The sequence below is a fragment of the Pagrus major genome, chromosome 23 (assembly GCF_040436345.1).
Source record: "Pagrus major chromosome 23, Pma_NU_1.0".
Classification (NCBI taxonomy): domain Eukaryota; kingdom Metazoa; phylum Chordata; class Actinopteri; order Spariformes; family Sparidae; genus Pagrus; species Pagrus major.
This window is the reverse complement of record NC_133237.1, coordinates 4,753,538-4,897,716: the sequence shown is the minus strand read 5'-3', so window position 1 is coordinate 4,897,716 and position 144,179 is coordinate 4,753,538. Positions and strand designations below refer to the sequence as shown.

The 144,179-nt window shown below is 40.9% G+C and overlaps 2 protein-coding genes and 1 long non-coding RNA gene across 4 annotated transcripts; all 3 read left to right on the top strand.

The window, feature by feature from the left end:
• The first annotated feature begins 22,038 nt into the window (after positions 1–22,038).
• nsfa (N-ethylmaleimide-sensitive factor a) lies at positions 22,039–37,406 on the top strand. The gene is made up of 19 exons (XM_073494063.1): positions 22,039–22,166; positions 24,625–24,724; positions 24,827–24,866; positions 26,123–26,289; positions 26,418–26,525; positions 28,869–28,944; positions 29,514–29,669; positions 30,364–30,563; positions 30,644–30,809; positions 32,488–32,562; positions 33,159–33,346; positions 33,586–33,681; positions 33,786–33,942; positions 34,163–34,296; positions 34,522–34,668; positions 35,025–35,159; positions 35,552–35,665; positions 36,990–37,045; positions 37,376–37,406. The coding sequence occupies exons 1-19, from the start codon at positions 22,039–22,041 to the stop codon at positions 37,404–37,406; spliced, it is 2,274 nt and encodes a 757-aa protein (XP_073350164.1).
• Positions 37,407–56,683: 19,277 nt separating this feature from the next.
• LOC141019340 (uncharacterized) lies at positions 56,684–107,623 on the top strand. Its single transcript, XR_012180771.1, has 3 exons — positions 56,684–56,769; positions 77,070–78,350; positions 107,474–107,623. It is a non-coding gene; the product is annotated as an uncharacterized lncRNA (long non-coding RNA).
• A 23-nt stretch (positions 107,624–107,646) lies between these two features.
• On the top strand, positions 107,647–136,377 carry LOC141019338 (thyroid hormone receptor alpha). 2 transcript variants are annotated; one of them, XM_073494226.1, is made up of 8 exons: positions 107,647–107,702; positions 120,852–120,913; positions 122,446–122,546; positions 125,708–125,855; positions 127,953–128,158; positions 130,577–130,723; positions 132,919–133,177; positions 135,216–136,377. In XM_073494226.1, the coding sequence occupies exons 1-8, from the start codon at positions 107,647–107,649 to the stop codon at positions 135,464–135,466; spliced, it is 1,230 nt and encodes a 409-aa protein (XP_073350327.1). In that variant the 3' UTR covers positions 135,467–136,377. The 2 variants fall into 2 exon arrangements, with proteins under 2 accessions (XP_073350327.1, XP_073350326.1); XM_073494225.1 differs by having other exon boundaries at positions 122,425–122,546.
• Positions 136,378–144,179: the final 7,802 nt, after the last annotated feature.

Here is a 144,179-nt window from a genome sequence, read left to right as displayed (position 1 = left end):
TTTTTGGGTGAAAAACAGCCCTTGTAATTTGCGGTAAATGCAAATTCTGCAGTCTTTGGCAGTTTAATAGTATAAAATAAGAACACTGTATTGCGTTTTACGCCACAAACATGAATCATGCTATGGTGCTGTCGATGTGTGATCGCCATCATATGGAAGAAATTAAAGAAAAAATGGTTGATGACCATCCTTTCAGTCGCAGTCGCCATCAAAATGGACGAACCTGACATACGCAACTACGCTTGAATGCCTAGGTAATATATTTCTGTCATCTATCCTCTTTTCTGTTGTTAAGATACTTATTTTTTCAGTTTTATAATTGACATTACTGTAAACTAATTACATCTCTTTGGCAAAGCAGAACCACTGTCTCTGTTTTGATTTCTGTTTGTGCTCATTACATGACCTTCTGCTTCGAGCCAAGAGGATAGAAAACAGGTCGATTTTAGCCCGATTTCCTACGTTACTTAACGCTGTTTACAAGGTTTATTATAAGAAGGGGGGTCAACTTAATTGATGTGAATTATTAATGTTAAAATACCCTCTGCTCCCAGCACTCTTTCCAATGGAGAGACAATTAAACTGAACTCCTTTCTAAAAGCAGGTGTTTTATAGAAGGACCATATTTTTAACTGGAGTTACACTATTAAAAGACTCTTATCTGATTCGCTTCAATCCACAGGCACAATCGGTACACGTCATCTAATCAGTTACATCATTAACTAACCTGTGACAAAGTGTTTGTCACAGACCGACATGCACTGGGTCTCACAGTTTACCATTTTCATCCTCTCTGCACATAACTCTGTCATGAAATGGAGAATTGTTGCTTTGACACTGCTGTTTCCAGTCTGTTACCCTAACAGCATGAGGGTGGTATCTTCTACTCCGACTTTTTGCCATAAAGCAAACGAGTCGAGCCAAAATATATAGAGTTTCCTTGAAAATTACGCAGCGTATTGTTGTGGGCCCTCTTTGTCTGCAGCATACCTGAGTGAGTTCCACTGCAGGGACATTTTCAGATTTTCATATTTGAGCTTATATTTGAGGTGTAAAACTGGCGAGCATTTCAAAAGAAAAGTCACAATCATTTCATTTTTGTTTTTCTTAAATCAAGTTAATCATCTCACGACCATTCACATTTATCTTGTGACCCCTGGTGGAGTCCCGAACCCAGGTTGGGAACCCATATTCTAGACAGTATCATATTATTCATAAAATGGGCTGTGCATCTATTTATCTCTCAACCAATCTTATGTACTTACTTGAGTTTGTTTTTGTGTGTGGTAACAGTGCGTCACAGTGCTGAGTAGTTATGCAGGGTGCTAACAGCTGTAGCATTATGCAGGAAGATTGTCTCGTTGTGCTCAGGCATGTACACTACAGAGTGAGCAGACATCACACATGCACATTTATGCATGGGGGTGTAGCATTGTGCTGGCAGATTGAATTCAGTGTAGTTCAGCAGGGGCCTTATTCATAACCTCTCATAGCAGCTCATTCACTAGTTTAACCCATTCATAGTTTAGCTTGTAAGCTCCAGATGCGTTGCATGCAGAAGTGACACGCAGGGGTTAATACATGCCATGAGGTGGGTGCTCTTATACAGAGAAACCTGTGAAACTCGTCAGTGAAACTCGGCGATGTAAGCTCTCGCCGTCTTTTCTCTGTAATAGTTCTGTAGAAAAAACAAGCTAGAATACGCATGAACCTGGAGGAAAGCGCCGACCTGCCAGTGCGGTCCACTTCTACCGCAGAGCCCGGCAGCATTTTGTTTATCAGTCTGAACGTGCTGTGTCTTAACAATCCGACCACTGACTGACTTGTGGATGAGGCTGTGCACCCGCGGGAGATGAGTCAACACTTCTATAAATGGCTGCGATGTTTGCATTTGTCGGTCTTTACATAAGGAATGGATTTGTGCTTTACTTTACATCATTAGGAATACAAACAAACAAACAAACAAACAAAAACCCAAATCATTAAAGCTGGTGCGCTCGTATGAAAAGAAAACCTGACATCATCTGGAGTACACGCTGTAACACTTGGATAGAGAAGACTAAGTGAATGTTTTGGTAACGTTGTGATATTGAATATGATAACAACATTTAGCAGAAAAGTGACTGAAAGAGGAAATGACTGCTTCCTCTGCCCCCTTTAGCTGCTATTGCTACGTCTGTCACTAGCCATAGTTAGCTAGCCAGTTCAACCAACATTCGCTCCACGGGTTAAGTGATGACTCTTTTTGTTTTTCCTTTTTATTGTTTCTAGCTGACTCATTTAAAAATGCAAATCTTGTTAAGGGCCACTTAAACATTCACTTGATGGCTGCATACATGATATCATGCTAAAAGACTGAGGCTAAAGCTACAGGCAAAAAGTCAACATCCTCATCGGTAGATGATCAAGGTAGGCGACCTAGCCCTAGTATTAGTAAGAGTAGGCTATGCTTAGCTTAGGCTACTTACCAGTTAGTATTTCCAAACAATGTGTGTACTATAATATTTGACTTTCAACTTTCGTTACATGAGAAAAATCTTTTAGAAAGAGGACTAATATGTGTTTAGAGAACGTAATGTTGGTTGTGGTTGCTGGAGTGTAAAGGTTCCCAAATCCAAAAGCAGGACAGAGCTGCTAACGTTAGCATTAGCTCTGATAGCATCCAGGACCAACTTCCACACGCTGGGATTAATAGTACGCTACTAAGCTAGAGTTGAACTGGGCTTTCGTAAAGGGACAATAATGCAATGCACCTGTTTGACATGTAGATGTGGCTGTTGAAGGACACAGCTCTCAGACTGTCTGCCGTTTTATATAGCAGATATATATTTTAATAATGCATCACAGTTGTGTGTGTGCATGGAAAGAGGAGATGTGATGGTACGTTCCTCCTCTCGGTCATCCAGCATGAGTCAAACGTGTCCAGTGGCGTGTTGTATGAATCTCCCCCCTGCAGTCACACACACACACACACACACACACACACACACACACACACACACACACACACACACACACACACACACACACACACACACACACACACACACTCACTCTTCACCCTCACTTGCCCAGCAGACTCTGTACTGTTGCTGGGCATACTGCAGCTTGTCAGAGGGAGTCAGGACAAAGCAAACAGCTCTACAGAGTGACACCATGATGGACTCAACATCAGGTCCAATAGAAATGAATATATGTGGATAATGCAAATGAATGATTCACAGGTTAATGTGATATTGGTTGATTGTTGACAGATCTCTCTATCACCTCACTGTTTATATCATCGTTTTGTCTGGTGGTATCGACAGAAAAACTGTTTTGAAAATCAGCTTCTCTTAGTTCTCACTTCCGGAGCAGGTGGTGGCCTTTCAGTCTGCCTGTTTGTCAAATATATTCATGAATATTTTAATGGATTTCATAATTATACGGCCAGGAAAGCTTTCAGTGGGGAAAGAAGATGTGGTCCAGTCTGCATGTTGATAAGCCTTTGGCACTGGCTTGCTGTTTCTGACCTATGTGCTGACTCCCTGTCGAGGAGGGGGCGGCAGAGAGAGAGTCCATCACTGGTGCCAAAATAAGAAACACGGTGGTGATGCTGATCCCAGGCTGGGCTGATTTAAAGGTCCAGTACGTAGGCTTTAGGGGGATTTATAGGATCTACTGGCAGAAATCAAATGTAGTAATCACAATTTTCATGTTTTCATTATGATCCCCTGAAACATAGAATTGTTGCATTTTGTTACCTTGCAATGAGCTGGTCGTCTTCCATGGTGTGTCTGCAGTAGGACAGAATGGACAAACCAAACACTGGCTCTAAGGGGGCCCTTCGTGTTTCTTCACCACCGTAGGGGAGGTTAAGACAAAGGATATTCAGTATCTTGTCACTAGAGCCAATAAATCCTACACACTGAACCTTTAAGTGTGAAGCAGTCACAGTAAATATATGGATGGATTTTTTTTCTAGTTTGAGCACAACCAATAAACTTGACATTTATTAGTATGACTAACGTCTGTAAGTTTGAGTTTAAGAGAGAGAGAAAGTAAATGCTGCTAACCTAGCAAATGATTTGAATGACATTTCTATAGGCTATAATAAACTTTACAACACCTGGTTTGAGCCGAAGCCTGGTGTTTGTTGGTCCTGATGACAGTGAAAATGATACATTGATTGTTTTTAAAAATCAGACATGCTTACTGGCTAACATTATTGTAATATTTGCTAATGATCACAGTACAATAGTTAATTTAGACATTGGTACTGGTTCAAACATTTGCTATAAACAAAAATGTCAGTGCCTTACGTTTGCTAGTAGCGCTGCCAAGCTAAAACTAGCTGCGTACCAGGACATTGCTAAATGGCTTAAATATTTGGGTCTGCTTATATACATTTTTATGTAAAAAAAATTTTTTTGTGGACTGAGCAAACCAGCATCATGTTTTCCTGCCCCCCACTAGTGTCAAATATTACAACTATCTATTAAGATCAATGGACCAATTTGCCAAGAAATTAATGATCTGGCACTGTTAATAATTCTACTACTCAACTATTTAAATAAGCGATATCACTCTTGCTGCAGCCCAGTGTGCACCCATTCAGCATGTAGATAAATCCAAAGCTCGACAGGCCTGCAGTGCCTGCGTCATGGTTGCTCAGCTCAAATTTAGCACACAGTCGATTTTAAAACATTAAAATTAATAATGGAAACTAGAAAGACTTGCTGCACCAGTTATCCAGGGCAGATAACCACAGCCAAAGTATTATTATAACATGCAACACCTTTAAGATGAAGATACGGGTGAGCACAGGTAGCTGGTGCAGTTTGATGTGACGTTAATAGATTATTGATCTGCTGTCTTAAATGGTGAATTCACCACAGTATTCTCACAGGGATTATCTGCGTTCGCCTTGTGTGCTTAAAGTAACCATAGACTGCTCAGTTTAAGGTCAGGGAGGAGGATGAAAGGTCAGTGAGACACTTGGGCACAGTCCGGCTGTGGTGGAGGTTGAACTGCACGGCTTTTTTTGACCACTAGGCAGCCTCAGCAGCCACTTGGCCTTCATAAAGCCACTTGATTAGAGAGCAGCAACTCAATACGGTCGCATGCAAGAATAACTTAGCCTATCGAAAACGTCATCATACTGTCAGATTTATGCTGTTGTTACGGGTACATGTGGTGTAGACGGACATTTCTCCCTCTGGAGGCAAATATTCAGGTTACCGCTTTGGTAATTGCATCTTTGGCACTGAAGTGTAAAATTGAAACAGCTTAACTCAAAATAGACCTCTAGTGGAGTGTGGATGCAAACCAGGTTAATAACCAGGTAAATAACCAGTGAACCGTGACACATTTTAGCTGAAACATTGAATTGAGGCAGATCAATCACCGGCAGATGGAACATTTATTTTGCCTCCCAACAATGCAGTGTAGGTGCTTATTGTCTTTCAAGCACAACCTGATTGATCTAATTGTGTCAAAATCAATAGATAGAGCTGAAGGGCTTCTCTTCCTCCAGTCAGAGAAGGAAAAGAAAAAGAAACAGACACATCTCGTGTTATGGAACAAGTGAGTGGGCTACAGAAGATGGCAGCTCTCCCAATGTGTGTCTCTCCTTCTTCACGGTCTCTTCCTCTCTCCTCTTTAATGAAGTGAGCAGTTTATTTCCATTATGATTTCCCTGTAGTTCCACCATCTATTACTCAACAACTCTTCTTCAGGAGTTATTTACTTTTCTGCTCCTGCCTCCTTTTTAGCACCCACACCCTGTTTCGGAGGTAGACAGCGTAGTCACGTTTTTCCAGTATTTTACCTCCATCAGCAGCAGCAGCAGCAACACATTCATTTCTCTGCTTCTCTCTCTTTGTCCTCTCCCTATTTAGATGAATCTTTTAATTTCCTTTTTTTTCACACACCTACGCACATTGGTGTATAGATCATAAACATAAATCACTGCAATAAATCTCATTGGCTGTTAAATATGAATAATTAAAGTGAATACGATACCTCCTTGTATGATTTGACAAAATGAACGTTCAATGAGTTCGGGCTTAAAATATTAACAAAAATGTCCTGGTTTTAGTGAGCCTCAGCCAGACATCAAAAGTCAAAGGGGCTCTGTGTAGCTTCTGTGTTATGCTGGAGGCCGGTCGTTGGCTTACGTTAGCGAACTCCATTTCTAAACTGGCGTTAGCTACGGTTAGCTCTCTGTTAGCGCAGCGGAGAGAGGCACTGAGACGAGGGACTCAAGACCATACTTGGACTGCCACAGTCCAGCAGCATTCAACAACTTAAATAAATTGTCCATGGATTTTTATAGGCAAGAGAGACGGGAAGGTCTCATTTTTTGTGTCACGTTATGATCCACTCTTGACCAATAAAAAATGGATTTATGCATGTAAATTGCAACAAATTGTTACATAGAGCCCCTTTAGCTTAGTACATAGAGGGAGTGCTAACTGATTAGCTAACGGCTCAGTTATATGTTATGTCTGCAGCAGATTGTTGCCCTGCAGTCAGTGGGCCTGTGGAGATTAATAATATTTACACTCTGGTGGGTGTATGTATTATCCTGAGACAATGTCTGGTTGTATCAGGAGAGCTAACGTTAGCTAGCTAACTTCAACAATCCTTCTGGGAAGCCCATTTAAAACCAAGCCCCCAGGAGGAGCGCCAGGCCTTGAAGACGTAGTGGCCAAACTGTGTAATTATAACGTCAAGTGATGTACTGCAGCCCCCCGCGAAATGACATAATTCTCATAATTTGAGCCATAAGGTCCAAAAAAAATTGGAAAGTCCAGAAGAGCCGCACAACTAAATTATTTTATCCCCATTCAAGTTAGCCGGGAGCTAAACTGGAAGTTAGCCGGCTCGGTCAGCAGAAGTCTCTAGTGTGCACGCTCTGTTGGCCAAACAACACAGAAGATCCGGATATTTTTAAAGCCGGGGAAGTCGAGCTTTTTGGCTTCATGTGCCACTGAGCAGCTTTCATAAGCATGAATGGGGCTCCACCCTCCAGGGCTTTGTCCAGTAATAAAACATCCTTGTTCAGAACAGCACGTTTGTGGTCTGGTGACATGCTATTATTCCAAAACCTCATGAAACATGTCCCCTTGGAATGAAAGCCCATTGTGTGATGGCCTGTTTTTTCCAAAACACACACACACACATTGCTACGAAGGCCAGTTGTTGCGTGTGGATGGGCATAATCCATCTGCATGTAAACCACATACAGTACATGAGTATATGCAGTATCTTCTGTATTGCATACTGTATGTTTGTGTGTATCTCGTACGTGCTTCTTCAGTGTGCGAGTGGTCGTGTGTCTAGGAGTGTATCTATGTGTGTGTGCATGTTTGTGTGTGTAAGAGAGTAAGGGTTAATCCCCGGCTGTCTCGATGCAGGGCCTTCCTCTGTGAGCTCTGAGCTGCAGCTATTTTTAGCGAGCCCCTCTCTGCTGTGAGGCAGCTGCAGCCAACACAACAAAACACCAGCAAATACACCGATCCACACACAATGTACACGCTGTGTTTCTGGGAGTGTCTTTCTGTGGGTCGGCGTGTTTGTTTTGTGAAGAGGTGCAATCCTGATGTCCGTCTGTAGCATTAAACAGGGGATTGACATCGTCAGAGCTGGTTTAAACAATATTTCAGTATTAATGAGAATATTTTTACAGTACTAATGCATGAAAATAAGGACATGGTAAATGTATGTAAGATAAGAATGTGATGTTTTTTGGTCATTACCCATTTTTCTGGGGATTAAAGCAGTGAAGTTTGAAAGTCAGTGCTTTTACCCAAGAAATCATCCAGCAAAACTGCAGCTTGTTGTTTTTACCCTATATACGGATTAAACACACAAGATACAACATGTTAATTAGTGAGCTTTAGAGATGCTGGGGGAGAGATTTGTATTACCTTGATGCCAGGGATACACAGCAGGTGGAAAAAAACATGACAGGTTCAATTCTCATGTAAATAGTAGCCTGGCTGTTCACACCAGAAGCACAATGCCAAAGGCAGTAAGTAAAGCAAAACATTACATGAGGACAGTGAAATTTAGAACAAAAAAAAAAAGAAAAATCAGGAAACACACATCAAGCAAAAACCCCAGAACGATGACATTCTCACTGTGTGTTTGGACACAACTGACAGATATGTGGAATATTTGAACAAGAACAATTAAGAAACAGCAGTGACTCTATTTCTAAAATATTATCAGTGTGTTTTAGCTCGAGGAGATAATAGACAATGATCCAGATTGTGAGCCAGCCATGGTGCCCTCTGTCTGACCCGCCCAACTGGTTAACATGGGCTCAGAAAGCAAGTGTGCCATCCTAGCAGGGCTACATGTTTACCCCGCTTCCAATTGAGCTAAGCTAATCGGCTGCTGGCTGTTGCCTTATACAGTATTTACTATAAACACATGGGAGTGGTATCGATGTACAAAACTAATCAACTTATAATGTAATTTAACTCTTGGCAGGAAAGAAAATAAGTCTGTTTCCCAAAATGGTGAGCTAGTGAGCTAAGCTAAGTGGGCGCACATGACCACAGGGAAAACTGTGGAATAAAACTCAAGACATGAGACATTTTGTCAGGAGTAGCTAACGACACCAGCTGATTGGCACAGAGTGTCCGGCCGGTGTTAGAAATGAAATGGGTAAATTGAGGAGAAAACATCACGTGGCTGCTGCAGTCACTCATAACTGCTGAGATATTCTCAGCCTGAATCATTATCACAGTCCAGGGTCATAATTGCTGCTTTGCAGTAATTGCTGGAACAGAGCGATCATTAGTTCCTGCTATGTGTTGACGTGTCAACAAACAATCATACAATATGGTCATATCATTGTGATTGACTCGTTGTGAAGTCAAGATGATAACACCCAGCTGTGGTGAATGGTTGACAGTATACACAATGTTTGTGGTAGACTGATCTGAAAACAAGAAGTTGCAAGTGTTTGCTGAGACAGTACATAACCTTGTCATCTCCGTCAGTCACTATTGACTGTTGGTACACGTGGCATTTTGTTTTGTTGCAGCAGAAGCCGTTGATTTGGGTCAGTACAAGCAGCAGGCGTCATTTTGTGTATCGGTTTTAAAATGGTGTGGAAACACTTCAGACTCTGAGTCAGGTTTTGAAGTGCACTCGCTGATGACCTCTATTGACCTCTCATTGACACTATGCACTCCTGTCCTCTCTAGCTGCTTGAGCTAAAGTTCACTTTGCATACAGTCAAAGTAAGAAGATTATCTGCAGTAGATGAATAATGATCCACATACTGCTGCACATGCAATTTAAAGAAACGCAACATTTTTTGTTACATTGATATGATTTGCAATGCTTATAATAGCATAACAAAAACTGACCATGTTGTAATACATTTTTCATGAACTTTGCAGAAGAGCCCTTGAATAAAAGACACTTATAACAAATGAAATCTGATAGGCAAGAACGATCACTCCCTGTAAAAAAAATTACAGCACCTTGTGCCCCCATACCCTCCTGATTTAATACTGTCTTCAACAGAAAGCTGCCAAGGAATCACTTAGTGTGATCCATTAAAATGGGAAAGTGAATTGGCTCTTATAGGCTACTTATTAATTTCATAATGTGCTCTGCGACAACTGGTATTGGATTTGTGTCCATTGGGTTCAAGTGCTGAGCAGGAGCAGCCTCAAAGCTGATTTGGGTGTTTCCTTTCGTTTATTGTAATTTGGCTTTTTATGATCTACATCAAACATGTACCAGTCATTATCAGTATCCACATTTGTAGGTGTTTAAGCCATGTTTGTGCTTGAAAATACACACAGAGCTGATACAATTAACTGCTCTGCTTAGCTCATATTTCATGCACTGGGATGGAAAAGTTGGACAGCAGTGGTTGAACAATTGAATTACAGGGAAGAAAATGCAACAAATTTGTTTGACATTGATTTTTCTGGTTATTTCTTCGGCGAGATCATGAAGCCAAACTGAGGCCGGAGGTTGAGAGGCATTAGCTGAAGTGATTGAGATTGAAAGATTGTAGATTGTCATTAGGTTTTGATTTTTTCTTTCTTTTTGATTTAACTTGCTGAAAAAGTTGACTGTCATTGTGCGCTCCATTGGGGGAAAAAAGATTGTTGTGTGCTTTGTTCAGTTTGTGTTGAAACAGTTGTTCATTCAACTGTACGATCATTTTAGAGGATGTTTGTGGCGTTGAACTGCTTTGTGTTGTACTGAGAGGTGTTTCTATTATTTACTCATTGAGATAAATGATAATGATTAGAAAGGCCTCTCGCAGCTATCAAAGTCAGAGTTATGATGGAGCCAGTGGGGGCTAAGCTCCCATAAAAGCAGTTAAATCATACATCTGTGAGGGTCAGTAACACAGCAACCATTATTTTAATTACAAATAATTCATTCTTCAATTTAATGAGTTATATTAATCATACAAATAGGCTAAGAGAAACAAAAGAACTACACATGCTACTAGTGGGATCACAACAACACCCTTGGACAGTTTAGAAGAGGAGCCAGTCGTGTCCCACTGTTATTAATTAATCTCTGCTCCTAACATTAGTTATTTTAGAGACCCCTGCAGTACAGAGCTCAGCTTATAACTGGATCCCAGCCTCTCAGTATGATGCAACAGTTGAGTCAACATCTCTGTTCACAAAAGCCATGAATGTAGGATTTATTTATTTATTGCAGGACTGCTGTACTGTACTTAGCAAAGGATAGGCTAAATCACATTTCCAATTTTTACCCCTAACCCTCGTTTTCAAGGTCCCCATTTCCCCTCAAAACAGAGTAACAAGACCCTTTACGTCATCAAAACTTGTCAACAGCATTATGTCAACAGATGCGACCGGACCTGATATGACCAATACCATTAATTACTGTATGACTCCATTCTATTAAGTGTCCCAGTAAGCCATGCCAGTGTGTAGGCATGCACAATACCAGACCCCTGGAACTAGCTCATCTAAAATTAATGCAACCGTCATTATTGTTGGAAATTCCACTTGTGCTTTTCCTGCTTTGACAAGTCAAAATGTCCGCCATTTACCATTTATCTGATAGAGACAGAAGAATATGGATGCTGGAAATTCATTCACTTCTTCAAGTCATCAAATAAAAAAGAGCACTACTTCATTACTTGTCTACGGGCATTAGTGCAGCTTTAATTCCAGTGCTTTATAGACTAACATTAGTAACCCGTCCTCCTACGATGCCAGTTTTCACTGATATTAGAGGAGCGGTACCAAGTGCAGTAACTTCACTGCTGGACTTGAGTGCAATTTCGAGTGTCAAATATCTTCAAAGTGGGGTAGTGCAACATTGAAATAATGCAAAATGTGGGACTGTCAAGCAGAAATCAGTAATAACAATGTAACGTTAGCTCGCTAGCAAATTATCTACCAAGACATTAGCAAACCAGTTGCGATTGTTTTTTGCTTATCATACAGAAAACCACAATACATTGAAATGACAGATATGTAACCCTCAGTTTGAATTGTGCCTCTGAAAAATCTCTGTTTGGACGACCATGTAGCCCCAACACTTCACCCTACACCAGTATCCCAACAAGAATCTAGACACCCTACCCCTACGCGAGAACACGTAAAATGGAGGGGAAGGGTTATGAGGTGAATCGGGATTGTATTGACTGTAAGTTTGTTCTTCACTCTCCTTTGAAGCCCATTTTTGGTCTCCACCAACTCCTGAGGAAATATGTCTCTTTAGTAGCTAAATCCTCCTTTGACTGAACCAAATGATAAAGTTGGCTTTCTCTCTCTCTGTTGGTTCATCTACACAGGCAAGCCCTTTCACATTAGACGTGTTTATTTGACCAGTCGTTCTTATAAAAATCATCATTAGTGCAGCTTTAATTCCAGTGAGAGGAAAAAGAGAGATTTTGAGATTCTGCTGACATGACATACTTTATTTTAATCTATCTTTAGAGCAGTGGTAACATAGACTATTTGATACAATCTGAGAATGTCCACAGGGTTTAATTTGTAGTCCAGCTCAGGATGGTGCCATGCTATCCACTGTATTGTTATCATAAACCCTTATATATGATGCTGCAGCAGTGGCTTAGTTACCATCGATTGGCAGTGCAGGCATCTTACTGGATACACCCCTGAGGCACAGCAGCATGAATAATTTAATGGGAATCTTGGGTTAAAAGGAATTTTTAGAATCAGCCAAAAGGAGATGGTGTCCAGCCACTCCCTGCCTCGGCAGTTTTACACACACACCACACTGCCAAAAGTGGAAACACTCCTTGAATAATATAATCAATGATGGGAGAGAAAAAAATGGGAGAGAAAATTGAAGGGTTGGGGTTTTAAAGTAATGTCTTTTTTTTGCTGGAGATAATGGTGTTTGCTGAAATGAATACATAATTAGATGAGGGCAACACTAAACAGGAGTAATTTCACAAAAAGCCCAGGGACAGATCATTTGTCCACAGACAGAAGGTGGAGAGTTTACTGGGTGACTGAATCCAGCAAACGCAAACTGAAAGAGATGATAGAGGTGGTCTTTTGGCAGAAGGAAATCAAACGTCAGAATGCAGGAAAACACTTAACTACTTACTGTAAATATAGAAAGATTGCAGCTTGAGAAGAAGTAAAAGAAACACCTGAGCCAGCAGAAACTCAGTGGAAATCCTTGGACAACAGATGTTCTATCAGCCATCCAGAGGAAACAGACACGCTGGCTGTATTTTTTCTCAATAAATCAAACAAGGAGACTGTCAAACCTTTTATCATTGCTACAGCCAAGCTGCAGTCACAGCAAAGGCAAGATCCCACTGTAAATATTATAACAAGGAAGGAAAGGATGGAAGGACCTTAATGTCAGAGCCCTGAAATAGTTGTAGCCATTCATTCTAAATGCTTGATAACTGAGTCAGCACAAAGTGTTAGCAACCTGCAGGTCAGAACCTCCCAAGGGGTCGATGGAGTGGCATGATGACTGACAAGATAGAAAGTAAGAAATAAAAAAGGTCTTTATGCCAGACACATTTCTGATTTTATAACCCAAGCTTTGATTTTTTATAGTTAATCACTGTAAAGGTTTGAACTCCTCGCGCCACTTAAGATTAAACAAGCAAGATGTGACATGTTAATTAGTGAGTTTTAGGGGTATTGTTGTGCACATTTTGCTACCTTTGGGGAGACCCAGGCGAGCTGTTTCTCCTTGTTTCCGGTCTCTGTGCTAAGCTAAGCTAAGCTAACCAGCTGCCGACTGTAGCTTTATATCTGAGGTACAGACATGAGAGAGGTATCATCTAGCTCTCGACAAGATATCGAATAAGCATAATCGGCAAAATATTAAACTATTAATTCAACATGACTCAAATACTTCAAATTGATTTTATAAAATCTATTAACTGTTTGATTTAATTTCAAGCCAATACTATCGATGGTATTCGTAATCCACAAATACAAAGAGTTACAAGAAGGCTTCCTTCTTTGAAGTTGTACTCCTCTGCTGTCAAAGGTAGCCCAGAGCTTCCTCGAGGCAAAGGTAGATACAGTTCTGCTCAGAAAACTGGAGCAGGAAGTCAAAATGGAAATTCATGCAAGACAGCTGATGTTAGCAGGACCACTTGTTAAAAGCTTGTTCATGTATTTCTTCTGATATTGTTCCACTACCTGTGATGTCCTGTCTGTTTGAGCATGCCGGCTAATGCTAACTGATCCAGTCCTAACAGTCCTAACAACGGCAGACCTAACACAAAGCAGTAACAGGACTAATACTGGTGTGAATCACTGCCCTTCTGCACCATTTTACAAATTATGGATTTTCAAATGCATTCATCCACTGAGCGATTTATTGATTGAAAGAAATGTGAAGTTAAATAACCATGAGGGCACATCAACACAGTAAAGGTTCCCACTCCCAGTGTGGTCACATTGATGACATCTCCCCTCTCATCCATTAACAATTAACACTCACCCATCAGAGGAGAACATCAGCTAATTCCATTCTCTTGTATCCATGTCTCTTACCACAATGAGACAGATGGCATCTTGTCTTGTGGGCAAGAGATACATGATGAACATAAAACTGTCTGTTTGGCATGGCACTAAGGCATACGGCTCACATCATCACACCACTACCAGATTTGGGGCATAATATGTAACTGGAAAATGTGCAAATTTGGCTCACAGAAAATGAAGCATTCCAGAAAGAAATACAAACGTGTTTTCTGCTTGAAATATGGCTCTGAATCCAATACAAGTAAACCCCAAATCTGGCCTGCATGCATTTGACATCATCCCAGGTGATCACTCTGTGTGTGTGTGGCCTTGCATGACTGAATCCATCCATGTGAATGCAGCTTGAATGCATCTGTCTTCAGCTACCGCAGCTTCGCACCTCAGCAGCTTGCTGCTCTCAGTCCCCCTCCGTCTCAAATACTGTCTTCTGTCCTTCCTCTCTGCTTGCCTATGCTGGCGCCCCACAAGGTCGTAATATTTTTCAAGGTACGTATGTTTGGATGCACACCTGTTAAACTTTCAAAACGAGCTACCGCGTCCTCATCAGGGGGAACATATTTGCTTGTGGCTTTCTGACTGGAGATGGTTGTATAGGAAACGTATTGTGCGTCACTGCTTCCAACCCCTTTGCTACAGGTAGGATAGCTGACTATTTCCTCTGGAGACAGTCAGCCGTACACATAGTAGCAACGCTAGAATGTCTGGCACCATTGCAACCAGCGACTGAGCTGCAATGTCAAGCCAATGTCACATGCTGGCTGAATGGAAACTCATTAGCATCCATTAATCAGCTCCCCTGGTGCACTGCAACCCCAAATGCGTAGTCTCTGAAGCCCAGAACAAAATGGATTTGTTCCATACGGAGCTTGCCATTTTGATTCAGGTTCAAGTTCAATCTAGCGAGGTAGCCAAATAGCCAAGTTTTGCTTACATCTAGGATGCTAAATGTGAAGTGAAGGTTGATATTCAAGAGATTAGGTGCTGTAAAAATGCCATTTTAGGTAGCAATTATAGCCAGTGAAAATGAGTTATTTTAATTCATTTTGTGGGGATTTAATCCTTAGTTCCTGCTAAAAGCTAAACGTTTTCTTCTTCTTGACAGACAACAGAGCCTGTGGTCAGGGTGGTGTCACAACAGTTACAATGGATTTCAGTGATGAGTTTCCATAGTATAAATACATCAAAATACATAAATCACTTAGAAACCATGGAATTATAACTCCAGGACTTCAATCATAGTTGGCTGTACATTCATGGGTACATTTATTTTGTGAGGCAGATGGGTTTGCAAGATCACATGAGCATGTGTTCTCGAGAATCCATCTTGCCCAGCTTCAAGCTAAAGGCCAAACGACAGTGGTTCGACCAGTCAGCCTCTTATGAGGAACTACTGGCAGTTACAGGCGTGGTCTAGGTGGTAGGACCAGTGAGCAATAACAACAAGTCCCTGCCCCTTTTCCAACCTTAAGGACGACTACCCAGATGGTTGTATGTAACAAACCATCTAGCGTGTCAGGTTATGGCTACATTGCAATGAACTGCTAATATCTAGCTTGGTCCATAACTAGACAGGACGTGCTGGGACGGGTTGAAGGGTTAGTTGTCTCCATTTTGACAACTCGTCACCATTGGAATCCATTGCAATTTATATGACCCCAATTTGGGGTTCTGTAAATTCATGCCAACACATCAACAATGTTCAGATGTTGGTCATTTTCATCTGACATCACGCTCAGGGTGGGAAGCTCAAATGTTGTAATGCTTTCTCCCAGGTTATATATAAATGTGGCAAATCTGACAAGTCGTTGCCACTTCACCATTTCTTGATTCACCAGCATATGTACAGACAATTAATAATGAAAAGAGGGAGGGACATCTTGCAATATATTTCAAAGTAAAACAACATATTTGATAAATCCCATTAGCTTCCATTTAACCACTTGCTCACTAAAGTTACTGTTAGTTACACAATGTCATAGGAAAGATGTAAATAAATATCAAAAATGTCAACGAACATCGTGTACTCATTTATTTAACCCTGGAAGACGCCCTGGATATTAACAGTTATATTAACTAAGAAACTGTTGAATGCTAACATTAGCTAATGGATTATCAAATATGTATTTTTACCTTGAAATATGGCCCAATGTCCCTCCAGATTTTTACTATCTACCATTTTTTCAATTGCTGATTAATTGGGAAGTCGTGAAAAGTTAACAATTTGTCAGATCCCCACATTTATACTTCCCACCCTGAGTGTGACGTCACAGGAAAAGACCACTGTGTGGATATGGTCTATTTGCTTTTAATCTAGTACTAACATCCCAGGGCAAAAACAGCCGAGGGGGTTGGTGAGTCCCTGAACCCATTAAATATGTGGGACAATGTCTTGAACATGGAGGTTCATTCTTGGGAAAATAATCTTAACTCAAATATCCACCTACTAGCCATTTGTCATAGCTTTCCACTGCCTCTCACAGTCCTCATCATTGACCAAAGTCGGCTCAGTTGTCGCCACATTACCCACATTTGGAACTTTGATCTCAAAATGAATAGCCTTTGGCATTGGATGGGATCATTCTCAGGTTGTCGACAGACTCTACAATCACACGATACCAAATTCCCAATAAAGACCTTCAGTTGAAAGCTGAAAGCTTGTTGAGTATAAGTGGGCATTTTAGTCAAGACTGCAATGTCTGTATCAGATCATTTGAGACCACATAACACTAAGTTATTGTCTACCATATCCCAGGCTAACCTCTAAAGGGTTTTGAAAACTGATTTAAATATAGACATGGTTGCACTACTAGTGTTGTGGGTTTGAAAGGACCATAATCATATTTCTTTGGGAGAGAGACATTTAAAAGACTAATTGTTAAAACTTCATTTCTCAACAAACACAGTGTGATTCTAACTAGATCATTTCAAATGCCATTGCTTTAGGTTTTAAATAAACTGTGTTATGACACTTGATACTCACTGTTTTCTAGGTTACCCAGATGCTTTCTAGGGTAGCCTAGATGGGATTCAGTTTGCAGATAACCATGGCAATCCCGTATTTGAATTTCATGATGCTTTTGCTCTTTCCTGCCCTCTCTGTCAACCATTTCAATCTTATTACCACTTTGCTGTCCCTGCTGAAAGCAATATTTCCCATCTCCATTACAATAAAATGTTTTCCATTATGTATCATCACTGTAATTTGTAATCTACAGTATGTGTACTTTCCACCAGGGGAAATCTTAACTTCCTCAGTTTATGACACAGCCTTTTCATCGGAAAATGGTTTTGCTTGATTGTAATACTCTTTGAGATAATTGAATTATTATAGAGTTATAACTACCCTCTTTGTAAAACACTTGTAATTGCTTCTCCTAATGATTAAGCATTGATGTTGTATAATAAACTGAAAAATACATACAGTGCACATCTTGGACATGCATAGACAATTGCAGTTTGACCATTTACAATTATACACACTGAATAAGGTATTGACTAATGGCTGGTAATGCAATCATATTTGACATTTTAAAGCTACAACAATCAATATTTTTATATTAGCAATAGATCTTATTACTGTGTGTAATCGAAAAAGGGTCGCTTGGAGGGACAAATCCGCAGATAATTGTCACTTGACTTTCCAGTGCCCCTTAGTTTTCCAGGGCACTGTAGTGTCTTTCAGCTCATTATTTGGGTTTTATGGCCAGCGACTTTACTGTTTGAGGCTCACTCTCACAGCTTTCATCAACCTCCAGCGTAAAAGCTCTGCTAAACACACTGTATGCTACCTGCCCAAGCACCAAACAGCAGACAAGCAGAAAAAGTTAGCAACTAGCTGGTGAACAGCCTGAAGAATTTAGCCGCTAAGGAGCCAGATATTTCCCTCAGGAGTTGGTGGAGACCAAAAACAGAGATAAAAATGAAAATGAGCATCCTGAGTCTCACGTTTCTGAATGAATGTGAATGCTCGCTTCGTATCTGCTGAACATGTGTTTGCTTCTTTATTTGTTAATATTAATTAATATTGTGGTGACACCAATGTAAATATGCCTGGGTTAGCTTGACAGCTAATTTAGCTCAGGCATGTCTAACCTTTAATGATATTGTTGACTAGATCATGTTTGAGTTTGAGTTTGAGTATTAACTATTATATTTGTGACCTAAAATGGGCATTTCTCATCTCAGAAGTTCAACTGGACGTGGAATTAAATGTTTTTAGGCTGCAGTTTTTTTGTTCTTGTATTGGTGTGGCAGTCGTTATTTCAGCCCTGCTTGATGAGGTTTTTGATATAAAAACGCTGACTCTATTCTATTTGGTGATAAAAATCCAAACATAATTAAATATTGATTCAGTCACTGTGATAAAATCCTATTTGGGAAAAATAAATAAGACTTAAAAACAATAAGGGAAAGAATCTGTTTTTTTTTTGAGTGAAAGGCCCCTTTAAGGCTTTTCTTGACACATTGGTCTTGCTCTGTTTCACCTCTGTCTGGTCAGACAGCAGGGGGAGCAGGTGATGTGGGCGTGATGCCAGCACTGCAGTGCTTTCTCTCTCTGTATCTACTGTCTTCTCATTTCAGTTTATAAAAATACACAATTAGGAATCAAAATACTCTATAAAATTTCTATTTTTAGCTCTTTTGTCACTTGGTCTGTCTCTGTCAAGCTCAACTCAATACCTGGGATAGATGCAGTGATCATTTAGATTTTTGTCTGCTTTCACAGGTAATGGAAATGTTGCTGTCGTCAACACGTGTTTTACATATAAGTAATGATGTAGAACACCTTCTTGTACGCCTGTTTCTCTTCTCTAGAATCTCTAGAGATTATGAATTGATTGTTAGAAATTTGGAGGAAGGCTCAGGCAGAAAATTGGTTGGTTCCTAGATTTTGCCTGTAATCTGAATCTGGAATTTCGCCCATGAAACAGTTTTAATTTTCTGTCCCTAGCTACTCTCCTAATGAAGAGGCCCTGCTATCAACCTGCTAAAAATAACATTGTTCATGTACTACGTTGTCAAGAAATCTAAGCAGAGTGATGCTGATGTTAAATTGCTGCAGAGGGTGCAGCTTTTAGAAGAAGCAGAACAACCTGACTGTCAGATATTTGTTTATATGCCAGCTGGTTATAGATCAACACATGCTGTACAGAAACACAATGATTAAAGGAAAGTTGATACCCTCACAGCTAGGTAACATGACTCTTACCTGACTCTGAGTCGTCCGCATATATCTGCAAATGCAAACAAATGGTAGGAACACATAGAACGCATTGTAAATTTACCTTGTATCAAATGACAAATGGTGATGATGAACCAACAGTGAATTGTCAACTGAATCTGCTGCTCTCCTCAGCTTTATAATGAGCTTCAGCTTCAGCAACTCTCCTAGTTGTGTTCTCCTACACGTCTGCACAACCCTGCACTGATTGCTGTTATGCCTGATTTGGTCAGAATGAGGCCTATAGGAGGAGGTTTCACCAGTGTATATCAGCAAGCTGCTGTATCGGGTCAGCTTTAAATGAAACACTTCAGTTGAAGCAGCACACAGGTCAACAGAGAGGGAGGGGCTGTCTTGCAGGAACAAATGACTTAAAATCAATTTGCAGCAGAGTACTCTCGGCTGCTTCTGAGGGACAGTGCCGTTCAAACCCAGGATGAATAAGTCAGCAGTAAAGCCTGATTTATCGTCAGAGCCACTGCCTGATTGCTTAATGCAGTTCCCATGGTTACCACTTCAACCCTCAGGCTGCAGTGATGTGCATTGGAATTTCTCTATCTGCTGAACCGCAGGGCAGATTCTTGTACCTGTCTTCTTCTGTGCTGAAGAGGTGATTGTACTACAGAGGCTTTTCAATTTGTGTCGAAGATCAGGACGAGGCGCTGTGTCCTCGGTGGAGAATTAACATAACCCGGCTGTGGCTGTGAAAGAGTGAGGCCCTACTGAAAGAAATGGACTTATAGGCTACAATGACATGAATTCTGTCAAGGTGAAACAAACACAGTGAACAGATAATTAAGAAGCATGGACTTTGACGCGGCTTTTCCTTATGTCCAACCCACTTTTACTCAGATAAAACTGATGAGATTCGCCTTTTTATGAGACATCAAAACGATATTACGTGTCTGTCTCTGACCATCTGGTGATGACAGTGATAGCCAAATCTCACCTCCTTCAGTAACGCTGAAAGGGTATTGGCTCTTCACACTCTTTGAGATTAAACGTCTCATGCAGTGACTAATTTTCTCTTCAGGCATTGCTTGTTTCCAGAATGTTTTTCTGCTTTACAATTTTTCCTTTTTTCTGTGCTAATGAAAAGAGATTATTCGGTGTAGGCCGGGGTTGTCTTCGTCTTCCATGTTGATAGCAAATATAAAGATATACACCGTGACATTGTGCCAAGAAAATCAATTTTCACCTTCCTAATAATAGCTGCGTGAAAGTGAAAACTTCATCACTTTCTCTAAAGTGCTATGATTCATCCCTCTAGATCTAGAACTAGATCTTAGGTACTTCTTACTTACTTAAAATGACCTACCTTCATTTAAAATAAGATAAGAACAGAAATCCTTAAGTAAAGTGCAAATACCTCAGAAGTATACTTAAGAATACTAAGTAAGTAAGTAAGTAAGTAAGTAAGTACACTACAGTACAGTACTTAAGTAAATACTGTATAGTATAGAGTTACTTTGCACCACTGGTCATCTCAACAGGTGTCTGCATCACCTTTAACAGAATGCATTCACTCCAGAAATCATGTAAGAAAACTAACACTGTAAAAGTTGCAGGGATTTTGTGGAATCATCTATATTTTTTCTCATTAAAGATTAATGTAACATTTATGTATTAAAATGTCATAAAGTTAAAAAGGTCAAAGTCTGCACCAAGAGAAGCTCCTCTCTCCCACAGAAAACACTCTGTGACTTTGTGACATCACGTTACGTAACCATGTCACACACTTGCATAATTGTCTGCAAAGCAGCTAGTATTAGTGAGACTCCTTCCAGTTCATTAAATTATCTATGGAAATATCATCAGCATACCAGCAGACCTCCCTGTGTGCATTTTTGAGAGTTAAATGTCTCCAGAGACCCCTCTTTATTAAAGGTTGAAGAGAATATTCAAGATGGAAACTTGTTTTCATGATAATAAGCTTCAGTGAAGGCTTGTATTGGATTCAGTCCTGGCTATAGTGCACTCACGACAGTCACAAGTCACCAGGAGCACCCTCATGTGTAGTCTCTGTGCTCACTTTGATACAAAATGGCTCCGACAGCAGCCACAGCTGGAAGTGTTCATGTCAGACTGAGAAAAGGAAAGGGAAGGCAAATCTGTTTGAACAACTGTTGATTCAGCTTGATAGTTTGAAGTTCATTCAGCTCGCTTTATAAATTCTGTTATTTCAGCTGGTTTTGTATTTTATAAAACTCAGAGGATTGAATTTATTATTCAACCTAACTTGAGTTAACTCGCATTTTTAAGGGAGCAGTAGAAAAATGTTTCGTAGGTGAACCAGCATGAAATGATTTAAAGTGTACGATTGAATAGAAAACTAGAACATTTCTCAAGAAATGTTTGCGTGCGCCTGATGCTGGGTGCATGACTCTGATTCTAATGTTGCCAGCACCAAGTAGTAATAGAGATAGCTGATATGAGATAATCACACAAATGAAAGGTGTGTCTGGGCAGGGAAACATCTATAACATGCAGGGAAGGGCGGCCACAGGACCAGGACTGAAAAACACAGAGAGGATAGATGTGTCAGGTGGAATTTTAAAATCCTGATAAAGTGACATGATTCTGCTTCCAATCAGCTGAACATTTTGCTTAAACCACAGATCTCATCTCAGTGTGCACATACAGTAACCTGACTTCAGAAAACAGCCCTCTGTCCAATGTGGGATACAGATCTCAAATGTTCTATTAACATTTCACTTCAAACCTTTATGCTAGTTGTACAACAGATTCAGTAAAAGTGGGTTTCATCACATATGTGTTCTCTCCTGGAATAAAAACATGCTCTGTATCTTTTAACTAATGTTTTCTGTCTCCTGTCCTCCTCTGCGTTTCTCTTCACAGACCATGCAAGCGGCGCGATGCCCGACAGATGAGCTGTCGCTGACTAATTGTGCCGTGGTGAGCGAGAAGGATCTGCAGTCAGGACAGTGAGTAGTCACTATCCCCTATTTATCATTGCGTTTGTCTATACAGGAACGCACCCGGCCATCTCTGCAGTTGTTTTCTCATCCATTCAAACACCCATCCATCCACCAGCCTTAACACCTATCATCCATCCAAAAGGTCACAGTCAATAATCTGATATGAGGCTGCACGACTTGCAGTGTGTGTTTATCATGCAGCATTTTTGTTAAGGGTGCTCCAAATGGTTGGGCACTGATTGTTATCGGCCGATATGCATTGTAAAAAGTCTCTATAGAGCCTGATCAGAAGAGCCGATAAACACAGGAGACAGTTTCTCTATGCAGCACTTAAAATGCCACAGCCACACACACTACAGGACTCTGCTGCTGGCTGCTAACAGCTGACTAGCTATCCTTGTGCCAATATCAATACGTTTTTCAGCGCCTTCTTGGTTCAGCCAGTTCATTATATTCGCGAGGGGCCTGCCGGCCAGTGACTGAGAGGCCAGCCAGTGATTATAACTAGCGCGGACACAGAGCTGTGAAGAGTGAGATAACTATGGTAACAGCATGAGAAGACTGATGCTGCATTGTAGTCAGAAAGTATTCAGTTCAGTTCATCATTCGGGATACATTTTCTGTTGTCCTGAGTTGGGGGACAACATAACACAGCTGACACAGTGCATAGCTTACAGATAAACACAGGAGAATTGTTCAGAGGAACTTGAAGTGCTAAACTGTAAACTGCAGTGACACGTGACAACACAACAAGTTTACACCAAATAAATGTACTTTACCTTGCCACTATTAACTAAGAAGAAGAAACATCCATCTGATCTGTGATTGGTTATCGGTATCAGTCGATACTCCTTATAATGATCAGTGATCGGTCCCACAAACCCTGATTGGAGCACCCTTCATTTTTGAAGTAAAATTTCCTCTTCTGTCTTTCAATATCCTTTGGGCAGACATTGCTGATATTATCTTCTAATATTAATCTTCTAATTAGATTATTTCTCTGGATATTGTAGTAATGATAATTAAATCAGTAAAAATTTGATGTAAAAATACACAATCTTTTCAACCTTAACTCACCAGCACAGAAGTAAAAACCAGGAAAAAATGTGACAAGTGAGAAACTAAAGAACAAAATATTTTTGTTATTGCCATTAAAAACAACCCAAAAGCAAAACCAAAATAACTATGGGTATTCATGTTATCTCACTTTACTCTCTAAGTGAAATAAAATATGAAAATTAAAAGAAAGCAAACAAACACACTCTTTTTTTGTAGTGTGTGAATTATTGTCCCTGTCAGACCATTTTGTGTCACAGTGAAATAAAAGCCTCTCCAGTTGGCTTTTCTCTCTGCAGCGTGATAAGCATTCAGACACTTCAGATGTCATCGTGTTCCTCCTGCTTTTATCTCTTTGTGTGCTGAAGCTCTGTACTAACGCTCAGACGGAAAACAATGACAGGACTGAGCTGCTGACCAACAACAGAAATCGACTGTGTGTTGCATGCAACCAGATCCTATTAGGTCACAGTATACATTGTGATGCACACACCAATTAAAAAAAAATACCCTGTTATCATTTTGAGACTAATGAGGTAGTCCCATATTTTTGCTGCCATGGCAACTGCAGCCTTGTCCTTATCATTCACCGCTACCAAGCAGTAATGCTGGTGCTGTCAGGAGTATACTGAGCATACTGCATGGAGCACATCATAGTCTGCTCGCATTGTAGTAAATATTTTATTTTTAAAGTCATGACTTAAGGTAGCAGTAACATGAATTTTAATTAACCTTAAAATTAAGGAGTTAAATACCCAATGTAATGATGTAATGTAGTGCATTCATGAACATCAACATTAGAGGGTGTTTACTGAAGGCAGCTTTGTGGTTTATGGGAGAAGAAGGTACTAGTATCCTAGTAACGATCGTGAGCACAACTGTTCTATGAAATTGGCTAATTAAAAAGTGCTGCATGGTCTCCAAACACACTGATCTGTGATGCATGTGGGTGTATTTTTCCTCCCGTCCTAGAATCAACAATAAAAATAAAACAAAAAAACAACTATTACATGTGTAATGAGAACAGAGTGGTGTTTATTGACAGCCCCTTTGTATTCTGTTTTGGATAATTGCCTTGGTGTTTTTAGCATGCAGCTACCTGCTCAGCACCAAACAGCAGACACAGTTAGAAAGTAGCTGCTTGCTTGAGGATAGTGAAACATTTAGCAGATATTTTCCGCCAGGAGGTGGTGGAGACCAAAAAAGGAGCAAAAAGGGGACGAAATATTGGACAGAAACACAACTCTTGACTGAATGCTAATGTTGCTCTACATCTGCTGGATGTGTAAAGATTATTGTTTGCCACATTTTATGGTTAAAAAAAATCTATTAATGCAGCTTTGATCATGTGCCAGCCAAAAAAGACATGATGACACAAGAACTAACCAGCTGTCTCCTGTTTCTGCAGACATGTGACTGTGAAGACCACGCCCAATCACAAGTTTGTGTTTACAGTCAAGACCCACCACACTGTGGCCCCTGGGAGCATCGCCTTCAGCCTGCCGCAGGTACACACACTCGTGTGCAGTCAGACATACATTATTAATTACTACTCGTTAGCTCAGTGCTCAATTCTTGATTTCTCTTTTTTTCACTCATCTCTCTTGTAGAGGAAATGGGCCGGTCTCTCCATTGGCCAGGAGGTGGAAGGTATGATCTCTTGATGGTTGATTATACAAGCAGGATATCACAGGTCTTTTGCTGTAATTGACATTCGCTAAGCCCCACCTTCCTGAGATGATGTTGCAATGCCTGTCAAGCTTTCAGTTTCGGAGCAGCACATATACAGTGATTGACTAGCACCTGAAATTCTGTTATTTCTGAAACAGTGGGGCCATTATTTCAGACCATGGTGGAGAAAAGAAGGCTTCTCATCTCTAACTGGCAACAGTCAAGTTTGCTGGCTGATCTGCCACTTTTACTGAAATATTCCGTCTTTGGTTAACTTAATAAGCTAATGTTAGCTGAGAGACGCTTAGAAACATTATCTCAGGCTGAGGTTTTAATGCTTCCAGTTGACTCATGTCAAAAACAATCTGAAATGCTCTATAGTAGCTACGTACATGATATCATGAATATATATATGGAAATAAGGGAGCAGCATTATTCTTGTGTTGCAGTGCAGGGCTTGTTAGTGTGGAGGACTGAAACTGCCAAATCAAAAATAAATGTAGAGATTAGTAAATGAATGGCTCAGTGAATAAAATTAATATGCAATTAAATGTACAAAAAATAAAAAGGAAAATAAATGAAGGCATTAATGAATTGATTAATTTATAAATTGATAATTCTGCTGTATTTATTTACATTTGTATTTATTCAACTGTTTATTTACTTGCCCATTTATTTTCCATTGTATTAATTAATGTCTTCATTTTGAAATGTATTTATTTATTTACTTACTGTGTTTGTTTCAGTAGTTATTTCTGTATTATATCCCCTTAGTGCATTTATGGCATATTTGTTAATTGACCCGTTTATTTTTTTTTACCTATTTATGATTTTGGCAGTTTCAGCCATCTATACTTGAGTCTTAATAGTATGATTACTATTATTATAACCTTTGTCGTATATAGGTGAGCAAAAATGTCGGACCAGAGACGTATTTCGTACTAACATAACCGTATCGCCTAGCTTAGATGCTGTTTTTTGTGTGTGTGTTTTTGAAAAAGCCAGAAATAATCGCCGTCCACATTGTTTTAACTGTTCAATGATTTAATTAAGCAGCAAGGTTTGCTATCATTTTAATCTGTATTCGGCTATGATCTTATAAAATCTGTCTTTATACAATCTAATGCGTGGTCATCTAGTCTAACATGTATATCTTAAAATCAGTTCAGGTCCCTTGTGGCCTATGCTCTCTGTCCATCCAGTGAACTTGAACTTGTCCCTGTCTGTCCCTTCAGTGTCCAACTACAACTTTGACAAGTCCAAGCAGTGCATTGGCTCCATGACAATCGAAATTGACTTCCTGCAGAAGAAGAGCACCGACTCCTCCCCGTATGACTCAGACAGGATGGCCGCCGAGTTTATCCAACAGTTCAATAACCAGGCCTTCTCCGTCACCCAGCAGGTTCATTTTCTCAAAATATCTACACACATACACAGACGTGGAAGCGCACATTCATTTGCTTTGTTCTGTGCTGTCCGATGTTTCTCTGTAGGGCTTTTTGATCATCCTCTTGCTTCTCCCTCTCTCAGCTCGTGTTCAGTTTCTGCGACAAGCTGTTCGGCTTGATGGTAAAGGACATCGAGGCCATGGACGCCAGCATCCTCAAAGGAGAACCAGCCTCTGGAAAGAAACAGAAGGTACCTGACCACATGCTGAGGTTGATGTGCTTTGAGATTTATCCTCATAACCAGCAAAATAAAAAGTTCACAGTGTCACCATTTACAAGCCTTTCTCAAATTAGGCTATTATAGTGTAGTGGATTTGTCTTTTTTTAAACTCCACTAAATGTAGATCTCTGTTGCAACAGGGATGTTGTCACACTGTTACTAAAAGTTTTGCACTGTACGAGACCTCTTTCAGCTGGGATTCTCAGTGTGACTCAGTGTGACTCAGTCCTCCCAGCGGTGGCATATTGTTGATATTACATGTCATTTTACCTCTGCTCCATTCCCCTTTGTCAGAGAAGCAGAGATCGTTCATTTGTAACATGTAAATTGGAGTAACATTATTAGCCATTAAACTCTAATTAACACCTTATTGAAAATCAGCTTGAAGTGAAATTGCTTTTAAGAAACGTAGTGGCCCTGATTTCATCTGGATCTCTGGTGCAGTCAGCTCATAATGAATCACAGGGATGGAATCATTACAGCGGCATACACTGTTGAATGATACGCCCGATGTTTACCACTGGATGGCTTCTGGTGAATAATTCATCTCTTGTTTAAGCATCAGCTATATGATCCTCATATACACCCAGCTGACAGCCAAGGCCTCTCTAATACAGATGAGCTTCCTACCCCCTAATTTATTGCATTTTGCTCTTTATTTATTCATGCACTTTAATATGGTGGCCCCCGAGGACAAAATGCACGCACCAGCAAAAGTACAATCATTTATAGAAACGCACGTAAGATCCAAGAATACAACAGTAAAAAAAAAACAATACAACATTTCGAGTCTTTGCTCCCAATTCAGAAATGCTGGGCTGCACAGTGAATCAAAATATAATCAGAATCACAGTTGGGCTTAGTGTAATATCCAAACCGCAAGAAGCTGCAGTTTTATGATGAAGGTCAAATGTGTGAAAAAAACATTAGTACTGTCGTGCTGCAGAGATGTCCTGGCCTACAAATCTTCTTCAGAAGTTCTCCAGATGTAAGAAATGTTTGTTTGGTACAGACTCTGACAAATGTCACATCATTTTAATAGTTTTTATTAGTGAAAATGAAAATTGTGATGGAAAAATCATCAGCTCCACTAAACCTGGATCATATCGTAATTGTAATACACTGCCCGGCCAAAAAACAAGTCACACACGCTAATATTTCCTTGGACCGCCTTTAGCTTTGATTATGGCACGTATTTGCCGCAGCATTGTTTTGATAATCTTATACAATGTCACAACATTTATTTCCGTCCAGAGTTGCATTAATTTTTCACCAAGATCTTGTATTGATGATGGGAGTGTCAGGCCGCTGCGTACACTCTTCTCCAGCACATCCCAAAGATCCTCAGTGGGGTTAAAGTTTGGACTCTGTGGTGGCCAATCCATGTGTGAAAATGATGTCTCATGCTCCCTGAACCTCAACCGCTCTCTAACAATTTGAGCCAGTTGAATCAAGGCATTGTCATCTTGGAATAGGCCCGAGCCATCAGGGAAGAAAAAATCCATTGATGGAAAAACCTGGTCATTCCCAGATCATAACACTACCCCCACAGGCTTGTACAGTAAGCACTAGGCATGCTGGGTGCATCATTTCATCTGCCTTTCTTCTTACTCTGATGTGCCCATCACTCTGGAACAGAGTAAATCTGGACTCATCAGACCACATGACCTTTTTCCATTGATCCAGAGTCCAATCTTTATGCTCCAATTATCCAATAGAAGGCTCTTACCTTTTTGCTTAGTTAAATCCAGGTGGTGACTTTTTCTTTGGCCGGGCAGTGTATCTGTCAAAATAATCACAATTTGATTTTTCTTTACCACAGCATTCGGCCCCAACAAACCCCAAACATTCAAATGCAGAAATGAGGAAAAGGACACACATATACAAGAGTCAAAACATAAACATTTCATCACATCACACATTTAGTAAAAATTTCAAATTCAGAATTGGTGAAAATATAAACATACACTTGAGTGAAGGCAAAAGCATTCAGAGAAATTCTTAACGCAAATTATAAATCAGACATTTTTTGTTATTGTTTGCATTTTTGAATTTAGCCCTTGGTGCCCTGGCTCTTGTTTGTGTCTTATTCAAAGGGGCCACAGTGCATTAATATAGTGCTGTATATGAGTCTGCTCCCAGCTGAGGTTTTAATCAGGAGATGGAGGGAAATAATTCTCAAGTATTTTACCATCAAAATTCTATCCTGGTTGATGCTGTTATGACTGGCATGTCACTTAATGAATGAGGCTAATGAAAGGCCACTTCTCTGAATGGATTTCAGACTGACTGTAACCTTGTTTTCTCTGACAGATCGACATCGGGCTGATGGTGGGCAACAGCCAAGTGGTTTTTGAAAAGGCGGAGAGTTCATCCCTCACACTCGTTGGTATGTTTTCTCCCTAAACGTAGATAATATTTCCCCAAACATTTTGAGCTCAGGATCTGGGTTTTGAGGGACTAAGAAAAGAGAAGAAATGTCACTACATTATGAGGGCGAGTGTGGTCAGAACATCTGTTTTGCAGCTTTTCTCTGCATGATTTTATAAATGTGTCATGTTTTTAAAAGCTAAGATATTTCAATGCTGTACAACCGTCATGGTAAAATCTCTGCTTAAGCAATATGAGGGCATGTAACCGTCCCTTATCCACTTCCTCCACAGGATGGCAGTAAGAACACATGACACTATTCTCTCACTAATGCATCATCTTTCACACATCACCACATAGGACCCTACTCCACTGCCTGTTGAGGAAAAAGCCTTAAGAAAAACAGCAAACTTAGCTTTATTTCATGGTTCTTAATTCATTATTGAGTTCCTCAGAAATGCCCTTTTCCTTTCCAACATCGTGAAACATGCTTTATTTTCAGAATCTTTAAGAAATGTCTTCCTCTATCCTATAAAATCTAAATCTTTGCTGTTCTGGTCACATAGTCCCTTTCTGTGTTTTAACAAGGTAAGGCAAAGACCAAGGAGGCCAGACAGACAATCATCAACCCTGACTGGAACTTTGAGAAGATGGGAATCGGAGGTCTGGACAGGGAATTCTCCGACATCTTCCGCAGAGCCTTTGCTTCCCGAGTCTTCCCTCCAGACATTGTGGAGCAGATGGGTGAGAAACCCGCTCTGTCCTCTTCCTCTTCCTCTTCCTCTTCCTCTTCCTCTTCCTCTTCTTTGTCACTGGTCATATTTTTTGCCATTTTGTGTGGTAATGTCCACCATCCTTTTAGGGTTGTTATTATGTCTTTGTTTTTCTCTGTATGCACAAGATTTGAAATGTCTCTGTCTTCAGCATTTGCTGTGGTTTTACTGTAAATTAATGTTTTTTTTCAACCAACAAGTGATTGTTCTTATTGTAAAAAAATTATTTGACATCATGGATCAAACAGTTGGTTTGGATAACCTAACCTTGCTAATACATTTTTATATTATGTACTCCCCGTGGTAGCAGAATGTAATATAATGCAGGAAACAGGGTTAGTCACAGCTATTTTTTCTCATCTACACACGCAGAGAGACAATAACACACAATTTATTCATTGGTTTTATGATTCATTTTATTATCCTGGTTTCTGCTCCCTCTGGCTTTAAGCACATAAAACCATTTTATAACATGCATACATCTCTTTTCTCTCAATGTCTTACCTCCCTCTCCTGCCTCATCCCTGCGTTTTCCTCTGACTTCTTCCTTTCTCATTCTTCTCACTCTTTTTATTTCTCCCATCTCACTCTTTTTCCTCCCATTTTATTCTCTCTTGCTCTTTATCTCTGCCCTTCATCATGTGTCGCCTCTTTCTTTGTTCCAGGGTGCAAGCACGTAAAGGGTATCCTGCTGTTTGGGCCCCCTGGCTGTGGTAAGACACTGATGGCCAGGCAAATTGGCAAGATGCTCAACGCCCGTGAGCCAAAGGTCGTCAACGGCCCAGAGATCCTCAACAAGTACGTGGGAGAGTCTGAGGCCAACATCCGCAAGCTGTTCGCCGAGGCAGAGGAGGAGCAGAAGAGGGTGAGCACATGTTTCTACATGTTCATTTAAAGAACTTAACTGAATTGATTGTTTTTTAAACTCGACCTGTCCGTCCCCAGTTGGGAGCCAACAGCGGGCTCCATATCATCATCTTTGACGAGTTGGATGCCATCTGCAAGCAGAGAGGCACGGGCGCCAGCAGCACAGGCGTGCACGACACCGTGGTCAACCAGCTTCTGTCTAAGATCGACGGTGTGGAGCAACTGAACAACATCCTGGTCATCGGTCAGTAGCATCACAGGAGACTGATTCACCCCACTCCACATCCTCACCAGCTCTGTGATACATTATAGTGATTGGAGAGCAGAGGCACGTTTCACACACACACTCACTAACCAAGTCAAATAGCACACTTTCAGCCCATGCATGAGTGCGCAAGAGCCCAGCTGTTCTCTGTAAGCTGAGAGTGACAATCAATTGCGAAACACATGCAAATGGCTTTTGTTGAAATTGGCTCCAGACTGTTTACCTTCCAGTGGTGTTTATTTTCTGTGCACATATTCAGCGTTGAAAGATATTTTATGTTCCACAACAAGTGAAATGCTGTTTTAGAGCATCGTGTGAGGCAGCACTCACCACCATCACCATCAAAACAGCCAGTAATGGGACTCCAGAGAATCCAAACCAAGCAGCTTTACAGCTGCCCCGGAGGCTCTTGGCAGTTCAGACCTGGTATCAGCATGCGTCCTGAGTGGTCCGATCACAAGTGGACAGCTTTAAGTACATGAAGTTGCTTCCATCTTCATTAAAAAGTGTCCGTTTGTCGCAGCATCACCGTCTCAGCCTGTTTGCTTCCATCTCTCAGCTGTCTGAACACACTGTTTCAACTGATTTAACATTTACAGGAAGAAAACACTTTATTGACAATAAACACATCAGTTTTACAAATACAGCAAACAGTAACCATGACTTACAACTTGGCTTGACAGAAAATAAATGACTTGAAACTCAACTTGGATGTAAAAGACTTGACTTGAGACCAGATGACTCAAATCATTCGTCTATGTTAATGTGATGTTTTCAATTTAGTATTTTTTTTCATGTATTGATTTATTTCAGTGAATATTGATAATTCTAATACAAATTCAATTGGTTGTCATACTTTTTCAACATGTTAGACAACTTGGACAATAACATCATCATTAGACAGGCACCAACACCTTTACTTTTCTCTGTAAAAGTCTCACTGGCCAAACAACATTTCCGCATTCTCGTCTTAAATCTCTCTTACTTCTCACCCTGAGGTTTGTCGTATGAGCTTTCCAAGTCAGACTCTCATTAACTGCTCACTTCAACTTGATGAGTGCCATCTGTTCGTGAACAGGTGTGCACTTGTGAGATTTGATCATTAGCATAATCCCCTTCACTTTAATTACTATATAAGGCTGTCAGCTCTGCTCCACCCTGTGGAACTGAAACAATTTGCTGTAAAAAAATAATAATAAACAGCTAACGATGTGTCTCTAGAGCAGAATTGGTAAGCCACAATGATGACATCATAACAGAATATTAATATTGGAATGAGATAGAATAAATTAGATCACTCGTGGGTCTGATTTGATTTGCATGAGGCCCATTGTTGGCTTTGAAGAGTTCATTTTGATCCAATTCGTGACAAATACCCTTTTTTGACTGAGCATGATAAATGTATTGAGGTTTACATGTGAAATAATATCAACATTATTAAACTGAATACATGTAATATATGCAATGTGTGTGTGATATCATCCATTGCACTTTTTGACTCCATATAAAGTCAGTTTCCTCTGTTATTCCATGTATCGGCACAGACGTCGCTCTGACAAATTTCTAGAAATGTATTTCATGCGGTTGATACCGGTCAGCATTCGTGCCCTCCCTCCTTCCGCTCCTTCTCTCACTGTTGTTTCCTCTTCCTCCGCAGGTATGACCAACAGGCCTGACCTGATAGACGACGCCCTGATGAGGCCTGGCAGGTTTGAGGTCAAGATGGAGATCAGTGAGTGTTCAGCTTCCTCTTCCTTTCTCTAGAAAACAACTCGACTTGACACTGTGAGGGTTAAAGATAGAATTCCTCATCCATAACCATGACTTCAACGTGCTGAAATGTCACCTTTCGTGTTAGGCAGTTTCTCGTGAAGCCTCCTGAGCTGTGCAAGTGGGAAGTTTTATGTGTTGTTTCATGCATTTCTGGTATATAACGAAATCGCAAAAATGCACATGATCACCAATGCACCATTTTACCACGTTTTGTCAGTCTTGGGGCTCCATAATTATCAAAACTTCTGCTCGTCTTAAACCAACTGTTAAATGCTTGTCACAGAGTAAGACACGCTTCCATGTATGACTTTTTTTAATCTTTGTATACTGAAATACACAGAATATACATTTACATACATTTTAGTATAACTAATTAATTCCCTGTAGTCTAAATCTCTACTCTTCATGTTTTCATTGTATGCTTTGGAAACATGTTGTTAATCAGAATACCGTGCCAATAAATCAGTAGGGAATTGAATGTGTGAATAGAGACATCAGTATGAGCGCTATATTACTAATTTCCCTTTTCTATGTTTGTCACCGTCTAACCTCCAGGTCTGCCTGACGAGAAGGGCCGTGTCCAGATCCTGAACATCCACACCACTAAGATGAAAAGCTTCAACCTGCTTGCCCCCGATGTCGACATCAAGGAACTGGCAGCCGAGACTAAGAACTACAGCGGTGCAGAGCTGGAGGGGCTGGTCAGGGCCGCTCAGTCCACCGCCATGAACCGACACATCAAGGTCGCCTGGCACTTTCAAATACACAAAGGGCTGGGTTGGGATGCTACTGTAGTGATCAATAACTACTATAATATATCCATTGTAACAGCTTTTAAAAATGTATGTAAGATTTTATTTCATACAGGGTTTTATTAGGGTTATAAATGTCACGTCAGTTATCACAGGCTGACTTAAATAAGTGGAGCACCCTTAAACCTGACGGTATCTTGACGCAGTTGTATGTGTGCATTCTCTTCCAGGCTACATCTACAGTGGAGGTGGACATGGAGAGGGCTGAGAAGCTGCAGGTCACCAGAAGCGACTTCATGGGATCCCTTAACAACGACATCAAACCTGTATGTACCGGGTCGTATTAGATGTCCCTGACTGCAGAATGCAGTATAATCCTGTAAAAATGACAAGGCAAAGCACAGTTCTTAACACAGTTCTTTTCATCCAGGCGTTCGGTACAAACCAGGAGGATTACGCCAGCTACATCATGAACGGCATCATTAAATGGGGCGACCCAGTCACTCATGTGCTGGATGATGGAGAGCTGCTGGTACAGCAGACCAAGAACAGCGACCGCACACCACTGGTGGCTGTGTTACTGGAGGGTAAGGGATCAGAAACACACACAAAAACAGAGTAAAGGACACAACACACACAAAAGCACTTACCGTAAAGGTTAATTTCTGTTTACTGTAGTACAAACTCCTAGCATTTGCAATGATTCATGTAAATATCGTGTTTTTTTTAGAAAAGCTTCACACATACAAACACAAACACATGCAGGCAGTAAATTGTAGCCCTCCTCTCCTCTCAACACGCACTCAGGTCCACCACACAGTGGAAAGACAGCCTTGGCAGCAAAGATTGCAGAGGACTCACAGTTCCCCTTCATTAAGATCTGCTCTCCTGACAAGATGATTGGAAACTCAGAGATCTCCAAGTGCCAGGCAATCAAAAAGGTACGTGCCACAGTGTGTTTTAACCCCTTATAGTATGACAGCAAACAATACAACATTTGCATGTAAACAATGGCTCATGGAAGGATCTAATGTGTTTAATTGCTCCTTCTCTTTCACTGATGACTCCTCCATTTGTTTTTTCCATCCTCGAATGTCGTCCTGCATCCTCCCTGTCTGTCTTCCCTTTGTCTATTTGTCCCTCCCTCTATCCTCCCTTTGTTTCAGGTCTTCGATGATGCCTATAAGTCTCAGCTCAGCTGCGTGGTGGTGGACGACATCGAGCGCCTGCTGGACTACGTCCCCATCGGACCTCGTTTCTCCAACCTGGTGCTCCAGGCTCTGCTGGTGCTGCTGAAGAAAGCTCCGCCAAAGGTCAGAGTGCATCTGTTACGATAGTCAGCAAATCCTTGTTATCTCTTCCCTTTATCTTGTGTTTTATTTCACTGTTTTTCTGCTTCAACAAATAATGTAATGTAGCTGGAGTTCTCAATATTTTGCCTCTTAATTATATAGAGAAAAGCTGGAAGAGTTTATTTCCGTATCTCAGAATTACTAAACAAACACCCAAACAAATCTGCCAAAATAAAAATGTACACTGAGCCTGTCCATACTCATTAATATTACATTTTCTTCACTCATGAATTTGTGAATGGACAGTTAATCTTCACTCGTCACCCCTGTGGTGTAATTAACAAGGGACAAACCGAGTCATGTTTTTCCTCCCGCAGGGTCGGAAGCTGCTCATCATCGGCACCACCAGCAGGAAGGACGTGCTGCAGGAGATGGAGATGCTGGACGCCTTCAGCACCACCATCCACATCCCCAACATCTCTACTGGGGAGCAGCTGGTCGACGCTTTAGAGGTACACACACACACACACACACACACACAACCAGAGGCACTCTCTTTAATGTAGCCATACATGTGCTTGCTTAAAGGTAAATACGCTCATAATTGTGCCGTCACACAAGGACACACAGATGAATGGGATGAATTATACACGACCACTTCCCCTTTCTCAAGAGCGCACATTAATGCACACACAGCCTTGAATTATCCAACCTTGGAACCTTCCTGGAAGCTGTAAGAAAAACTACATTTGCTAAATTCATTGACTGGAATAATGTAAGTGGTATAGACTTTAGATTGTTCAAAGGGTGTTTTCAGTGCCGCTCTTTCTTTATTCTGCTTTTTGGTGGGAGGGTTTTGAAGGCAGTAATGAAAATCTCCATCTTCCTTTGTTTTCCTCTGTAGCTGCTGGGGAGCTTCTCAGACAAAGAGCGGGCCAACATCGCACACCAGCTCAAAGGGAAGAGGGTCTGGATCGGCATCAAGAAACTCCTGGTGCTCATCGAGATGTCGCTGCAGGTACGGGAGACTCACCACAGCGCTGATGAGTAACAGATCATAAACCAGCATAAGCTGTGGTGGCTTCTACACTTTCTGACCCATAGAGTATAAAAATAGTCTCTCTCTGGAGTGTTTGAAGCTTCCTCTGGAGGGGCAGGCTGGCTCCCTGTACCCATGAATTACATACAGTTATTTGATAATTAATGATACGGTTTTTCCAAGACTTCATACTTTTTGAATTGGACTGACTCGACCAACTTCTGATTATAAAAGTTACAAATAAAGAGTTGTTTCAGGGGGTTTGATATTCATTGTCATGTGACTCTGCAATACTAAGTGTTACATCAACTCCGACCAAGAAATAGTTACAGTGCAATGTTACTAAGTACTTTTACTCAACTACTGTACTTACTGTGAGAACAATTTTGAGAACCTTTACTTGAGTATTCCAATTTTCTGCTACTTAATACTTTCACTCCTTTTTAGAGGCAAATATTGTAGCTTTTCTCCACTAAATGTATTTTATTACTTCAGTTCCTAGTTACGTTGTAGATCGCATCCTGCATCGGCGCCAAAGTATTTTTATTTATTTTATCGGCAATCCAAAACTAACCTTAACCATAAAAACGCTGAATATCGGTTCCAATAATCGGCCAGTCTGATTTCAGTTGACCTATAACGCATGAATATATATGTGTTATTCACTTTTATTTGTGTTTTTTAAAGTGTATTTATTGCTGGAAAATTTCTTTTGACACTTAAATTTAATATCAGGCACTTTAAAGCTGCTGTACGTAATATATTTTATTAACATGAGTGTTTGATAACTCTGTGTTCCAGCAGTAATCACTGTTAGTGTTTGGTCAGTGCCCATGTCTCTCCTGCCCCCACTCATGCAGTAAAAGAGGACATAAATATTCTGGCATCCCTGCCCACTTGATCCAATCAGCACAGAGAACTCCATAAAGAGGTCTTGTCTGCTGAATGCTAAAACAACAACAACGCTTACAGCAGCTGAAGTACTATTCATATGGATCACTTTCACTTTTACCGTACTAATATTTTAACACAGTATCTTTACTTTTACACAAGTATTTACAACACTGAACATATAGTACATGTGCAGAATGAAGGCGTTCATTGTCTTCATCATCACTGTCTTTAACTACAGCTGCCATTTTATTACTGAGGGATATTTAGTTACTACATGTGCTTTAGTGGGCCTCCATAATGCTGAGAAAGACTGTTTCTGCTTTGACTGCAGGCCCCTATTTGTCAATCGTTTCTGTCAACAGACCGCTCAATCTTTTCTCTTTCTTTTTCTTTCTGTTGCTGTCTCTAGATGGACCAGGATTACAGAGTGACCAAGTTCCTGTCTCTGCTCAGAGACGAGGGGGCGTGAGTACAGCCGTTCCACACCAATCATATTCAATTTCATCGCTTGTCAAGAGCCTCCGTTTACCTAAACCCTCTTATTTTGTTCTCATTTTAGGCCATTTTAGTTTCTCCCATCTTCCCTCTTTATTTTCTTCAGACCATTATGTGTCAGTAGATTGTTATTTCCATACACATCACCGACTTTGCACAGTAATGTCACACAATCATACATGTTGAAGACTTAAATCTTATATTTCCACACTGCAAGTAGCTGCCAAAAACAAAGGCTAACAATCAGTGATCTCCTCACACCAACTATTTACCATAACGGCTTTATTTTGCAATCACCAGGTTGAATGAAGGCGATCAAATCCGAATTTAAGCTGTCGATCACTCTCGCTGCGCACCGGTAAGGTCAACAGCAAAGCGAATGAGATGTGTGCCTGAAGGTTAGAAGTACAAAACCTGTCGCTTCCTAGTTAGCTAGCACATTAGCATTAACGCATTTGGTTTTTCCTGTAGCTCCAGGATTTGATTGCAGTAGAAGCTTTAAATAACTGTTTTAGTGTACATGGAAAGTGTTTACACTGAGAGTACCAGTGTTTTGTTTTACACAGTTCATGTCTTCAACGTTTAAAGCGAGACTATGTGACTTGCTAGCTCATACATGACAATGATAAATGCTAAAAGAGACGTCAACGAGTCGGCAAATTCACTCAGTAGTATCAGTAACACAGCAGTACCTGTGTAAAGTTTGCTAACGTTAGCTAACATTAGCCACCATGAGCTCCTGCTCCTGTATCAGACTGCAAAAGGTTGTATTAAAAAAAACAACATTTTTTTTATTTCTTTCAAATTCATCTTGTAATTTGTAAGAGCATAGTGTGGTATGAAGTGAAATAGTCTCGCTTTGAAGGTCTTATAAAACCTGTCCTGTGTCTTCACATGTCTGTCTTTTTACATCACATCACATCACATCACAGGAACCTTGTACAACATGTGTATCTTGCATAGTATAAGCCTTCACCTTGACAGCATCATTCATAATGTATGTAATGTATGCACTGTTTTTTCTTTTCTTCCCCTTCATCTTTATTTTATTATTGTTTTATTGTTATGACTCATATCACTACAGTGAACCTGAGTGTTTCTATGTACAGTTTCAGCAGCAGAACAGGCCTGTAAGGTTTCAGTAGTGGCTTGCAGCTGTCTTGTAAATGTAAACTTAGCGTTAATGCTAATTAGGTGTTTACTTTAGGGAGATAATACATTACTAAATCAAAAAGGGGTTGCACAAAAGCACACACAGACATAGCTGTTTCATAGCTAACAAAACGTAGATATAATTATATATAATTTGCAAACATAAATATATCCATCTGAAAAATTAGCAAACATTGATGCTCATGTCCTCTACAGTCTGTTGTTTAATGTTATGAAACTCATATTTGAACATACTATAAAGAGTTTTAACTGGTTATGAAACTGTTTTAATTTCATACTGAGGCCTGTATATGACCCACATAAGCAAGTCAGCAAAAGGATTGGCCATTTTTACAAAGTCACACTTTATGCTTGTCATCAGATTGGATTTCGATTTTGTTGGAAAAGTCATGAAATAAAACTTTTTTATGCTGGAGTTCTTAGGATGATTTGAGGAGTCTCACAGCTGAAAGAAAGAAGCTGCTCTGGAGTTTCAGCATCGTCATATTACATTTATTGATCTTCCATAGCCACTGAAAGATATATTACCTTATCGACATGCATCCTGCAAAAAGCTGTGTTTAAAAGAGAATAATAGCATTGAAAATACATTGCGCTTTTCTGTCACTAACTTCAAAACAAACGCATGTACGAGCCGGATCATGATCTTAACCAACCAACGTTCCTTCTAGCTCCTTTAATATATATAGTGTTATTTTGTAATTTCATGGTATCTTTAACCATTTTACACAACCAATTGTGTAATCATACAACCGTCTTGAGTTGACGTGAACACAAGTAATTAACATGAGAGCCTTTCTTATGTGTGCAATCCATATGTACGTCTGTACACATAAGACATTTCTGAAGTTTTATGGGAGACATAAAAAAGGACTTAACACAAAGGATTGTTACTGAATTTACAAATAGCTGGTGCAACCTTAACCATGAGTAGATGGCTAGAGTGAGAGCCTGCATGAAATAAAGTTTTAGACTGTGTGTTGGAGGATATTACAGTATGATGTAAATAAAACAAATCTATTGAACCCTCCTTACACAGAATCAAGAGTGCAGGAGTGTAAATAAAGTCAATGGTTTAATGTTGTGGCTCTCTTCTCTTCATTTTATAGCCTGTTAAGTGCTGCCCGTCACTTTTTGTTTTACTCAAGACACCGCCCAGCGTTGTGCTGGTGTTGTGTGAGTACACTGGAGTTTGTCGAGGCTTGCTAAAAAAGGACCCATCTTAAATAGGAGTTCTATTAGAGGGGAAGTAAAGCAACACAACCCATAGTAAACTAAACCTCCTCTCCTTCCTCCTCTACTGTTTCTGTTTTCCCTAGTGATCGCAGCTTCTACGAGTAGATCGGCTGAAGGGAGTGAAGCGACCATCTTACCATCAGCAAGCCACCCATGAGACAAAATGAAGAAGAGGGGGAGAAAAAAGGGGATCTTCCCTTTTATCCATCCACCCAGTGATCCATCCGTCTGTCAGTCTAAATACACACCTGGTCAAAAGCGAGGCACGCACAGGTCCTCTTTATCTCAGCATGTTTCCATGGGCGATATAACCGCCTCGGCTGTCCTCCTTTCTCATCAGCAACCTCACGTACATATCGCAGCAATCTACTGGAAGTCGTACTGTTACAACTCTGTTATCTGTAAAGGAAAATTGCAATAGATGATTGTAAAAAGTGCTGTTTTGTGCATCGTGCGTAAAAAATAACAAAAAAAAAAAAGAAGCCATGTATGTTTTTCGCTATAGTATTCGTTGTATTTGTTGCATATCTCTCGTCCCGCTATAGTTATCGTTAGTGTGATGTGTATCCTCGCGAACACAAGCCGTGGAAAAAGAATACACCCGGAAACCGACACAAATCCCAGAGCCCTTTGAGTATTTAAGACGTGAATCTGTGGGAGGCTTTTAGTGAATATGTAGTGGCTGTAAAAAAAAGAAGCAGCTCCATGTGTAAATGTAAACCCTTTAAATATACAGTATGTAACATGTCCATGTTCTGTAAATAGTATATATAGACAAAATACAGTATATCAGCAGAATAATTTAAATGATCAGTCTACAGTCTATTTCGTACTATATCAGTATGATTCTTCTTCCCTATTGCTCTGGAGATGTTACCAGGTTACTGTAATAGTGAGTGTAAATGTTGGATCGTGGGCCTGTCTGTCTGTCTGTGTAGCGTACAGTACAGTTCAGTCCAGCTAGTGTAGCTACGGCATCATCAGTGTTTAAAAAAATATTCTGCACTTTTAACATCGACTCAAAAGACCTTTAGTACTTTTCTCAACTCGAGCTTGTGTCCGCTCGTGTGCATGTGTGGGGGAACATTATGCTGCATGTGTCGAGTGTGAGTGTGTGTGTGTGTGTGTGTGTGCGTGCGTGGCGGCAGAACGTGCTTTTGAATCTGAGCATGTGTGTGTTTCGGTTCTCGTGTGAATCCGGGTTTAGACAGTCGGTGGTTAATTTGTGTGTTTTTTTTTCTCATGTAATGTGTTCAGTGCTTATCGTCCAAAGTTCTGTTCTGACCATTGACGATGCGTGAGTGTGTGTGCGTGCGTGTGTGTACATATATATCAACATGCAGATGTATTATTGCAATAAAAAGCACTGATGCACAAGAAAAAGAAACTTCCAGCTGTGTGTCTGCTCTCTTATTTTCCTGAGGAATTTATGGGTATATGGGAAAGTAAATAAGGAACCTTCTCCGTCCCTCTCTTGGTTGCCTTTACAAACCTGTGGGCGATTTGTTTAAGTTGTTTAAAGGTTGTTTAAATGTAATTTATAGAACATGGCCAACATTTAAAGGCAGCTCCACAAACATAGGGGACTGCATATTCCGCCCATATCTTACAAACTGCTCCTTCAATGCTGCTGGACTGTAGATTTCTCTGTGAGGGACTCGTGCTGGATTTTCCGCAATATTGGAGAGGATGTGACTTAATGCACACTCTCGAGTGGCTCGTCTCAGTGCCTCTCTCTGCTCTTCTAACAGAGAGCAACACATTAATGAAATGTGTTATGTATTATTCCCTCAGAAATCAATGAAAAGAAGAAAAAAACATCCTATCTATGTTAGAGAAAATGAGGAAACGACCTGGAGTATTATTAAAATCTACTCAATGTGAAGTACCGCGACAATTATTACTGATGCATTAACATGTAAACAGCATTTTAGTGCCAAAGTGGAGCTGATTCTAACCGTTCTGTATACTGTCGAGTAGTTGAATCCACTGAATAACCAGGCATAACCTTTTGATATGCACATTATAGTTTTTTTTTTAACTTCACCTGCAAAGTTGCAACGATACATAGCTGTCAGATAAATGTGCAGTTTGGGTGAAAACATTACATTCATTTCCCTCTGAAATTCAGTGTACAAGCCAGGGAGAACCAGCAAAGTGGGCGCTCATGGGAACTTAACGTGATCTCATAAACATGGTGACCCTTTGAAAGACACAGTGGGTCCCAGATACCTATCTAGAGGGCCCGAGGGTCTTCTGAGACTGTAGTCGAAATCATCTTAATGAATCTCCAAAACCAGAGCCACGTCCAAAAGGGGCCTGGAATATGAGCATAACCTGGACCTATACACAACTGGTGACACATCCCTTGTATTTACATTAATAAAGTTAATGAGCTTCAAAACAGAGATCTACAGCAGATCTGTATCTGTAGGATCTCTACACTCAACTGACCACTAAGACCCATACCATCATGGACAAACAATACAAAGCACTAGCAGGCTTTCACAGGGAGAGCAGGGTTGTCTGAAAGGGGAATAGGATCCTCAGAGAGTAAAGGCTGCATGCCATATTGTGGCAGAAAACAGGAAAGAAAGATACACCTTATTAACACGGCCATGACGAAAACAAGGGTCTGGTTCAGGGTAATTTTTAAGATGTTCACATGGCATACTCAAAGTGTATAATAATGTAAAAATGTTGAAAAGAAAATCGAGCTTACATACTCCAAACATCAGGTCGAAGAGACAACATGGAGACAGTGTCCAGATATGTCCTGCGTGGGGCCCTGGGCTAAGCTCAAGGCTAGTTCTCATTGATCCTGGACTTGTGAAAAAGCTCTGAGTTAACGATTCATACTTGAAAGCAGTGCCACAGTGACCTCCACTATACTTTGCTTCGTTGTCTGTCATGTTACCTCCTTTAACTCTCCGTTTTCTCACTAAATATTCAGATGAAAGATGATTTTCAACCTCATTACTTCATTTTTACCCAGACAGAAATCCTCCAAAGCACATTTACTGAAGCATTTATACTTTAGCCTACTCAAATATTTACATCTTTACTTCTACTACCCTGCATTTCATTACATTTTTTATGTTTTACCGCTCTAATAGGTGGTTAACCTGCTTTGCTGGTGATTTTACACACAAAACAAGGGATCAGCTTACAATATCTACATGATGTTTAGTTAAAGATTATACTTCCACATTTAACTACAACGGTAAAATGCTGATAAATATTCTTAAATTGCAATTTTTTGTTTTTAAATGTTGGTATTTTTTACAAAGGCCAGCTACCGTCATAAAAAAGTAGGCTACTCCAAGGCAAAACAAAAGTTTTACTTAAGTAAGGATACAAACGCATTATAAGCAAAATGTATTTAATATAGCAAAAACTGATTTTAGTTTTATTGAATGTTGACAGATCATCACCTAGATTATTATTACCTATATTTAGTTGATATTACACTTGTAATTAGCTTATTTACACATCTAGAAGCAATGTTAGCATTCATTTGGAGTCCAACTTGGTAAAATATAAATCCAATATTCACTCTTCAATTAGCTCTTTTTTTAGTCTGGTACCCAGAGACTAAAACAGAGCCATAAAATTGTGGGTGTGGCAGCTTAACAATGAGCTAATACTCACTATAATGCTCAGTAAAGCCGAGGGACCTGCAGAATTAGGCAGGTTTGGAGGTTCATTACGAGCAAAACCCCTTCACACTGTTTTTAAATTGTCAATATCATGATAACAATATTGGTTATACTCACTTTAAAGAGTCAAAAGTAAATAGTAGGCTACACTTTCCAAGTAGCATGTTATTTGATCGTCATCATCGCAGCATTATTGTGTAAGGCGTGCAGCATTATTGTGTAAGGTGTGCAGCATTGTGAGTTCCACACTGTGGAACTGGATATCAGGCTTCCTCACACACAGACTGGCTGTCACACCTCCTACTTGAATGCTCGACACCGGAGCCGGAAGGCTGTGTGCTCAGCCCCCTCTTGTTCACGCTTCACACCCATGACTGCACTCCCAGATATCAAGAGAAACTCTATTGTGAAGTACAGCGACGACACCCCCATCATTGGCCCCACTATAAAACAACTGTGAGTTCATATCGGGAGGAAATCAACAATCTTGGAGAGTGGTGCACAGAGAACAATCTACTGACTGCTCACTGTCAGTAAAACCAAGGAGCTGATTGTTGATTTTAGAAAGAAGGAGGCAGAGACACACAACCCTGTCTACATCAGTGGAGCTGAGGTGGAGCAGGTGAACAGGGATCCTGGGATCACACAAAGAAAGAAAGAAAGAAAGCACAGAGAAGGCTCTACTTCTTATGGAAACTTAAGAATCCTTGTGCCAAGTTCTCACCAACTTCTCCAGAGGAGCAATCCAAAGCATCCTGACTGGAAACATCACAAACTGGTGTGGGTCGTGCATGGCCCGGGAAAGGAAGGCTCTACAGCGGGTCACCCAACCACTGAGCACGAGTGACATCGGTGAAGTGAGATGTCTGCACACACAGAGCCCGGAGGGTACTAAAAGATGACACCCACCCAGGCAGCCACAGTCTGTTCACCCTGCTGCCATCTGCCAACAGATACAGAAGTATCCGCTGTCATACCACCAGACTACAGAGCTGCTTCTCTCCTCAGGCCGTGAGACTCCTGAACTCATCATCAACACTCCACCATAAAAGGTTGTTTTCTTGTAGGGACTACAACTTACATTTTGTTCCACAGCCCTATGTTGTATTGACTATTAAATAAACCCTGCAGCTCAAACCTTGATTTTAATAAACGGGTGAGCTTCCCCTTTAACTCTCCAGGCTCTCGGGATTATGCAACCCCCCGCTGCAGTACCGCTCTCCGGCCGGTAGAGGGCGCTGTGGAGCCTGGTGACGAATCATTCCCGGCGGCTGCTCCGCTTCTCCTGACCCGCATTCACCCGTACTGTACAGGCAGGGGGGGAGGACCGAGCACAGAAAGCAAATAAACGCCGTAGAGTTCCTCTGCAGACCGTGGCCATGGCTTTGGCAGTCCCCGGCAGACACGGCGCTCCCGTCTCCTCGCACCTGAACGCGGACTGAGAGCGGGGGGCTACCACCGGGAGAGACGTCATCGAGACGGTTATCAGCTGGACTCTATCAGCTTGTGTTTGTTCTTCTTCTTTCTTTTCTTCACGTGTTAATCCGGCTGTTCCTCGTCCACGGGGGGCTTTATGTTGACGGTGCAGGAGGCTGTTTTGTACCACAAGTCGAGCTTTGGTGAGTGTGTCAACGTGCCGCATGTAGCGAGATCCAGCGGAGGCGTCTTTACGTGCTGTCCTCACGTCAACCCGGGGCTCCGCGCCGGCCTGCATGCTGTTACTGTACCGTCAGGTTAATGCAAAGACTGCCCGGCCACTGCGCTGTGTGTGTGTGTGTGTGTGTGTGTGTGTGTGTGTGTATGTGTGTGTGCGCGCGCCGGTGTGCCATTAGAGAAAGTGTCCTGCATGCCTGCCATGTGCTTTCTTTTCCCCTGTCGTTACGCAGAGAGGACCTGGGTCAGGTAGGACTGAGGTTCACGGTTAAGGTCGGGTGGGGGGGGGGGGGACTATAGGGTCTCTGTGCACCCACACTGCCCTAAATGGCTGCACAGTCTGGACGTGTGAGAGATGACACCCATAAGCTGCAGAGATAGTGCTTTGTGCCAACTTGTAGGCAGCCTATAGATGTTCATTTATATATATATATATATATAGCCTACATATACATATATGTTTGTGCACATTCCTTCTGTGTGACATATCCAAGTGGTGTGCTGGAGTGTGCCAAAGTGCTTGAAGAGCTCCCGGAGACTGGATATGAATCATGCATGTGTTACAGGACAGCATGAAATATGAAATGTAGTTACCAGCCTATAGCTGCTCCTGCAGGGCTGAAGCGTGGTGTGTATGTGCTCTATTAGATTACAGTTACACATATTACAGACAGTCTATACCATGTCTGTGTGTGTGTGTGTGTGTGTGTGTGTGTGTGTGTGTGTGTGTGTGTGTGTGTGTGGTTAGGGTAAATGTGTGCTCTGAAGGAGGAATGTGCTGTTGACTGTTTTGAAATTTCAATTCCAGGATGAGGTCAACATCATCGCCTTCGTTTGTGGACCGAACAGACGTGGTTCTATGATTCATTTCGGGGCCCAGAGCCGTGGTCCCAGGCTGGATCAGGGTAGGTGATGACCAGCGCAAAACATTACAGCAGAGTTCACAGGTCAGCAATGTCTACACGAAACACTAATCGTAAAGGTTGTTTTGCCTCATGGCGTGCATCACGCGCGACTTCATATTTCACTGTCACTGTCACTCCACATTTTTGCAGTGAATGCCGTTCCTGGGCTGAACTTGACGTGACATTTTTGACATGCCGTTACTCATTTGTCTAAAAATCTTCCAATCCAGTCAAGGAATCCAACATGCAGAGAGGTGGACAAGAACGGACAACTCATGTAACCATAGCTGTGTGTGAGATAAGAATGAATGTGCATCCAAAAAGGATATTTCCCTGTAGTGCAGGAGAGTGGCCTACATAATAATACAGGGGAAGCACTCTCACTCACGTTGTTTACAGGAGTTTCCCAGTAACCCAGATAGGATTTTATTAGTTTTCAGCGACCTTTCTCTCAGATTTATTAGCCTTTATGAGTCCTTTTCTCAGGATTTCTTGGACAAAAGGACTTTTTTTTTCCTAAAGCAGCTTACCAAGCCAATGCACAATGCTTAATAAACCATATGAAGCTAAATCAAGCTAAAAATGCTGTTAGTATCTGTTTGTCAGGTACATTCCACCTGTCAGGATTTCACTAATATCACAGGAAACTGATGGCATGTATATTACTGTGACATGTATTACTCTCCTCAAAGAAAACTAAACAAAAATGCTACTGAAATAAATCATAAAACAAAGAAAGTCCATGCGAAAACTCTCCACGTATGTATGTATACACTCACACAAAGCCATAATCTCTGCCCGCAGCCAGACGTGACCTCTTTTGACGTCCGCTCCGACTAACACCTTCCTCCCCCTCCCCTCCGTTCCCATAGCTCGTTGCTGCAAGGCAGTGTCCTGGTTTTCTGAGGTTGAGGCTTAATGTATAGCGAGCGCAGGGAAGGGGAGGGGAGGGTGGTGGGGGCGAGGAAAGGGGAGGGAGAGAGACAGGAAGGAAAACCAGTCTCTCTCCCCCCTGCCTGCCTCTTGTCTGAGGGAAAACCAGTTACATAACAGGCGCTGCCCGAGTCCCCGAGGTCCCACGGCCTGCTTACATCACAGAGGTGTAGACACAGGGAGGAGGAGCTTTCAGTGATCCATGCAGTGGCTTCCATGCTATAGATTAGTTTGACAGTGTTGTCTACATGTAACCCACTTACTAAGCTGTTTACTTCCTTGTATCGTGTGTTTGTTTCACTAAAGATTGCGGCTCTCGTTAGATGCTAACAAATAGCATGTAGCTGTTTTATGTTGTCAAACCAATGAAGGACCACAACTGGTAATTGTTTTCATTACAGAGGAGAGCCCCTCAACTTTTGAGGCCACAGGCTGATGCTGATATTAGGGAATAAAACAATGTGATCCGTCAGATGTGATTACCAAAGACTTGTGACGACACGAAAATGCCTTTTTTTAATGAAATATACACTCCAGTTCCGACATAACCGATACTATGGCAGCAGCTATGCCAACCTCCTGAGGAGCCATCTTTGTTGTTTTCACACCAACAGTCGCATCGCTCACTGGTTGTCACAACCTGAACCACGCCTGTAGCTGCTGCTAGTTTCTCTGAGGATGCTGATGGATTGAACCACCATGTGTTTGGCCACAAGCATATAGCTTAAAGCTTAAAATTAATATTACAGATGACTACAAAGTATTATGATTTGAGATGCATGTTTTGCCATGCAGCAGTCAGAGTTTGCACCAGTGCTGCACACAACTCAGAGCAGTGACAGCAGCTGGAGACAATAACGCCTGGCTGTAACATGCTACATGCTAAACCTCTGTGGAAAAATGTGGCACACTTGCCTAAGACATATAACTTGGCAAGCCGACTAACATTACTTCCATAAAATATGATCCAGTTTCACACGTCGGTGATAGTTGGTGCTGTGTAGAGTCGTATGCACTGCCTTTTTTTTATTTTCAGGTGTTATATTAAGGAGTGTAAAATATGTGAGATGGGGATGAAGAATCATATAAATCCTGACTGTAGCGGAGACACTGTCAGTGCGATGGAAGAGGTTCTTTCTAAGCCTACTCTTAATCACATTTCACTTCAGCGTAGCTCATGTCGTACTCGAGTTGATCAGACCTTTTAGCTCGGTGTCTCAGCCTTCTTATCAGCTGGTGGCACTTTCTAATACCATCTTCTCAAGTGCAGCCTTCCTTTATGTGCACTGAAATATGTTTCATTTGTTTAACAAAGCTCGGTAGCAGAGTACATTCCTTCACACTCGGTCTTTGGTCACGTTCCACTCATGATGTCATGTAAGTTCTTGCACCCCAGTAAACACCCACACAGATGATTTGACCAAGTTTGGCTAATTAGACGTCCTCTCAGTACTATGCGAGCATGTACACACTGTGCTTGATCCCTCACCCTTCTTTAGCTATGTTGCACATGTCAGGGTGTGATATATTACACCTCACTGTCATTGTTAGACGGTGTCAAGTAGGCGTACGTCATTTCCAGCGTACTGTAATTCTGCCTGAGCAGAGCTCCAATCAGACGGAAGCGCTGTAAACACCTGTGTTGGTGTGAAGGGCCTTTACGCAATTGACTCAAGACAATCATGGGGAATGTGGGGAGATTCCATGTGCCAACATCCTGTATTTACCACTAGTGGCCACATAGAGCGCTGGTCAGCAGAAGTTAGTTAGGCTCTAACTTGTTTTTAACTTTCCTCAAACTTGGGGTCATTACTTACGTATATATTTATATAAGTACAAAATGTGCAGTAATGACATCAGATAAAGCCCAGCAGAGAGGCTGCTCTCACTGCTGGACTTCTAACATTAATAACACAGCAGGGCACAGCCTCTTATTTTGTAATCTACATATAGCCATGTATGCTTTCCAATTAATTAAATCATTAATTCTGCTAACTTTTTAAAATAAAGAGGCAGATCTTTTATTTTATTATTATCTTATCTAGTTTCATATGGTATGTCAGCAGATTAAGGACACCAGTGAACAGTTTACTGGGCAAAAGACTCAATATAGTGCCCCCTTTGAAAAGAATTGGAAACAAATTGAATTGTGAGATTGCCAAAGATTCACACCCCTAATTAAGTATATTCAAGGGAAGTGTTTACAACTAGTATGGCACTCAGTAGAGCGCATACCTCTGCCAAGGCCCAACAGTCCCCTTTAATTCAATCAAGTCTATATATATATATATATATATATATATATATATATATATATATATATATATCAACTAGATCCGGCTTTTCATCTGGATTGCCATCAAATTGTACTCAGTCATAGATACCAGCCACTTAAATACTCTGGATTTTTTTTTTTTAATTACGATCCATGGAATATTCCCTGAGATATTAACCAATATCAAATGGTTATCTCTTAAAGTTAAAGACAGTGATCCTGGATCACACCAGAAGTTAATGAGGTCTATTCTGCGCTATTCTAATTTTTATGGAAATCTGTCCAGTAGTTTTGTGTAATCTTTCTGAAAAACCAACCGCTAACACGCAGACACAGGCGAAAACATAACCTCCTTGGTGGCGGGAAAAATACAAAAACTAAAATGGTAGACGGTTCCAGCATTCAGGTCAGCAGTACTATGATAATGTTATAACTGTTCATCTGCAATAAGCTAATATCTGCTCATAAGTACATTGGCTTGTCCAATTTAGAGCTCTAACTTTCTAAACTAATCAAAATATAATTATATAGCAATCTAAAGTAAGTTATCGTACTTATCAGTGTTTTGTGTCTTACTTTGCAATCAAAGCTCTTTGGAATGATAACATGGTTTTACTGAAACTAATCAGTCGATTAATTGATCAATGGATCAAAGAAGATTAAAAGGCACCATTTATTAATATTCCTCCTTTGAGTCATTTATCAACTAAAGCTGGTGAAATGTTGATGGTGTTAGCCGGTCAAATCTGGCGACTTGATGACTGTCTCTGTTTTATATCAATCTAAACTGAATATCTTTGGGGTTTTTTACACTTTATATACCAACCAATCGATTAATCTGAAAAGTAACCTCCAGTTGAACCAGTCGCAGGTTGATAGGTGACCAGGTCGATGAGAAAAGAGAGGATCAGAAAAAGAAAGGGGTAAGAGATAGACAGCGCAGAGCTTAAACTGAGAGACTACTGATTGAAGTTACCAACTGGTGAATGTACATACTGTACCGCCTGACAGAGTACAATTTAAAACAGGCTGTACTGCTCTTAAGTATGCTCACTCACACACATAGACACACACACACACACACACACACACACACACATATATGCACATAGACACAGAGACATAGAAGAGCCTCGTGGCAACTCCTTGGTGCAATTCTGTCGGGAATGTTCTGTTCTTTTCTGTCAAGGCAGGAACATCTTAATGTAAGGCAGCCTCTATTCAATTCATTTTAAACACCAGATCTAGGCATGCATCTCCCACACAGACAATTAAATATCAGCCAAGGACAATTCTCCCTCCATCTGACTGGAAATGACTGATAAAGAAGGTCGTAACTCAGCCTTGAGAATCACCAGAAGTCTCATGACGTATTGTTTTAAGGCCATGACATTGGGCTTTAATTGAGTTTAAGTTTTAATGTTGTGTTACCTAAAGGAATATGTGCTCAAAACATGAGTTGTGTTTGAGCAGGAAACATTAATAATTGAAAGCAGGCATGAAAAGAGTTTGTGGTAGTTTTTTTTTTTTTTATGGCAGTGTCCTATTGCAGATGCATGTGTTTCAGGGCCATATTGAACTCATGAGGGGGCACCAGAGTTGGGTGGATATATTAGTCGGAATATTTATCTTTTTTTTCTCTAGAGTCTGTCTGGTCTTTCCTCACTGATTTGCACCATTGTTGTTAACGTCCTGCACACCTTCACAGCCGCAACTAGTTAACCAAAGACAGCAACTTGTAAATGCTTTAAAATGTTCACATCAATTCCATCATCATTTAAAGGCAAACTTTGAAATGTGTCTCCCATATTTCTCAAGGAATGTTGAAAAATTATTCATTTTCATTCATTCAAAGTCATTATTATCATTATGAATGAATTATATATCTATATTGTAAGACTATTGAAAAATGCACACAATACCAAGCTATATGTCAAGGGGCAGATACAGACGAGAAGGCAAAATGGTATTCACCGTGGTATCCACTGTGTCCATCTGTAATGTGGGATAAAGGCAGGATGATATAAAAGGGGATTTAAACAGAGGTTATTATGTTGAAAACAGGCCAAGGATCTAAAGATATTAAGGTCTGGAACAAAGCAGAGAAGACTGGAATTTGTCTCAGACAACATAAACCCTGCTATAAGCAACTGTCTGCCTTTGTAATTAAATTGATGATTGATTTTTTTGGGCTACTTGGAGGCAACAACAATAGCTGAAGTTGTTATAGCCAACGCATTAGCAAAAAGTTGCATTAACATCTATTTGGATGTTTGTTTTTGTCCACCTGACTAAGTCTCACATTCAGTCTTTTTATGTCCTCTGTCTTCTTAGCTGCTAAACACTCCACTATGTTTACCGTTCACTAGCTGGCCAAACTTTGCTGGTTGTTTGGTGGTGGCCACATAGAGTACAGCTGGTTTATCAGAGCTTTTATCACAGCGGTGGATGTGAACTGTAACATTAAGGTTGTGGACAGTAGAGCCAAAAAACATTATGTTACAACATGATTAGACGTTGAGTAGGGCTCAGGGGAACTGCAGAGCTTGGCGATAGCTCTCTGGGTTCATCGCTATGAGCTTTGCTTCACATGATATACAGTTGATTCATCCATTGTTGATGAAGAAAATTGATATTGATTGTTCTGATACCCCTGTACAGAAGGCTATGTACACAGATTTAAGAAATGTTTATCAGCAAAATTTTAGTTTTTCCTTTTTTTATAAACATCTGGCTGGCCAAACCACACCTTATGGTGGCAATGAACAATCTTTATCGGCAAGGATGTGTTAAGAACTAAACAAGATCAGTTCCATGCTGTTGGGTTTGCAACATCTGTGACAGACATCACAAATAATATTTTACCAAAATCGAGGGGAAGTAATGCATCCAACCACTGCTCCACAGGGTTTTCAGCATCAACACTGAGGAGCCTGAGGGATTCTGAACTTTATAATTGTTTGTCCATGTGTCACACTTGATATCTCAAACACTCCTGATGAAATTAGCTCACACCTCGAGGAAATGATGCATCTCATCAATGTGTTTCCACGCTTTTAATTTACAGTGATTGGCCCTCTTGGGGGGGATTACGTCAATCATGCAGTTCTTCATCCACTTGTCACATGCGCCACCGCAGACGCTGCTGATCAGATTCTGATTGAATCGATTAAATCGCACTGATTATGAGGGACTGAGCTGGCAAGCACTCACCAAAGAAGTGAACAAAACACTTAGTGTAACAAAGTGTAAGAGCACTATAACTCACCTACCTACCAACTGTGACAAAGTGCCGACTGTATGGAAGTTAAAGAGAAATTCTGGTATTCATATGTACTTCACATGTTTGGTGTGTAAATGATCGGTCCAGGAGATAACCTCAGCTGGCAGCCACGATGCAGCCGCAATATGGGCTCCAATATGGCTGCAACGTAATCCTTTGGGGCAACGGGTCTGTCTCCGTAGGAATCGTGTCCATAATGTTGTCAGACACTTGGAATAACAACCTCAGCCTAGCTGGCAAAAACAAGCACTTTTAGTGGAAGTAATGTTGACAGTCGGAGTGTGAATCACAGGTTTAAAATGCAGGAATTCCCTCAACTAGGTGGGAACACTATAACTATATAAAACGAATGTACTGCCAAAAAAATGACATTCACTTGTATGATGTGTGAAACAAAAGATGAGATGGTCAACAAACTAAATAAGGAGAGAATGAACTATCAAATTTGAATTGTACAGAAAAGGTGAGTGCCTGAGGGTTAGTGACATTTGTGTGGCAGGAGGCAAGATGACATCGTCCTCTCTCAGTTTCCCCTCCCTCCATCTCTGGCTCTATTACTGTGCAGTCGTTCTCTCTCTTTCAGGAGCGTCTCTCAGGGGGCTTGTATTGTTTTGGGGGATAAGAGCAAAGACCAAAAAAAAATCCTGCTTTACTTGGATAAGAGAAAGACTTTATAACAAGCTCCCGGTCCTCCAGGGAGGACTCTCACACACTCCCATGCACGAATGTTCTCAAAGAGAAGACACAAATCCATGTTGCAGGCAACGCACACACATGGACTCTCTGCCCTATGGAGAAAGGAACAGAGGCCGGTGTTAGGAGTGGCCATAACAGGAAGTGGTCTAGGGATTACATTAAAAGAACGGACTCCCTGCTCAGAATAAACTTCTGCTGGAGGTCAGGGCCTTCACTCCTCCCCTCGGGGGGCTTACAGCAATCTTGTACAGTAAAGCTCTTGTCACGACTTTTGAAAGAGTATTGTCCTGGCATCCTGCTGTTCTCAACATCTGAGAGAGATGGGGAAGATGGGAGGGAGGAGAGAGACACTGTGCAGGAAATCAAGATCAAGATGGAAGGAGACTTTAATAAGGGAGGCGCTGCACAGTAAAGGTCATGTTCTGGACGTGGATCCACCATGAAGAACCTTGTGTTGCCCCCTTCTGCCCCTGTAAGCACCCACCAGAGAGCAACTACACTGAGCTGTGTGTCATGGATTTCATCAGTTGAATATTAGCTGTGCTGTTATAGTTTCTTTTTTCTTATCACGTCATCTCTGAGCATTACATTTTCAGGTTTATGCATGTTTTCAGTAAAGCAGGAAAAACAACAGAAATACAGCAGGTGGAACAGAACATGGAGGGACCATTATGGAGGTGTTTAAGACCTGAGACGGGTGAATTAGGACGTTTGACTGCTTTTTCAGAGACATATTGTCAGCCAGCTTCAGTTCAACAGGTCAACGTACATTTTTGACCATTCCCCCCTTTGTCCAGTGGCACTGCAAGTGTAACAAAGTACTACTTAACTAAAAATCTGAAGGATACTTGAGGCTCTTCCAGCGCTGTTTTCTCCGCTGTGTTTATAATATGAGCAATAAGTCCAGGGGCTGACATGAAAATAGTGGTCTAGCTAATAACTGTACTAAAGCAGGTAGGCTAGGTTAACTGTTAGTCGGTTAATCGTGATATTTCTGATCTGTTATGCATGTCAGTCTATAGGTTAACTGCACACAGACACTACTAACGACTTTGCTACAACAGTCGGAGGTAAAAAAATAAGTGAAGCGCGCTAAAAGACGCTTAGTTTGGGAACATTTCCTCCGGGAAGGCAACAAAATCAAAAGTCAAAAGTCTCAACTCTTCAGTGTAGTAGTACTACTACCACTATGCTCTACCACATTAACAACAAACAGTGTGATGCGCTGGTCAGAGGAGATACATGCTGCTAATCAGTGTGGTAGAGCGCAGGGGATTCCCAGAGCTAGGGCGGTACCTCATACCAGCCCCAGTACAGTATAACACTGAGAGATGCTGTGAATAAACACATGGAAAAGCACTTTGAGGAGAGGGCGGATGAGCTGAAGCTAGCCTGAGCAGACACGCTAATGTTAATGCAGTCCGGTGTGCTCGCTCCCATCTCCAGCAGTCACACAACGACAAAACTAAGTGTGAAAATAAGTCCAGTCATGCGAGACTAGTGCGCTCCTCTTTCAGAGCCTCTTTGTCCGTCATGTCAGAGAGCTGATGTGATTAAAAGGAAGGCGCCTCTTGTATATAATGTCATCTTGCGTTTTTTTCTCTCTCGATAATTACCCATGTAGTTCCTGCTTAATGAGAGTCGGGCTATCAAAAGCAAAATCAACCGAAACTGACATCCGTAGTGTTTGTGTTCTGCACAAGATGTTAGAATAAGGTCCAAAGCTTAAAATAAAAGGGAATTATCCTTTAAGTCATTACTGGATTATCACAATTGTTGCTGATTGCAGGGATGTAACTAATATTTTATATTTCAGCTATTCTGTTTCTCATCGTTTTATTAGCAATTCAAATCACAAAGACATTTTATTTTAAATGATATAAAATGTAAGCCAGCAGATCATGTTTGAGTCGATGAAAGCAGTGAATCTTTGGGGTATTTGCCTAAAAAAGATTAATTTCCTGTCGATTATCTGATTACTTTATTAACTACATTTATCATCCATCCATTTCAGCACTAAACTACAATACTGTCTTATCTAGTGAGCCATCTGTCCATCCATTCTGGCCTGCAGTGCCTTCATTTATTTTACAGTCAAAGGCGTTTTGTAGCATTTCAGCATTTTTGACTGAATGCAGCTGTATGTTTTCTACTTGATGAAGTGTGAGTTGGGAAATTGCAGCCTAAGACGGTTCCACATACGCGCAAGTATCAGTAGTCGGGCTATGCTGTCCATAGGAGGTAAATAGAGTGGAAACAACACATCGTCTGATGGTGGAGGTCAGCTTCAGTTCACTGTGATGTTTGTTCAGTAATTCAGATGTTGTTTTTTAGCCCTGGTGCAGGATTTACCTCGGGCCAGGGGCTTCATGCGGCTTGTCACATACACCACTTCATTAACAGCTAACATTTCACTAGTTAGTAGATTAAATGCGTTCTCAGTTTTCATTAAGCTCACCGTGTCAGAGCTGCCTGCTAATACTCAAGTAAACGACAGAGGAAAAGGTCTTAAGGCAGCTGTTCCGAGACAAGTTGGGAAATTCCTCCTGATATCAGAGCCATGTGAGATACATAACTTAAGGCACGAGTTGACCCTCTTATAAGGAGTGTGAACGTTCAGATCATAGGTCGATTTTTTTTTTTCTTCTTTTCATTTAAACTAAATCAGATTAACGTGCATAACAAAGACGCACACACACACACGCGGTGCTGTTCTACATATGTCCAGCTTCACTTAATTTAGTTCCAAGTGATATAAAGCTGAAGGAGCTGGCGTTGCCTGGTGAATTTAAAGTGATAATGAGGTACGATCAATACAGAGCTGTCCAGGCTGTGTGCAGTCCACATATAAATGGACTTGGGGGTAGCCTATGTAATGGTGCTGACTGCTAAGGGAACATTTTGACTCTGCGTTTTAATTTTTTAATAACTTCCAAACTACAACTCCAACGCCCAAATTTTGTTTTTCTAAGAAAGCAAACATGTAAGGCTATTTGACTTGTTTTTTCTGACCAGTACTGCAGTTGAGATTTAAGTCGCCATTATTTTTTGATAAATTACACCACAGGCTTTCATTTGTGGTCAACACAAATGTAGTATTAAACACAATAAGCTTGTACCAAGCAGAGAACTCTGTAGCAATGCTGCTTAAGCTAATGTGAGCTTAACAGATTGACTGGTTCAACAGCTTACTCGCCTACTGAATGATTTCCAGTACTGAAGGTGATAAGCTCTAAGCGATGATGATATGATGTATGTAAACAGTTCTAGAAATGATATCATTATTGTGATACCATACAATATACTATACCATATACCATTTTAATTATGTGGCATCAGTGTCGTCTTTTTCTGGTTTCAAAGGCAGAATTACAGTAAAGTGATGACATTTTCTGAACTTACCAAACTGTTCTACTACTTGTTCTAATGCTTGCCTTTATCCACCTAGTCACTATATTCACATTACTGATGATTATTTTGTCAAAGTACCAATAGTCATCCCTACAATATTGTTGCATTAACATCAATAGCCTATTCATAAAAAAAACACTGACACTGATTTTGTCGCGATATTGCCTAAAAATATGCCAATATTATTCCAAGGCCATATCGCTCAGCCCTAAATAGAATATACTAGTGAAAAAATGCAGCATATTAACCAGAAAAATATATTTCAGAATAAAATTGAGTTAAATCTATTTGAATTATTATTTTTTTAATGTCAGAATGTCACTTTTTCTCGAAAATAAGTCTAAAGTTATTTTTCATATTGTTTCAGAACTTCTCGTCTGGCATAGGAGCCGTTCATCTATTTCAATGAAGACGTTCCATCTGGTGTTTGTCTCAATGAGGGATACTGACCTCCGTCTTCACAGCACCAGGTTGGTATTCTTCATCTCTGTAGCTTATTGCAGTGAACTTTGAAGCAGGCTGACCACTTTACCAAACTCTGTCGTCTTAAATATCTGAATAAATAATTTCACCAGAAGCAGCTAATGTTCCACTTGTGTAAGTCACCTGCTATACTGCACAGATGGCTTTTTTAATTATAAGGGAATCAAAGTTTATATGGCACAAATTATAGCAATACAGTGTTTTCACATAAAATTTTAGCAGGGTGGAACTACTTATTAAAATGATTTCCATGCAGGTGTTGGTACTAAAACCATGCTGCTGTAAGCCTACAGGGTACAACATCAGTAGCATCTCATTAATTGAAGGCTACATCTGACAGCTCAGGTGTGACATCATGGTTACTTATGATAAGAAGAAAAAGCTGGTTAAAGAAAGGTGAAAGAAAAAAAAGAAGAAGATGACATTCAGTCACGCACACAGTCAGTGTGTCAGTGCACAGTGCACAGGCAAGTAATTATCACCAGCGTTATATGATGAAGCTAATTTTATGGACCCGCTGCACATCTGCGACACAGTCTGCTCTCAGGTTGGTAATTTCAGGCAGTATCTGTAAGTGAAATCAGCATTTTTAGTAGTCAGGTTAATTGTGTCACGCCTGCATGGCTCAGCAAGCAGCAACATGGTAGGGAGAGAAGAAGAAGGTGTTCTTAGTCAGCAGACAGGAGAAGGCTTTAAGCTTTCGGCTCTTGAATCGATCTTTTTTAATTAGATAATGAAACATGCTTTGACTTGAGCTTATTAACCTTTTCAGTGTTTTGAGAAATGTGGTGTCTTTCCAAAAACAATATTACATGTTACAGCGTAAATAACTGGCTCAGGCGAACATGTTTTGGCAGTATGATAACATCTATTAAATGATTATCCTCCTCTGATTAGTAAATCTAGTTGTGATTTTAATGCCAGCATTTTCAATTCTTGACTCAGTTTTGCCAGTGTTGCTCTGTCTGCCTCCCACTTTGGTTCAGATTTAAATGTCTCAATGCCAATTAGATGGAATGGAACTAAATGTGGTGCTAATTGTTCCCAGGGGGAACTTTATCTCTAGTGCTACCATGAGGTTGACTAAACTAATGACACTCCCATCAGCCTTAGCTGTGCTTTGCGTTGAGTGCAAATGTTAGCACGCCGATAACCAAAGCTGTGGTGATGATGATGATGGTGGACATTATACAGTACCTGCTTAACGTCGGCATGTTTGTAAAAATACATATAAAGCAGCCTGTCTGTGCGGTGAGCAATAAAGGTGACTGATCCCAAGTCACCTTTGTCACACTGTCATATAATGCAGAACGATGACAAACATAAACAATCAACAGGTGATGTGGCATCTATTGCAAACTATTGCTCCTCTCTCCCTGTTGATTAGATGAGGCTGATATGTGGCAGAATATTTCACAACTGAACAATAAACTAAATTATTACAGGCGAGGTAATAGAAAATGTAAGATAACAGTTTCGTATAGTAAATGTCACTAAAAATTAAGTGAATGTAAATAATGACAACACATACAAACACATATTGTGTAAGACCTCATCATTACATGAGCAGCGAAGGATTTTTGCCATTACCCGTTTGCTTTAACTTAGCAGTTCTGCACAAGAAGTGTGTGTGTGTGTGTTGACTGTAAAGTGGTACGTCCCCTGCTGGGAGTGGATAATGGTTGTATGGCCTTATTACCCCCGCTGAGTGAATGTGGGGAAAGCAGAGCAGGGAGATTAGCAGAGCGGCGGGAGTCATAGATAGACACTCTGACCCTCTGATGCGATGCGACGTGACAGGACGGTAGATGTAATGTGATTTGAAATAACCTTGTCTCAAACACCTTTAATTATTTTCACACTCATTAGTCCTCATGATACAAAATTCATGACACATGCTCAGTACCTCCTTAATGGCTGCATTCACACTGTCCTGATTTCCTCACAAGCGACACAGACTCTGAATCAGTGTGACCAACCTCAGGCAGGATGAAGCTGCAGCACATGGTGTGCCAGATATGTTTGGAATATAAAAATCAGATTTAGTGTTGCCATAATAATGGCAATATAATAACTGTGCAAGTGTTAGTTTTCATGTTCTGTGCAGGAATTGATGCATTGTAGCCGTGCAGACCAAGAGGCAGTGACCGCACTAACTGCCCTTTTGAAGTAGCGGTGGGATTGACAGAGCAAAGAGAAACTGGAATGACTGGCTGATATTGGTGGGGTTAAAGTACAGTCATCTTAGCCTTCAGTTCACCAAAGTTTTCTGCTCTCAGCACTGAAAAGGGATGTGATGTCATTGTTCTGAATACATAATCTTGAGCAGAGAAATCATGAGCTGTAAAAACGGTTCGAGAGTGATGCTGCAGGTTGAAATAAATGTGGTCTGGTCGGGATTCAATCCCAATCATTTTTAAATATTTTATCAAATGTGAATCCTAGTATCAAGTTATTAGATTTGAAGCCCATATTGAATCTAATTATTTTGTGCTCTCGGGGAACTGAAGTTATAAAAAACTAAAACTCGCAGCTCTTTAATCAGCTTTTCTTAGCTGAGATGGCAGATATAGCGCAGTTTTCTACCGTCGCCCTGGTTAATATTCACAACCTGCAGCTACGACCTGAAAATGAGATGAGCAGCAGGAGATATGAAATGCTGATTAAATGAATCTGACACATTGAAATAACTTTACCTCATCCTACACGAACTCCTTGCTTTTAATACAGGAGGAGCTGATTCAGAGCTGTGATGCTTGAATTATTAACATGATATGCATGAAGGTTTAACTTGAAGGTTCTCCTGAAATTCATATGATGTATCAGTCAATGAGATCATTTCTGCACTCACTTTTCTTTCGGTCTTCAGGTCTTAAAGTTGGAGTACAGACACCAACTTGTCAAAAGCATGTTAACCAGACAGCCAGACTGCCAAAAATGTTCATTAAACCATTTAACAAGGGTTAGGATGAACATTTCCTGATAGTAGAAGCAAGAGAACAATGAGACACTTACTTTTCACTGAGTTTTGTTTGGGTACAAAGTGATGATTCCTCACCCCTGGTCTACTTACAGGATAAAATAAGAATGAAAACAACCGTTTATATAAACTAAATAGGTTAAACAAATAGGGTGAAGTCAGGAGATCTTCAGCAATTTGTGAGATCCAATTTGGAGACCTTCTTAAAGATTTAAATGTCATGTGTTGTCTGACCAGTCCTATAGATTAGCATCAGAACATTGCATTTGAGAAGTTGGTTAGCAGTTAGATAGCATCTCGGCTTAAAAACTACTGAAATGAATCCTTCATTATCAAAATAGTTGCTGATAAATTTTATTGATTAATATTCTTACCATTGCAGCTCTACACCAATCCCTACTTTGAGAGCTTAAAATTAAATAGACAGCTTAATTCATAGGAATGTAAGAGTCTTTAGTGTAGCAAGAAAATGAGAAGAGGATGTTCATAAACTTGAGGACTAAATGGATGGTAGTCAATTCTTTTTGAATAATTATGTAGAAATATTAAATGAATTAAACAAATGCAGATTAAGCACAGTTCTTATTACACCGTGAAATTACAAGTTCCACTTTGTAATTGCATTTTTCAGAAAATATTCACTTCACTACAGCTCAGTTGTTGGAAATTAAGTGTATCGCATATCTCAGTTATTCCAGGGTTGTGTTGGTTTCTGGGTTTCAGAACTTTGTGATAAGAAAAAGAAGTCGTCTCCATGCACTTAGTTGGATGACTCAGATAAATGCCTCTATAAGCCGGTAGGTGTTCAACCATTTCAGAGCCACTAAACATGTACTGTAATGCAAAATCTCCCCTCAGCTTAAATTATAGAGTCCTTTAAATGTTGCATAAATAATTTTGGTTGCAAGCCCTACACGAACATGAGTACACGCCAGACCCAAAGGCAAAAAAAAAAAATGCATTAACCTACATAAAAGCTGAGATGTGTCATCACGAGCCTCTTTTCTTTAGTTTTTCAGATATGTGGAGGCAGGCTATAGCTCACTCTGAGCGAGAGCAGCCGTCTGGCTCTGAAAAACCATTAAAGGGTTATGTGATTTATTTTACAGCTGTTAGAAATAAGCACTTACTCTCCAGTGGCCGCGCTAATTACCTGGACGTCCAACGACTTGTCCATGTCCAGACATTTTGTTGACCTTTTCCACAGTTAGGTTTGTCACACTGTACGTCAGAAAGCTCGCTAGTCACTCCAAAGTGTGCAGCAGGGTGAGTGCGATGATGGAATTGAAGGCATATTCTTGGTCGTCGTCTGTGCTACCGTAAACCCACACATAATTACCAGCAACTGCCTCTAATGGGCCGCTAATGGAGACACTTCCTGTTCAACCCAGGCCCTAGTCTGACTGCCCCCTAACCTCTGGCTTTGCCCTATTGTGCTTTCTTTAGATACATATCATTAAGCAAACCAAATTGTTGTTGCATATTGGATGCATCTACAGTACTGTTGGAGAGCATCAGGCTGTTGGTGCAAACTACTAGTCCGTCCCAAAATCCACAAACGCGATCATGAGCTCTGAAGTGCTATCGAATCACCAAAATAGTGGGTTAGTGTGTCCCACCTCTGAGAAACACCATGTTTCTGCGAGCTCAAAAGTCCACATGCATGCAGTCCTAACAGGCGTATAGGCTGTGATAGCAATCAGCAGACCTTATCTCTCCAGACCCAGAAGTAGGAAGTGAATGACCTCACACATGCCATTTTTTTCAGCACTTTCATCCAAAGTGCACCATAGTACGACAAGAACATAAAGAAACGCTTCACACTTCATGGGCCTGCATCAATAGAAAACAATTTGCTCACTGAAATACCATCGGCAGAACCGATTTTTCTGCTTTTTGATGAGCAGAAACTGAGATCTTGGAAGTTTATCCCCATAAAGCTTTTCACAGGGAACTCCAAAAGAACATCAGCATTCTGAGTCAAATCTGAGTAGAAAGAGTTTCCACTTTTTTTTTTTTTCTGCCGGAAGGATTTTGGGTGAGTCAGTCACATGAGCTCCCATATTCAACAAAATAATCCCTGTTATTTTCTTAGCGATCATAAAAAGAGATGCAGTGGGAGAATTTGTACAAGGAGTTCGATTTATTTTCAGTCCTGTTCACATGCCAGATTAGATCCACAGATGAAAGCTTATGGGCCCGGGGGTGACATCTTCATTTGCAATGCAGTGTTAACGACGAGCTGTATGATTCATGTTCATCCCCAGCTGTGTAGCATATCCCGTGTTAACACAGAGAAACATCGCTGCAGCAATTTCCCAGCACGCTTCAGATCAGAGTTGTCCAAAGTTTTCATGCCAGGAGTTTGAAGCACTTTGTTCTGTGCACTTGAAACTCCAGTAAGATGATTTCATCACTACCAGACCTCACTCACTAACATATATTACTACTAATGGGTATAGCCAAGAGATTCCCTGAGAAACAACAAAAGTGTTTTTATTGCTCATTGTCAGACATATACGCTGATACCTGTGATGCATTTGTTGGGCTTTGGAAACACACAACATGCTCACGTGTCCTTTAAAAAATACAATGAAATTAAAGTAATTAGTAGGGATTATCGGCCTTTACCAATTATCACGGCAGATATTCAACATTTTTTCCGATTATTGGTATCAGTGTTTTTTTGTGTCTGATGCAGCATCCTTTCTCTGTCTGTAGTCACCGCTCTGTGGTTACACTCAAGTAATGGCCGATCAACACTTAAAAATCAGGATCTGCAAAGTAACAAGTAACTGAATTAATCAAATAAATGTAGTGGAGTGGAAGCATTGAGTAGGAGAAAATGGAAATACAAGTGACTTGTAGTTAGTTACATTCCATCACTGGTTATTCTCAACTTTGACACTATGATTTTTTTTTTTTTACTGCAAAGTTTCCAATTATTGGTCTCCTTGATCACTAATAATCGATATTGATATCGGCTCTGAAAAAAATATATGGGTAGAGCCCTAGCTGATAGCAAACAAGACTTAAAAATGACCTTGTTTTGAGCATTGTCTCATTTCTGTGTAAGTATCAGCTAAATGTCAAGCAGAAAAATGTCTCCTACACAACAATTTGGGGAGAAACTGACATGACAAGCAACACCTTTCATTAAAATTAGATCACAGAAGTGATCTTTAGTGTGGTGTATGAAAGTGAGACATTTTTATTTGACATTTGGTGGAATTTATTCCCCGGATTCCTTTTCTTACTTACTCCGTAACCTCCTGTTTGTACATTAGTATTTGTCTTTGTATGCACCATCTTAGCAGAGCCATCCATCATTTAAAAAGACCCTGGTTGAAATTTACCTCAACAACCAAATCAAAGCACAGTGAGATATCATGTGTCCCCACACTGTGAGGTAAACACAAACATGTGTGTCTGTCAGGGGTGGACATGTCTACGTCTTGATGTGTATCAGTATCTTTTTGCGCACACGTTTGTTTATGTGTGAATTCCATTCTTTGTTCTTGCTCATCGCACTCATCATGTTATAATTTGCTCCATTCTGACGAGGGATGATTGGGGCACTGAATGCTTTGACGGGACAACAAACACTCCAGCTCATTTCCAAAACAACGCTCAGTGGCATGAAGCATTAATGAAGCAGCTCACAGCATCGCTGAGCAATATCTGGTCATCCGTTGTTGTTTTTCCAGACCAGTGCTGCTGGGAAGGTTTTGGACAATCTAGCTTGAGGCCCAGATAATGCAAGTGGACTGTGGTGAGACAAGGGAGCCCCTGTTCCCATCTGAGCACCCCCCGAACCACCACCATTATTGTCCTCATTCTTTTATCTACGTATCCCCCTGTTTTGTTGATGGTGCGTGATTGATTTGAAATCAAGACTCCAGCTGACAGCTGACCGTGGGATGAACCCATCATCACGTTGGGGTCAATTGTGACATTGCCTTGGCGTTGTGACATATATGTGATGACCCAATTTGAGTCCTCTGAGGTTGTTTTTCTTTTTTTTCTTTTTTCTTCAGTTAGATGAAGTAGCAGTGACATGCTGGCATATTGTTTTGTGGTAACGTGTTTGGTTGTAAAGTCCTTAGCTGGTCCTCAGGATTAGAGCCAATTAAGTCATTTTTATGGCTCAGTATCAGCTGTATAAAGCCCAATCAATTTCCAGTCTTTACATTTATTGTAGTAGTCATTTGCACAAAGGATGGAGGAGCATTTCACTGTGCTCTTTGAACACTGTAACAGATTGCATATCTAATTACATTTGTCTACAGGGTTGTGAATGCAATTTTAATTGTCATTAATCTCTATAAATTAAACTTAGTGCGTCGGTGCATCTTCCAACCATATTTACATTCCCTTCTTAGTTTTAGCTAGAAAATAGTTGTTGTATTGTAAGCTGTCCACTGTCCTCCCAGGGTTCTCTCTCTCAATATATTTTTTAGCCTTTATTCATTCAGGTGTAGTCATTTCCAGGAGCGCCCTGATCACATTCACAAAGTTACACATTCACATCTGTAAGCTCCATAGTACAACCTCTGTCTGATCCATACGGAGGTAATACTCAAACCTCTAATCTTTCTTCATGTTCCGTGACAAGTCCTGGGCGTGTGTGTGTAAATAAAGCATGTGTACGTTTGACAAATATTCTTCTCTCATGTACCGCAGTGCCTGGTAGCACATATGTAAATGTAACCTGTATGTTCTTTTTGTTGTGTCTTGAAGTATCCTGACTCACACAAAACCACATGTCTTCACACATGAGTGCACAGGGTGGACTGTAAAATGTCAGTACAGTAATATAGGGCATTTGCCCATCTTTATCTTAATTGTTGTGGTTTGCGGTCAGTATCTATTAGCGTTTAACTTGCGAATGTATTATGTAGGTGTCTTTTTATTTTGTCTCATTGGATGTTGACTAGGTTTAGACCCATGTCTTCTTCAGAAACAGTAATGCCACTGAAGCCGTCATTGCCTCAATACTGTATACCCAACGGCTTGTTTTGCGTGTTAGTGTTGAAACGTCTCATGCACCGCGGTTATGTGCAGTAGAATCACAGTTGTTGTGTCTCCTGAAAATGGCCGTTCAATAAGCCGCCCTTAGTTACTGCTGCTCGGCTTGACAGGCTTTATTTTGCTCGGTGTCTGTCGTACAACTACAGGTTGTTTTCAGGAAACTCCGAGAGTTGAGGCAGAGCAGCCTGAGCACATCAGAGGGAAAAAACAGAAAACATTTTCTTCATGAAATATGATCTAGTTTCAAGCTTGTTAGTAGGACATGCTATTGTTTGCGGCTTACAATATGGCGCTTAACCACACTGTTTAATTCATTTGTTAATCTTTTCATCTAATGTATTTGTTTTCATGAAAGGTTTATAAAGGGCACAGTCCTCAAAACCCTTCAAACATTGAGTATTGGTCTCACTAAAGCCTCGTGCAGTTGGCTTCAACGTGAAGAAACCCACAGACTGACTGGCCTTTTGTCTATTTGTATTTGCTAAGCTTTTATTTGACAATCACTTGTTGTTTGTAGGTTTAGTGAACGGTCAATTAACTGAATGTAGTTGAATCTATTTTTTTAGTCCACAAAGCAGGACCATAGCTGTGTTGGTTAGACTTGTCATGGTGTCTGTGACTGACACCTGATGTTTTATCGTTGCAGGGATAGCTGCAAAGCTGGCTTGAATGCAGGACAACACACTGTGTATAAATTGAATAGCAGGGCTAATAAGTGCCTGCCCAGAAGACTGGGTATAAACTCACTAAGTGGGTCATTGGCCTCTCGGAAAGACAGAAACCGCTTGCATGTGATCTGTTGCTGAATAGGATTGTTTCAGAGAGCGGGGAGTTGAAAGGAAGTGAACATAAGAGGAGGCAAAGAAGTGGACATGTGACCAGAGCGCTTCGATTTCCCCACAGCAGCTGGGAAAAACTGAGCGGAGAAAGGGAACGCTTTCGTCTGACTTGGCAGCTGTTGAACTGATATTAACATATGTAGATACTCGAGACATTCGAGATATACGCACTCCCAAATGTAACTGCCTCGTGTCCAACAGCTTCCGAGGCACATTAAGATGTAAATGCTTTACCAGTAGACACAATGCAAAGAGGAGAGGTGACATTTAAATCCGAGGTGCCAGGCTGCTGATTGGGCCTCTGCTAAAGATTTCCTCGAGGGATTAGTCTGCGACAGCCAGCTGATCAGGATATGGTGCTGACTTAATGACAGCGGTGCAGTCTGTGCCATCACTGCAGTGTTAGAGTACATTTTAATGAATAGGTAATGAGACTAATGACAGTGACTGTTCCTGTTTGCCTTCGGCTTACTTCTTCAAAATGATAATATGAAGTGCTAATGCCATGTCTACATATCATCTCCATTTTTGTTATAATTTGGTTTTATGGCAACAGATATCCTGTTTGAGAACTCTGAATGAAACCAAACCATTACGCTGATGTTCTGATGGCAATTTTAATGTTCTGCTGGGGAAAGGTTTGCGTCCTCCATTATGACCTGTCCAGTGCGAGAAAAATGTCTCCCGTCATCCCCAACATAATAGTAAGAAAATAATAAATGGGACATGGAGAAGAAACGTTGCACGTAGCAGCAACAAAATACTTTTCATTTCCTCTCCCACATGTTACAAATGCCAACAGCACCTCCCTTACCGAGACTCTGAGAAGACGTACAACTTTTTTTGCACTCTCTAGTTGAGGCCTTTTAAATCACAATGTTACGATGGCACAGGGCTCAGCAGTGTATATTTCTTTGGCTGTGCTTTACAGTGACACTCAAGATTCTCAAGAAACAAGATGCTTTCTAAATGCCTGCTCCCTTTCTGACACTAAAGCCTAAGCGGAGGCACTTTGAAATACAGTTTAAAGCAAGGATGTTAGACAGTGGAGCTCATTTCAGCTGGCTGTCTAAAGAAAAGGACCTGCTGTAATGGAATTAAAAGTGTTACGGCTCAGCCAACCTTGATCAAAACAACAATACTGAGCATTCAAAACAATCACTGCTACACTACACCAGGTACATTACTTAACGGCATTCATCTTCATTGTATGTGACTGGTGGATGGTGGATGGCATCTTTCTCCATGTCTGAGTATTGTTCACAAATAATCTCCCTATCTTTCTCTACCTTTCTTTGTTATTTATTTTTTTCTATATTTATCTTAATACTTTGTTCATCTTACTCCCTGCTGATGTCCTTTTCACCATCCCTCATCGTTTCATCTACCCATCCCTTAAGCTGTTCGTTACTGCTTAACCACATCCCCTCTGCCTCAGAAAGCTGTATAGGATTTGTGTGTGCGTAGGTTGATGTATGAAAGTGTGTGTGTGTGTGTGTGCGTGTGTGTGTGTGTGTTTGTGTTGCACGAATGGGGGAGTTGTTCAGCCTCTGAGTGCTTGAAAATCAGAGTAGTACTTTTTTTTTTCTCCCTTTTTGGCAGATTGCACAGGGTTCAGTTTTCATGACTTTCGCCTGGTTGCTATGCAACCATAGGAAGACATTTTCAGCTTATTCATGTGCATAGCTTTTCACACCTCCGCTCTCTTCCTCCTCATCCTTCCCCTCTCCCTCTCCTTCTTTGTTCCTTCCCAACTTCCTCCTGTTCCATTTCTCCCTCTCATCTCTCTGCATCCTTTTTCCCCCAAATGATCTGTTCATACTTCGGCTGCTCTGCCTCCCCCCCTTCCCTGTCATCTGTCCCCCATGCTGCTGCCTCCTCCCTGCCCTCCTCTTCTGGTCCTGGTCTTGGCTGGCTCAGCTGCTGGCAAAGCTTATGCATCCAAGGTCATCCATACTGTGCTGTTGGTGTGACAAGTGGGCTGGTGTGTGTCTTTGTGTGTGTGTGTGTGTGTGTGTGTGTGTAATTACTGGGAGAATTCAGCACAGAGTACAGTAAGCGTGTCCTCACCCCTCCACAGATAATGTGTTCATATGGACCCATGGATGTGGATAAAAGCATCTCTGTGTTGTTTTGACGTAAATGAATGCAATGATTTCTTTCATGCACTTTCTCCAGTACAGCAGTGCTTTTGTGGTTATGCGGCTGTCCTTACGGAGTCCATGCCTCTGTGTCCTCGTATGGCCCACTTGTGTAACTGTCCCCGGAGGTCATGTAGGCGGTGATATAGGAGGCGATATAAGACACTGTTCTGTGTGAAACATGCAGGACCAGTCTGACTGTCTCAAACCTCCTGTCTGTCGCCTCAACCAGCAAATACAGACCCTCATCTGTGTTACAAAGTGCGAATAGAGACGTGTCATTTGAGAGAAACAAAATTATATAGGCCGCACAAGATACCCATGACACTGTCAGCTGCATTAGAAAGTAACCAGCAAGTCAAACATACAGCAATCATCCTCCAACTGCACGCCCATATGTATGTGTACATATGCACATACTAGAAAGGCTTTCTCACTTTCACAAAGTCTTCCCATCAGCATGGATGAATAGATAATAACTGAATTTTCAAACACCCCATTTGATAATAAGGCATAATATATTTTCCAGGTGTTAATGTTCTCATTTCCACTTCCTGTATATTTTGCTTCGTTGTCATGTTTCCAATCATTTTTCTACCTCCACCTCATCTAGTCAACAGAACTGACACAGCAGTTTCATCATCTGTTTACCTTTTGTTTATTTGAATAATTTGTTAGCGTTGTGGCATCAGTTTTTGGTGCTGCACTTAATGCAGCATTAAGGGGATTTATTTATTTTGAGGGCTACAACTTTGAATAAAGCGAAAACATTAATAACCGTTATCAGAGTTTATGGCATTTTGTAGTAGTCAGATATGAAAAAGTCATTTGTGTATAATTGGCTGTTGGCTGAGGTGGAAGTGCTTCGTGAAACAAGTCTGCTGTTGTGGAATCAGTCCAGCATGAAAACAAAGGGGGATAAAGCCACAAGTACAAAACCCAGTCAAACTTAATGAAATAACAATTGATTTCCAATTAAGCTGCAAACTTCTGTCTCAAAGCGAACCGCACACGTCCTCCTAATCACTCGGCACAAGTCACACTGGGTAAGATGTCCAGTGATATCGACTTCTGTTCTCACCATCGAGCCTTACTCAGCTTCTTCACTTCACTTCGCTCGTGCCATCTAGCCTCAGGTAGCTCACACTGCGAGTACTGAATCCTGCTTCTTATTAACGCAACCTCATATTAGAGTCCCAAATGAAATGAGTGGCTCTGAATCAGCCGCAGACCTCACAGTGGGAGGCAAACTCCACACTTAACAGGGCTGACATGAATGGAATATTAATGCATATATAAAAGAGGGTTTAATGTTCAAAGAAAATTATGATTCATCGTCTCTAAGGACTTTGGCTTTTTTTTCATTATTTCTCAAGGCCTTTTTTTTATTCAAGATCGACTTACGGTAAGCATGTGACTTTCTGCATGTCCAAGAGACAGTAATGACCCCTACTCCTTTCATATTAGACCTTTTCTACACAGTAACCAGCGACATTATCCTGAAAAATATGCAATTATAAATTTGGTCTATCTACTCGGTGATTTTGCGAGGCGTCAGCCATGCATGTAAAAAAAAAAAGAAAATAGATCTACTTTGCTGCAGTCAAGCCGCAGGTGTGTTTTTTTCCGCAGCGGTTCACACCGAGAGAGATGATCAAAAGAAGGCAGATGTGTTCAGTTTGCTTTAATGAGCACTAGAGAGAAGATAAAGACTACAGATACATGGAGAGACCGCATGAAAAAGGGTATTTTACTCACCGTCAATAAAACAGAGCCTTAATTGCCCACTTTATTTGAGTTCCATTATCCATCCAGGATGTAAGTGTTTTTACAGGAAGTAACGAGACCACACTTATATCTTTATAGTCCGCTGCTCCATTATGTTGGTGGGAAATGTGACTGATAAGTTCTGCATTTTAAAAACCATTTTCCTGAAGTTCACCTGGCTTATCATTTCCAGCATTGTATAATACTGCCATCGTTTTTCTATTATCATATACTTTTAAGACCTAATAAAATATAAGGTTTGGTGATTTAACAGTGGCCTAAAGATCATTTCAAGATTGTTGAAAAATCAATGATGATGCTCTTTTTCTGCCATGACTGACTCAGATTTTTCAACAATTAAGATTATGGATGCACAACACATTTTTTCCAGCTGATAACCAACAGTTACCAGCTTTTCATGGCCGATTCTGACAAGATGACCAATAATTGCACATTATTGTGATTTAAAAAGAAGTTCATAACCTGGAGTTTATGCACACCTGAGGCTAGGAAAGGCTAAGATGTAATAAGAAAAGATGGATGGTTTAATCTCTCTTTTATCTCTCATAAGATTTGTAGTGCTAAAGGATAAGTTCCCCCCAAAATTAAAATTCAGTCATTATCTACTCACCCCAGTGTTGTTGGAAAGTGAAGGTTTGTAGTCCACAAAACATTTCTGGAGCTTCAAAAAAAAAAACAGTGCTGCAGCATTGTCCTAAACAACTGAAGTAGATGGGAGACTTGTTTGAAAAGGTTAGAAAACAACTGAAAAAAAAGCCCTGAGTTCCAATATTGATTTGAAAAGACTTTATTTACACCTTTTTAGGCCAAAATGTTTACTGTAGCTGCTATGCTAAAAGTGTTAGTGTGCACCCCGTCTTGTGGGTAAGGGTGTAAATAATGTCTTTCTAAATCAGTTTTGGATCTCAGAGGTTCTTCTTAAGTTGTTTAGGAGAAGAAGTGTGGCTCTTTTAGACTTTACAAATGTTATCAGATCAGTGGATTATATGTTGAGGGTGAAAATCTGTCATTCTGCGGGTGTTGTGACGTTCAAAAAGACGCTTCTTTCAATACAAGCTTATGGGAAGACATCTTTTTGGGCCCCATTTCATCACTTGATGCTGTAATTACACACTTCTGCCATTCTGTAAAATTGTCTTTAAAGCCTGGCACTTGTCTTGGGGGCTTGGTTGAAACTAGTCGACTTTTCCCGACTCTCAAACCCTTGTGGAACACGTTTTGTAAATTGTAACCGTGTTGTCTTCCTCTGTAACTGTCAAAAATAAGGTCAACGCTTGTGACGACATGTTTGGCTCTCTAGTCTAGTCTACCAGGTGCAACAGTCTCACGTGGTGGATTGCAAACCAACTTTAAAGGTGCATACTACTACCTTCTCTACCGGAGTGTGTAGATGCTGTACTTGTTGAGTCAATGAAATTTGTGTCAAATTGAGTTCTGCTAAATGTTATTTTAATTAGACAACATTATCAAGAACATGAACATGTTTTTTTTGTGAAAACTAATGTGGCTTCATGGGCATAACTGTAGCTCAACACTGAGATTATAGTATACAGTATGATATCCATAAAAATAATCACTTGCATATTTTCCTCGATGTCATTGCAGTTTCTTTGCCAACTCTTATTGTGTCTTGATATCCTTGAGATAAAAGGGAAGAGATTAGTCTGCAGGTTGGGTGTAACATGAAAGAATGCTCCACACTGTCAGAGAAATATTCATTACACATCAATATCAGGAACGCCACACCTGAGCCAATGTGAAAACAGAGCTGGGATGTTATCAGCCAGTACTGCCATCAAACTATGTGATGTTCTGCATTGTTAAACAGGCTTCACCAGTTTGATAGGATCACATACCGTGTCTCATTGTTTGACATAGTTTCACATATTCATAATAACTTAGAGCCAGTGAATACACTGAATACCACAGCACTCTGCGGTGCCACACAGCCACTAACAAGCATGTGATCCTAATTTTACGGCTCAGCTACTTTCCAAATTAAAAAAATGCACAAATGCAAGTGGATCTTCACAGCTGGGAAAGACATTTTCAATTAAACTCACATATTAATGTCTTATCTTTTTTTAGCTTTTTATGGCGAGCGTGTTCTCGTTTTTAGTAAAAGCTGCTGAAAACAGTTAATTCAGCATGGTGGGTTCGGTGCAGTAACATTGAACTGCTGAGGACGAGAGAAGATCTCACACACACACACACGCGCACACACAAACAGACACACACTCTTGGCTGAGTACCAACTGTTGTTGCTGCAGAGTGTGCGTGGGCGGGTTGTGGGTGTTTTCCAGGCTCAGCACCCCATCCACATCCAAAATTGAAGGAGAAAAGAGTCAAGAAAAAAATAGTCCTACACACACTACGCTGTTTGACCTCACCCCTACCTGCTGCCAAATATTGAGCCAGAGCTTCAGCCAAGAGACTGTGCTCACTATGAACACACACACACACACACACACACACACACACACACACACACACACACACACACACACACACACACACACACACACACTCATATGCATACACGCTGTTCCAGGTCAGTGTGCCAGTGTCTTAGTATTAAAAGACAGGTCAGCAGGTTCAGAGGCAATGAAACATCAATGTGATATTTTATTGATGCCTGGAGGGTAACTTCCCTTTTTGGTTTCCTGCCTTGTCTCTGAGGTCAAAGGTCACAGTCAGATAAAGAACAACGACGAGCAGTCAGCCGACTCGCTCGCCAACCAGCCCTATAACCCTTCAACCTGAATCCAAAAATCTGGATTATGCAGTAACAATGTAAAAAGAAGTGCTGAATATAGAATATGTTACAGTAAAATAGCTTCAGTCCATGAATACAATTATATTGTAATATTCCTCCAGCTATGATAGCACTGTGGACAAAAAGAGAATTAAAAACCAACTATATGTTCCCTACACTCTCTGTGGCTCAGCCCCGAGCCCATGCGTTCTCATATACAATATAAAACATACATCACAGATATAAAGTTTTAAGTTTTCAGCACCAAAGTATGTTCCTGAAAAGGCTGGGCAGTGTAGTTTATAGCAAACACAGGAGTAAGTGGTGCATTTCTAAGTAACCATTTGCAGTGGGCAACGTAACAATATTTAACATCTATCTGCCATCAGATATGTTACTGCTCTCCTCACAGAAATGATACCTTGAATACTGTATATCTCCATGTTCAAAGCCATTTGTGGAAATGATCAGCACTCTTTAATGGCAATATTGGATTGGTATAGTATTTTTTTCATTAATGTGATGATTCTTTGATTTGTCAGGTATTTTGTTTGAGTGAATACCCAACAAGATGTCTACAGTAATGATAACAGCTTTGTGATGCTACTTTGGCATAGTGCTTTCTATTTATAAATCTTTTTATAGAATTGATCTTTTTTTTCTGTGAAAGTAGCATAAAAGGAAAAAAAAACATAAGTTAAATGTACCTTTTAACTTATGTTAGTTGTCAGTTAGCAGCCAGGCATTGCCATACATAGAGCAAAGCCACCTGCATGGTTAAAAACAGATTTGCAAATGACATTTACTGTGATATAGGATTTTTTGATTTATACCCGTAACAGCGTACCTCATTGATGAGTTTTGCTCCATGGCAGAAATAAATAATATTCAGCACCAAATGCTATGCAGTGAAATACTTATTTGAATCAATTCATTGCTGGCTTTGCTCTATTCATGAATTTTTTTAAGATTTGGAAAAATGTGAGAATTTTCAGCCTTGAATTTGGTTATCTTAGACAGATAGATTACCCCCTCTCCTTCCTTGTTCTCTTCGTCTCTGTCTCTTCCAACAGCCAAATGGTCGTTAATTTTGTTGACGGATAGCGGGCTTTTTTCCACGTTCACAGCTAATTTGGCAGGCAACCAGGCATAAACTCAAGGTTTCTTTTGCATTCTGACACTGTATATCTGGTGAACGACTGATAGCAGCCTGTACTGTACATCTGTCACTGTAGCTAATGGGGGAGGGAAGTCTTCTTTCCCCTCCTGCTTACAGAATGATGCATACTGTACGAAATGGCTCTTTCCTCTCATCCCCGCTCTTTTCTCCTGCCGTCTTCCTTCAGAAGATTAATCTTGATGTCTCTTTCATTTGGCGTTTCCTGCTGCAGCTTAATTAGCCCCTCTGCTGAGGTCTCATTTGTTTGCCTGGGAGGCTCCAGTGTGTTGGGGAGAAGAGACTAGTAGTGTGGTGCTTTTTGTTGTTGTTCTTGCCACAAATAGATGTGAAAGGAGGGCAAAGAGGGCAGCATGAACCATGACATACTGTGCAGGCGTTACGCAGCTCTTGCCTGTGCCTACACGCCAGTGGTTGAGGTTTTGAATAGACCTTCATTAGTGTTGGTGTGTGTTTGCCTCTGTGGAGGTGGCACAGGCCCCCGTAGAATTTGATTGGCCACCCCCGGTGCCCTCTCAACAAGAGTCAGAAGGTTCTAAGTAGTTGGCCTTTCAGGATCGGGGTTGAATTACTGAGCAGGCCTGTATGAAGTGATTAAACATTTCTTGTTGGAAGGTCAATCAAAAGACACACAAAAGACCTCAAATGACCACAAAGACACAGAAAGAGACACAACATGACCACAGAAAGAAACGACATGACTACAGAGAGACATAAGATGACAACAAAGACACAAAAAGACTGCAAAGATACAAAAAACACAACAGAGAGACACAAAATAACCATCATGTTTCAAGTATATACCTATTGCGACGTCACCCATTGGTTTCTGGGCTTCCGTTTTGAAACCTTGTGGCATTATGGCCATCCCCAACTTGGTTTCTTGGAGCCAGAAGTGACCATATTTGGACAAGAGAGGGTGGAGCTGGGTAGGACACACATTGCTGTGTCTCTGTCCTGTTTGACGGTCACCGTGGTAGCATCTTGTCCCAGGGAATGCTCTGCATTGTCCTCTGTTTTGCTCAAAATGGGGCCATTATTTGCAACTAGTGATTGAGACCATAAACTCATTAGGAAATTGTTTGTTGTGGTAATAAATCAAGTCAGAAGTCGGGTCACTGTCTCATAAGCTTACATTCGATGACACTTCTTTTGGGGTGTATTTTATGTCTATGTTGTGTCACAGTCCATGGGTGTAGGTTATTTGGAGTCACAAATGTCAGCTTTTAAAAAAAATACTATTTCATGTTAGAATATTTTCAGATACCTTTGTCTATTTTTCCTTTACATTGAATACATTTTTAAAATGTTTCCCAGCTCTTTGAATCTGTGACCCAGTCTGCCCCCTCATTCAAAAGTTTCTAAACCCGCCCGTAGCAGGCGGGTGTAAAGTTTGGGCACGTCTCGATTTAATTACATTTTTGAGTGAGTGTGGGACATTGTGTATCTGCCTGTCCAATTCACTGCTAATGTATCGACAAGTGGTGCCAACAGTGTTAAGAGTGCTTGAGTCTCAGACATGCACACACAGGGCATTCAGATAAAAAGGTAGAGTGCGTCTTAAAAAGTGAGGACAGACCTTGACTCTCATGGTCGCTTTGATTGTGAGCACTTCGAGCGCGGTGAAGCTTCCAACTGTGTGTATGTGTGTGTGCATGCGTGTGTGCGTGTGTCTTAAGCATGAATCTATTATGTGTTTGTCTGTATGAGAAAGAGTCACACCACAAGATGTATGTGTTTGTGACAGAGACCCAACCCAAGAGCAGCTTGCACAGATGGAGGAAGATTAACAGGGAATGTGTTTGTGTGTACGTGTCTGTCTGTGCATTTTGTGAATTCAGATGTCGATGCCAACAATAGATTGTCCACTCACTCGCTGCTTTGCATACTGAACAAGTGCCGTAGCTTTTGTTATTGCGGAATGAACTTGTTTGTCTGACAGCACTATCAGCACTGCAGAAACACACTGTGCAACATTAGACATGTTGCAGCGTGTTTTCTGAATGCATCTTTTATCAGTATGCATATAATTACAACCACTTAGGAGTATTTTTGTTATGGAGACAGTAAGTACTTTGCCACGTCTAATGTACTGTAATTACAGTGGAAATGCATCATTTTGATAGTGGTGTCATTTTGGAAACCAACCAAGTTACACAAGTGAAGAAAAAAAACTGCACAGACCCATCACTCAGAATATTAATAAGAAGGCAGTTTGATTTTCTGCTTTCTTTCCATCCAGTCTCTATATACTTGTTCACGGTTGTTGGGGGGGACTGGGGAGTGCATCACCAGACATTTAACTTCATTTTAAACATATATGTATTTAAATGTCATCATCGAGACTATAAAATTGTCAACAAAAAGCAAACCCTACAATATGTCTGAATTTACTGGGGAGAATCCTAGCATGCGATGCCCGTCCATCACAAGACGAACACATTACAGAACAATACGTTCATATCCAAGGGTGATGCAGAGTTTTTAAATTACCTGATGTTTTATTTTCTGGACTGTTATTTTTTATTCCAGGATAATAACTGCATAATGCTGTTCAGGGCTGTAGACGTTTTTCACTAACGTCCGGGAACCATCTCGAAAAACAATTTTAACCACCCTGAAGTGAATATAAACTGAAACCAAAATTTAGTTTCTTTACTTTGTTATCATCTATGGTTATTAGTAAAAAGTATCAACATTCAAAGTACTTTTACCTAATTTGTACTTAGCTAAAGTACCTCAGTCCATTTATTTACTGTAAGACGAGCACGCTTCATGACTATGCCTACACTTTCATGAACCTGAAACTTTAAATGATGTCCTGATCAATTGAAACAGGTATGATGAAGACAGTAAGGAAGTTCTATCAGCACTAGTTAATGAAAAAATGTTGTTACATGATATTACATTGTGGAATCTGCAGGGAAGACATCATGGAAACTATGCAGTCTTCTGATGTATTACTTAAGACTGGCTGGAGTAGAAGACATTTTTGTGTCTTCTTCCAGTCTACTGCTAAAGGTCTCGCACTGAGTAGCCAACCAGTGATAATGACTAGCGTTGACCCAGGGCTATGGACAAAGAGATACTCATGGTAAAAGTACAAGAAGTTGTGCACCCTCATCCCCCATCGCGATGGGACCGTTAGTCTAGAGCCCTGCCTGTGTTGATGTTTTTAGATGCAGTTTTGATTGTCAAAGACAACTCAATGCTGGTTCAAGTCAGGTTTACAGTGGAAGTGAATCCAGAAAGGCCAAGTCAAGAGTATCTGGACCTGAATAAAAAGGCTTCCTCAGTCCTGATTGACTGGTGGGCAGTCTCAGGTATTTAACCATTCAGCTCCTGTTATTCTTAGAAAGATTGTTCTTCAAATGCTTTATTGTTAAGTCTGAAGAACTTGATGTGTCCTGAAGTCACCAAACTGAGTCTCAGAACTTGACTGTGAATAGAGATCCAGAAAAGTCAAAGACGCAATCTGTTAAAAGGGACATCCTCGGTCAAGTCCAATAATAATAGTATTAATAATGTTGCGCTGTGGTCATACTCTAACCTGTCTGTATGTTCTGTCTTCTGCAGGTGGAGCCCCTGAGGAAACCTACCTGTGCATGTTAAGAGGCAGAGCCAAGCATCGACTTTCTCAGATGGACACAGGGAAACCACCAGCATTCTGTTTCAAAAGGCATAAGATGGAAGAAACATCTCAAGATTGACACAGCACAGTTTTACCTCCCACCGTCCTCTCCTCTTCCTCCGATTCAGAAAACCTCGTCCGCTTTCTACCTCCCAGAGAACTAGAAAAGGAAACAAACAGCAATCTATAATACGTTATCAGTTCCTCTTTTTCTTCTCTTTTCGTGCAACATTTCTCCATTTACCTCAGGGATTTTCTCCCACTGCCTACCTCCTCCACCGAATCAGCCAACCCAGTGACAGGAACACACCTGTGACCTCTCACTGCCGTTACCGTGACAACCTGTATTGCCTCTCAAGCTCTCTTCACCGCAACCGTGACGAGCAGCAATGACCTTGGACCTCTTGCCACCTGCCAGCTCAGACGTGCTCACTGCCTAAACTGTGCGGATCCACACTCGCAGCCCGGACGCTGGACTGATTGTTACTGGAAGGAAAAGTATCATATTGCCAGAAAGGCAGCTACACACTCACAATAGCCTCACACTTCAATACAGTATACCTGGCAGGCAACTATATACCTCCACAACAAACCTCACACTTCAATACAATATACCTGGCAGGCAACTATATACCTCAACACTACTGACTCTAGACAGACAGTCAACAGAAGGGAACTTTTCAGTAACAGCATTCACTATCCAGGTGCTTCAATCCACCTAGCGGGTACCACATCCTCACTAGCCTGGTGCTTCAATCTACCCAGTAGAGAACTCACTTCAGCATCTTCCATTTGCCTTAGAGGCGGGAGGATAGCAACAGTAGCCAGGGAGGCCTCCGGAAAAGCAGGGTGAGAGACTCAGGAGTATTGCCTGGCAGGCAACGTCACTTCATTTACTTCTCAGCAAAATCACATCATACGCGAGTTTTCGCGATCGAAGCGGTAGCATAAATCAGCAATTGCCCACGAGGCCTTCAGAGATCACAGAAGAGACTCAGACGTTCCTCCTGCCTTGAGCTTCTTCTTCACCCTGCGAAGCCTCCAGAGAAGTCAAAACTACCCGCAGGAGCAGGAGAAGTTCTCGGGACCTCATCAGGAGTCTGGGGGCGAGCCACAGAGAATAAAGAAGTTCCTGGCAGATTTAACTTCACAGAACACCTATATTGTGTGACAGTGAGGAGAAAAGGAGGGAGACAAGCATTAAGAGTAAAGAGAAGAATGCAGCGGTGAGTTCCTCTTTCTTATTCTCTACGCTTGTTTATCAGCGTGCTCTCTTTTCATTTCTCTTCTCCTCAGCTACACTGTATACCAAAGAGTACAAGAAAGCTTTTCATTTTTTCATTTCTTATCTTTTCATTTAGTCGGATCACTAACTGACATTTAAATGGCATTTCTGCCTTATTAGATGGTCCAGAGTGGAGACAGACAGGAGATTAAGAGAGATGGAAAAAACGTTTTGTGAAAAGGTCACTCAGTGAATCTGAACTCTCTCACAATAACATACATCTTGGCAAAGAATCCTCACACAGAAGAGACTTTGCTTCAAATAAACTCTCTGGGAAGCTTGAAGCAGCCCTAAGTTGTTATGATATGTAAACTTATCAGACAATTCTTCTGATTCTCATGCTTTAGTTGGTGCCTGTCAGTGGTGAACAAGGTTTGACCTGATGAGTCATATCCCGCATATATGGTCGCCAGTCTTCAGGATTTTGTCTCAAGGAGGGTTAGGGTCCCTGAGGAGATGAACTTTTATCCTCTGACCTTTCATCCTGCGCCGTTGTCAAATCAAAATTTCAGTTTGGTTTATAACCCAATACTAATGGTTTTCCAGCCTCAGTTTATTGCCAATCAGCAATAGTTAGCATGCTAACACTAATCTAAGATGGTAAACATACTATCGCACATATTATATTAAAATCAGCATGTTGGCATTATCACTGTGAACATATTAACATGCTGACATTCAGCTCAAAGCACCTCTTTGCCTAAGTATGGCCTCACAGAGGTGCTAGCACGGCTGTCTAGCCTTGCTTAACTACCTTGTTTGAAAAATAAATGTAAAATAAAACAAAAACTCTTATTGTGAGATTTCACATCCTTTGTAATTACAAGGCCTTTCTAACATTTTACATGTGTTATATAAAAACTGGTGTATCTCCTGTTTACAATGAATCCACAGGTGTACACCATATCTTGAGTCCAAACCAAAAGACAAAATAGCATTCCATACAAGCTGATTGAGTTGCAGAAGACAGTGGCTGTGACTGATCAAGTTATTCTGTATATGACTCAAAAATCGCAACAGAGGCTCTTAAGAGACGAGTGGTGAAGTGGTAGAGAATTGCAGCAGAAAGGCCTTGATGAGAGTAAAATGGAACATTTTAGTAGAGAGATGCAAACAGTGCATATCAGCTTGTAAACACTGTCCCTCATGTATCCCTGCTGATGACTGTAGCTTCAAGTAAAGGGGGGGTACTGAGGACCAATCTTACGTTTGTATTGGCTCCTGATTGGCGCTATTGGTGTTTGAAGGTTGTTTGTCTGCTGTAAAACTTAGCTTTTCTCTTTCTCAGTGTTGTGACTTCAGCTAACACCGCTGGTTGCAACACTCAACACAACTAATTGTGTGCATATATTGATTTACTACCACTACACACATACAGAAATGCCGGGACAACTTTAAGATGGATTGCCATGACGTCTTTTTAGACATTCAATCCCGCAGAGGATGAATCTTGCTGACTCTGTTGATCCTCTGACTTTTTTTCCAAGCTACCTTGAAGTTGACATTTGTGATTTTTTAGTATTGTGTATCAACAAATATTGGAGGGATTGTCATGAATAGACATGAAGTCACTGATACAGACATTCACGAATTGCAGTCACAGTCTTTTGATCTAGTGCAGTCATCCAAAGTCGGTTTATGGCTAATTACCTGACTTTCCTTCAGTCTCAGTTGTACTTTTTTGTGCTAATTAGCAAGTGTTATCATGTTAACATGCTCATCTAAGATGGTAATTATAACACCATTACACCTTTTAAACTTCAGTATATTAGCGTTGACATTGTGAGCATGCTGACATTAGCATTTAGTTGAAAGCACTACTGCTGTTGTCATATTAAACCTCTTAAAGCTGCCTGAGTGAACAGACTTCACTTTGGAACAGCATTGGAAGGATCATACGGAAGAAACTGAGAATATTACAGCTGCCAACTTATGGAAACCATCCAAACCTGATTGGATAAACCTGCATCATGCACCAAACGAAGACAGTTCCTCTCGCAAAAGACGATGTGTACATCTCAGCTGTCAGTCCAATAAGAACATCAGGCCACCCCATGAGGGGAAAGACGATGCTACTTGGCCTAGATTTCCTAAATCATATAAGCATTATGATCTGTATTCAATTACTTTAAATGTAGAGCAGCTTTTACTTCACCATAAGACGAGTGACGAGATCCCCGCATGGAAATAATGCATAGCACTGCTGCTGCATATTAACTCGTAATGTGGCCACATGCTGTTGCTTGTTTGACGTGGTTTGAAGACAAGGAGAAGGAGTGTGGTGTAAAGCAAACACTTAGAGAGGTAGATGATTGGGGGGTGGCTGAAGAGTTAGGTCTCAGAGGTTGACAGCATTGTGTCAAGAATATGAATAGACTCATTTTGAGAGTTAACTTGAATGCGTCAGTTTTGTGCGGAGAGTTGATTATTTTCAGGAATTCAACCAGCTGTTTTCTCTGCGAACAATAATCCTTCATCCCAATCATGTTTTGGTTCAGAGTGTGCACAGAGAGGAGGAGCTATTCTCAGACAGGTCTGTTGTTAATGTGTTTCTGAGAGAGAGAGATGGAGAGGGAGGGATGGGCAAGGAGGGGCTGAGCGAAATCAATGCGCAGTGCGGAGCTCTACGATGAAATAAGATTTTCCCCATTTTCAAAAGCAAGAGAAGTAGAAAATCAATGGCCAATGGTCAATGTTGATTATGTGATTTTGTGCCGCCACAAATGACTCAATGTATGGCAAACACTGAAGAGTAATGCAGAGATTACAGCAAGAGACAGAAAATGTCCAAGACTCACCTCAGACACCCTCTGTCCTCTCCCTCCATCCCTCCCTCCCTCAGTCATACAGAGGGAGTCACACATGTATTAGCCTCCATCATTGACAGTCTCCTCACATCATAGCGCCATAAGTTGTTCCCACCCTCTGCTTCGTGTTGCCACGGTAACGCACACCCTTCCCCGGCCACCTGTGGCTCAGATACGCCGTGATGTATAGAACGCAGAGCAGACGTCAGCCAATCAGATCGCCGACTTGTTTGTGTTCCGGACCGTGCGCGCGTGCATTCGTGTGCATGTGTGCGTCTGGCCCAGTCATGTTTAGGAAGCGCTGACCTACTTGGACCAATCAGAAGGCTTGGTAAAATGTGTCGGTGGTAACGTATGTATACTGCTAATAGGCCCAGTTGTTCTGCTGCCGCATTAAAGGGCACACGGGGCCGACAGGAGCTGGATGAGATCTCATTATCTCATTGTGTGTGCTCAGGTACATGAAATTAGAGTTTTGAATGAGTCATCATTGGGCTCTCTGAGAGTATTGCTGCAATCATGCTGTGTGAGAGAGAGAGAGAGAGAGAGAGAGAGAGAGAGAGAGAGAGAGAGAGAGAGAGAGAGAGAGAGAGAGAGAGAGAGAGAGAGAGAGAGAGAGAGAGAGAGAGAGAGAGAGAGAGAGAGAGAGAGAGAGAGAGAGAGAGAGAGAGAGAGAATGTGTGGACAGGTGGGTGTCGTTCCACACAGTGTGTGCTGGGTTCAGCGAGGACTTTTCCACCTGAATACCTTTCACCAGTGATAGAAAGCAGTGGTCCGAAGTTAACTTTCTACAGACATACAGTATGTGCCTACTGTGGAGGATGATACAGGTTCATCAAAGTCTTTGAGAATTAAAAGGCAGGTACTGATGGATTGGCAGGTTTGATGATTGTGCTCACCTTTATTGATACTGTATATTTTTGACGAATGTGGAAATAAAAAACAAAATTCAAGTATGAAAAAATAAAACCAATACCATTCATATGTCTGTTCATTATGTCTTGAGCTGGAACTGGGCGGTGATTAGCTAAGCTTAACATAAAGAGTGGAGGCAGGGGAAATCCTCCAGCACAGATGTTATAAGAGAGAAGACAACCCACTTAAAGCATTTTGAATAGAAACGTCTGTGAGGTCGGAGATGGCAGATGTATGACGCTTATCTGGCCCCCAACCCCTAATAACAATCCTGTGCTCTATCTCAGCCAAACCAGGAAAAATATCAGCCGATTGTGTTGTTGCACCGACCCAGGTGTACAGTTAGGATTAACAACAGTTTCAACTGGATTGGTGCAGCTGCAGACTGACATCTAATACACATGGAAGGGTGGCTATGATGGTACCAAGAGAGGCGAGGTTATTCACACATTAGACAACTTGCATTTGTTCAAGTGTCCTGGTGGGATGAGTTGATAGCGTCTCGTTGTGTAACAAAAGCGTTTTAAACTGTATTCTGGGTAAACATTTTTTTTTTACATTTCTCTTTCTTCACAGATTGAACAAATGGGATCAAACATGTTCATTACTAAGCTGCTAAGGTTCTGGCATGTAGATTCTTCAACCAGGTTAGGGTGAGGGTTCGCTGGTTAGCTGTGCGTAGACAAACTATCTCTCAACTCTAGCTCCATACTTACAGGAATAATTTGGCATTTTCGGGAAATACATTGATTTGCTTTCTTGCTGGGAATCACATGAGAAGATTGACACCACTCTCATGTCTGTACGGTAAAAATGAACCCGTCAGCAGCCGGCTAGCTTTTAACTTGAATTTTTGTACAGATTAAACAAGCAAGATTGTACACGTTAATTAGTGAGCTTTAGAGTTGCTGGTAGGCAGTTTTTGACGGATCCGAGCAAGCTGGCGGTTTGATCTTCTACCTGTACCCTGTTTCATCACACGACTGCAGCTTCCTGTTATTTTGCAGTCGTCCTGATGTTATTTTCGTTTCCTTGGGGTGTACTTTTATAACGACGCCGGCTTCATTACCTGTCTAATTGGTAGTTGCACACAGGGTAATTTGGAATCGTTTTAATTTGCTCTCTTTTGATTGTTACTCCCTCCTCACTGTTAATTTTTGACCAGAACACCCCTGTTAAAACATGCATGATATCACTTCGCTCAAAAGTAGGCCAGCCTCGTAAAAAAAGCCTTTTTTTTTTGCTCTGTGGTTCACTGCAAAATTAAAGCGTGGGCAGGTTTCATGCACGGTATCATTTGATCATTGGACCGTTGCAAACAAGCTGTGTTTGCAAACAGGGAGCAGAGAGAGACAGAGCAGCAGTGGTCATGCAAGCTACGGAGTGAATAAAGAGTGTGAGCTGCGGTATCACGACAAAGCAGTAAATTAGAGAAATGAAACATTATTAAGGCAAATGTCATTCCCCCTCAGATTTTGAAGCATGTATTCAATGTTTTAATTGGGTTCTGCTGTATTTTGGCTGTTTTCACTCCACAAGAGAGACCTCTCTTTCTCATGGCTGTCAGTAGTGTGCTGTGTGAGGGGCAGGGCAGCTCTCTCAGCCCTCACAAACACTTTCAGAGACCCTGCTCTGATGACAGTGCGCCACAAAGTCTGATTGAACGATGCAGACAGTGCCTTGCCTCAAGTGCCTCAAGTGCAAGTACGTAAGGGCGGAAACACAAGAAATCTTTCCCAAGATCTAGCGAAGGTGCATCACTTAGGCCGACGTACAGAAGAAAAATTGAGACTGCCAAGCTCGGAGTTTGTGTCTTGTTTCCTCATTCCCCGCCAGTGTTACAGACAGTTACAGTTACAGAGCACTCTGAGCATCCTCTGTGTTGAGGATATTTTTGGTCATAAATAAAATTCAAAGTCCAAAAAGAAATTAAAAGTGAAATAAATACACTTAAAAGATTATTACTACGCAACTAGGAATAACTTAAACTTAAAAGGGAAAGTAAATTGATAAAACATACTTAAAATGTAAAATAATAATGTAAAGTTATAATCTCAAGTAACATTTAAAAATGCGAAAACTGAAATTATTTGTAAAGATGAAATTGTAAATAGACTGACTACCCTGCACCTTCACACCATGACTAGACATGGTGCAGCCATAGACTAGGTTTTGACCTAGTCTTGTTTACAGTGTACGGTAATATGACTTGTGACAGTTTTCATTTCATGAAGTAGATATATTGTGGCTCTTTACATTAGTAAACTGTTTGGATAGGTCTCTTTAAGCTTTCTGCAATTTTACTTTACCAAACAGCTCAAGCTCTGTCAGGTTGCATCATGATGATTAATGGACAGTCTTTTCCAAGTCCAGCCACAAAATCTCCATTGGATGGAGATCGGGACTCTGACTCATCCACCCCAAGACATCAACACTCTTGGGGACGGCCAGCTCTGGGCAGGTTTACAGCGGTGCCATACTCTTTAAAATGTCTTAATGGTTGATTTAACTGCACTCCCAGGGAGGTTCAGTCACTTGAAATTGTTGTTGTGTGTCCATCCTCTGACATTTGCTTTTCCAAAGTGACACTCGCTCATTCATGTGAAATAGGAGCAGCTGGAAGCTTGGTGACATATTGACTGTACTTGCAAACTTAGTTGGTGAATAGCTGCAGCAAACGTCACCGGTGCTTCGGAAAGTGCTTCATTCAGTGTGATGGTTTTGAAAGTTTTACAGCTAAACTATGTGGTAAATGGACTTGCATTTCTATAGCGCTTTTCCAGGCTGACCGATCAACGTGCATTATAGCACTTGTCACATTCACCCATTCACACACTGATGGCAGATGCTGCCATGCAAGGTGCCATCTCATCAGGAGCAATTTGGGGTTCAGTATCTTGCTCAAGGACACTTCTACATGCAGCGGGGGGAGCCGAGGATTCAAACCAGCGACCTGATTACTGCATGGTTGACACGTTAGTGGGATATGCTTATGAAATGTCACAAAAATATCAACCATGAAGTTTAGAAATATGAGCCCACAGTGGTGCACGGAATAAGTTACACCAAAAGGTACATTAATGATTTGGGTTAGCCAAAATCTTTTATATCTCAGCTGTTTGGAAAACACATAATTATTTTACTGTAACATATTTACTGTAACATGATACAATAACCTCTATATTTAATGCTGCACTCTTAAACAAAAGTATACAGATTTATCTCATCACTACAGTCTTCATCACTTTTTTATTAGCCATTTGTGAGTGGATTGTAACGTGATGTGAAATATGGAATCTTCCCTGTCTCCGACAAGCCTTCAGACAATTTGTTTAAGTTGTTTAATGCTGCTGAACTCACCATTGCATACCATTTTATTATTGATGACAAAAAATAAAGGTCTCTGAGCCAACGAGTTTGCTGAACTTGTAGTTTATTCAAAGGATGTACTTGTACCGTTGACTCCCTTTTATAATTGTCTGCACACCACATCTCTTTTGTGGAGCAGTTTTTATTCCGACAACAGAGGTTCATTGAAAAATGAATGCCGCAACACAGCTACTAAGCTACGATAGCTGCCTCTAGTTTGGACTCTCTGGACCTCCTTCCCCTCTAAGGTCAGCTCTCTGTAGACTGTGTCAGTGGCGTGGAGTTATAGGTCAAAGTTCAGCAGAGCTACACTCTATGCGGAACATTTATGTGGATTAATTTGGCCTCCTCGAGCGGATCCTGTCAGTGTTGCAAGTGCACTTATCCCAATTATTTATTCCTTAACAGCGCTTGAGAACAAGACAAACAACAGTCTGCCTATTGGGGTCCAGAACATTGTGAACTTTTTGTAGTCCAATTACTGATCTGAATGGCCTTGGGAACTCTATGTTAATTGATAAGCTTGACTGATACGAGCCAATCAATACTGTAGATATAGGACTAATGTGTGACTGGCAGCTGTAAACTGTTTAGGCAATCAATCTACAAATCCCTGTGAGTCTCTTAATAATCCCTGGGTGGAGCAGCACAACTTGTAGGACAAATAAGGATGAAGACCCTGCAGCAATTCAAAGCCTTTAACAACATGCAGCACAGAAGATAATAAAACTTTATTTGCAGAGCTTTTTGTATACCGCTGAGCGCCTCGGGATGGAGGTCATCGTCCGTAATCATAGCTGGGTCTACTACTGTGTTTATTCTCAAAACATCCAATGTTTTGTAGGAGATAAGGTGAGAGGTAATGGAATCTCTTCAACTGTGAAAGTAGAATTTACTTTAGAGACACATTTGAGTCCATACACATAAAGTATTAATTCCTTTAATGTTATTCAGCTGTTTGTGTCTTAAAGAAAGACTTCTTTTTGTAAACACACTACACTTTATATTCTAGATTCTTTCTGAGCTGGGAAAAATGAACAAGGTCGAACAAACACTGATCAGCCACAACATTAAAACCACAGACAGATGATGCAAATAACCTTGTTCATCCTGTTACAATCAAAATGTTAGGAAACCTTGGGTCCTGGCATTCATGTGCACCACCTATCCAAACACGTTTGTGGATCAAGTACAACCTCTCATGGCCCCGATGGCAGTGGCCCCCCCACAGCAGTACAATGCACCCTGACACACAACAAAAACTGCTTAGTGATGGCTTGAGGAACACAACAAAGAGCCCAAGGCATTGTCCTGGCCTCCAAATTCTCCCGTTCCCAATCCGATCGATGCTTGGGTCACAAGCATCTTAAAAGTGGTTTGCAGAATTGGTCACTACCCCCCTAATGCATCTCATCTACTTATCAATTTCATTACTAGATGACAGTTTTAAGTTATAAACCTTTAGACTTTCATTAAATTTACTGCACAGAGTAATGAAACAGTCAGGAGCATTCACAGTGAGCTATCAGATGAAGAGCTGTGGTTGACAGGCTACAAACCTCCAACCCCTCAGCAAGATAATCAACTCCAGTTACTGTTCCCTGCTGGAAACCTGCTCACTCAGCAGGCAACATGACATCAGATGGTGATTGATCGTGGCACGATGGATGAAAACAAGTGAGTTTGTTCGACTGCACTGTAAACGGATACCCTCGTTGCTCTACTGTTGTATTTTTGACGAAATCATGGCTGAAAGAGTTTTACTGCAGTTTTAAACTACACCTGTGGGCAAATCAACCAGGACTGAAGTCTTGAGAATTATACAATTAAGCAGCTGCCTCTGTCTTTGAATATCTCACCTTTGTTGCCTGATGTATCTCATAGAATATCATATTTTTTTCTGATATTTGCAGAGCCATTTTCTTCAGGCAGTGTGCCTCCACTAAATTGGCATATATTGAAACCCTTGAAGGGTCACTAAAGACAGGGCAAAAAACTTGCAGGAATAGAAACTTAGCCTCGGTATGAAACAATGGCTGCTCCCCAAGCATCTGATGCCTCATTCAGGCTTGTACAGACCCAGAGAAGCTTGAGGAAGGTTTGGAAGGTCATAAATACTCATAGATGTGTTGCACCTCTACTGTAAATCAGTAAGAATCCATCCAAGATTTGACTTTCGATCTGGATACCATAGCATATGAACCCTAATGCTAATCTTGTTATCTGGGATGTCCTGAGCCAATCAGCAAGCTCTGTGTCACCTCAGGTCTCTATCTGATTGCTTTGGGGTGTCACGATTCTCTAAATCCAAATTTCACCAGCCAATTCGTAACCAACTTAAACACAAAAACTACAAGAGTGACTAGATGGCATGAGGGTACTTTACAACAACTTACTGCTTTTGATTTTGATTATCAAACTTGACACCTCATTTTGATAGATTTTCGATTTAGAATCGAAGTCCTGATATCCCTATATCGGCTATATACAATAAAGCCAAATATTACGTGAGACCATTTCCAAAGTTTTGTTTATTGCAGTCCAGATGTGACTCATCATACCCATTTTGTTCAGCCAGATAACCCTCACAGATCAACACCACTGAAAAGATTTTTGAACTGTAAATGAATCCACCAGAAATAAAAAGCTAACGTAAGGCTATAAAAGTACTACGACTTCAACGTCACCACCACTTAACGTCAGACTACATCATACTATACACACATTGATGACTCTACAAGTTGTAAAGTTAGAATTAGAATCGTTTGCAACTAAAGTCTGCCTGTGAAGATGGACAAGTGAATAGAGGAGTTTCGTGATGACCTTTAACAGTCGTCTAGTGTGGTCTCATTTAGCCACTAGTCATCAAAAAGACCCTTAAACGCTTTATAATTGAAACGTGGGGTATTTATTAACATAATTTATGCTGTGAAAATCTCTACCGCCTGTGTTAACCACAGACCTTATTTCAGGCATTAAACCGAGATCCCATTCAAAAAAATCCATTGATTTTAAGACCCAGGAACCAGAAGTGCAAAAATGCTAACATATTTCCTGGTTTTAGGACTCATACCTGCAGAACTCTATATATCCTAAATAAACACGCATAAAGTTTAACCACACAATCTGAAAAACAAGTTGAATTTTATTGCTTCCAAGTGCTCTAATGGTCGGGAAAACCCTGTTACTCTGGCATAATGTTGGCTAAAATGTTAGTGACAATTGTTGCAAAAAGGACCAAGGCAATTGTTATCTGAAAGCTGTACTTGAACTAAGGTTTTCTATATGTACTGTGGATGAAGGTCCGCTGGTAAAGTTGTTCCTGACGCTACTCTTTCTAAAGGGTAGAGAAGCTGTAAACATTGAGTCAGCCTGGTTTCAGTCAATAAAGTATACGTACAGTACAATAAGTGTACTCTTGGCAAAATCTCTTATCAGCCTCAGTCTAGACAGAGTGCCCGGCCTGTTCTGTACATACAGTACTCACATTTAGTTTAATAATTCATATATAAGGGGTTGTTTGAGACCGCTGAATGTGTTGTTGAGCTTTTCCTAATCAGCAGCATCGTGTCTGTCTGTGCAGTCAATGGGTTCAAAGAGCAAATATGTGTACACACACATACGTACACACTAGGACATGTTAACACTGGGAACACTCACAAACACGGACACACAGTGATGTTGTTGCACACAGATCAAGCTTGATTTTTTGATGCTTCTCTTTTTATCACCATCTCCTACCAAGTCTGTTTCTCATCCCTCAGTCATCCCTTCTTATCCTCTCAGTTTGTGAGTCATTTTTTTCTACTAGTCTTTGTACCAACTCGTCCTGTTGTCTGTGCTTGTGGCCTGCCTGACAGGCATGTTGAGTGAAGCTTGGACCAACATGGAGTCCTTGGCCTGGTTTGGTTGGCTTGGTTCCAGTGTGTCAGCATGATCTGAGGCCATGCTGTCAGCTGTCCTCCTATAGCAGTACTCCCTCCTATACAGTAAATAGATCAAGACTATCAGCTGCAACCACGGCAGTCATTTTAGTCCTCGCTTCAAGTTCTTGTTTGATGCAGGAGGGGGGATCAAACCTGATAAACAGGTTAGATATTAGATTACTACTGTTTAATGCAGTTTCAGTATATGTATAGGTTAAAAGCTTGGAATTAAAATCCTGGTATTTCACTAGAATTTTTTTTTTCTTTTTTTTTGTGCTTGTATTTATGTGTTCGCATGTGTTTGTGTTTTAGACTATCCAAACTTGATTCACGCTCTGGCGCAGCTGTTGTAGGAACCTTGATAGGCTGTTGATACAGTGATATAGATATAATGTGATAGAAATGTTGGCAAAATAAGTATGAACAGTAGAAAATCTGTCAACAAGAACAGATGGTTCAACATCCCCAATCAGAGTAAAGAGCAGCATATATGGAGCATAGAGCAAGTATAAAGCTTATAAGTATAATTCAAATTCAGATGGCGTGCCTCGAGCCACTGAATCAACATGCTGAAATGGCTGCAATCAACTCTGTGATGGTCCTCACAGTGAAAGGATTTAAAATTCATACTCGGATTGCTGGAATGTCACATCATAAACGAACGAGGCAAAACTCAGCGTCATGGCTGAAGAGCTGTCTGCTCGTCTGTACTGCTTGTCTGCCAGTAGATCTGCATGTGATGTGATTTCGCCCACCCCCCTTTCCTATGGCCTCATGTCCTCCTGCGGAGAGATGCTCCTGTTTATATTCAGTTATGCAGGGCTGATTAGTCAATCTTCTGGCTGCTGATTCCTGCAGTGTCACATGTCCTCGTTCCCCCTCATCCAATGTCTCCTCACACATGTCAACCTGCTGTGCTCAATCAAAGCAATGCATAGGCGTATGAAGACTCCTCTGTGCCAGTGCTGTCACACACAGACAGCACAGAGCGCACACACAACCCATTTAATGTCAATTAATGGTTTTCCTTCAACACAAATTTCACTCAGGATTTAATGTGAAAGCACCATTTCAATATCATATAAATAGCTACTGTGCATGTTTATGATTAATAAAGCCTGATAGTGCAGTACATTCATCTTATGTAAGCTGGTAAGCAACCGGTTACTGTTGCTACTCCTCCTTTCCGTTAGCAGTCCATAAGCAGTTTACAATTACAATCACCATCTGAAACACTAATTAATTCTGATATACACTAGGTCATTGATTTCAGACAAAACTAGCTTCTCATTTATAGCCAGCGATCATTGATTTTGCTGGCTGGAATGACAACTGGCATTGGCAGATTTTACAAGCGAGCTAGCTAAATAAACTATAGCTCTGTGAGCTGGCTAAAAACAGTGACTTTAGGTGACTTTGTAATGTTTCTTGCTTACTCACAATGTAATCTGAATCCTGGTAAGGGCTCATGAATATGCACATGATGCCTACATTCATGATATTGTTGTAAAAGGCAAAGGCTAAAGCTGCATGCCCCAGAAATAGTAAGTAAGAAAGTAAAACACCACTAGCGATCCACGCTCACACAGATGAAGCCTAATGATCATGGGAAGGCCAGCCTATAACAGTATGTTTTTAACAGTTTTTTAAGAAGAATCAGCTTAAGTAACAAAGAAATTATTTCCCTTTTAGCTCATAAACACAATGTAGTTGTCAGTATTAGGAGTTGGAAGAGATTGTTACACTACACACAGGATGTTACACTCCAAGGATGTAGTAGTGGCAGAGACTGTAGGCTCGGGCAGCACACACATCTGTCAATCGCTCCCCTCGCTGGATTTGATGGACCAGGAGACTATTCTCGACTATTTTGACTTTATTCACAAAATTGGATTTCAACTTTATTCTCTATTCACAATTTTCTATTAAGTGCATAATGAAATTGTTTTCCAAATGTCTGTGTGCTGGCCTGTACTTTTTTATAGTTTATTTAAGCTCATATGTTGATGCAACCTGACATCAGTGGGGTTAACATTACCAACAGAGCATAACATTAGCTAACAATACTGATAGAGACCTAAAAAATAGTAACAATAGTTAACATCACTGTTACCTGCTGAATGCAAGATGATTGTTAGTGGTGGAACAAGTGCTAAACATTTGGGTGGCAGAGAATATGGTTCAGCCAATCAGGAACTACACTGTCAGACTTCCCAGGTACATGCAGGTTGTTGAATCATACATATCATTTGTCTCTCACATAAATAATAATTGTTTTTATTTATTGTCAAAATGAATTATTAATTGAATTATTTTCTTTGTTGTTAAAGATGACTTTTTGATACATTTTCACTGTTGTTTTTGTCGATATAAACATTGGAAAAGTGCAAGTTTGACCAAACTGTAATCATTAGTGGCAGTTCACACAATATATTTCCAGTCTGAATGACATTTTATCTGTAAACTGAGTTGACAGGGACAATGGGAAAAAATTTGAAGTTGTGAGTTGGCCAGATAAACACCTATGAGGAAGACAGAGGAAAAGGTTAAACAGCGAAGCGCACATACATTGAGACACTGGCGAGGCAGTACAGTATTGTGATTCAAGTTTGCTCTGGTTTTATTCCTCAATTCCAGTCCCTGTAGCCTTTTCAGAATGACTTAAAGTGATAAAATCAAAAGTTAGATTGGATGGGTGAGGAGCTGAGGAAGGAACTCCAGGTCATATACTGTATAAGTAGAGGATTAGAAGAGGAAGGCGAGGTCAGGGGGAGGAAGACTGGGCTAGAGGTTATTGAGTCCATCCGATAACGGAATAGTCACAGGTTTTATCCACACAACCAATGCTGTGCCCTCAGGGTCATAGAGCTGTTTATCCTCAGCAGCAAAAACTCCGAAAGGAGATTCTGTTCAAGATAAAGCAGAGAAAATGTACGCTGGTGGGAGCACAGGAGCATAAAGACTTTTTTTATAACACCTTGGTTTTGGTTTTATAGCTTCATAAATGTCACAGCGTGATGCTCCCTCGTGCTGCCTTAGTCAATTCTAGGATTTCTCTGAATAATCATTTGAGTCTGATGTTTTTCCTCCCAAATTACCTTGTCGGAAATTCACCATGGCATATTGAGCAATGATTGACTAGTCTATTTGTGATATCACAAAATCCCACAGGGATTTTCAGCAGATAAACATGAAAATACCCTTCTAGTGTTACAGATCATTCTTTAACTAAATGTAAGCCCTGCTGTTCAGATAGAAAATATGAACACAGCTGCCAACATAGTGTAATGAGAACAGAGCTGTGCCATAGCATGAAAAGTTTGACATGAAGTTATATAAACTTAACATATATAAACTGAATAAACAAACAGACCTTAAAGGACAAGACAATTTCACACTGTTTTATTTTGTTTATATGTGGCGGACAGTGTTGGGGCTAGTTACTTTAAAAAGTAATATATTACAGATTACATATTACTCTCAAAAATAGTAATGCCTTACACTACTATATTACTCCCTGGAGAAAGTAACTAGTTATATTACTAGTTATATTACTAGTTACTTTTTTTCTACTTACTCTAAAATTGCCTGAGATGCATAAGATGGAAAGAGAGCAGACAAAGGAGGAGTCTTCTTGAAGGTCTTTATTAACCCAACAACAGACTGGCCTACATGCTGTTTAACTTCCTCAATTAACATTGTCTAGTGCAAATACAAACAAGTGTACTTGTGCAATCAAATACAAAGAAATATTAACTAATATTGAAAATAGTGGTTGAATTTCCAGCCGTCGAACGAGGTTTTTTGCAGAGCGGTGCCTTCTTCAGGACACGAGCTAGCAGAAGCAGCAGCAGCAACATGCTCCGTACTTGTTGACTCTTCCATTTTTTACCCATCTGCCCTGGCGGGTGCCGCTGGCGACCAATCGGTGATGGTAAATGATACCTCGTGTCAAACCCCAACCAATCACTGATCCATTCACGCCCCCCCCCTCCCTCCGTGCTGTTTTGTGTGATGCGTGTGTGGTGAAGTAGCTGGTAGCTACTAGCAAATGTAACGCAAGTAACGAGCCCGGAAAATTGTAATATTATTACTATTTTCAGTAGAGTAATGCCTTACACTACTAGTTACTTGAAAAAGTAATCTGATTACAGTAACGCGTTACAAAGTAACGCGTTACACCCAACACTGGTGGCGGACCCTGCCGTCTTTCTAGCTTCCAACATTGTTCTGGGGACCTTATTTTCATCTGAGAACAGCTTGTTTGTTCAGTTATGGAAAAAACCAAAACATTTTTGTATTATTATCTCATTAATATTGGAAATATAAAAATTCTGAGTTTGAATGTCCTCTCAAAAACTACATAGTGCCCCTTTAAAGACACTTTGGTGAATTAAATGAACTCAAATGGTGAAAGTGCAGGGAAAGAAAAGGTTAAGATAATGCAGTAAACAATGCAGCTGAATAAGTTATTACCACAACTCCACAATCAGCCCTGTTTTTGTTCTTGTCTGGGCAACAAGACTTGGTATCAGATTATGATTGTTCCTACATGTTTCCAGCAGCAGGGTCAATTATGCAGCTGCGGCAGGGCTGCAGCTTCTGCTGAATGAATAACAGTCAACAGTGGACAGAGAGATGAGGGGGAGTGCAGTCATTCTAACACATCCACATAAACAGAGAGGAGAGGCGAAAGGAAGGTCAACCATGGCAGCCTTACATTCTTGGCAGCCCTCACATTGGCTGGTCATTAGAGAGGGAGAGAGCAGGGAGGATGGAAGGCAGGAAACAAAGGAGAGGTGAAGGATGAGAGACTGCAGGGGTATGGAGACAGAGGGGAGAGGAGGCCATAGAGCATTGATCAGAAGGTCAGTCTTTGCTTTTATGTTGCCTCGGTGTGTGTGTGAGCTTGTTCGTACAATTTAGTAAACAAGTTATGGAAAGAATTTTTAATCTTAGCTGCAAAGAACATTGGTTTTGTGTTTGTCTCTGTATGTCAGTTTCTTTATTATTTGTCAAATACAGCAGTCTGCCCTGACTTGCTTCCCTGTGTTCACATTCCTACACCAGAAGAAGGAGGTGCTTTGTCTGTGTCTCAGAAAAGAAAAAGTGAATCCGTCTATGTCCTAGCTATGCCTCAGACCAGTGGATGTGCAGGAATAGATCTGTCTTTTTATAACTAAATTAGTCAAAATCAGATGTCCTCTAAAAATAAACATCCACGAGGCTAGTTAGAAATCACATTTAAAAGATGCTGTAGTTGTCTGTGGACCTATGGGTATGCTGCACTGCCATGTGTGAATTTAGCATACTTTCAATGGTGTCAAACAAATCTCCCAAAATGAAAACAAATATAGGATTAAAAACAGGGCTCAAGTTGTAGCCCAAGCTAACACACTGACTGCACAGTGACATTATATTTCCATTATACATCTAACAAAAGCCTTCTGATAACTGTAGATCCGAAAGTTACAGTGCAACGTTACATCTCTTTGTCTGAGGGGACACTTAAATCGTCAGACATTAAAAGCCCGTGGATATGAAATGACATATCAAAAAACAGTGAAAGGTGATGTTTTTTGATCAATCACTAGTCCAAAATCAGTTTATAATGATATAAAACACAGACAGGTAGCAAACCCTCTGTTGGAACAAGAGAATATTTTGCCAAGAAACTGAAACATAAATAGTCTCCTTCAGATGTATGACTATTTTAAAAATCGATTTAAGTCAATTATCAAACAAAAATGTCAAACATTTGCTAATTTCAGCTTCTCAGATACACTATCTGTCAATTTTCTCTGTTTTATATTACTGTAAATTTAATAACGAAATGATTTGGCCAAAAAAGACTAATTTCTGACATTTTGTACACTAAATAATAAAAAAATAATCAAGAGATTAACGTTTAATTTAAATAATTACTTAATAATACAGCCCAGTACCAGAACCTTGTGTTTAAACCAACTGTCTCTCTATAAAGCCAGAGGAATACCTGCAGCATCACGTCTGATAATTCTTGGCATTTCTGTAATCTGTGTCAATGAGCAGATGGGTGAGGTTTACTGCATCCGGACGGCTCGGATTAGAATCAGGACCAGGGTCAGCGCCCTCAACAGCTTGTGTGTGTGTCCATCGACAGTTGTGTGTCCTGAGAGTGTTGAGTGTCGGCTCAAATAGTAACTTAACACTAAACCCACTGACACTCAGTCACTGTGTCAGCGGCACACTTTCAGTTTCGGCCGGTAAGAAAGACACTTCATCGAGCGAGCAGATACGGCCAAGCTCCCTTCCAAATTTAAAGCCAGTGACACCCGACTCTCTTGAAAATTTGTAATGGGAAATGCAAATGAACTCTACTGTCCCATCCAGTACTGTACAAATATTAGTTTGTTAGATTGGATTGGATTCATTGAGATGAGCAATCGTTGGCACTAGTTCTCCAGGCTGGTGCCATTAAAATGCTGCAGTTTTCACTCATTCCCTCAACGATGAGTGATGTTTAAGTACCATGCTTGGTTTACGTCATAATTTATTCGCTTTGTCTGTTTGGGCCGTGTTTTAGCTAGAAAAGGACTGATTTTTAATGTTGATGAAGGTTCTCAGTCATCCAGGTCTGGGTAATTCTAAGTGCTGTATCGTAGGCAACTGGACGTGTTTCAGTTTATTGAAGACGTTCCACCTCTCATCCAAGAGCTTCTTCAGTTCTAACTAACTGGAGGGGAGTTGGCAGGCTTTTAAACCCTGTGTGGGAGTGTCCTTAAAGAGTCATTAACGACACACGTGAGCTCAGAGTTTCAGAGTCGTTAGGGCCACTTGTGGGTCGTTGACCCAACGGGACTTCATGTGGGTTGCTAAGGATAGGTGAGCCCAGGTGTGAATGGTTGTTAAGCTGCCTGGGGAGAGAACTCAGTACAGCATTGTAGGGAGGTGATAAGTAATCTCATTTGAACAGAGGAGGTGGCCTACGACATTACTTATCACACATGTCCTTAACAACTCTGTAAGGACACTCCCACACAAAGTTTAAAATCCCCTCCACTTAGGACTGACTTTTAAGTTTCTCTTCAACCATTACTTTACTACCTGCCCACACACTCAGTTGGATATCTTGCAACGTCAACATTTCCAAGTAATAACCCTGTTTTCAACTTAAAAAAAGCCTAAAATATTGCCTCCACCCACTCGGTGGTAATCACTCCTTCCCATTCTTCTTTTCATGTCGTATTCATGAAGCTGATTTATTCCTCTCAGCCGCTCTCAGAGAAATACATTTAAATCGCATTTCATTGCTCACAAAATGTCACATTTACCAGAAAGATCTTCTATTCTCCACCCATCACCTGTAACCCACACAGGTATTTTAAAATGCTATTTGTCACAAGTCTAGACAGAACAGACATGAGGAGGAAAAAGTGTCAGTTTGACAGGGAGAAGACATAAAATGGAAGTTAATGCACTGAACAAAGAGCAGAGACAAGTTTTTATATCGCCCAAGAGATAAGAAGCTAGACTGTGGTACATCACACACACATGCACTCCCGCATGCCCACTGAAGCACATACACACACACATATAGGCATATGCGTGCTTGCTAACTCATTAGTGCGCACACAATTGTGTGCAGGCAGACGTCCACAGACACAACGTCACATAAATGCACTTATGTATTTATATACGCACGCTTGCTGAGAAATGCACACACAAAAGCGCACATGCAAGCACCCACACATCTACACACACACTGTCATCGGTCGGTAATTACAGTTGCTGGCAGGGGAGCCGCAGCCATACATAGTCAATGAGAGCGGGGAAAACAATGAACACACAGAGCAGATGATTGCTGTAAATAAAAGAATGAAAGTGGAGCGAGGGAGGAACGGAGGAGGACACGATGCGGCTGGCACAGAGGGGAATGGGGATTGGAAAGAACGAGGGCGGAAATAAAGAGGAAAGAGATCGAAGAAGGGGAGAAGAGGCTGAGATGAGGAGAGAAGGCATGGATATGAAATGAAGTTTACCCTTTTAACATTACTGTCATTTGAAATATGAATAAGTACATTGAGACAAACTTTAACTGCATGCACAGAGCGGTTTTGCAGATGAAGGAACTTTGTGTTTAATCTAAATGTCAGAGGGACTGTGGTAACTCCATCAGGTTCAGGGAGAGTAGGACACAGTGTTCCTTTCTGTTGCTTCATGCGCTTAGAAAATGCACTGACATTACATGATAGTGGTTGGTGGTGATGGGGGGTGTACAGAGGCAAGACTAGGGTACCATTAAGATTTTAACGGTACTACTACTCTTAGCGATACTGCTTATCAATCTGGTACTTTAAGAAGGGGAGAAGAGAAGTTTCCAAGTTTCCAAAGACTTGTATGTGATCAGCATAAAGACGCAGGAGCGCTACATTGTTCATCAAATTGTTTCAGCTGTTTTTAATATGCAAATCAAAAATGTGCCTGGGTGGAGTGCAACTAATGTTTGACTGCCTGTCGGTTGGTTGGTAGCCTGTGTGTCCCAGGTCTGGTTAAAGAAGCAGACTGGGACTTCACGACTGCCGTTAACTTGTTTGCACTGATAAAATCATCTTAGCCCAGATCATCTGCATCTTTTTCCCCTGGCTTTGCCCACTTAGTCCCATCTTCAAACCGTTGTAGCCTGCTGATCTGTCACACATAAGCTCCGGGGATCATGTAGCAGCTGATGCACCCTCAGCCAAGATACATATCAGCTAATATGGACTGTGTACAGTACTCATAACTCCGGTCTTACCATGGATCATCTAAGGCCACCCATGCTTACCATGCACTGAGTGAACTGTAAAGCATCCAATTGTCAGCTGATGCTCACCATCAGATAGACTCCAATGTTGGATTGGTGTTTTCTTTCAGGAGCTGCAGGAGCAAACTTCTGTGTTGTTGTTTTAGTGAGTTCTTATATGAACGCTGGAAGTGTTTGCAGTTCTGATAATGAGTTTCCAGTTATTGTGCCTTTCAAAACATAAGAAACATCGATCATTTTTCGACAGAAGGCAATATTTTCAAGTGTTTTGCACCCTGAAAAGGAGAGGTAATAGAAGACAGTACACAAGACGATAGGCAATGCAAAGTTCGCTCTAGGCCTTGGAAACAGCCGCAGTCGAAACAATCTCACCTTAAAGGCCATTTAGTAGCTGTGCCAGAGCTTTTGATCACACCCCATGAATCAAATATGAACATCTAAACCTCAAGAAGTCTTTTAAGTGCTCAGAAAAATGGTGGTACTGTGAGGTTACACTAGAAATGTTGCCACGACTGTTTATTGAAAGAACATTGTGTTATGAGTAATAGTATGAACTTATCAACAGCAACCGCCTGGGGAATGCTGCATTTAGATTGTCTGAAATGAGAGAGAAAAACAGTCATTTCCAGCTTTCCTTTTGGGCCATTCACCTCCTTTGTTTTTGCATGTGATGACTATTTTTCTTCTGATTTTGATTACAGAGAAAGTGTGAGTGACAGTGGGAGAAGCAGACAGAGAGAGGTGGTTTGAAAGAAAGATAGAGACAGAAAGAGATCATGCTGTGCTGCTGCTTCTCTCCATCTAATCAGCTTGGATGCCATCCAAGGCCTCCCCGCTCTGAGACAGACTAGAGGTGTGCTTGTTTGCGTGTGTGTGTGTGTGTGTGCGCGCACATAGATTGTGTCTATGGCTTCGACCGTGTGTGTCGGAGAGAACATGTTTCACAAAGACTCGGGTGTTTTTCATAAGTGTGTGTGTGTGTGTGCATGTGTGAGTTTTGCAATACCCGTGCAAGATCTTTTAATTGCCAAGTTCAGACAGACTGGTACAGTATGTCCACAGCAGAGTGTACATAGCTGATCTGTCTGTAGTTAATGCACAGTACATTGATCTGAATGTACCCATGACCCCATATACATTTACTTCAAGTTGTGTCTGTGTGTGTGCGTGTGTGTGTGTGTGTGTGTGTGTATGCGTGTGTGTTTTATTTCATGGCTTTCTGAAATTTCCCCCCTTTTTCAACTTTCATTTTGTTTTTAATTTTTAATTCATTGTGATTTGCCAAAATGCAGTTACAAATGTTGCTGGTATAAAACATACAAGTTAAGAATGAAAAAAGAACTCTGACAGCGTTCATTTATGTTTTGCTGTGTTTAAGTGTGTATATGTGGTTGTTTTTTTAACACCAAAATAGAGCTTTTAATGACTCTTTGTGTGATAAGAATTGAACAGTGTTAGCGAGTGTGATGCACAGTGTCGGTGTGAACCACACAGGTGATGCTTCCACATTAACACTAGAGATCTAAATTTGGTTGCATACAAATATCTCAAAAATCACATCATAAAAATGTGAACATATATTCCAAGTAAAAGGATTAATTGTTCTTTGCCTGACAACACATTAAAACATGCAGCACTTAAATGTTGGAGCAGTATTTGTATTTTGTGTACGGATGTTCAAAATTGTGTTTGTCTGGAGTCTAGTGACATTCATAAGCAGTGATGCAACGTAACTAAGTTAATTCACTCGAGTACTGTACTAACTACTACATACAATTTTGCGAAGGAGATGTGAAGCAAATGATGGTCACACCAGATACTGACTAGTTTTCTGACCCCCCCAATAAAGCAAAACTGCACATTTCAGAGTGGCCTTTTATTGTGGCCAGCCTAATGCACACCTGTGCAATATTCATGCTGTCTAATCAGCATCTTCATATGCCACACCTGTGAGGTGGGATGGATTATCTTGGCAAAGGAGAAGTGCTCACTAACACAGATTCAGACAGATTTGTGAACAATATTTGAGAGAAATGGATCTTTTGTGTATATAGAAAATGTTTTAGATCTTTGAGTTCAGCTCATGAAAAATGGGAGCAAAAACAAAAGTGTTGCGTTTATATTTTTGTTCAGTATATATATACAGTGGTGGCCAAAATTATTATTATTACCTGACAGACCTTTTTTTGCCTCCAAAACATGATTTTATTTCATAATGTTCATGAAACATGCAGATGGTTGCTCTGAGCACAACAAATATCAGATGGAGTGAGTCCTACTGTTTTTATCCACTTTTAACTTTAATATTTGGTATGTCCACCTTTTGCAGCAATTACAGCAGCACATCTCTTTGGCATAGTGTCAATATATTTCCTGAGAACTTCAACACTAATGTTATCCCATGCCTTCTGCAACTCAAGCCAAAGGCTTTCCTTTGAATGTAAAATAGATCTGTCCAGTTTATTTTCCAACTCGCCCCAAATTGCTTGATGGGGTCGAGGTCCGGACTTTGAGGGGGCCAGTCCATGATTTTCAATGTTCCAGCAGATTCCTTCTGTCGCAGGTAGTTCCGGCAATAGTTAGAAGAATGTTTAAGGTCATTGTCCTCTTGGAAAATAAATCCAGGCCCAATAAGACGACTCCCAGATGGTACTCCGTGCCTCACCAGAATGTTGTGGTATACTTTCTTATCCATGATGCCATCAATTTTCACCAAGTCACCTTTTCCTGAGGCTGAAATGGCACCCCACACCATAATACTACCCCCTCCGTGTTTAACTGTTGGCAAGAGACACTCATTTTTATACCTCTCCCCCTCCCTCCGTCGAACATACGCTGCGCCAAACTGTTCAAACTTGGACTAATCAGTCCACAACACTTTATACCAATCTTCCTTTGTCCATTTCTTGTGTTCTTTTGCAAATTTCAGGCATTTCACTCTATTTTTCTCTTTCAATAATGGTTTCTTTGCTGCTATTCTGCCAACAAGTCCTTCTTCTCCCAGTTTTCGACGCACAGTTCTTGAAGACACTGTTGCACTATTAAGTCATTGTGGTGTTGATGTCGTCAAGCAGTTCTTGTGAGGTCTTTCTTCGGTCCTTAAGACTGAGAATTTTGAGATGCTTCACTTGTCTGTCTGAAAGTTTTTTTTTTTCTACCTCTCCCCTTTCGGTTCTGGTGTGAATCGGTGGCATCATGACAGTCTAAAGTGTACTTTACAGTGCTTGGACTGCATCTCAAGTCCTTGGCTATGCGGCAGTAACTCCAGCCAGCATCAAAATGGGCCTTTATTTCATCCCGTTGCTCACTTGTTAGCTCCCTCTTCACCTTAGCCATGTTCAAAGAGCAACATGTGCTTCTAGAGGCTTTGAATTTATACCAATTGGTGGTGTTGCCTCAGTGACAAAACCCTGATGTTACCAATCACTTAATGAGCAGGATAGGCCTTGTACATTCAAAAGAATCACACAGCTGTGTCCTAAGACTCTTGCATCACCATCAATTTAACCACAATCACACCTAACAATGATTACACAAGTAATTTGGCTTCTTCTGTGAAGGAACAAGATTGTGTGACATTGACACTGAAATAGGCCTAGCTTGTTTTTTGTAAGGAAAATGACCTAAATCACCTTATGATGGCACTATTCTATGGTTTATAGAGCATAATGATGACTTTGTAGATATTTCATTTGTTTTATGGGTATTTTAATGGCCAATTCAACAAAAACAACTGAAACCTCTTAAATATGCCAGCTGTAATTTTGGCCACCACTGTACATGTACAATTCACTTTTCCAGATACTTCTGATACCATTTAATCATAGTTTTCCTCAGGTACTATTCCTATGGATGACTTTCACTAAAACAAAGTTACATTTTAACACGATATCTTACGAAAGTGTAACTCTTGAGTCCTTTTTACAAACACCGTCCATTACTGTAGGTGTAGGGACTGCAGCACGCCAACATCTTTCTGCAGTCTTTCAAACTCAACTTCAGCCTGTATGAATAAAGTGTAGGGTACTTAGCTTTCTCTCTATAATTAACTTCTTTGGATTCATTTGCAAGGAAAACCTCCAAAACATTACCTATAACAAGAAAAACTTCCAATCCAAAAGTCAGCTTGGCACATGACCAAAACACGTCAACAGTCAAAAGATTGTTTTTTACAATTAATCAAGTTTTATATTTATTGTTCTGTTTGGGGTTATTTCACACACTTGTTCTATTCATTTCCCTTTTCTGAATACAGCATGAAGAGAATAAAGCTTTGAAGCACTCAAACTCAAATGAATATAATTGTCACAAGTGGCAATCAAATCTTGATATCAGATGTTTTTCTTGTTGGTGTTGGATGTGTACAGATCGTATATCTGATCTCTCACACTCTGATGCCATCTACTGTCCCAGGTGGAGAAGTGGAGCTTTACTGCTCTGCTTTCTTTAAAAAAAATGTATTGGGTTCCACAGCAGGCAGCATAGAGTGTTATCTGAAATGGAACTGGCAGATACTTCACCACAAAGGTCAAGGCACTATTTTTTTCTTTATTATTGTTATCATCAACAGATCCCTTACAAAGACTTGAAACAAAGCATTTATTGTACAGACAAGTCTCATCTGTGAAGCCTCATGAAGCTCAGCCAAAGACTATTCAAAACACATAAAACAGCATCAGAGGTAACTAATTACCAATCATTTTCATAATCAATAAGTAAAAGTAATGTATTAAGCAGGAACACCAAATATTTTCAGGTTTCATCTCCTTTAATTGAAACGTTTGCAGGTTTCCTCTATGTTAAAGCACTTTTATTATTACATTTCTTTGGTTTTGAACATTTGGTGGAAAAAAACATGCAATTTATTTTCGCATATTTTAAAAACTAAAAGATAAGTCAATTAATTGACTGATCAGTTGATAGTGAAAATAATTAGTTGCAGCCATGGGTGACATACCCTTAATATTCATGAACTAGAGCAAAAACAAAAACACCTCAAGTGGAATAATTGCAAATGTTGTCAGATTTTCTATCATTGTTAATGATCACAATGTACTGTCATTTTCTTAATTGATTATAGATGGATAAGAAAGCAATCACCAGGGTAGTCAGCAATAACTGCCAAAAATCAAGACCTTGAGGTATTTCAGAGACAATTTATCAGCAATATTCGTTTGTTATCTTAAATCAAAGGAAAAAAATTGATTTCAAACATGCCAAGATGATTTCATTTAATTGCTTTTGTTAACACTTACGAAGGAACACAAAAGCACTGGGATGTCACTTGTGACGATACTAAAAGTTCCAGAAAGTTTGGCTAGTAACTGTAAAACAGCATTTTCTGCAGTACAGTTAAGTTTGACCATTGACACTAATGCACAGACATAGTTGACTACGTACAAATACGCATCCAAATACTTGTGCATGAAATAAGTAATAGTATTTGTGCTAAGCAGTCAAATCAATCTTAAGGGAATCTCCATAAGTAGTTATATCCCAGTGTTTACAGTGTTCGTGCTCAGTGATGTGAGATCAGCCTGTAGAAGCCGAGCTCTGCACAGGAAGCAGGTCAGCTCAGGTCACATTAACATCCAGATCACCAGTGTTGTGATGACTCTGGTGCCCTCACCTGGCACGCGCCGCTCCTTGCATGGTAATATGCAAACAGCTGAGGTGGTGCCAAACATGCGATGTGTTTGCGGATTTATCCATAGGTTAAGAGTGACAGGTCTTTATGTAAGTTAATGTTAGTTATATTAGAGTATTGTTTAATTAAAAGTTATAGTGATGATGACTTGACACAGATACAGAAGCTCTCTGAGAAGACCACGAGTGTTGCCTCAAACTATGAGTAGATGGTAATATTTCAATCTCTGGCAAATGTCCATGGTGTTATCAAGATAATCCACTCTGAGCCCTGCAGTCATAGAAACATAACACAGTTGATAACCATTCATACAAAGGATTGCTTAATTTTTGATAACTTTGTCAAACTTTGAAAATATAACTAGAGAACCTTGTCGAATAGAGTCAGAATCAAAACATTGCACCCACCAGCAGAACCTCAGGCTGTTGTTCCCTTTGATTTAATGTCAGTGATAAGACATCTATAACATGGATAACTGCCTCCCAGATGGTGAGACTAAAGCATTCTCTGCGTTCATGGTATAACGACAAATACTATTTATTGATTCATTATATTTATGTTTTCAGAGGTGGCCCACTGTGCATAACAGTGCATTGTGAAGTGCTGCACCCACTAGGTGGCACCACAAGTAGGATTTTCAGCATGAGTGAGGGGCCACACTCCTGCTGAAAAATCCCACTTGGATCTCCGACAGACAAGTAGCAAGACCAATGCATTAAAAAAGAAAAGTGTCTTGCTTTTGCTTTTTTACTGTATTTAATCAAAGTTTTCACATTAAAGTCCCTAAAGAGGAATCTGCTCCCTCTACTTCATCAACATTTCCAGTATCCAGAATATGCTAATTTTGTTCATTTCCAAAGTTTTCCTGCTGGACACGAGATGTCTCCTGCGTCACTGTAAAGTCCATACCTCAGCGTGTGCACACTGGAGGCTTCAAGTTTCCACATCACACTTGTGTATGCTGAATAGTGGACCAGGATTGGCTTCCAAACTATTTGTGATGTCGCAAATCATGATCGTAGGCCCGCCCATTAGAATAGGATTTTTAATGAGCACAGAAAAATGTATCAACTAATGAATGTTAAAACTGCCCTCGCGCAACAACTAACCGTTCTACACTGTGAAACATTCAACTGTGGGACCGAGAAGAACAAAAAGTGTCATCAGTATCCTGTGGGGCCCGTGAATGTCTGAACAGAATTTTATGGCAATCCATCCAATAGTAGTCATCCAACCAATGCCACCCAAGACAATTGTGATTGGTTCAAAGACATGCAAACAAGCCAGCGCGTTTTTCCCCCCATACCAAAAGGAGAATTGGTGCAGCCAGACCTCGATTCAGCGCTGTCACAGTGCTGTGGAGATAGGTCTGGCTATGCTAGACTAATCCAATAGAAGTTGAAGCATTTCAGTCTAGACCAGAATGTTAGATGGAACGACTGACCCACCAACAGACCAACAGACATTGCCATTCCTAGAGCTTAGCTAGTTCACTGAAAACATTTTAAAAATTTTGTTAAATGTCAACTAAATTGCTTACTAAACTGAATTAAAGATATTTCTGGTCGCATTTCAACTCAGACTTCTTGAGGTCAGTTTCACTGCTCTATTAAGAGAAAATCAACTTTCTTTAATCTCATGAGTTCCCCACATATGTTTATAATGTCATTATATCTGACCTGCAAATGATTTTCTTAATTTTATCCTATCCTTTTAAGTCTTGGAGGCAGACCGTATATTAGGCTATTTATACATCTTTTTTAGCAAAGCTGCCAAGTTCAAGCATTAAGGTGTTTTTTATTACACTTCAAAGATTTACCGTGTGTTAAAACCACAACGGTTTGCCAGAGAAGCTTAAATTTGCCTTTACTGTTTATCTGCGTGGTCTAACTGTAGCTGTGGACTTGAGCAAAAAGGGGAATAAAATGCTGAACCAACAGCCATGAAAATTGTGAACTGCAATGTACCCTGAATTCCTTTCAAGGATTTGTAAGTAGCTTATAGTAAATTAGATTTGGCTGGAGCCTGTTTCCTCTAATAGATGCAGGATTGTTGTGGTGAATGGAACAGTGAACACAGAGAATGTATTGTGAAGGCAGCCGTCTGCATCAGACATCTAACGAGGAAATTAAAGAATGAATGGGGTCAAAGGGTCGGAGCGTACCTTTTAAGTTGAAGATGATTTGATTTTAAGCACTTTCCTAGCAGTCCTCGGTATATTAGAAAACATTTGCCACTCGAAGCGGAAGAAATTTCTTCAATGCAGATCACTTTTATTGGAAATCTAATAATGTAGTAAAAGACATTTTCCTCCTTTTTAATAGGTGAACTCAAGAAGCCTTGATGGGTTAGTTAGTTGTGTGTCTACTGGTCTTGGCAGCTTTATATAACTCAGCCTCCGGTTCAGATTTATGGAGGATGGAAAAATGACTCAATCATCAATAAATGAAAAGTATATATATAGTACTGACACTCTTAAAAAAGTGATAAGTAACTAGGCATAAAACAGACAGACAGACAGACAGACAGACAGACAGACAGACAGATAGATAGATAGATAGATAGATAGATAGATAGATAGATAGATAGATAGACTGCTTGATTCAAACATTTAAGTTGTCCAATACTCAAAAATAATCATAATCAAATACCTAAAAAAAACAAACATGGCCATCAGTCTCAGCTGTACTTTGTGTTTAGTGCTAATCAGCAAATGCTGGCATGTTAACACGCTAAACTAAGAAAACACTGTACCTGCAAACTCACAGTCCTGTTAGCATGACTGTTGACTCTTACTCTCACAGTCTTAAATTCAGAGGAACACAGTAACAATAGGAAAAACACATGACATGTTGTTTGTTTTGTTTTGTTTTTTGTTCCAAAAGTTAAAAAACTGCACACAGATTTCTGAAAAAGTACAGAAAGCTATGCCTCGTCTGTGATGTAATAACATATACGGGAAGACATTTCATGTTATTTTTATCAGCCCATGCATTCCCTCAGTGCCCTCCAAAATACCACCTCCTCAGACATGGAGAAATAAAGGGTTGTAACAGTCAGTTGACAGAAAATAAATGAGCAAAGTCATTTATTCCAGCAAAATGTCTATAATGTAGCCTCTCCAGTGTGACGAACTGCTGCTTTTCTCTGTGTTATATCATTGCAAACCAGACATAAGTCAAAAAGACTTTAGGTTAACAAAATGACATTTTGAAAAGTCACATCAGGCTCAAAGCAGTTGTGACTGGCATTTTTCACTATCTTCATACGTACCACAGACCAGGCAGCTTATCAGTTAAATAAGAAAATAAGTTAGTCGCAGGCCTGAATGGATATATTTAGCTGACAATTGATATAATTTCAGGCTTTAAAGGACAAGTCCTCCCTTGAACAACAAATTCAATCTCCTGATTACTTAATTTGATGAACAATTTAGTACTGAATGCAAACAAAATTGTGCAGAATGTTTTAAACCATAAAAGTATTCCTACTTGCATCATGTAAACACCCAGGCATGTTTACAAGGTCAGCAGAGACACTACATGTGTATTATCATATGATAGTGTGTATTTAAAATGTAACAGTAAATGTGTCTCCTCTCTCTTCCTTCTCCAGCTGTCTTTTGCTTCCACTGATGTCCCGCCCACCGTGCTCCTCCCAGCCAATCGCCGCCCAGAATCTCAGATGGCCGTACATTGAAGTGGCCGCCGGCGAATGCTGAGCAGGCTGGCGAGCTCGAGGTCCGCCTCATTGTCCTGTGATTGGCTGCTGGATGGGACTGAGGCTGCATGGAGCCAATGTCCAACAAGCAGGATAGCAACTCATCAGAGGGAGATGAGAAAGGGTGAGACGGCGAGGGTGTGTGTGTACATGTGTGTGTGTGGCCCAAAAATGTGATGGATTGTACATCTGCATGCGTGTGTGTGTCCATCTTTGATGTCAACATGAAAGGGAAGCAGAGATTAACTGTGGATTTGACGGATGAAAGAATAGCTGTGGGCATGGATGGATGGAGGATGGATTGATGGATGGATGAAAGTATACACAGATGCAGAGCTGCATCAACACGATCTCACATCACCTCGGTCCGTACACAAGCACTCGCACATTTCATATAGTATAGAGAGGAGAAATCAATACAAGGATGGACAGAGGTTGCTTTAATGACGGGGCGCATAGAACATGAAGACATGATTAATAAGAGATCAGCGCTCGTGTAGAAGATAAAGACGAGGATGTTATCAGGCTGGATGTGAGGCTAGACGGCGAGGGGGGGAGACAGCGTTGTAGTGTATTTTGGGAGAGGTAAAAAGGGAAGGCAGAACAATCCATCCTGCTGCCATCTGTGCTCTCTCCGTTTCTCCGGCACGTGCAGTCACACACACACACACACACACACACACACACACGCACACACGTCGCACACATGCTGCCCTCATCGCTTCATTAAATAAATTCACAGAGACTGACTTCAGAGAACTGAACACAAACATTGAGCTTGTTAGATCCCACGCCACCAGAATGATCTAAGAAATAATTAAAACTCAGCTTTTCGTCATTCTTACTCACAGCAGAATTTTAATGGAATAGTTTTTCAAAAGTCTACTTTTTGTTTTCAGAATGGCGCTTCTCCCAGTCACACTTTTATATCATGGTGAGCTGTATTTCATATAATGTCACCACTCTGTCACCATTCAGCCAATCACATGCACACTTTAGCTAGCAGGCTTCAGCAGCTGCAACCAGATTTAGCCAGTTAGCTCCCGTTAGCTAGAGCAACAAAAACAAAAACAAGGCGGCACATGCGACCTACATAGCCGGCTAACTAGCTAGGTGGGGGTGTGAGCTTCAGCATCAGCACCAAGTAGAGAGACAGTGCTAACAGCTGGCCGAACAGAGTTTTTATACATGTCAAACTAACAGTATTAACACTGTGTTCCTAAACTTATTTCTGAACTCATCTTAGCGACTGTTGTTCTCTGTTAGTGCCACAGGCAGATGCACTGAGATGAAGCACTCGAGAAACATGCATAAAGTCACATCCTTTGGACGGTCACGGAAAAACAGACCTGAGTCCTTCACCAGAAATCAGTCCAGCTGCATTAAACAACTTCAACAAATTGTCCACAGGATTGTATAGACAGTCGAGAGAGACGGACACGGTCTCATTTTTCACGTCACATTACAATCCACTCACATATGACCGATAAAAAAGTGATTAATATTTATAAATTGTTACATAGAGCCCCTTTTATGAATAGTAAGCTTCTATTTATCCAGAGGATTATGTTAAAGAACACAGTTGGAAGGTAATGTGTGTGTGTGAGGCTGTCGTAAGGATTTTTGGGGGTCCTTTGTGTTTAATTAGTAGGTCAAGGCACGTTTCAGGTTGTTGCTCTGAATTTCTTTTCCAACTTGCCTCCGTTCATAACAGCAGTTGTTTAGCTGTTAACTTCAGTATTATTAAGTTGGCACACTGAGTTTTATTTACAACCTCAAAAGTAAAAGGTTACATTGGCACATTAGAAAGAAACCTATCAATTCTGCTGACCTTCGTCACCTTTCGCCTCACACTACAATCAGTCCTTCCCTTCAGTTCAGTAATGATTCATTATTCATATGAAGATATCATGCTGTCAGTAGAAAGAGAGGTTTTCCCTATGACCTCTAATGTCGCTATCACCATGGCTGCCCTCGTTTAGGTAGTGCGAGGCGTTTCCAGCACAATGTTAAACTAGCATCTACCTGGGGAGGTAATTAGGCATTGGCAGAGGCCTCTCTGGTTTGAGTGTGTGCCATATGCATGTGTGTGTGTGCATCCTAATGTGAGCAGATGGGTTTATATTATTGAACATGTATGTGTGCATGAAGGTGTATCAGGCCTTTCCTGGCTGCACAGACGGTGTGTTTATGTGCATGTATATGCAGCTATAGGTGTGTGTGTGTGTGTGTGAGTGTGTGTATGTGTGTGTGCTTGCGCATGTGTCGTACGTACGCGGATTAGTGGAGTGGAGAGAGCAGGATTAGGAGCAGTGAGGGCAGATGGACAGAGAAAGCAGAGGACAGCTCAGGACGCCTCAATATGTGACAACAACAGGGGATTGTCGCTTTATGTTTGTGCGCATGTGCGCGTGTGTGTGTGTGTGTTTCTCAGTGTCATTGAGCACGCACGTGTTCTTGTGAGCGCTGCCTCATGCCCTGACCCCTCCCCCCTGTGATTTCTGAGTCACCGAGCATTCTGGATACACACACACACACACACACACACACACACACACAACACACAACGCACACACACATTTACGCACACAGAGATGTTGATGAAAAACTTCACATAGCCTGGAGTAGGGGACGCTGAAATAGAATTTGGTGCATGTATGTGTGTCTATTTTTGTGTGCGTGTAACTGCAGTCTGAAGCCTCTAAATATTTGAGAAGGTGGATGGCTTCCAGGATTTCAATTCAATTAACATTTTAAATAGAGGGATTCTAACTGTGGGTGTTTGTACTGTGTATTTATACTAGTACAAACATGTATATTTGCAAAAAGTACAGTCCTTTTGAATCCCTTATTGAGTCAGCTTAAGTTTAGATTTCAACATTTGTAAGTAACAAAGGGAAAATGAGAAGAATAGCATATGCTACAAAATACTGGAAGTCCCTATTTGAAATGGTTTGGAGTGTAAATTATTGACATGACATGCATGAAAGTCTGTGACTCACAGTTGGATCGCTTCCAAAGCTTGTATATGCATGAAACTTCCAGTTGAATCATCAAAGACGAACAACTGCCTATCTGGTTCAAAAAAGTCAGCCTGTGCACATAAAAACAGAATATGAGACATTAATTCTGACTCCCAAGTGGAGTTTCATGAAGAGTCATCCATAACAAAGCTCAGTATTTTTGTCACATGCACCACTAACAGTTTGTTGATGAAGGCTCTCAGTCATCCAGGTCATGGTAATTCTGAGTGCTATATCGTAGGCAGCTGGACTTGTTTCAGTTTGTTGAAGACGTTTCACCTCTCGTCCAAGAGGCTTCTTCTGTTCTAACTAAGGACACGTGTGAGCTCTGAGTTTCAGAGTCGTGGCCTCTAGCGACTCTGAAACTCAGAGCTCACACGTGTCCTTAACGACTCTCTAAGGACACACCCACACAGAGTTTAAAAGCCTGCAGCTCCCCTCCAGTTAGTTAGAACTGAAGAAGAAGCCTCTTGGATGAGAGGTGAAACATCTTCAACAAACTGAAACACATCACTTAGATTTACCACTGACAGTGAATGAAAGCCAGAGATTAAATTGATCAGAGAATCTGCACCTTAAATGAACTCTCGCTCGGTTTCTGGGTCAGTTTTTGGATCAATTCTATAATTTGGCTGATTACAGACACCAGTTTTCAAAGAGCTAGCTGAACATTAGTATGCACAGGTTTCATATATTTGCAGTTTAGTTAAGGCTTAAACTTTAATAAGCTACAGCTGATCTGTCAACATCAAATGCTACCTGTACATTTCTAGCCCTGCTAACAGCACAACTGTATGGATGGCAGTCACTTGCTCAGTCTGTGGGTCCAACACAAAGCAGAGATTGATGGTGCCATCATAGAGTGATTTTGTCCTTCAGCATGTGAAAGGTTTCACTGACCTAAAATATCTTGAACAACTTTGAGAGATTCTGATTTCCTGCTTTCATCCCTGTCAAAGGGCCAAAACAAATGATTCTCCTGGTTGCCTTTGCTGGACATTGATGATGGCAGTTGCTCAGTTGTCTTGTAATCATGGTAAAGAACATTCACATGGAGGTTATTATAGCCAAGGAAACATTGCATTATTCTTTCCATGTCTTTCTTACTGCATTTTACTACAAGTAAGTATTTGTTTTCAAAGAAACTGATACCAGTAACTGCATGGCTTTGTATGTAAAATGAACAAATAGGCTTTATCCTTCCTCCATTCCTTTTCAAAGGGCCTTTCTTCCTCTTGGTGAGGCCTTGTCCTCAGGTGACCCCTCTGTAGTTGTACATGGAGTTTATTAGGTGAAGCAGCACAAGCGAACACAGCAACAGTTCTGTATTAATTCAAAAGCCTCTTTGCCGTTTGACCTGCTAAAGTGTGTGCCTGGGGCAAATAATGAATTGGTGAGGGTCTCCTGACGTTGACAATGGCATGGCTTACTACTTCTTGACATGATGGAGGCATGACAGACTACATGTTAGACCCTGACCAGTCACAGCTTGGTGACTTTTACAGATTACGTGTAGAAGCGATGAGAAAAATGATGCCAGGGATCAACTTCACTGCCCCACCTGAAGGCGTTAACGGTATTCCTGTTTTGCTTTGGCCATGTTAAGCGTTGTTCCATGGATCAACATCATGGAACACATTGTACAAATGATCAAACTAGGCAAGAGAAGCCAAACAAATGAATCATGACTTCTGTCAGGACATCACGAGGCATCCCAGATGCTGCGATCAGAATCAGAATCAGAATGCCTTTATCGTCCTCGCACACACGTTCAACGGAATTGAGTCAGCAGTCCTCTGACGGTACGTTCACACAACAAATGAAAGTGATGTGTTACAGAAAAAGACAGGTATGAAAATAAAGACGTATCAAAAAAAGTCAAGAAAAATAATACTTTTTTTTTATATATATGTCCAAGGTAGACAAGCGGCTGAGGAATTCCAGAATATTACGCTGCTACCATAGTATTTAGTACCATAATTCCTCAGCAGCTTGTCTACCGTTTTACATGTTTTCATTTTTTATTTTTTATTTTTTTAATTTATTTATTTCATTAATATACACTACACCGGACAAAATGAGCAAGTGTAACACCACATACGTGTTCCTGACACCCCACGTCTGACGGGTCAGACTGTGGTTTCTGGGGCTTGAGCCTTTGATTTTTAACTATACAGTAAGGAATCTACCTCTGTCTGTATGTCTGTCTGTCTGTCTGTCTGTCTGTCTGTATGTATGTTACAAGCATATCTTGAGAACCATTCATCGGATCTTCACACTTAGCAGATTTGTTGTCAAGGACCCAAGGGAGTGTCAAATTTTGGCAGTTTGGAGTTCAGAGTTCAGAGATGCGTATGTGTTATGCTAGTAGTTGACAACATAGCACCAGTGCCTTGCTGTGGGCACATACATATCCCAGTGATCATGTGAAGTAGGCCTCAGTGGATCACTGTCAATACTTAATTCATGTAACCTACAGACACTCATAGAGCACTCTGCGTCCAAGCTAACCCGTGGCTTCATGTGACAACGTGACATAACATTGTCATGGTTGTTGCAGGCAGGGTTTCTCCACAATTAAATTTAATGCAAGGATGTCATTTCATTTTAGCGCGACAGTCCATCACGCGAGGTCTTTGATACGCTTTGATGCAAATAACTTAAAAACAGTAACTACGTCAAATAAGGCCTTTGGTCCCTCTTGAACTCATCTTCCTCTGGAACCTGTGACCGTGAACCAGAACACACACTTCTGCAGCGTCACCCTGGAGTTCACCAACATCACAACAGTTGTCGGCTTGATTTCCAGCGACTGTTGGGCAGACATAAGGAGATCTGTCGCAGTGGTGCCAGCCAGATAGTCCCTTAACATCAGTAAGACCAAGCAGGTGGTGGGGGATTACAGGCGAGCATTCCTCCATTAACAGAGGCAGAAAGAGAAAGTCAGTACTTTAGGTGTCTCAGCTTGCCCAAAACAGAGAATGGGATCTACATTCAGGAACTGCAGTTGAGATGACACAACCGCAAGTTAATCATCTAATGCAGCTCAGGAAGTTCTACATGTGTGCCATGGAGTATCACGGGCCAAGACCATGAGCCCCATTATGAGGGTCAATGGTACCAGCTTCCTGTTATCCAGGACATTTACCTACAACCAACATTATGTGTGCTTCAGTCTACTCACTCTGCTCCCAGACTTTTCTGCAAAAAATACCTGAAAAAACATCATCCGATTTCAACAGCCCTCGGACCAAACTGCCATCTTTGTGTTCTCTTGTGTTCATCTGCTATCCAAGTACCAACCTTTTATGGGTTGCCTCATGATTTGCTGCAGAATCAACATCTCTTCCTCTACAAACGGCCGACATTATTCCCTAAAAGTCAAGAATAATTGTAGCTATAACACACAAGCAATTCACTCCAACCTATTACCTATCTATTAATCATATGTCTGTTCAGAGAGAAACAGCCAGGCATTTAGCATTTATGTCTTCCATCTTGTATTCTTTCCAGAAGATCCTTCCTAAGTGATATCCTTCAAAAACCTATTTTTAATCTCTTCTTAACCATGTTAGAGACCTCGTGAGCTGAGGTAGCTGGGGACTTGTTCTGTGAAGCTCCAGAGATGTTTCTAGGACTAAGAAACTTCAACTGACTTCCCATCGGAAATTTTCAATTGCGGGTGAACTTTCCAAAATGTAATGTGATTATTATAATACTATAAAACAAAATAAAAACTTCTAACATCAAAGGAATTCATTTTGGAATAATGCTTATTTACTTGGTTGCTGAGAGTTGAATGAGAATATCGATACTGTTCTCGTGTGTATAGTACATATGAAGGTAAATTCACTTACCAGCAGCTCTGTGAACAAAAAGCCATGTTTCCTGAGACAGAATGAGACAGCATTTATATTCAGTATTTTAATACTTCAAGTGTTTGTTGTGCTAGCAGACCATTATAATCCATTCAGTGCAGCAGTATTTTTAAGGGCCTCTAGCAAACAATTGTGAGGACACCAGCACTGTGCAACGTGAATGTGTCAGCACTGATAATGACATAACACTGTCACAAACACTGTGCGTTTGTGTAGTCACCAGAGGAAAGCAACTGCATGAGCCCTTCTCAGAACCACTGAGGCCAGAGCCCAATTAACCTCCCGTTTTTTACTCTTTTTTTTTTTTAAGCCAGCGGTGCCGTTGATTTGATAACGAGCACAGGTTGGTCACAGCCGCGGACAGAAGCCTTGAAACTTTTGCACATGACAAGGTGAATTAGCATGCCGCATCGTTGTCCTGCAACCAACTGATTACCTAGTGTGTCTATCAACATGATGATTATTTGGCAGGACACTGAACCACTGCTCGGTCACGTATGATAAGAACATCGACTAAACACCAGAAATCTTTTTCTATGCTGTTCTCTACTCTTCAGGCAGTGAGGAATCTGACAGATAAGTGACACTGTGGAAATTACCTTGAGGTGTTGCTAAAACTGTCAGTGTGTGGTTAAGGCCTGACAAAAGGGTGACATTGTCAGTGAAATTGTAAGAGAAGTTAGTGTTTACAAGTCAGAAAGTAGGAGAGTGAATAACAGAGTGGTGTGAACGGTGATGACGAGGGGAGAGGAGATGAATCCAAAATGAATTATTCACCATTTGAATGTGACATTTTCTCTGACAGGCCATACAGAAAAATGAAACCTGGAGGATTTAAGAGTGAGGTTTACTTTTATAATTGCACTTTTAACAATCACCATTTGTCTCTTTACGGCATTCTTTCCTAAACTACTGCTGCACTTTTAGTTTAAATGCGGGATTTGCTTTGCTTCTTCATCATATTATCCACAGCTATCAAATGGACTCTACTGATTGGTAGATTGATGTTCCCTGACTCTCTGCAAAAATTTTGGATGGATTGTCAGTGCAGATATTTATATTCCACTTAGGATAAGTTGGAATAACTTTGGCGATCCCCTGACTACTTTATCTAGAGGGCCAACATTAAAACTTTGACCAAGTACCTGCATAACTAATGTTTAGTTCCTGTTGGCAAATGTCAGCATGTTAAAATGGTGAATGTCAGCGTTGTCATTGTGCGTAGTTAGCAGTGGACGCTTCCAACATGTTATCCCATTATCTTGAACACAGATTTCCTCCGTTAATCATGTTACATTCACTGCTTTCAGAGTTTTCTATTTTTAACAGCAGTGTTCTTCCTTTCACATTTCAATACCAGTCACACTCTTTTAATAGCTCTTGATCTGCTGTCAGTCAAATTTTAACAAAACAACAACATCTCCTTCAAGGTTGGTTCACAATAAAAGCCTGCCAGCAGTTAAAATGATTTTATTTTGTATTTATTTTTTTACCTTTAAAAACAAGTCCTAGCTACTTTAGCTGTTTAGGAGAATGCTGCAGTGCTGATTTGCTGTGAAGCCCCAGAAAAGTTTTGTGGACTATGAAACTTCACCCAGTTTTCTGTCGTCATGAGGCTGAGAAGATAATGACAACATTTTCATTGTTGGATGAACATTCCTCTAACATTGATTGAACAAATGTCAAAGTACTGCAGAGGTGACTGGATATAATCACTCATTGTAACGATGAAAACATAATGTTGGTTAAAAATACATAGTCATGACATGACTTTGTTTATATATTAATGGTTCATTTGTGCTGTGTAAATGTGCTTTATGCTCAATTTACCGTGTGAGCCAGTGTAGCAAAGGTACGTCCAACGACGCCCAAGGTCTTTACCTCGCCTTCATGAGCACCCGGCCTTTTTGTTTGTGCCAGCTACACCCCTGGCTATAATTGGAATGCTTTTACTTCATAATTTACACGGTGCTTAGCATGCTGTGTAGCTATTATGCCTGAGATGAACCCTAATGATCATTCAGCTAACCGCCTGAGGTAGTGTCGTGTCCAGCTGTCAGCGTGGACTTCATAATAACTGGTTATGATCACACTCGGAGCGAAAAGAGATCATAGTGCAATCTAATTCAATTGATGAGATATCAAGCATCTCTTATTTGTCCTCATAAGACTTCACTAGGCTGTACTGTGGAGACCGCATCAGCCCCGCTGTTATGTAATCAAGTTAGCATTAAAGCTTAAGTGAGTTTGGATGTAGAGAGGCAGCGTGTTTTTTTTTTGTTTTTTTTTATTTTGCTTTGTTTTCTCGGGGGGACAAAAATGAAAAGAGCAAAAGAGAAACAATAAAAGGGCACGCAGGGAGAAAGTGACAGGTGTAAAAATAACGCTACATATGACAGACGATGAGAGGGTGACAGAAGAACTGAGGAAGAGAAGAAGAGAACGGGACGCATAGTTGAGTAAAGAAAGAGAAAATAAATCAGAAAAAAGCGAGGAAAGGAAGTGATAGCAGGCGGGAGGGGTTGCGCAAGGTAGACAGGAGCATGACGAGGTCTGTCGTGATGAAAGAGAGCATGTCACTGGGGGAGGAACTACACATGCACATGCAGACAGACAGGGAGCTAGACAGGGAGGTGTTGGGGGAGGCTGGACAAGAACAACCAGAAGGGAGGGAGAGAGGGAAATAAACAGAGTAGCCAATCCTCCCAGCAGCAAGTCTGAGGCAGAGAGCTACTATCGCCTCAGTTATCTCAGCTGACAGCAGTAGCTCGAGGTTCTGCTCGACTCGACTTCGCTGGGATCGACTTGAGCTCTCAGGTCACCTGCAGGTTGGCGTCAGGGGATTTAAGGACCTCCTGATAGAGGTTTATAGACCAACGAACAGCTGCCGTTAGCCAGATTCAGGCGCATATACTCCTGGAGAAGTGGAACCAATCGTAATACTAATCAGGCGGGGAAAACCTCAGTGTGTTTTAATGTAAACAAGGCTGAATGAGGCACGTGTGCTGACTGCTGGGAGGCTGATACAGCAGGGAGAACTGCTGGCTCACGTTCTCTTCCTCTGATATTTCCTACAAAGACAGCAACATGCATATATTACAGCCGTACTGCATCAACAGGTTGGTGTGCTCCTGTGCATATGTTTCTGTACATTGATGTGTGCTGAAAGTGGGTGTGTGCCACTGTTGACATCCGTATCCTGTACTGCATCTGTACAGCAGATAAACTGAGAGATGTGTGTTGAGTGCAGTTAAGAAGGGCTTGCCCTTTTTCCCGTATTGTTGTCTGACCTGTTTGTTGTGAATGTATTAGTCTTGAGTTTATAACTGAAGTCCACATATTGGATTTCCAAATTATTAAGGGATTAAAATTATCTAAAAGAATGTTGGCAGTTCTCAAATGAAACAAATAATCTACTTACCAACATGATTCTTCTAGTGCTTTTCATGAACTAATTTGTTGCTATCAGTCTTTTCACTAAAGAAATAACAAGGGAAACTCCCTCAAAGTAGTACATTGTGTTCATTTAGTGGTGCCTTATCAGTCCAGCAGAAGGGTCTGTCGTCTGACAATCAGCTGATATACATGTGCCTCTGGGTCTTTTGTGTTTGGGAGCGTGATATCAGTTGTTACTGCATGTTAGTGATTCTATTAACCGTGCCATCGTAACAGTTAAGATGTTTTTAAAGCTCACACCACACCGCAGCATCTCGAAGCTTGTGATTTTTCGGCTGACGCCTTCCGAACGGAGCTATAGACCGCCGCTTGTCTCTGTCTTTGCAACCGCAGCATTCGTCGCCGCTCTCGTACCATGTTTTTTCCCAGGGTAGTGTATATAAAGCCACTAATTGTCAGATCTTAACGTAATCATAGCACCAATCAAAACTTTATAGAAGCATGTATTTTTGTCCACCACAGTGTCTTTTCTGATGCTGCCACTGGGGATTTGAATTTGACATTTTCAGAGTTAACACGGAGGCTTTAAAGCTGCACCGATCAATATTTTTAACAACGAAAATGGATCAGATGAATGTGCCTCTTATGGAGACCTCTGTCCTGATTGGAAATTTTTATCCAATCAGGATGTCACTCGCAGCCGTTTTAAATGCATCAGGTGCACATAAATTAGCAAATTTACACAATAATGTTTGTATTTTTTCCTGATGTGTAGCGAGGAGAACTTTTGCTAACAAATTCATCTTAATAATTAAATTCTTTTATTGTTTTGCTGCCCCTTAGTGGCCAAAAATGAATAATTGCTGCTTTAAATTTCACAGAGGACGTTTTCTGCCAGTTTTTATTTACATATTTTGATGTACTCTAGTATTTTAGAGTTGTTTTGTAAGTATATGTCTGCTTTGACTCACAATTCACATCCAGATAATACACACAGACCTGTCAACACTGTCACGAGTTTGACAGAATGACATTAATTGAAGTTCTTTTAGATGCAGAAATGATAATGTGGGTGTTTCTGTTATGGTAGCTCACCTCACAGTGAGCAGCTACCAGAGTAGACAGTTTCCCACAGTGTTACTGCCTGGCCATGTGCACCGCAATAAATTAATAAGTTTGCTCAACCGTGAAGAGCAGCAAGAGCCGAGAAAGAGGCGTCAGAGGATTTTTTTTTTTCTTTTTTATTGGTTGGAAGAGGAAAGTGGATTTGACAGCCAAAGAGAGGAATGGAGGGAGGGAGCGAGGGGGAACAAGAGAGACGAGTGGTGTTACCTAATACTGCTGATGGAAGTTTAGAGAGGAGAAGAGAGGGATGGGGGTGAAGGAGAGGGGGAAAACAGAAACAACTGGGAGCGAAGAAGAAGGAAGGTCGAGGGGAGAAGAAAGAAAGAAATGCCAAAGAATAGCCAAAAGTGGGAGGGACAGAGAGCAATGTAGAAATTTTTATGGAGAGGAGAGGGAAAATGGGAATGGGAGGGGTTTGGAAGCAAATAGTCAGACAGAAAAGGGAGGGAGAGAAGACGGTAATCTAAATCTGCCGCCAGGAGCAAATTCATTCCATCCTGTGAGAGTGAGACAAGAGGAAGGATAAGGAATAATAGAAAGAGATATGAGGTGGGGATGACTGAAGGAATTATCCATATCCTAGAGTGTGTGTGTGTCTGTGTGTGTGTGTGTGTGTGGTCACTATATACATATATATAGTCATTTGTTCATTTCTGAGTGTTCCAAATGGACACTGGCTGTACACGGCTTTGAATTACCTCTAAATTAGATATGTGATTGAAAGTGAAAATATTATTCAGGCTGAAGTAAGAAGCTGAAATGAATTTGGGAAGATGGCAGCAGAGAAAAAAAGAGATCATAAGGAAAGAGAAAATTGACTCAGACATGTCTCGGGTCGAGCCGCTCCGGGCTGATTCCTCTTCAGCCGAGCATCCACGCCACCAGCAAGTCCACAAGCCGTCTGACACAAGTTCATTTAGTTTGTATAATTCTCTTTTTTGTCATTTGTAAGTGTTGGCTGCGGTTGAACTTTGGACTGAGATTGTCTATAAGCATTCAGTCAGAATAAAATATGACTTGAAATGAATAATAATGTTGCTCCACGTCTGCTGGATGTGTGGCTGTTATTGTGGCCAACATGTTACAACACGTTAGCCACAGTAGCTTTCTAACCCGACCACTGTGTCGTTCTTTAGTCTGGAATCCATAGTTAGATACCATAGTCACACACTTCTGATTTAACCTCTTTGTGGGGGATATAATGGGCGAACCGAACCTTCAGCCATGGTGACAGGCTTATGGTCTTTGGTATGACTGGAAAAGTACAGGCTCCCTCTTCAAATCAAGAGAGCCGTTTGTTATTTAGCTCAACAGCTTTTTTTAAGTCACTCATGTGAGGATATTCATGATTATCCCAATAACACAAATTCACCACAATCATTTTTTTCTGTTTTTATCATGATCCGTGATAAACATTCACTAGTTTCAACTGAAACGTCTCAGTTGGGTTTTGGGCTGCGGGTTGGACATAACTAGCACTTTGAAGATGTCACTTTGGGCTTTATCTCTACTATTTTCTAACATTTTATAGCCAGTTGATTAATTGAAAAAGCAACAGATTAATGAACGATGAAACCGATAACTTAAATGTTCACAAGATAAATTATTGCAAACAAAGCTCTCATAAAACATTAACTGTGAAAGTCATCAAGCAAAAAGGCCAAAGGTTTCTTGCTTCTAGTTTCTTACATGTGAGGATTCGCACATTAAGCAAATGACATGTAAGTATCTTTGACTGTTTGGTCCGGTCGAATGAACAAGCTATAATGTTAAGACCACCTTTGGTTCTAAGACTTTTCACCATTTAACATTGTTCTCTCTTTTCTTCCTCCCCCATCTTCTTCCTCCCAGGTGGCCAAATGTGCCGAAGAGAAAGAGCAAGAATGGGCAGTGTTCGGTGAAGAGTATGTCTGGTAAGGATCTGTCATCTCCTCCTTCACCTCCTCGTTACGTTTTCACCTCCAAACGAGCGAGCGAACTCAATTCAGAGCAGGTTTCTTTTAAGACGCTCATTCTTTTGATGTGCCGGTTGATTCAGTCAGTGTTCAGTGTGCACATCATTTCATAGCCGGCTCTCCTGAGCTCTGAATGGTTTCCTCTGTGTCATTACTATGATAATCTCCTTCTCATCATGTTATATTTATATTCTTTTCCTTCGGAGGCCTTGTTGAACACAAATTCGCTCACCTAGGTGACCAAATACTAGGCTTAAGAGATTTGTTTGGGTAGAGCTGTAGACAGAGCTCTTAAGGTACCAGACTGCATGCTTAATCAAAGGTGAAAAAAATCATTGCCTAATTGTCAGCCAAAAATAAGTGTTTTGTTCCCTTTTCACAGGTTTAGTCCTGTAATTCTGAGATGAGTCAACCTAGGAGTAATAAAGTTCTTCCCTATAAGTGAAGAATAAGACTATACTGTAAACATAGTTTCAGCTCATGGCCGGATTTTATTGATACCTCTTCAATTTCTCGTAATAGATTAAATAAGAATGTGTTATTTGGTGCACCTCAATAATGTGCTGGTTTACTTAAATTAAGAAGTTTTTTCTGGTATGTTTCTATTTAATTATCTTGCAAATACCCCTCATTGGCCTCAGTAATACGAGAAGAGCCGCTCAATAAATCCCTTCCACTGGTGTGCTCTTAGCACTTTCGCTTTCTCGAAGCCTCTCAGCATGCGTGTGTTCGTGCGACTGCGAGCAACTGTGACATGGTGCGGGGTCATGTGGGTGTCAAGGTATGTGTAGAGGTGGAGGGGGATGCCTGGGCCTTTCAATGAAAGTGTGCAAATGTATGTATGTGCTCTAAAAAAAAAAACTCTACGGTTAGCAGTCTGAGGAGAAAGTCCTGTCTAAGCACTCCCAGATGACCTCTACAGTCCTCGTACAAACAACGTAATAGTAAAGAGGTTTGAGTTCTAAAGAAAATAAGATTATCTACTGTTCATATTGTGAGTGTTGGTTAAAGGGAGCAAGGAGCAGAGGGAAACTTTTCATCTAAATCAAAAGTCAAGATGAAAAGCATATTTTATGAATTGCGGGAATGTGACTGTAAAGCTGATAAGCCTGTGTGATTTCAGGTCTCTGTTTGCAGGAAAGCCTGCCAGTGTTTTATACTGTATGCTCCATCCTGTACCACAGTCTCTTGGGGCCCTATGCACTGGAGCTTCTTTGAGGCCCCTGTGATAACACTCAGCCCCCTCCTCCCTCTCCTCCTCCACTCCTCTGTCCCTTCATCTTTTCCTCCCTTCCCTCGTCACCACCACGCTTCTTCTCTCCCCCTCCCCCCATCCCTCAAAATCATCCCCTCACCTCCTCATCCTCCACCCCACCTCACCTACCTCCCTTGTACTCATTGATCACACTTGTCTCATTCCATCCTGTCTTCCTTTTCAACCTCCTCCTCCTCCTCCTCCTCTCCTATAGCTCTTAGTGTCTCTGTTCCAGGGTACATCCCCAGCTACCTGGAGAAGGATGAGCCATGTGTGGTGTGCGGGGATAAAGCGACTGGCTACCACTACCGCTGCATCACATGTGAGGGTTGCAAGGTACGGTAGAAAATCTCCTCCTTAATAAATGATCATTGACCCAAGAGAGCAGAGCCAATGGGAGCTGAACTGACTGTTCATTAAACCCCTCAATGGAACAAGTGGTCGTCTCATCATAGATTAGCAACCATTGTAGGCACAGCAGGCTTATCAAGCCCTGCAGCGCTCCTCATGTTGAAGCAGTGTGCATGGGGCTGTAGTTAGAGCGATACTCCATTAAAAAGTGGAGACTGTTTTTAACCAATTTCTGAAGCTCCTGTTTGTTTACTTATAAGCTAGCTAGCTACAACTGACCTGGCCAGACATGATTTTTGGTCATGTAGATCTCTTATCATTAAAGGCCCTATCGTCTGAATAATGTGGCTCCAGCTCAAAATAACTGCTGGCATGAGAAGTAATTTGGAATTACATCCTTGACATTTTGATTTATTCTGCTGTCACAGTACCACTCTTTGAGCCTTGAGGCTAGCCGTCACTGGTAGAATCATCCAAAGCATTTTTCTCACAAAACAGTCATCAGTCAGCTGTCACACAACAATATTCTCTTATCTGTTCAAGCTCCATGTCAAGTGTTTAAGCACAATATAGTCAAAGCTGAAGAGAAATGTGAACAGTCTTAAAAGGCTTTGTCAAACCCATGAAGCGGCATGTATAGCTGACTAGGCATGTGCAGTGGTGGTGCTGAAGATCTGAAGAATACTGGACATCTGACTGAAAAGCTGGCTGGACATGACCCGGAGCAAGTTTTTAATATGTGGAGCTCAGAGGACGCAGCCCTTTGTGTCCACTTGAATTAAATGTGTTGGTTTGGATATTTAATCAGGTAGTTCACTGACGTGTCTGAGTCCATCTCTCTACATTTTCTGACTTCCCCAGCCTGTCTGTGTAACTCAGCCCCAAAGTGTGACTCATACGATGTCGAGTCGTATGAGTCAAACTTTCATAAATAATTTTAAAAAGGGAGCTCAGTGATTCCCTTAAACAGCTGGCCACTATATTATTTAGTAACTGTGATTCAAACGGAAATAAATTGTTAATTTCATCAGCCATAGATTAATACACATTTGGTGCCATAGAATATATGTGGGTTGGAATCAAAATAGACCACAATTCATACCAGCATTGTGTAATAGTTCATGTATGTGTATGTTCCCCTGTCCAGAACTGATATGCAGACAGCTGTGTTTCATGCTGTTTAGTAGCCAGCTGTTAAACTAAGAGTTTGACGTTTTGAGAAATATGCTTAGGTATGTGCTCTCTGGCAGAAAGTAAGCTGAGAGGATGGATGCCACTCTCATAACTGTCTTTAAAATATAAGGCCTGAGCCAGCACCCAGAGAGCTTAGCTTAGCACAAATACTCAGATCTGAGCAGCTGGCAGTCAAGCAGCAGAGACTCCAGGAAATTATTGATCCGAGCCAAGAAATCTGCTTTCTGAACAGATTTCAAGCATCTATAAGCTAATTTTACTGCAGTGCTTTAAAGATGTGATCTGAAGAAAACGGTGGCCCAGAAGTTGAGAAAACGTACTCGGTTCTCTAAAAATCAGTGGTATGTTTTTATCATTGTTGGCAGGGATGTTAAGTGAGCTAAAATTAATTCCCATAGACTGGGTGGCGACCCACATGTGGGTTGCAGAAGATTTTATTGGGTCACCAATTAAACTTTTCCATAATCGTTTATTAAAGATTTATATCTGCGGTACAAACATGGAAAATGCTTAATTTGTCACACAGAGAGGTCACGGGGGGAGAGATAAATCACGGAACGCATCAAAAATCCTCTGTGCACACTGGACAACCAAACAAAACTGAAACTTTCATCAGAAACAGCTTTATTTATTCACTTTAATTATAGCATTCACAATAATCATGAGTATCAGTAGCAGGGATGCGCCGAAACAGCTGTTTGCAGCAATCTCTGTTTTGTTCAATCTCCTCCGCTCCGTTTCAGTACTGTGGACAGCATTGCACCTGCACAAACACACACACACACACACACACACACACACACACACACACACACACATTTAACCACACTCATTTCACCATTTCACAGCACAATAACCCACTAACTTAATAATCATATGCCACATTTTTTAGACACCAAAAACTATGAAACCAACTGCCAACAAAGCTAATGTGACATTGACACAACTCACAGCTTCAGGCATTCACTGTGCGACCTGACCGCTCCCTCAAACTTTAATGGTAATTAAAAGAAGGAAGTAGAAGTATTTAAAATGTGTATAGTTTAACTGAGTGGAAATTAAAAGACAAACCTGTTTTCAGTGACACATGCATAAAGCTATAGTTAATCTAAGGTGATTCGAAAACGGAAGTAAAAATGGTCAGGAGCATCGTGCACAGATGAGCTCTGTAGGGTCACTGGTTTGTCATTTTTTAGAAAGTAGGTCACCAGAAAGTAAAAGTTTTGGGAAAAACTGGGCTAAAAAAATGCTAAAAAAAACTGGAGTCTTAAAAAAGAGCTTTGGACCAGAATGGGCCGAAGCTAGCTGGTTAATGTCAGTAGATATCTCTGCAGCAGCATATGTACACATCATAATGTCAAAACCACTTCACTTTCTTCATTTTTGGACTTTTCTAACTACAATTCTTACATATTGCCCATTTAAAAGAAATAAACTTTGTTCCCAAATAAGGTTTAATTGTGAAGTTACAATATTATGATAAATGAAGCTGCTTTTTGGCTTAGGGAGTGACCAGTCAGTTTTGATATGACTGGAATTTCACTTCTCTACCTGCCACCCTGATATTTCTCTGCTTCAAATCATGTTTTATGTAAACCACAGTGGGATTCTAATCAAACTGTTCCCTGACTGTCTTGTACAAAGCTCTTACTGAGAGACATTCAGTCTGCCATCACTTCATTACTTAGCCATTCTTGGCAAGCAAGATCCTGTCATGCAATCATCAGCCTGCCATGTGATATGACCCATTTAATGCACTTGTTTTATGCTAATTAAGACACAAGAACATTTAATTGGTGGATTTAATTTTGAGGTTATGGAGTTGCGTGTCTCTCTCAATAACTGAATGCTCTTTCTGTCTCTGTTCCACTTTTGCTCCCTTTTTTTCTCTTCGTTTTACTGCCCCTCTCTTTGTCTTTTTTTTCTCATCCTGTTTCCCTTCCTCTCCGCAGGGCTTCTTCCGCAGGACTATCCAGAAGAACCTGCATCCAGCTTACTCTTGTAAATATGAAGGCTGCTGCATCATCGACAAGATCACCCGCAACCAGTGCCAGCTGTGCCGCTTTAAGAAGTGCATCTCAGTGGGCATGGCGATGGACTGTGAGTTATTATAAGCTCGTGTATTCTTAGTATTCTTATCATCAAAGTGTTTGCAAATAGATCCATGAGGCTGAGGCTGCTACTTTCACTGTGTAACTGTAGAAAATGTATTCAAAGCACAGAGCAGAGAGAAATATTTTCAGCCATTTCAGGGACAGGGATCCATGGATGGCCTGTCCACCGCTCTGCTCCAGACATAAATGATCACTGACAGATACTGGATGGATTGGCATGAGATTTGATACTTGGATCCATGTGTCCCACATTTGTATTCACATGTACACACACAGATTTCTGGTCCACCTTGTGGTCTAACTGCTTAAGGAGTAAAATAACATAGTACACACACACACACACACACACACACACACACACACACACATACTGAACTGATCATGTAATTTCACCTAGTGGAGGATACTAATTGAGCGATAGAGCCGCACCTGTGGATAAAGGAAATGGTTTCTGCTTATCAGTTGAACCTGATGAAGAATATGATGTATACAGATAGTAACATGACATACAGTATAATACAACAAACTACATATGTCTTAAGTAAGAGTTTGGTGATGTGGCTGAAGCTCTATTCAGTACTGTTGCACCACTGTGATACTGCTTAGCACCATACACACAACAGTGTGTTCTGACATTTGTACAGTAATGATTGTTAAGGAATACAAGACAGAAACCTTGGGTTTTATTAAATTTATTCTGTTCCAACTCCACCAACACAAATAACAGCTCTCCACAAAGCAGAGTCCTTAGAATTCAGTGTTGCATCTGACATTTTGCTTTGCTTTCTTTCAATATTTCACTGGATGTTTTGAATGTCATCCAGCTTAGTTCTAATAAGGTTGAATACCTAGTAACATTTCTTTCAGAATTATCTGCTCCTCTTTGGTCGTATTTTGATCAAATTCAGAGAGAGTCACATGTGTAGTCCACGTTCCTGCAAGAAATGTGAGGTTCAAGTGATACATTTTTCAGCAATGTTAACTATCTGTTATCTATTGCGCCTTGGTGGAGGTATGCGCTCTACTGAGTGTCCTTGTGATTGTCAGAGTAAGCATATAAGCATGCTGATGTTAGAATTTAGCTCAAAGCCCCACTGTCTTTAAGCAAACCCTCACAAAGCTAGCATGGCTTGTTCATCAACAACTAGAGGATGGTGGCCCTGGCACCTCATTTTATGTGGCCCATGAGTGATTGCAAAGAATAAACTTTGCATAATACAATTCTATTCTGCGTTACTGAACTACATTGTCTATATGCTGATGAAGGTTCTCAGTCATCCAGGTCATGGTAATTTTAAGTGCTATTTCAGTTTCTTGAAGACGTTTCACCTCTCATCCAAGAGTTCTCTCCCCGGACAGCTTAACAACCATTCACACCTGGGCTCATCTAGCCCCAGCAACCCACATGAAGGCCGGTTTGACCAACGACCCACAAGTGGCCCTAACGACTCTGAAACTCAGAGCTCACACGTGTCCTTAACGACTCTGTAAGGACACTCCCACACAGACGTTAAAAGCCTGCAACACCCCTCCAGTTAGTTAGAACTGAAGAAGCCTCTTGGATGAGAGGTGAAACGTCTTTAAGAAACTGAAACACGTCCACTTGCCTATGATATAGCACAATTACATTGTCCATGAACTACATTTCCCAGAATACATTCTGATTTTGGTGTCCCTGCACTGAAGGCATCTAGATGCTAGACATCAGTATACGCTAAATAATGTCTCAGTATCATATGTCCATTTACAACAGGTACTCTGAGTGGTTGTAGCTATAATGTTAACAGTAACAGCCAAGCAAAATGTCCACAGAGTTGGAAGCACGGCTTTAGACTCTTAGCATGGCTTTTGTTTTTGCAACATTTTCAGCAACAAGAGACAAATGGAGACAAAAACACAACGACACAAACTCACTGACAAACTAGAGCCTTTTAATTTCCCTCAGCAAAGAGAAAGCAAAAACAGATACACAACCAGAAAGAAAGAAAGAACATTTTACAGTTTATTTTGAAGACCTGCTAGCCTCAGCTGTAGCCTCACTGCATTAACTCGCCTGACTGTTCTGTTCCATCGCGCCTATCAGTGGTGTTGGACGAGTCAAAGCGTGTGGCCAAGCGGCGTCTGATCGAGGAGAATCGACAGAGGAGGAAGAGGGAGGAGATGGTGCGGACGCTGCAGACGAGGCCGGAGCCGAACACTGCAGAGTGGGAGCTGATCAGGATGGTAACCGAGGCCCACCGGCACACCAACGCCCAGGGCTCCAGCTGGAAACAGAAGCGCAAGTTCCTGGTAAGCTTTTTGTTTTGAGCAGACAGAGCAATGAATTGAAATGCTTCTAATGTTTGAAAAAACTACTGGGAGGTAGTTATTGTGGTTTGGCCTACTGATTTGGTCCACTCAGCAACTTGGTCAACAATTGCAGCAGCACATGGAGTCACATAGCCCACTGAGTCTATCAAGGTACTTTGGATTTTAAGCCCTTAATGCCTGATTGCCATCGTAGCTGGACATATGACGATTCATTGTGGCCGACTGATTCTAATTCTTCTCATATCCCTTTGACATCTCAAATAAACATCCGTATATCTGCTCGGAAATAGAAAGAAAGGCATTCCTTGTAAGAGCAGAACTTTATATCATGTGTTTTCTTTACTATCAGCATTCCAGTGATCTGTACATCCATGAGTACACTGCAAACAGGAACTGCTAATAGCTAAATCGGCTTAATTCTGGTGCTGCCTGTTTACCAAAATGTAAAAAAATAAAGGCAATAAACAAAAGGGCTTTAGTTTTAGCCCACACAGTGTGACCTAGAGCATGACTATCCCCAAAATATTAACTTTTTTCATGGTAGATGAGAATGATTCTCTTCTTTTCTTCGAGGGGAGGCCCACAGTGTGACTTCCAAAACTCAGGCCGACTTTTTATCATGCTAACACACCAGAAACTAAAGCACTGGGGTGTAAAAAACACACAGCAGGCTCAACTCCCTGCTCTCTTTTTAGCTCCTGCAAAAATGTCCTCTCCCCTATTCCATGAAAGCTTACAATAAATCATATCTTATCAATTATGTCATATTTTCATTAATGGGTATTTAAATCAGGATACTCTGTGGCATAATCATACTCGTTGAGTCCGTCAAAGTAGTTTATTTTTTCTTTTATCTGGCTCATAAATCCCAACTGTTCCTCCAGCAGTGTGTTTAAAGTTGTTAAAATCAAAATCAGAAAGCGACTTTGTTTCATTTCCAAAAAAAAGAAATGTTTTGACAGCATGCCTTTTCATCAGCAACTCGCTCCCCGCCGTCCTACAGTATGCGATCGGTGGCACGTGCATGATGCATGTGTCTACAGCGCCAATGGTTACCTCAAGGCAAAGGTCAGATGACAGTTACCAGGCAACCGTTCCATAAAGGCAAAGACAGGCTTATTGTCAAATACTATTTTTGAAGGCCTGGCCCTGCTGAAAAACTACACAGTGGGGCAGCTTGTCCAAGGTGAACAAGAGAACAGAAGAATGCCCAAAAAGAAAATAACAGATTCAGTATTTGGGAACACAGCAGGCGAAGCCAATCAGAGCGGAGTCTGTCTGTTGTTACAGCAACTTCACTGCTTCGTACTTTGGATTAGCGATCTTACATACGATAAATTCAGCCACTCAAAACAGATGTGAACGTCATCCAGAAACAGCTGGAAGGTTGATATTTCAAATCTACCAACTGTTTATATTATATCAGCCTTTAAAAATCCACACCAACAGTAGCTCCTCTCTCCCACAGAAAACACTGCTCCTGAAACGCCCCGTCAGTAGTCCTGCCTCTTATTCTGTGACTTTGTGACATCACACTACGTCACCGTGTCACATATTTGCATAATTCATGCCTAGCTGCTAGTTAAGCACATAAGAACCAACTTAACACAGCGGCTGTGTTGTTGTTAAAGATGCTGGGTCAGGCATTTATGAGCTGACCAATCAGAGGAGACTGAGTATTTGGGAGGGGGCCCTTAAAGAGACGGGAGCTAAAACAGAGCATTTCAGACAGCGCTGCATTACTGGACAGAATGAGAAGCTCTACCTCTTCTAGTAGTAACCCAAATTAAAATGATCTACCTGAATATGAGCACGACATGCCACCTTTAATATTTCATTAGGTTTCATCCTAACATCCTGCTGATGACCCCCAAGATATTCTCTAGTCATTAATAAAGTATCCCTGATGATGCGTTGCCTGAAGCTGTTTCCTGTCTGTTAAAGCACTCAAGATCCCGTGTTATCAAAACAGGATAGGGATTGGCTGTGTGACTATCTGCGCTACCTTCCAGTCTGTTAGATAACGTCTTACCTCAGCGCTCCCTGGTGCCAAATCCACTGTAGCACAGATAAGCTGCTCTAATTGGAGGATGCCAACTGCCTTTCAATTAGACAGAGGATGATCTGCATGTGTTTCTGATCACACAAGTACATTAAGCTGGTACATGCAAGGCTAAAAATGCATCACAACAATATTTAAATCAATGAACTATGTGTCTTCCTGTCTTTATTCATACTGATAGTTATATAGTATGCTATTATCACTACAGACTCTAACTCACAAGACATCTGACCTTTTGAATAGAGTCTTCTTCAGCAAACTGTTATAATATTATCATTTCCTTCTGACATTTTAGTCTGAAAGGTTCCCTCACATATATGATGTCTTGTCTCCAGTCGGATGATATCGGCCAGGGTCCAGTGGTGCCCACCTCCGACGGAGATAAGGTGGACCTGGAAGCCTTCAGCGAGTTCACCAAGATCATGACTCCTGCGATCACACGTGTCGTCGACTTCGCCAAGAAATTGCCCATGTTCTCGGAGGTAGGTTCAGCGGGTGGTGTGTGTTTAAATCTGTTCTCACACTCAAACATATCTGTGGGTTTCTGTCTATCATCAGCCTCAGTACAGTGATATAAAAACACTTGTGGATGCTTTCATCCAGAGTGCCTCACAGTGTCATGACTGCTTACATTTTTGGCATGGGTGGTCTTTGAAGGCACTCAGTCCTAAAGCTGGCTTTGCTGTTCCTTACATTTAAATCACACTGTCTCCTCTGCACTGTAGCAGTTAATTCATTAAGGACCTACCAAATCTGAAAAAATTTATCAAATGACCACTCGCTAAACCTCTACCCTGATTGTCCAGTCCTACCTATGTCAGAGCAGTGTGCAGAGGGGTGCAGTAAGAGCGATAAGGTTTCTGGATGGTGGCATCCTTCCCGAAACCACAAGAGAAAAGTATGAGGACGATATTAAACGGTGTGTTTTCTCTAACATTAGCATGCCTGGCTAACTAACTTACCGCAGTAGCCTTACCTAGTGTTACTTCCAGGGAAAGGAGCACATCATAAACTCATTTGCTGCACAGGTCAAGTTAAAAAAACAAACTCCCTGTTAATTATTGGTGCATCCAATTTGTAGTATTTCCTGTTAGTGTGGAAGCTAATCCTGGATGCTACTATATCACAGTGTAGAGTAATACTAACAGCTCTGTCCTGCTTTTCAATAGCCTCTGTCTTGCTTGTCCTGCTATGTAAGCTAACAAGTAATTTTCCATTTATTATACAGTACATGGTGAGGATGTAAATAAAAGACAGAACGTAGTCAGCAGCTTGGGTAGAACAGGTTGTGCCTTTGAACACAGCCTCTTTTTGAAGTTTCACTGACATGTAATTGCTTCTCCTCATTAACTCTAGACCCGTCTCATGAACACTGTTAACCCACTAACGCGCTTATTAACTGTAATGAGGTCTGCTGATTGAGAACTTCCCCTATCTGCAGCCTTTGTCATGCTGCCTGTCATCCTCCCACCTCTCTGTCGCTCTTGAGGATGTGATGACTCACCACTCTCTGATTTCACTCTGCTCTCAACAGAAATGATATGCGTGAGAGTTTGAGTGTCCTTGCCTGAGTTCCACCTTACTGAGCACGGTCGTCATGTATATTGTAGGGGCCTCCCGGTTACATAATGTTTGGCAGCGGATTTGTTTGCGAAAAGAAAACGATAGCCCTTCTCTGCAAGGAAGCACTCCAAGATAATTATTATCAGGGTTGAAGAAAAGCTATGACATAGCATTTTACAGTGCATTTCAAAGGTTGATTCTGACAAATCCATACAGTCCATCAGTGAAAATAAATATTAAAAAAGAAGCCAAAGTACCTTTCTCCAGCATATGTAAATAAATAAATAAAATACATTTCCATCATATATAATATAAGCCATTAACAGGTAAAGTAAAATAACATAGATCATCTTGTTACAAATCAGTGTTCTGCTGGAAACCTTGGGTCCTAGCGTTCATGTGGCTGACACACACCACCCACCAAAACACTGTTGCCCCCGAATAGGACAGTGAGCCATGCCACACTGTAAAAACTGCTCAGGAACGTCCGAAGGAACCTGACAAAGAGCCCAAGACACTGATCCCCCAAATTCTCCATATTCCAACTTGTCAGAACAAGTCAGATCCACAGAGGCCCAACCCCCCAACACACAGGACCTGCCTTGACGGGTCAGAGCTTTTTTGGTGGCACAAGGGGAACCTGCACAATATAATGCAAGTGCAAGCTACATTGATTTTTTTTTTTTTTTATTCATTTCTTAAAATTTGGCCACTTGGGGGCAGGCCAGCCAGTTGTAAATGCAACATTAACATAATATCCCTTATAAAGTTGTTATTGCTAACAAGTTAGCAAACACAGTGTATTTACACATCCAGCAACATTAGCATCTTTTATCTGGGAGCTGTAACACTCTAACCCTAACCTTAAACACTTGTTATATTGTTATATTGTAATATGTTGCCAGCCATTACAATAACTGTGTTGGTTCATACATTCATTCTTACAACACAAACAATTCTGTACTCATCTAGAATACTTCAGAGTTTGTGTTGAATCTAAACGTCTTTTATAAGCCATAATTATAAGAACAGTTTTCATATTATTGTGGCCATTTAGATTGAAACTCTTACATTCATAAAATTTCCTGTCATATCATTCCTTGATGTTTTGCAGCTGCCTTGTGAAGACCAGATCATCTTGCTGAAGGGCTGCTGCATGGAGATCATGTCGCTGCGGGCCGCCGTACGCTACGATCCGGAAAGCGAGACGCTGACACTAAACGGCGAGATGGCTGTGAAACGTGAGCAGCTGAAGAACGGCGGGTTGGGCGTGGTGTCGGACGCCATCTTTGATTTGGGCAAGAGCCTGGCTCAGTTCAACCTGGATGACTCGGAGGTGGCTCTGATGCAGGCTGTGCTGCTCATGAGCTCAGGTGAGGAATAAGTAACGTTGGTGCATGTACACACTTTAAATTCTAAGTGCTGTATTGTCGGCAACTGGACTTGTTTCAAAAGAAGAAGAAGAAGAAGTTTCACTTCTCATCCAAGAGCTTCTTCAGTTCTAACTAACTGGAGGGGAGCTGCAGGCTTTTAAACTCTGTGTGGGAGTGTCCTTACAGAGTCGTTAAGGACACGTGTGGGCTCTGAGTTTCAGAGTCCCGTTAGAATTACCACGACCTGGATGACTGAGAACCTTCATCAACATACACACTTTAAAGTGTACAGATGTGTGATCTTAATATTTAAACTAAGTTTACATCTTCACACTCCTCGACTACTTCTGCTGTTGTTACAGACGGAGTAGTTTTAGATGTAGTGTTTTGTTGTTCTGATTCTCACCTGCCTTCTGTTGCAATGACCAGAGTTTTCATCTCAAAATAAAAGATTCTGGTAAAAACAGAATTAAATATTTAATAACTGGCACATTAATAATACAAGGAGTGAAGGCTTTGCTGCTTCTGAGCTCAGATCATTTAACTGGTTCATAGATTTCACTTTTTAGCTTTTCACTTCAAAACAAGACACTGACATCGTTACTTCTGTAAGAACAAGGAGTCGTGTCTCTCGCTACATCAAAGGAAAGCGTCACCAGTTTCACACACCCAGATGATTGGACTAGTCATTTTGAGTTCATCGCTCTCTCTTTTTTGTGAAAGAACTTTGTCAAGTCTCAGAAAATAACTATAGTTATATATTAGGTAATTATACATAGTTATATAATTAGTTATATAAGTATCACATCAACTTTCAGTCTACTTTGAAAGTTGTTAAAAATTTGGGAATTACCAATACCCACATATCTCGTCATCTCAGCTGAGTTCCCACACCTCCTAAACAATCTGAATAAGAGTAATCTCGTCTGATCTGCCTTCAATCCCATCGCTGACGAGTTTGTAGACAGTCACCGTTTTATGTAAACTGGAGAGAATAGTCTGATGCCTCCTGAGTAATATAGACTCCAGATTTGACATTTAAGAGAAAAATTAATTCCACCGCAAAAAAAGTTACCACATTTTTTTTGCATAAAGTTTAATTATCTCTCTTATCAGTTGGAATAATGCAAGATTTGAGGTCCTATTTGGGTGCATACTATTTTTAGTCTCATCATGGTGGGGTTTCCGTCCTATTGTTGCAGGTCGGGCTCATTGTCACTGCATTAAATGGATCACAGAAACCTCTACCAGCTTTTTGACTGACTGTTACTGCTCTTTACTGGCATGCTGCTGCCAGTATTGTCTGTATATTATTATAAGTTACTCACTCACAGACAGGTTTACCATGGGTCCACTTACAGCTAAGTGTTTCAAAGCTTAACCGCATGAGCATCATGATTTGGATTGTGCCCAATACAGGCATTCGTTAAGGCAATGGCATCAGCTAAATAAAGCCAGATCAATTTAAAAATCAATTTTCCAGATAACCCCATGGCTAAGAGGTTAATATGCTGAATATAATCCAGTTTAGCATAAATTTGAACACCATGAAAATGCAAATGAGTTGGTGAGTTGGTTCATAAATACAGTAGTTGGTTGCACTAGTTCTCTAGTCAGATCCTATTAAACCATTGCAGAAGAACAATGCACAACAAGATGACGTCTGATTGTTTCATGTTGTTTCATTTGAGGAAGGTTACACACAGACCTGTTTTTGTATTGAATACGAGCTTAAAAACAGTTGATAGCGCACTTATGACCTGCATCATCCCCGGGTCCCGTTTGGCTGAACTCCAGCATTTGTTGCATTTGCTTTCTCTCTCCCTCATTTGCTGCCGTCTCTCTTCTCTCTGCCAAACAGTCAGAAAATGCCCAGAAAATGCTATTTTTCATATCTTCTTTTGGCTGTTAGGTGATGTCATCACAAGACTAAAACTTATTCCACTGTTTCGGAAATTTACTTTCTGCTTCAGGATGAGGTGGAAATGTTTCCTGAAAGTAACAAATGTAATTTTTTATCTCTTCCGTATCACCCCAGACCGTTCAGGGCTGACCAGTGTGGAGAAGATCGAGCAGTGCCAAGAGGCTTACCTGCTGGCGTTCGAGCACTACATCAACTACCGCAAGCACAACATTCCCCACTTCTGGCCCAAGCTGCTGATGAAGGTGACGGACCTGCGCATGATCGGAGCTTGCCACGCCAGCCGCTTCCTCCATATGAAGGTGGAGTGTCCTAACGAACTCTTTCCCCCGCTCTTCCTGGAGGTCTTCGAGGATCAGGAAGTGTGACTTATGGAGCGCCTAGTCCCCCTAAAAGAACCCTGGACACAGAAGGAAATAAATGGGGTGGCTTAAGTGGAAGAGGAAGCATGGGGGAAGGACAAGAGGCGAAGAAAGTCTATATTTTTGTTTTTTTCCTTCAGTGGGAACGTGCCCTGTAAATTTATTTTTTTTTTGTCAAACACCCACAAGATCCACCTCCTGCCACCAGCAAACACACCAGAGAAACACACTGACAATCTGGATTTGTGTATTGTCATTTCTTAAAGGTACACACACACACACAAACAGTACAAAGTTGTAAACAGTTAGTTATTCACATATATAAATTCCAGACACACTGCCATGAACGTACAGTACAGAAGACCTTTATGCAAATCTCAGCAATTAACTCCTCTTGCACCTGTTGGACAAACAACTGTACTCTGTTCCTACACTAATGCAAACTGAGGGGCTCCGTCATGTCTCTACTCTCCCCCACAACCACCCCACACCACAGAAACTGTAATATTTTTTATTTTTCTTCGGGACTTGACCATTAGCTTCTCAGACAACCCCCACCCCCCGCCAGACACCCGTCTCCCATGCATCTCCTTAACTGCAATGGCACTCTCTGTCCGCGGGTGCAGCCCACCCCTCAGTCCTCCGAGGCTCTGTGAGTGTTTGTCGGCCTACCTCCCTCACGTACTGACCTCTCTATCTCTCACTGTCTCACGTACACACAGAGACACACACACATGTTGTGAACGTGCACAAAACACACCCCGACACTGTTACCTCATAGCTTATATAATGTATTTCCTCATTTATTATGTGGGTGGTGGTAGTTTATTGAGAAAACATGGAGCCATGCAGTCCTCAGCTACCCATGAACCTGTCTGTTAGTGTTAGGAGAAGTTACAGTGGGAACAATTTGTATGAAGCCCTTATCTATAATGTAATTATTATTTATACATAGAGAGACCTGTGTGACACATAATAATGCATTATAACATTTGCTATTTGCATTATTATGTCTTAAAACTGCAGTCACAACACATTGGTAAGTTTTAATGCATTAAAAGTTGTAATGTGTTATGAACATTTGTCGTTCATCATCGCATCGTGGTGTCCTGAATCAGAATTACAGCAAGATTTTTATCTTGACAACTGTTACATTAATTACAATTAAGGGAATCTCCCCAGAGGATGACTTGTAATGTCTTTTCATCAGGTCAAATTTTCAGAAACGTCGACGCTAATAACATAATAATCATTAGCCTTGGCTGTACTTTGTGTTCCAAACATGTGTTCCAAACATGCTAAACTAAACTAAGATTGTGAGTACAGAAAATAAATAAATATATATTATTATTATTGTTATAGCCTATATATCTATACATATAGGCTATAATCAACATTTCAGCTTTATAGCATATTTCAGCTCATTGGTTTTGTTTTCCATCCTGCAACCAGACTGTTTGGTTTCATAGGAATAAATGGGGTTCTGCCTCCTACGCTGTATCCAGATTTCCTTTAGTAGATCCATGGCATGTCGCATAACAACCACTTCCATTTTTACATGCATCTCTATGGCTATGGATAATTAAAGTGTGATTGCTCGGGATCAGTCGACCCTTACTGTACTTGCTGTAAACAGTGAGGCGTAAGAAAGGCACATTGCCTGCTACAATCATTCAATATGTTTACAGGAAGTACAGTGTCTTTCGTAATACATTAGACCTTTTCATGCTAATTGAGCAGAGACTGGAAAAAATAAGTGTATTGTTATGATACAAAGGTGTATTGTAGCTATAGACTACATGGAAATTGTTTCCACTACTTTATAATACAGTGTTACTTAGGAAACTAAAGAAAATAGTTAGGTAACAAATTTACTTTATTAAAAGAAAACACATTTTAAAATCACAATACATGTAGGTGCAATATGACTTGAAAATACATGTTACTCATTAATACTGACAAGTAATCTACTGTACTTACATACGTATATACATCTATATATATATATATATATATATATATCTAGAATACCTCTCCGACACATACCTCCTGTTTTTGTTACCTCACACACACACACACATTACACACACCCATGCAGTTGTTTTCTGATGTATTACCTCAGTTGTTTTGTTGCTCCTCTCCTCCTCATCCTGAATAACTCCTGGGCTGCACCACACTTCTGTCTCCGTGTGTGTACGTGAGTGCGTTCTAATCGGAGCCCTCCCCCTCTTAATCGCACCACAGCCCCGCCTCCTCACCTCCCCGCTGTCTTGTGATAGGTCCAGCGCTGGCAGATGGTAGTGGTGGCGGTGGCGGTGGTGGGAGGGGATGTTGTCACTTACCTCTGCACACCTGTACCCTTTTCAAGTCCAGCCTGAACCGACAGATTCTACCTCACCTCTCATCTCAGTGCAGCTGCCCCTCTGTCTGCAACACACTGACATGCATGCACACATATATAAATATCTATACAGCGCACAAATGAGTTGCCAACATGGACCCGTTGGGTGTGCTGCTCCACCGACAGTGTACAGCAGGTCTTTCAGCCTCTCCGTGGATCAACATTTGACTTTTTTTCCCATTTTTTTCATTTTTATCACACACCACATGGGACCAACAGTCACTCTGGATTCAGTTTTCATTTCACAACCCAAACCAACACCAAGGGCAGGGGTGAATTTATGACAATACAGTGTGCCGATTGAACTCAAAGGAGACTGTCAGAGGACAACGACTGCTGGAAGCTGAGACTCCAGTGGAAGCCATTTTGGGCCCAATTGGGTCAGGCCAACGGACTTTTGTGGGTGGTGACTGGGAGGTAAATAAGCAGCAAGTGAGTCAGCAGTATTCGCCTGTGGATACGATTTCATCCCAGCCGAGGGGAGGGACACGGTGAGTGAGCGACTTTGGCAGGTAGCGATGTGACTCAGGCCAAGCCAATAGCAGACCGCCACACGAAAATGGACCCTTGTCCTCGCACCTGCAGTACATCTCCAGATCCTTCCCTCGCCGTCGCAGCAGAAATGGACACCAAGCAACTTTAAAGACTTTCTGAGCGACTGTCCTATCCCAGACACTTGGAATATGAATTAAACACTGCTGAAATAAGCTCCACCAACCATATCCCGAATTGCCATCCACTACAAATAACTATCAGGTTTTTTTCTGTTGCACTAAAACCACAATGTCTGTATCCCTTAGTAGCCCTGAACCCCCTTCCTTTCTCCCCTCCCCCCCACATCTCTCCTGTTCCTGCCTGTATTTAGCAGTCTTAACAGTATTCTCTGACACACACATAAGAACACACACAGTTCGTTTTATCTCTCGATTACCTGTTCAAACCAACAAGGACTGTGACATGGCCTTCAGGTGCCGCCACTCTCAGTGTTACTAATCTATGGTGCAGGGTATTAAAATAGAACCGTAAGCGCTGATTATACAGGGATACACACACACAGCAGCAGCAGCACACACACACAGCAATAGGATGATCAAGCAGTACAGTTTCATACCCGCCATCTCCCGGCCTTGTGTGTTTGTACCGTACTTTGCTCACTATCACTGTGAATGAAAGCCATGCTGCAACCGGGTCATGGCTCAGACAGGGAAACCGCTGGCTTAGTAATTCTGATTTCCGATGTTAATGTGCCTCACAGAGGTCGGTAATACAAATATACATTATACAGTATACAGAAGCATATATTTATGGATATATATAGATATATATAAATGTTACAGTTATTGTTTGTGGCATTAGAGCTATCAGTTGGTGAATTTCTGCTGCCAGCTCAAATCAGATCACGAATCTGTCTGACCGGTCATGTAGCATCAGTACTCAGTTTACCCAACTGTATTAATATCTTCAAAGTAATATTTACGCATTGTTTGCAGTTGACGTCATATTGCATTATGATGCTTGTTTGCCTTGTGGTGATCACCAACTAACTCTCATAGTTTACCCGCCTTTCGCATACCTCTAAATCACGTCATTTAGCACAGCGAGTACCTTAAGCAGCTCTGTTTGTTTGTTCCTGCTTCAGGACGACAAACGTGAGATCAGGTCTGGTCCACATAACTCGGCAAATTCAGGTTAGGATTTGAGCTGGCAGCACCGCCGCTCTCGTCTGTCTGTCTCTCTCTTCTCTCTCTGTCTCTCTCAGCCAAATGATCATTGGAGAAATCCTCACCCCGTCCTCTTAAAGAAAAACCACACCAGCACCACAGAGCACACTGCCTTCAGCCATGATCAGTTGCACCAGCATAGCAGAGAGACAGACTAATAGTCAGCGACCATCCTCCTCACCAAAAAGCCATTTTTACCTGGACATCACTGCTCGCTATGGTAGCGCTACGTTCACACAGCAGGCAAATCGATTAGTTGTTCAAATCTGATCTGTTAATAGTATCTCTTTTTTTTTTTGAAAAATCAAATTTGAGTTTGAGCAGTATATTCATTTGTTGTCTGTATGACCTTGGTCGTCATAGTGACAGGGCAGTCAGGCACACAGTGATGAGGAACATGTTTTTGCGCATGACCAACAACTCGAGACGCTGCAACAAACCGATGACACGGGGTGCTTATTCTGACTTTTATGGCTTCATTACCCCCCTTGCAGTGCATTCACAAGGGAAAGGCATGAAGCTTCTGAAAGTTTCATGGATTTGCTCTGCGTGTTTGGACATGGCCAGGGTGGTGGCACACGAGGCAATTTTGCAGGCAAAGCTAAATGAAAAAGCCTTCCATTATAAGAGCCACAGAGTCAGAAATGTGTTTCCCTCTAAGAGTAAAACACAGTTTGACAAAAGCAGCCATGTTAGTTGCCTCAAAAGTTGCACCCTGTATTACTTTCCGCACTTCCTAGCCAAGCTGCAAATCAAAAAAACCTCCGTCTTTTCCGCACAGTGACCACAGAATTGTGTTTTTCTCTCTCTTCTGTCTCTAAGAATAAAGTTAGGGTTCAGTTTAATGTTTGTTTACACTCAACTAAAAATGTGAAGATGTAAAAGCTCTGTCACTGCAGCATGGCGTAAAACTATAACAAACCACTCTGAAACAGTTCAACTCTGATGTCATTTGTTTCCCACAAATAAATACTACTACTTTTATTACTTACCCAGGGAAAACATAAGTAAGTCAATAACATCCTTTCTATCTTCCTAACATCTGTCGTTTCCTGTCCTTCCATCTCCAATACCCAGCGTTCCCATTCAGTAGTTCCTGTTTATCTCAGTCTTCTCCCAAAATCCTCATCCCCGCCCCCTTTCTCTATTTATTTCACTCTGTCCTCTTTCCTTCCCAAGCACACGCGCACTCACATAAACCTACCCCAACTCATACTAGCACTCTGGTTGAGAAAGATGACAATCCCTGCAGGAATATGTCCACATGTGGAATGTAAAATACTGAAATTGTACGATTAAAGACACGGTGTGAAGTCCCACACTCATGTTGTTTTTGATGTTGTTGATGTTGCTTTCGTTGTGCACCAAGTGTTCGTTGTTATGCTTATTCTGGGGTGGATGAGTTCGTAGGTGGGTTTAAAACCTTGATCGTGTGATAGACTGCTACTGATAAGTCCTTTTTTTTTTTTTTTTTTTTTTTTTTAATATAGTATGTTTATAAAAGATTTGGAGTGTTGTAAAGCAAGAGATGAAGTGACTTTATTTTGGATAGAGAAAAAAACCTGTTTTTTATGAGTATTCTTTCATGTTGATATTACTTTGCATCTGATTTTCTTGGTAAGTGAATGTCTGTCTATCTGTGTTGATGCTTTACTGTGAGAAAAATGGCTGTAAATGCACTTTTAGACCATCGTTGGTGCAGTGGTAGCTAGTGCTCGAACATCACCCAAGGGCCAGGGTTCAAATCACCTTCAGTTTAGCTGATTGAAAAAGAAGTTTGCATGGCTCTTCAAAACAGCCTGCTATTCACATGTGTAATCAAATTTAGCATTTATACTTTGTAGTTGCCTTATTTTGGTGTCATAATCTGCAAGTAATGCAGTTACATGTTCAGAATAACAAAACAAAACACATCCATAGGTCCATTGGTCACATTGCACCTTAATATACTCCATTTAATCATAGGTGACTTGTGTTACTCCAAGTATAATCTTTAAGTAACACAAACTTAGTTCTGGTTTGGATTCATAATGATTTTAAGCAGATTCTCAAGTTTTGACGCCCACAAGTGGATTTTCCCGCCTTTTTTGTCACTTACCACCACTGCTGCCATGACAGGCCGAGACACTGTCAAGATACCCGAGTACATAAATTTTTTTATCTTAAAACCCACTTAATGAAGAAATGGTAATCATATTTTTTCATAAGGACACAAGAGTTTTCTTGATTATAGCTTTTGTCAGCCATTAGAGGAGCCACAGCTCGATAGCAAACTAGCTAACGAGTTGCTGGGAGAGCAGACAACCTGAAACACATAAACAGAACTTACACACACTATCATGTGGAGTTTAATGCTCGGGCCACATTGCTCTTGTTATATTATTGGCTGTAACTGAATTAGAAACTAATTGGGAACTGCATGTTTTCTCATATCCCATAATAAAGTAATTACCTATATGACAAGTCAAATACTGTTTCTCAAACCGTTAGCATGCACAGTGGTTAGCTTTAAACCTATCTGGGTCTATTTCCACTCTCATATTGGGTAAGGTGGACCAATGGGCCCAACATAAGAAACTCTAGCTAACATACCAGCTAACAACACACAAGTTCAGTTTCACTTCATACTTCGTACAATTAATGTATTTATATTTCGTAGGGACTGTACAAAACTTATTAGTGAAGGAAAGGGAGTTGAATCCTCACGTTTCAAGACCCTCTTCAGCGGTATTGATATTTTATTAAATGGAAAAGTATTGGTACAACTTTTAAAAGATTTGAAGAATCATTTCCTGCTCTTCCTTTAACAAAAAGAAATAACCCCTTCCTAATAATTTTCATACAGTCCCTTGAAGCTGTTTTGGTAAGATGTTTCATTTGACAGTAAACTTCGGTCATGCCAAATCTTTTACCCAGTTAGCTGAACTGAAAGTGAATGAACCTGAATCCTGCTTTCCACAGTTGCTTGAGCTGTATCACTCGCTAAGCTGAGTATTTGCTAATATCCCTGATCTGGGTCGATTAAAATAAAAAAATAAATAAAAAAAACAACAGCCACATCCTGATCTTAGCCTTTAGATTGCTCAAAATGAATCTGACCTTAGACCAGGGCTCATCTTACAATGTATAAATCTGCTATGTATTAATCTCAATGTTGTGACAAGAATATTGCATTTGATGGAATAAAGCCTCACATACAAAAAAGGAAAGCGACAAAAAAAAAAATCACAAAATACAAACCAAAAAAAACAGAGATTTATACAACTGTTCATACCTCATTGTACTGCCATGTGCCAGAGTAAAGGAGGGGGAGTGATCAGTCTCAAGCAAGGAAAATCACCAGTGGTTGTCAGAATATGAAACCAGACCCAACAGTGGTCTTAAAATGTAGCTCCAAATGTTTTTAAATAAAACTTGGTGGCTTGAATAGTTTTAAGGCAGGACAGTTTAGTTCGGAGCTCCTGGCCACGTCCTGGAAATGTAAGCTAGACTTTAAAAAAGCAACTACTCAAAACGTGTTGAAGAGGGTGAATGAATTTAGTAAAAATGCTTACAGGATCAGTTCGGGTTGTAAGATACACCATTGTGACAATGTTGTGGCTCTAGAAGAAAAAAAAAGTTTGAAAATGACTGCACTTACTTTGTTTTGTTCTTACGGAACTGATAGCATGAGATACGTAGCCATGCTTTGAGTATTTATCTTCAGCTGGCAGATATTTATTCCTTCTGTACGTGTGTTCTGCCCTGACAAACCAAGAGAGGACTGATGTTTTATCAGGACATTGAGTAGTAGGATCTTTAAATGCAAATAGTCAAAAAATAGTCGGCAGGGGCAAAGAAATCAAAGATGCTGCTCCTGTCCCCCCCAAAAAACAGCTTTGAAGGACTGTGTCCTCATCAAGCCTTCAGATCTTCACAAGTGCAAAAATGCAGTTAGACATTTCTATTTGCGACCAGTGAACTTTAATACAGGCCAGTCAATTGTGCCTTGAACGAGAAAAAGGTTTAGGACCCCAAGTCCCAGCCTACTATTCCCATGATAACAATGTCCTCTCTTGTTTTTGTTGGTCGCTCCCTGCAGCTCCCCTTCACAGTGACTTTATGCAGTAGCACACAACCCGGCCCTAATTAGCGTATCTGAGAGACATCATGTGAGGCCATGCACAAGCAGGAGACTATTTCCTGTTAGCGAAGCAGCCATAATTTTTTGGCACAGCACAGTGTTGAATGTAAATCTGAATGAGACGTGGGGTGGGAGCGCCCCAGATGAGAGTTTGCTGGTGTATTTTATAATGCTGGTTGTGGGTTTGTAATGGGCACGGTTGTTGTCTGTCTTGTTTTCTGTGACAAATCATTCATGGCACAATCAGAGAATGGCATCTCAATGGCTCAAAGCTGTTTGTGTTTGTGGCTATGTGACGTTCATTTTCAACATTAAAAATTATTTGATATCAATTTGCCTGCTTTGTCTTTGTCCAGAGGATTACAAAGCTGATGTTTAAAGGGTTTTTCGTTTTGACTAATATGAATGATTGTGAATATACAGTATATATTGTGTTGATAGGGCTGTAGTTTTCCACCCATGAACTTAGACAGT

Bases quoted from the DNA above. Each gene is read 5' to 3' on its own strand.
- nsfa (XM_073494063.1), top strand. From the start codon at position 22,039: ATGTTTTCTGTCTCCTGTCCTCCTCTGCGTTTCTCTTCACAGACCATG. The intron at 22,167-24,624 runs GTGAGTAGTCAC...CTGTTTCTGCAG, and splicing joins AAGGATCTGCAGTCAGGACA to ACATGTGACTGTGAAGACCA. The intron at 32,563-33,158 runs GTGAGTGTTCAG...TCTAACCTCCAG, and splicing joins TGAGGTCAAGATGGAGATCA to GTCTGCCTGACGAGAAGGGC.
- LOC141019338 (XM_073494225.1), top strand. From the start codon at position 107,647: ATGGAGCCAATGTCCAACAAGCAGGATAGCAACTCATCAGAGGGAGAT. The intron at 107,703-120,851 runs GTGAGACGGCGA...TCTTCCTCCCAG, and splicing joins TCAGAGGGAGATGAGAAAGG to GTGGCCAAATGTGCCGAAGA. The intron at 125,856-127,952 runs GTGAGTTATTAT...CGCGCCTATCAG, and splicing joins AGTGGGCATGGCGATGGACT to TGGTGTTGGACGAGTCAAAG.